General features: G+C 42.3%; 1 long non-coding RNA gene across 1 annotated transcript; it reads right to left on the bottom strand.

Annotated features, from left to right (window-relative positions):
• Positions 1-62,316: 62,316 nt before the first annotated feature.
• Positions 62,317-118,762, bottom strand: LOC135508763 (uncharacterized). The gene is made up of 3 exons (XR_010450856.1): positions 118,397-118,762; positions 66,521-66,587; positions 62,317-62,425 (listed from the first exon to the last, which is right to left on the bottom strand). It is a non-coding gene; the product is annotated as an uncharacterized LOC135508763 (long non-coding RNA).
• Positions 118,763-144,179: the final 25,417 nt, after the last annotated feature.

Genomic DNA, 144,179 nt, shown 5'->3' with positions numbered 1-144,179 from the left:
AGCAAGGATAAGACCATTCATTTTCATTTTTTTTGACATCCATACTTCTCCTCCTGCAGGCTGCTGATGAGCTTGTTGCTGACGGGCTGGTCCTGGGGCTGGCTGAGGGTCAATCTCATCCTCTTCTTCCAACTCACTGTCAGACTCAGAATTGACAGAGATGTGATCCTCATTCGGAAAATTCTTCATCTTCAAAAAGTGGAAGACGCTCCTTCCAAACAAATTATTTCTAAGGCCCTATCAGCAGAGATTATTTTTGCCATACTGATTCATTGTGGTAAGGAGCCACATATTCAAAGCTATTCATTTGTTGTGTCCCTCCCCAAACTTGCACCTGGCTGGGGTAGCGTGGGAAAATACTGTGTATCAAATGAATGTATTGTAATAACATTGTGCAGGTTCCTGCAAGACATTGTGTAGAAAAAGGGGAGACAGGCAGGGAGACTGACAGGTTCTTGGTGCTGTGTTGAAACAACAGGCCCAGGGAGGAGGAAGACAGAGTGAAGGCACATAGCAAACCTTTTTGCTTCATTTTTACTTGTTTTCACCTCGACACTTTTCCAGACTTTCATTAACCTCGGGTCCAGTGAAGAAGAGCTCTCCAGTGGGTGTACCAAAACATTCAAAGGCAATTTTCTAAACAAAGTGAGGTTACAAGTTTATAAACTTTCAAAGCAGAATTTATTTCCCATTGTTCCTCAACTTTAGTGTATGATATGCCATTTTCGAGTCTTTTATCAAGGGAAAAAACACAATTTCAAATGTTTCTATATAAGACCTAATCAAGCCAGTCAGTCACAAATGCTTTAGGTTAAAATAATTACTCTTTAACAATTTTTGAAACACACTTTGACGTCTCCGTGCTTTCTGCGTCTAGACCGTGGATCTCCCATCCTCCTCAATTTAAGTCACCAGCCTCCACTGATTTCAAGAGAACCTCTGTCAATAGACCAGGACTGATACAACATTTTGAAATAGTATCTTACTTTGACAATTCAGTGAATGCAACAAGTATTAGAGACAGATAAAGAAAGAAGATACAAAACACATATCTTCGGAGACATTTTCCCGATAATATTTGTAGGACAAATTCATGTCAGACTGTCACTTGAGTGTTTGCATTTAGCCTACAACATGCCATGAAACTTCTTGAAGCAAGGCCCCATCCTACAAGGTGGTGGGACTTGGGGCAGACATATGCCATTGAAATGCAGGCTCTATTCCCAAGTGTTCTCTTCCTCTGCTTCTTCCCCTCTGCTTCTTCTTCCTCTTCCTCCTCTCTAACCTCCTCTCTCTCTGTGTCATCTTCCTCTGCTTCTTCCTCTGCTTCTTCTTCCTCCTCCTCTCTATCCACCTCCTCTCTCTGTGTCATCTCCCTCTGCTTCCTCCTCTTCATGTTCCTCTCCATGTCTCTCCCTCAACTCTTCTCCCTTCTTCCTCTCTCCCTCCACCTCTCTCCCTCCACATCTCTATCCCTTCTCATAATTCCTCTTCCTCCCTGCCTTCTGCTGATGAGCCCTGACTTTCCACATCAGGTCCCTGGCTTTCACTGACCGAGAGAGAGGGAGAGAGAGAGAGAGAGAGAAGCGCAACAACAAATAGGATACAATTGTGGTCAGGAACATCATCTCTCTCCCCCTCCCTCTCACACTGTCGCTCTCTTCCTTCCTCTCTTTTCTCAACAATACACATAAACTCATCCTAATAATCACCTCTGAAGTATTCACCTAAATTGTGTGACACAGTTACAAGCACCCCCATACACACACACAGTAAACAGTATCATTATGCCATACAGCACTTCCAATCAATCAAAGTTATTTTGTGAAGCCCTAAATTGCCAGATTGTTTCTCAGTTCATTATGTGCATATGTATGTCAGAATGATGGATAATCAGAAAGGATAGATTACACAAAAAGACATTCATGAATATGTTCCTAATATTCAGTCAAATATTACATATATGACACTGTGCAATTCAAACAAGCAGGTTTAGAATAATTCTTAATCTATTTTGATGAGCATAGTAAACGGTTTGTCGTTTTAGGGAGGGAACTCTCATTTTCTTGCCTGACAGACCAACTACAGAGTTCGCAATTGTTAGCTGATTAGTCACAAAGCTGGGACAGTTTCCAAATGAATAGAAACAGGACAAAACAAGCTATTTGTTAGCTGTGTATTTAAACATATCACTGCAACTCAATATCATATGAACTCCATTGTGCGGGCATATGCCGTAACACGAAGGCTAAGCTGTCAAATAATAGGAAAACGAGGCAATGTATAGCTTATTGATATCGGTACCAAGCAAATATGACAAACCCTGACCTAAGCCCAACAGATAAACACAAATTACTTTAATCTCCATTTTGGTGGCTAGTTGGCTGGTTGTCTGTATGGCTAGCTAGTGAAAGTGACAGCTGAGGTTGACGCTTCACAAGCGCAGCCCAAATTTACCGCCACACACAACTTTTCTTGCCTGACAGACTAGCAAGCTTGCTAGCTAGCTATATCAAGCAGCATGGGCTGTTTCCATATGAATTACATTGGAAGAAACAAGACAAAACATCCAACTTACTAGATGCAGTTAAATACTGCAACTATTTCCATGTGATAGAGGGCAATCAGCTCCCGAGTCACTGCTGATATGCTCGTTTTCACGCCTTATATTGGACCAACCAAGTGATCATGACAGGATTTGCTAATCTGAGAGCTTTCCGAGTTTGACAGCAAACATATCTGCTGTTTAATTATTTAATTCACCTCCAAATAATCACTTTCAACGTGTCTGAATCCGTGTCATCAACCAAAATAGGTATAGCCTCTTCCATAGTGAAAACTTGTGGCCGCTTCAGTGCCTTCATTCTGAGTAACTAACCCCTTAGAACCCATAGCAGCCGTCAACAACATTAAATTACTATAACAGCAGCCAACAAACTTGTTTTTCTAACAATAATATTATTGTCAATTTTGCAAAATGTAGTTGCTAACAACCTGTGATCATATTCATGTGGCTGGTGTCATCAACCAGAAACCGGAAATTGCAGAAAATTATGTAATGGCCTTAGAAGCTTCTAATAGGCTAATTGACATAATTTAAGTCAATTGGAGGTGTACCTGTGGATGTATTTCAAGGCCTACCTTTAAACTCAGTGCCTCTTTGCTTGACATCATGGGAAAATCAAAAGAAATCGGCCAAGACCTCAGCAATAAAAAAATGTAGACCTCCACAAGTCTGGTTCATCCTTGGGAGCAATTTCCAAACGCCTGAAGGTACCACGTTCATTTGTACAAATACCATAGGACCATTCAGCCGTCATACCGCTCAGGAAGGAGACGCGTTATGTCATGTAGACATGAACGTACTTTGGTGCAATAAGTGCAAATCAATCCCAGAACAATAGCAAAGCACCTTGTGAAGATGCTGGAGGAAGCAGGTACAAAAGTATCTATATCCACAGTAAAATGAGTCCTATATCGACATAACCTGAAAAGCCTCTCAGCAAGGAAGAAGCCACTGCTCCAAAACCACCATAAAAAAAGCCAGACTACGGTTTGCAACTGCACATGGGGACAAGATTGTGCTCTTTGGAGAAATGTCCTCTGGGCTGATGAAACAAAAATATAACTGTTTGGCTATAAAGGGGGAGGCTTGCACGCCAAAGAACATCATCACACTGTCAAGCACGGGGGTGGCAGCATCATGTTGTGGGGGTGCTTTGCTGCAGGAGAGACTGGTGCACTTCACAAAATAGATGGCATCATGAAGTAGGAAAATTATGTGGATAAACTGAAGCAACATCTCAAGACATCAGCCAGGAAGTTAAAGTTTGGTCGCAAATGGGTCAATGACCCCGACCCCAAGTATACTTCCAAAGTTGTGAAAAATGGCTTAAGGACAACGAAGTCAAGGTATTTGAGTGGCCATCACAAAGCCCTGACAATCCTATAGAACATTTGTGGGCAGAACTGAAAAAGAGGATCCTACAAACCTGTCTCATTTACACCAGTTCTGCTAGGAGGAATGGGCCAAAATTCACACAACTTATTGAAGGAAGCTTGTGGCAGGCTTCCAGAAACGTTTGACGTTGAACAATTTGAAGGCAATGCTCCCAAATACTAATTGGGTGTATGTAAACATCTGCCCCAATGGGAATGCGATGAAAGAAATCAAATCTGAAGTAAATCATTCTCTCTACGATTATTCTGACATTTCACATTCTTAAAATAAAGTGGTGATCCTAACTGACCTAAGACAGGGACATTTTTACAAGGATTAAATGTCAGGACATGTGAAAAACTGAGTTTTAATGTATTTGGCTAAGGTGTATGTAAACTTCCGACTTCAACTGTAAATAAATATTTGCGATAATAACGTTTATTCTCCGGTGAACAAAAAACAAAACAAAAGTCAGCCCAAAATACAGACAGGGTGAAATATCCAAAACAGGATAAAGACTAACCGGAGAAAAAACAAACAGCAAACACCGACAGAACAAAACGAAATGACAAAATAAACAATCCCGCACAAAACAAGGACGGGACAACCTACATTAAATACAGACACTAATAACTAAACAATTGAAACCAATTAGACAAAACCAACAGAAACACGAAAAAATCAGTAGTTTAGGACAGTGACCATAAACCGCCCGAATGGATGGTCGTGACCCGCTTCTGAAGCGCAATAGAGATATAATACTTCTCTTTGGTCAAACAAATTTCCATAAATTGGATGGCCCGTATGTCCTAGCTCGAGAAATGAATAATTTACCCTACACATTGACCTTTTGTCAGGTATACAACACTGGAGGCAATCTTTCCTTGATATCTGGGTCGAAATGAAACACACACACTCACTCTCAATGATAATCCTGCCTACAACTCTATTGGTGTATAACACAATTTGCTACACAAATCATATAGACTGAATTCAACCGAAACGCCTAATTTTGTCTTAGATTCCTCACAAGGGGGCTCCAATATGTCAGGACTTCACTTTCATTAATCTTATGACTTATTTATCGAATCAACTGACTAGGTTAAATTTTTACCCGAATTTGGGGCACCACGAGAGCGGCTTTTTAAAGATGTACCATCTCCCAAATTAAACTCTAAAGCTTTTTACCTATCACATCCATAAAACAGTAAACGTATTAATCATAACCTCGTATCATATCATCATTTGGAACAGTCGTAACCTCAAGCACCTGCAAAAACACCAGCCTTACTTATGATTTAGTACTAGACAAATTGGTTTAATTATTTATTTACTAGCTAACTAAATGATAACACTGAATAAACATACACACTTAATACAAAATAAAAGTTTGCTAGTGGAGTGACACAATATGGTGGCTTTTTACAAAGGAGATGAAGAGGGAGGGAGGGAGAGGGAGAGAAAGAGGCACTTATCGTTGATACATTTGAGAAACTATTCTCACAGTAATCATATACTTTGCACACGAACCGCCATCCATTTGGAGTAAGAAATCATACATTTATTTACGTGCCTTGGCTCACTGTTGGGCCTTTTCGCTGGATGCTTGTAAGGCTCTGATTGTCTGAAAGGGGTCATTCACCCATCTCTTCTACTAGCGCTCTCTTCTTCCTTCTCCTCTTGTCGTGTAGTCCTGAACAGAACTACAGAGCTTATTATACTTTCCATTTGCTCCTGAAACTCATTTGAAGATAGGTTAGCCAGCCGTGTAGATGGTTCTCAGTGGTGATGAGAGTAGGAGAATACGTTAGTTTGAAGAGTAGTGGAATGGTCCCACTTAAATTCGCTTTTGTAGATACTTTCTTAGGACAGCTAATCAGCTATACCAGTGATTGTCTGAGAGGGGAGTTTTCTTCACCTCGTGTTGGTATTCAGGGTTCAAACCCCTTTACGCGCGCAGCTGCAGCCTGGCGATGTTCTGGTCTAAATGTTCATTACTTTACCAATCCTTTTATGCACTCTGGTTGAAAGGGATGGTTCCATCAGGCTGACACGCTCTCTGTCCTCACTCGGTGCGTGGCTTACTTACTGTGCAAAGTTTATAGGAGACAAATTCTCTAATGGATCCTAAAATCACATTCATATCGTAACAAAAATACTTTCACATTTTTCATATTTAATATACAACATTACGGATGGAGACTTTGTACATGTAGTGTATATGCTTTTCAAGTTACAGTATTTCCTTTATAACACTTTTAATGACATAACAAAATAAAAACCAATATGACATTCATTTTCTATAGCTCACCTCTGACCATTCCCCACATTCTCTGTTAGGAATATTTTTTCCAGTATTCGCTTTAGAACGTGTTAAAGTTTCGGTGGGAAAAGTTATCTGGAGACAAAGGAATTTTCCTGTGTTAATTTGGAGAGGGATGTTCTCTGGATCTCCTCTTCTTTAATTTACGACAGGGTATAAGCTGTAAACCCCCCACCACCCCCCTCCTCCCCCCTCTGTGGGTGAGAGAGGGTCTGGTTACTGTCATCCATCGCCAAGCTGATCCGACCCATTTGGATCCTCACAGGACAGTCATGACAAAGTCTTCATAGACAACCTTTCAATTTGGTACTTTGCGGTGGTTGACAAAAGCGGTTGAGCATGCCCAAGTTTCACTGCTGGTGATAGTATTTGCATCACTTTTTGCCAAGAAGGGGACTATGTGAGGACGGTAACGTACATCTCTAACACCCATCAGGCAAAATTAACCTTTACAACAGAACCGTGCAAATCTTCATATTCAAACCATTTAATGAAATGTCATGGTGCGGAGGTCATATTTCAAATATTGTTCTATGCGCTTTAGTCAATCCAGCGTTAGCCCCACGGGGTCAGTGCCATCCATATGACCCGGTGTGTCCTTCGAAAACCATCCAGGTGAAAATTGTGTCTCCAAAGTACCAGAACCGTAATTCAAAATGCTTTCTATAATGGTTCCATAAGGGTATGTACTGCTACTCTGACTAATTATTAAACAATCACACAAGGAAACATCCACCCATGAAAATATGATGGTTAGGTGATAGTTGATAAGACTCACAACTTATCCTGCGTCAAGATCTGATCTATCAGGTTTACTGCCTTAGGTATGTAGATATAACAAGATATAGTTCAGATCCACATAATCAGCATTACCAGCGATAAAAAACTCCAATGGTGCTTTATCCAAAATTGCTGAGAGAGGCCTTACTTCAAGGTAAGTATTTTTTATAGACATTTGTGAAAATGGGATAATGAATAAATCCAACTCCGATTTAGCACATTCCCAAGACAAATTGTTTAATAAAGCCAACTTCCTTTAAAATACAAAAGCAGTCTTATAGTGTTGCTTCTATGCTACTTGTTTTCGTTTAAATACTGAACAAGTTTTTGTCATATTCTTTTGCGTTTTACGTTTTGGTTGATTCCTCCTCGTAGCCGGAGATCACTTTCTGACACCATGAGCCATAACCATAATCCCTGAACCAGCTTGCTCCAGAGTCTGGTGAGCTATAACGTTTCTGACCATGTCAGTGCGGCACTGTTTAAATGCAGTTTCGCAATGGAAAAGCCGCTTCTGAGTCATGGTTCAGCCACCCTGAAAAGCCCCCTGAATAGGGCCCCTAGTCCAGCCCCATACATGGCTGCACTACCTTGATACCCTGGTAACCCATTAAGAGCCTGTGCTGTGTAGCACACAATGTATCTTTGATGGTCTTCATAGTGGTTGACCGGTATCATTTTAAAGCCTAAATTATTGTTCAACAGGTCTGAAGTGTAGTTTTGAAACTACTTTTCCAAGTAAAAATGTCATTTATTGATTGGTCTGATATTAATTCATTGCAGATGGCGTCAAAATAGGACTTGCTCACATGTGTGTAGTGTGGCTTGTCATAAAAGCCCATTCATGCTTGATCCGTGAATGCTTGCGGAGGCCAATTCAAGATCCGCATTGACATGACTGATTGACGGTAGATGGGGGCTGGAGGTCCTGTATAAACACAAACTCACTTCTTTGACAACTTCCTTCCCAATAGCCCTGCAACGTGAAGTGCAAGTATGAGTGCTCTGTCTTAGGCATAGGCCGTATCGCAGTAAATGCTGTGACATCGGATTGACCATGCAGCCATTAAGTCACTGTGGCAAACATTGTTTTCACCGCTAATATGTACACAGTGGCAATTTTAGCATGTCAATCTTCGTGGGGGGGAAACAGTGGGATGCATGCCAGCAAAGCCACTACACAACACAACACTAAACAATACATGAATTGCACTATAACAGTGACAAATGGTGCCCACAAACTGTTTGGACCTACATTAAGCTGTCCCGACAGCAGTCCCAGCACCTTACCACTGCTACACCTGGCTTTCAGCAGAACCTTGTCTGGCAGCGAAACAGTTCATTCAGCCCTATTTACTGCCTTTTAAATCAACATAGCTGATATGGCTGACTTGATGAAACAAATGTGGTTACTCCTGATGATTGAGATGTACAAACTATGGCATAAGGGGATGACAAGCAGATAAGGGCAATCCGTAATTTTGATTAAGACATTAATGAGTGAGCTAGGATGGACTTAGTTAATATACTATTTGTTCAGCACTTTTGAAATGTACAGCGAAGTAATTCAGAACATGGGCCCTTCTTACAGTGTACTCCCTGTACAAGTCAGAACCATAGGATAAATAAAAGGTATATAAACAGGCAATGAAAGCTCTTACAATAGTCGATGACTACATTTCTCTAAAACAGGTTATCGGATACATACGTGCACCACCAAGTTAGAACAATAGGTGAAATTAAGAAAATAGTTATTAGGGTGAGTCACATTGAATGCCGTTTGGGTCTTTGCGTGTCAAAATAGACAAGTCATATAACAATATTTGACACGTTAAATAAGCTTTTAATTTGACACTTTAAATAACACAATTATATTATAGTACAGTATGTGGTGTGTTCTGAATTTGCACGTACAAGCCAAACGCCACCTCTACTATCAGTAGCACTGTCAAAGCTATATAGAAAACGTTGGCAAACAAGCACACACCGGCCACGAACGATGTGTTTACAATACCTCGTTGGTGAAAATAGACCAAATTATTAGGGTGAGGCACATGGCTACTAAAAGCTAAATGCACAACATACACTTAGTATTACTTTCTTAGCTACAGTATACATTTCTCCCTGGCATATTCCATCATTTATGCAGCAGCATACAATACATGCTCTTTCCCACCTGTCCGGAATGACCAGTCACCACTGTATGTACAAAACTATCCCCAATGCCTTGATAGTCAATTATGCCTGTATATACTGTATGTAGCGGCTATTGAAACCTGCGTAAACATCCATAAATAAAAGATTATAACACCATCAGAGCAAATCCACTTTACATGTCACGATTCTCCCGGGGTCAATCCAAGCATTTGCACCAACTTTCCATTACATTTTAAAGACAGGTTGGACTATCCGTTGAGATACAGGCTATTTTTTATCTTCTTCACAGCCTGTAATCAAATTAAATGTTTTCAAAATAAGGTTTATCTCCGTCAATGGATTTTAATAGTATGGTAATATCCAGATTTTTCATTTCATTAGCTTTTCATCAAATATTTGAAACAAGTTCTTACCCTCTTAATATGGATGGAACCCTTTTTGTCCTCAAGTTTCACTTAAAATGACCCAAATCTAACTGCCTGTAGCTCAGGACCTGAAGCAAGGATATGCATGTTCTTGATACCATTTGAAAGAAAATACTTTGACGTTTGTGTACATGTGGAATTAATGTAGGAGAATATAACACATTAAATATGGAAAAGGATAATACAAAAGAACATGCGTTTTCAATTTTTTTTTCCATCTTTAAATGCAAGATAAAGGCCATACATTGAGAGGATTCAAGATGTAATTTAGATGTTCAGAAGATGGCAGCAGAGTGTGTGCAAAGTGTCAGACTGATCCAGTGAAGAATTACTCATCACTATATTTTGTATCAAGTGCGCTAGGACTTTGCCCAATTGTGCCAAATTGGTCAATTGATACATTTTCAAGTACATAACTATACACACTCCCAGGAATGTCATACATGATGGATCATTAACTTCCCTACAGAAAGTACACTAACCTTCACACATCTAGATGGCCGGGTGGGTTGGGTGTGGAGCCAGAGACAGCAGTGGGGTCAAAATGAGCAAGATTACTGAATGTAAGTAAATGATTTACTTTCAGAGGTGAATGTATCAAACCAGTTGTCGTGATAAGTGTTTTGTTGTGCACTATCCTCAAACAATAGCATGGTATTGTTTTGCGGAAATATCTCCTGTAAATTGGACATTGCAGTTAGATTAACAAGAACTGTTCTCTCTGCAACCGATGCTCCGGAACAGCTTCTAGCCCCACGCCAGAAGACTATTACATAGTTAACCAAATAGCTATATGCACTGACCCACTTTTTCACTCTTCTCTTCTGACTTGTCACATGTATGCCTGTTCAACTAGTCTTCCCTAATGCTGATGTTACGCTTGCACAGTTCAACTGTCGTTCAAACTACATAATTTATACATTTATAATTTATAAAACAAAATGTCTTACAGGCATGTGTTGCCTGGGATTCTTCCTGGAGTGGGTTCTAGACACAGAAACAGAATTCCATTGTCTGTGCATGTCATTGTAGTAGAACTGTGTCCTGCTAATAAGTATTCATGGTGCTGGCAAACATGGCAGCTCTGCTTCTAGCTCCTCAGAAACTTTGCAGTACTTACATTATTTAGGCCAGAATATTTTTCGAGTTATTACATACAGCCGGCGTACCTTTTGGATATCATAGCGGCGGTAAAGTTACACTCGTCGGAATGAGACTAAGGGCACAAGGCGAGACCCAAATGCAGACACAGGAGGCAGATGGTTGAGCTCTGATATTTTTACACCAAAAAGGCACAAGGCAGGTCGGGGACAGGCGAGAACTGTCCAAACAGTTCCAGCTGATAGGCAGGCTTTAGATCAGGACAGGCAGGGTTTCAGTGAACAGGTCAGAGTCCAAGCTCAGGCTCTAGGTCAGAACAGGCAGAGTGTTCAGGCAGGCAGATTCGGTATCAGGACAGGCAAGGGTCAAAACCAGGAGTGCTAGGAAAAACAGAGACTTGGAAAAATAGGAGCTAGGAGAAACGCTGGTTGACTTGGCAAAACAAGACGAACTGGCACAGAGAGACAGGAAACACAGGGATAAATACACCGGGGACTAATGGGGAAAACAGGAGAGACCCAGAGGTGGGTGGAGTCAATCATCAAAACGTACGCTAATAATAGCTTAAGCCCACTAGCCTAGAGATAGCTAGCGCTTAGCAAAGCTACATTTGGTTAGCATAAAGCTAACACACTGTGTGTTGATATTTGTAAAAAGAAATATGTTCAACACATTTTATCGTCACATTGCATATTTACATATATTCCCCGAACTAAACTGAGCCTTCGTTTACAGAAAATCAAACAAATGGGTGCTAAAATGTTGTTGAGAAAAACTAAAAACTTTTGAGCGCCTTCTTAATCTCTTGTCTTACATATAAACCATTTGCAACCAAGCTAACCTCCATTACTTACCATGGGGTAGTCAAGTAGATTGACTACCAATGTGTTTTTCACTTGATTAAAACTCCCCCCAGTTGCCTTCAAATGTCACCAAACTCATGGACTATGCAATTAACCATGACACCTCAATATTTTGAGAGTCATCTTGCACATCACACACCTGAATTAACAGGATAGAATGGTGAGGCGGAGAAACATTACTTGCAAGACCTCATGATCTCAGTTACCCTCCCATTTGACGTCACAGCTCCCCCTTGTGGCAGTACACATTAATTTAAATGCAAATACCTAGGAGGCCTAGCAAATGATACAAGGAACAAACTAAATAAAACATCACAGTAACACACCAGCAATCTGACTAGAATTACGACTTTCCCGATTTGGATCCCTTGTTGGTGTCACACCCTGTTGTGTTTCACCTGTCTTTGTGCTTGTCTCAACACCCTCCAGGTATCGCCCATCTTTCCCATCATCCACAGTGTATTTATACCTGTGTTCTCTGTTTGTCTGTTGCCAGTTAGTTTTGTTTGTCTTGCTCCTGTCTGCAAGGTGCCTACACTGGAAGACACGAGGAGTTAACCAGATAACCGGATATTTGTTCCTGACGCTGTCTGCTCCTCGGTCCTGAAGTGGGCCCAGTCCTCCATGCTTGCCTGCCACCCAGGTTCCTGTCGGACCCTGACCTTTGTACGACAACACTTTAGGTGGCCTACCATGATTCCTGACGTCTCCGCGTTCGTCGCTGCATAAACAATCTACGCGCAGAACAAGACTCATTGGCAAGCTCCGGCTGGTCTCCTTCAACCTCTGCCTGTTCCTCACCATCCCTGGCGAGTTTCACTTTAATCATAAAAATTATGTGGAACTCAACATTCTACGCCTTGGTCCCATATTCATTCCAGTGAACGTGACAGCTGCGGAATTCTAAGCAAATCTTGTCTACTAAATAATGTCACGGAATGCCAAGCAAATCTTGTCTGCCAAATGAACTAGTGTAGCCCACAGCCATATGGCATAGCCAGATCAGGACCTAACATAAGGACAACTTGGAGTATGCTATTCTGTTCTTCTGAAATAGACCACATTTTCTTTAGCCCTGTCTAAAATAAATAATGGATTTATTGTGTTGGTATAGGCTATGTTAAATTAATTTATTATACTTTTTAAAATGTAGATGTTCCAAAGGTCTGAATCAATGGCTTGTAGGATGTGTGTGGAAGCCAGGAGATGCTAAATGTGTTTATTCTAATTAACAGTAAATTACCGTGAGACTGGCAGTTTCTTTGTTTGACAATCATTGGCTGACAAAATTTCATGACAGACAGACCTAGCCGATACACATTTTTTGCTTGTTGCTCAAATTACTTTCTTTCTTTCTTTCTACATTCTTTTGTGACAACTGCGCCCTCTCCTTTATTATTTAACTAGGCAAGTCAGTTAAGAACAAATTCTTATTTACAATGATGGCCTATCGTACCAATGCCATTTTGTTGATAGTCATTGATCTACAAGTCATAGATCATTGACACCCATCTCGTTTCGCTCTCGAGTGTTCAGAGTGCACATTTGATGCTCTGGCAGAACATTTGTTTACCTCTGCACAACATGAAAACAGCCTAACCAGTTCAGCTGGCAAATTGTTTTTGCAGACGTTTACTAACACCGGCCATATTCAACATGTGTAGTGCATTTGTAAATTCATCAGTTATTCTGTGCTCTGGAATACTCTGACTGAACATCAGAATGAACCCAAAATGGTTACTTGCATAGTGGAGTCTTTTGTTAAGACATGTAGCTAGCTAGCTAGGTAAACAATGAACCTCGCTAGTCAAACAATGTGTAAGATCATACACGTCATGTAAGGTTAGCTAGCGAGCCAGCCAACGTTAGCTAGTTAAACAACAATGAACATAGTTACTACCCTGCATGAATCTGTTCGGAGCTACCCAATCAGGTTCAATGTTAGATACCTGAAATGATTCTGGGATATCAATAATAACATCATACATATAACATTAGCTAGGGAGCCAGCCAGCTAAAGTTAACTAGCCAGCTAACATTATAATTTAGCTTAAGACATGTAGCTAGCTAGCTAGCTAGGTAAACAATGACCCTAGCTAGGTAAACGATGTGTAAGATCATACACCCTTAAAAATATATAAAGTTAATAAATGCCACGTAACATGAGCTAGCGAGGCATCCAGCTAACGTTAGCTAGTTAAACAACAATGAACATAGTGCCAACTCATGACGATATTACGCCTTGCTGAATCTGCTGGTAGTGGTAGCTAACCAACCATGAGTGGCAGGCGCTCTACTCACTTGTGCCAAACCTCTCTGATGGCTGCCAGCTTGTCATGTTGACGGCGGCCTGGTCTTGTATCACGGCAGTCGAAGCGAATCACCGGTGACAACACGTGAAATGTCTGGAGTGACAACGTGGCACGAACAATTGACCGATCAGACTCTGCATCCCATAAATTGGTGGTAGATTTAGTTTCTTGATCTGAACACACCAGCCAAAATCAAGAGACCCACATATGCTTGGATGTCTGTCCGGTCCACCTCCTTCCAGTAGTCTTTGTAAACACATCTCCCCTCCAAGTTGGTCATGTTTATCATTATAGTTTCTTTCAGGAACAGTTCGAAGCAGGATTTTATGTCATCAACCCTGAATGTAACAACAACTTCAGCAGGGCCCTCTTCCTCATCACTGGATTGTTCCACATCGGTTGTCTCATGGTCTGGATCATATTCTGTGTTGTCTTCAACTTCTGACACTTCCTCCTCTAATGCATCTTCACAGTCAGTCTCCTGGTCTCTCTCCTCAACGGTGTCATGATCAAAGATATGATCAAGAGCCTCACATACGTATATCATTTGGCCCTTGTGCTGCCACAGAATTAAAGGCCTAAAAAAAGCTTTATATACCAGAGCTGCGAGAAAAGTTCTATATATTATTGAACAATGTTGCGATTGTTTGTGAGAATGCCAACAGGTTTGGTTACCATGTAGGAAAATTTCCCGTGTGAGTTTGCCATGGAAGCAAAGAAGTGGAGTGAGAGGTGTGTGTGTGTGTGTGTGTGTGTGTGTGTGTGTGTGTGTGTGTGTGTGTGTGTGTGTGTGTGTGTGTGTGTGTGTGTGTGTGTGTGTGTGTGTGTGTGTGTGTGTGTGTGTGTGTGTGTGTGTGAGCGCTCAAACACATGCATTTGGGGGGAGAGGAAGTGTGTCCATCTGATGAATTGGCATGTGCCTGAACTCAATTTTATACACAAATTTTAGTCTCACCCATTCATTTCTAATGACCAGTTATTTTTTACCAGGAACAGCACAGGTGTACAAAAGTTAAATAAATGTATTTTGTGTGTTCAGATGCCCTTTGTGGACAAAGTCATGGAACCTTATGACAATCATATTAAATGAACTACATTTTTCACAGAGAAAACCGGAACACAACAAGAGGGTTAAAAAAAGCTGCTTTTCACAGGATCACCAACACTAAGTGATATCGTTCAAAAAAGCCACAGTAGAAAGGATTACCTACACATACTGACCAGCTCATATTATAGACTGAAACGTGCAACATGGCAGACCAATCCTAACTCATCTCTCGGCATTATCCAGCCCACTCATTATCTCAGGCAATCATGGCTATTGGGAAGGTTGCTGCCTTTTTCTGTGACTTAATCATCAAGGCTCGTAATTTAACAATTTTATTTGTATTTACAGATGGCATTCAAGTTTGTTATTAAAGGCACATTAAAATTCACATGTTCCAAAAGGCACTTCTGCCTTGATTAAAAATAATAATAATAGTTTACGTTTGAATGGCTCTCCTATTTAGTAGAGACCCGCAACATACGCCTAGTTTCCTGAAACAATGCAAACATCTGCAAAATCGTGACAGTGTTAACAAGTGCTACGATACCATTTATGTAAATACATCTATCCACGAGAGATTATGCATTGTCTACACTCTTAGAAAAAAGGGTTCCAAAAGGGGTCTTCGGCTGTCCCCAAAGGAGAGCCCTTTTTGTGAGAGAGAAATTACAATGAATGGAAAATGGTGTTGGGGAAAAACAAACATTATAAAATCTATGTACACAAACAACAAGTACACGGTTACAATTGGCAAAGAAACACACACATTTCTTCACACAGGGCCTTGGGGTGAGACAGGGATGCATCTTAAGCCCCACCCTCTTCAACATACATTTTTATTTAACTTTTATTTAACTAGGCAAGTCAGTTAAGAACAAATGATTATTTACAATGATGGCCTATCCCAGTCAAACCCTAAATAAGCTGGGCCAATTGTGCACTGCCCTATGGGACTCCCGATCACAGCTGGTTGTGATACAGCCTGGAATCAAACCAGGGTCTGTAGAGACTACTCTAGCACTGAGGTCCAGTGTCCTACACCACTACTCCACTCGGGCACTAGAACAGTCAGCAGCACCCGGCCTCATCCTACTAGAATCTGAAGTCAAATGTTTACTGTCAGCTGATGCTTTTTTTTTACTGTTAGCTGGTGCTTTTGTCCCCAACCAATGAGGGCCTCCAACACCTAGATGTTCTGAACAGATTGTGCCCGACATGGGCCCTGAAAGTAAATATCAGTAAGACAGAATTAGGCTGATACCCGTTAATTATCAAAATCCAGAAAAGAGACAATAAATTCTACAACCACCTAAAAGGAAGTGATTCCAAAAACCTTCCATAACAAAGCCATCACCTACAGAGAGATTAACCTAGAGAAGAGTTCACTAAGCAAGCTGGGACAGCAACACAATTAGACCAAACCAAATCATGAAAAAACAAAAAGATAATTATGTTCAATGTGTCAAGGAGTTACCAAAAATTAGAGCGAACTAGAATGTTATTTGTCCCTAAACAGAGAGTACACAGTGGCAGAATAAATACCTGACCACTGTGACTGACCCAAACTTAAGGAAAGCTTTGAATATGTACAGACTCAGTGAGCATAGCCTTGCTATTGAGAAAGGCTGCCTAGTCAGACCTGGCTCTCAAGAGTAGACCGCTCTGGCACAATGCCCACAAAATGAGGTGGAAACTGAGATGCACTTCCTAACCTCCTGCCAAATGTACGACCATATTAGAGACACACATTTCCTTCAGATTACACAGACCCACAAAGAATTTGAAAACAAAGCCAATGTTGATAAACTTCCCATGTCTGTTTGGTTAAATATCACAGTGTGCCATCACAGCAGCAAGATTTGTGACCTGTTGCCACAAGAAAAGGGCAACCAGTGAAGAACAAACACCGATGTCAACATCCTTATATTTATTTTCCCTTTTGTACATAACTTTTCTGTGTAATGTTTACTGTTAATGTTTTTATTTTGTTTATTTCCTATTTCACTTGCTTTGGCAATGTAAACATGTGTTTCCCATGCCAATAAAGCCCTTAAATTGAAATTTAATTGAATTAAGAGTGAGAGAAAGAGAAAGAAAGACAAGTGTTTGAAATCTTAGGATTGGAGGAAGAGAGAAAGACAGACAGAGAAAATGGTAAGAGACAGGGTTTCAGGAGAAGGGTTGCTAACGAGAGGATGTGTGGCCAATCTCCAACACTTGAGCTGAAATTGAACCTGAGATTTTATTTCAGACAAAGGGAACACCGTCGTATGACAAACTGGCATCCCATTAAAAGAGTGATGTACCCCTCTGCAAGTCCCAGGGACCCACCAACTCCTCCTTCATCCCCCTTCTGCCCCTTACTCCCCATCTAATCCCTCCCCCTCCCCTATGCCCTTCTCCCCTCTCTTTCCACCTCACACTCTTCTCCAACATTCAGCTCCCTTGACTATATTAATGCATTAGTGAGTTTAAATTCATTGCAAATCCATGTGTTTATTCACCAGGGCTCTCTCTCTCTCTCTCTCTCTCTCTCTCTCTCTCTCTCTCTCTCTCTCTCTCTCTCTCTCTGTCATGTGAGATGAGATGTGTTAATATAGCCGTACTCTTGGCAGCAGCAGTAGTGTTTTCTGGGTGATTAGCACCGAGATACTGCCACCTGTAGATTGATAGATTTTGAGTACAGCAATTAGGTATCCCCTTCCTACAGCCTTTAATAGGTAGGAGTCAAGTGGAGAAGAATGTTACATAATTTCTCCACTTGTTCTCTTTCTGTCCTTCACATTGTTTCAGAGACAAAGCCATGTGAACATAATATTGTTCTTGAAGTTTTAATAGCTTAAATGTATGTTTTGGTCCTAGGCAAGGGCAACTTGAAATGGGCTAGATGTACAATTCCTCCTCTATCTATTATCAACTTCAACATTGGACTATGAGTTGATATCAGTGGAGGCTGGTGGCTTGGTAAATTTAGGAAGATGGGAGACCCACGGTATAGGTGCACAACACACCAAACCAAAAAGTGTTTCAAAAATCATCAAAGACGAATTATGTTAACCTAAAGCATTTAATAAAGACATTTATAGTACTATATTATGGGGAAGGAAGGGGATGAGAAGGCTACTTACCGTGTCGGAAAGGGATCACAGCAGTGATTGAATGAGGGTATGAGGCATGAGTTGAGGTGCTCAGAGGATTGACTTCAGGGCAGGACAGAATTTGACTGGGAAGACAAAAAACAATAACACAACACACTACACAGTTAGACAGAAGACCTAAGAATGAGTTAGTCCAAGCAAGGAGTAAAATCATTGATGTGTAATAATGTGATTGTGTATGTGATTGACTCTACACAGAGTAATGCGAGAAAAATTGATAAGGGTACTCACAGTGCTTGGAAGGGAAACATCCAATGTGCCAGTAGATGAGCAGAAACATGAGACATTGTGGCTTCATTTCATGTCAGGAGAAAGTTGACGATGGTAGTGGAGTGGAGTAGTCATCACCTCTTAATCATGGAACATTAGGGGACTTAGCTGTACATACAAATAGCAGATACATAACATTACAGCTGTGCCATCGTAGGTTTGGACAATGAGTTTCTATATGAAGTTAAACGCAGACATCTCAAAGTTCATAAAGTCAAACACAGACTGCACATCTCACCCACTTGACACATCAAAGTAGCGCAATAAATGTTCCTGAATAAACCTGGGGTGGCAGGTAGCCTAGTGCTTAAAGCGTTGTGCCAGTAACTGGAAGGTTGCTTGATCAAATTCCCGAGCTGACAAGGTAAAATTCCCCAGGTAGGTTCCCCAGGCAGGCTGTCATTGTCAATAAGAATTTGTTTTTAACTGACTTGCCTAGTTAAATAAAGGTTAAATAAAATTAAATTAAAATAAAGCCCTGTTCATCCACATACCTGATGATACCTGACAAGTTTTTCCTTATATGTTAGCTTAAATAGGACAACTCATGTTAGAAATGTTGCACCAGCCTAGGCTACACTTAAACATTAGATATCTGACGTGCTGTATGGGATGAAAATTAGACAATTTTTCCATCTGATCAACTGTAGGCTACTAACATGAGCAGCTGCATACAGCCTGTGCACGCTGTCCATCTGGTCAGGGTAAACTAATTGTGTATTTATAGTCCATCTGGTCAGGGTAAACGAAATGGTGGCGTTATGTATTTATTGTCCATCTGGTCAGAGTAAACTAATTGGTAATGTTATGTATTTATAGTTCATCTGGACAGGGTAAAGTAATTGGTAATGTTATGTATTTATAGTTCATCTGGACAGGGTAACTAATTGGTAGCGTTATGTATTTATCGTCTATTGTGTGTCAGGAGAAAATTTGAACGTGGTCAAATTTGGATTATATTCAAAATTGGGCTGGCTAGGCTACCTATACGTTTTTAATCCAAGAGTATTACCTGGAATTCATCAATCAACATAATAGTGATGGCAGGTGTGAGTCATTTTTTACAAGGCCTACAGTTGCATAGGTCTGCATGATGCAAACATGCATAAAGCAAGCTCAGCCCTGTGAGTTCTAGTGTCAGTTGTTGTCTATGTGTCTGGCTAGAGGAGAACCCCCTCATAATCTAGTCTAAATATGTTTTTATTAACACATATAAGTTAGCTGCAGTTTGACAGGGTTTTCATCTTCCCCAGGGCCAGGATTTCTTTTCAGGAGTTTTTAAAAACTTGATTAGGAAAATCTGGTCTCATCATAGCCCATATAAAACCTCTTCACAGCTGATTAATCACTGTCATACCTTACAGTGTCCAGAGTTTTCCTATTTAAGCTAACATATAAGGAAAAACTCGTCAGGTATCATCAGGTATGTGGATGAACAGGGCTTTATTTAAATTTTATTTAACCTTTATTTAACTCGGCAAGTCAGTTAAAAACAAATTCTTATTGACAATGACAGCCTACCTGGGGAATTTTACCTTGTCAGCTTGGGAATTTGATCAAGCAACCTTCCAGTTACTGGCACAACGCTTTAAGCACTAGGCTACCTGCCACCCCAGGTTTATTCAGGAACATTTATTGCGCTACTTTGATGTGTCAAGTGGGTGAGATGTGCAGTCTGTGTTTGACTTTAAGAATTTTGAGATGTCTGAGTTTAACTTCATATAGAAACTCATTGTCCAAACCTACGATGGCACAGCTGTAATGGAATGTATCTGCTATTTGTATGTACAGCTAAGTCCCCTAATGTTCCCTGATTAAGAGGTGTATTGTGTAACATGATGTCCTATGAGTATCATCTGATGGAGATCATCAAAGGTTAGTGATTAATTTTATCTATATTTCTGCTTTTTGTGACTCCTGTCTTTGGCTGGAAAAATGGCTGTGTTTTTTTTCGACTTGGCTATGACCTAACATAATCATATGTGGTGTTTTCGCTGTAAAGAATTTTTGAAATTGGATGGGTAGTTCATCTTTCATTTGCTGTATTGGACTTGTTAATGTGTGAAAGTTGCATATTTCGTAAAAATATTTTAGAATTTCGCGTGCCGCCTTTTCAGCGGAATGTTGTCGAGGGGTTCCGCTAGTGGAACCCCTGCGCTAGAAAGGTTAAGGGTCTTACTCACATCGGCTACGGAGAGCATGATCATACAGTCGTCCGGAACAGCTGCTGCTCTCATGCATGTTTCAGTGTTACTTGCCTTGAAGTGAGCATAGAAGTAATTTAGCTCGTCTGGTAGGTTGGTGTCACTGGGCAGCTCGTGGCTGTGCTTTCCTTTGTAGTTTGCAAGCCCTGCCATATCTGACGAGCGTCGTTACCGGTGTAGTATGATTCAATCTTAGTCCTGTATTGACACTTTGCCTGTTTGATGGTTCGTCAGAGGGCATAGCTGGATTTCTTATAACTGTCCGGTTTAGAGTGCCGCTTCTTGAAAGTGGCAGCTCTTCCATTTAGCTCAGTGTGGATTTTGCCTGTAATCCATGGCTTCTGGTTGGGTTAAGTGCATACGGTCACTGTGGGGACGACGTCATCGATGCACTTATTGATGATGCCAGTGACTGATGTGGTGTACACCTCAATGCCATCAGAATAATCCCAGAACATACTCCAGTCTGTGCTAGCAAAACAGTCCTGTAGCTTAGCATCTGCTTCATCTGACCACTTTCTTACTCACCGAGTCACTGGTGCTTCCTGCTTTAGGCTTTGCTTGTAAGCAGGAATCGGGAGAATAGAATTTTGGTCAGATTTGCCAAATGGAGGTTGAGGGAGAGCTTTGTACGCATCTCTGTGTGTGGAGTACAGGTGGTCTAGAGGTTTTTTTCCCTCTTGTTGCCCATTTAACATGCTGATAGAAATGAGGTAAAACGGATTTGAGTTTCCCTGCATTAAAGTCCCCGGCCACTAGGAGCACCGCCTCTGGATGAGCATTTTCCTGTTTGCTTATGGCCGTAAACAGCTCATTATGTGCGGTCTTAGTGCCAGCATCGGTCTGCCATGGTATATAGACAGCAACGAAAAATATAGATGTAAACTCTCTTGGTAAATAGTGTGGTCTATAGCTTATCATGAGATACTCTACCTCAGGTGAGCAAAACCTCGAGACATCCTTAGATTTCGTGGACCATACAAATATACATAGACCGCCGCCCCTTGTCTTACCAGAGTATGCTGTTCTATCCTGCCGAAAAAGCTTAAAACCAGCCAGCTGTATGTTAATTGCTGTCGTTCAGCCACTACTCAGTGAAACATAAGATATTACAGTTTTTATTGTTCCGTTGGTAGGATATAAGTGCTCGAAGTTCATCTATTTAATTTTCCATTGATTGTACATTGCTAATAGGACTGAAGGTAAAAGGTAGATTACCCTCTCGGCGGCGGCAAGGCAGCAGGACCGTCGTCTACGATACCTCCATCTTTTCCTCCTGCAAATGATAACAGGGATGAAGGTCTTGTCGGGTGTCTCGAGTAAATCCTTCCCGTTCGACTTGTTAAAAGAAGAGGAATTCCTCCAGTACGGGGTGAGTAATCGCGGCCCTCATAGCAATAAGCTCTTTTTTGGTCATAAGACACAATGGAAGAAACATTAAGTACAAAATAAGTTACTGGCCACTGTCCAGTGCAGGGGTCTACAGCAAGTCCATCGCGAGCAACCAGAAGCTCGCAGCCCACCTATGAGTAGCTCGCCAAACAATTCTGAATGTGCATGTATTTTCACATGTTCCCATGCAAAATGTCATTAACACATCTTCAGTATCCGACACCTCAAGCTCCTGGCTACTATTCATTCAAATCCACATTGATTTATCCCCCTATAGGCACCAAAGGCTTAAAAAGCTGAATGTAGCAAAATATATGCAAATTCATTTCCTGCCCCTGTATGTTTGTGTGGTGTGCACATTGGTCTATCATTCACTTAGTGATTTGATTTGATTTGACTTAGTGTAGCCAGTTAGCAATAATGATAACTGTCTTCTAGGTAGTAATAATAATAAACTACATTTAGACAATAATACTTTCCCCAAAACCTTCTCAATTAAATGTTAACTGCAAAGTAGGCTTACCTGGCAGAATTAATATATCATCATTATTTGGGTGGGCTTGGGTTTTGCAAACTGTCATGACATATGCAGCAGCAGAAACTTCGCTAGACCAGCACATTCCTCTCTTACAAAATGCGCAATTAATCATGTTTTTTTTCCAGCCCTCAAATGGTCTTCTGACGTAATTTGAGCATTGACATGGACTCAGATCATCCTATTTCATTGTTTCTCTATGAATAATAGGAAATTTTGAGAGTGAAAACTTGAAAAAATATCCCAAACCAGGAATTATAAAACAGAGAACTGAATTTTGGAAAATACAAAGAGAGTGCCTATTTGAAAGCTAGGACACAAATTCATGATTAGCTCGTGACATGTTTCATAATATAAAAGTAACTCACATGCTAGAAAAGGTAGGAGACCCCTGGTCCAGTGTGTTAGTGTGTTAGTGTGTGTGTGTGCATGTGGGGGTGTTTGTATGCGTTCGTGTGTGTGTGCATGGGTCTATACCCAGGCCCTGTCCCAGACTGAGGGCGCTGGAGTAGAAGCATTGCATTGTGGGAGAGTCTGTCGAGACAGTGGCATCCCAGGCTGTCTGAGGAGTGAAGAAAGGGTGCCGCAGGAGTGCGTGAGCAGAATAACTGAATGAGAGAGAGGGAGGGGAGTGGAGAAGGTGTGAAAGAGAGAGAGAGAAAATAAGAGAAAGACCAAACATTTTTTTTTTTACCTTTATTTAACCAGGCAAGTCAGTTAAGTCACTTATTTTCAATGACGGCCTAGGAACAGTGGGTTAACTGCCTGTTCAGGGGCAGAACAACAGATTTGTACCTTGTCAGCTTAGGGATTTGAACTTGCAACCTTTCTATTACTAGTCCAACACTCTAACCACTAAGCTACCCTGCCGCCCCAGATGACAAAGAGTATGTCCCTCCATGCGGCCACACATGCACTCCAACACACTTACATACACATATTTGCTCAACTTTACTTATTGAGAAGTGCAAACTATTTGACTTTGATGTGCATGTTTTGCATATTGATGAGTAATTACTGAGATAAAGGCAAAGCATTAACTCCCCATAGAGAGACTACAATGTCTACTCTGTCCTAATGGGTCCACATTCAGTATATTATTGATGTCCGTCAGGCCTTTACATCTTTAACTTGGCCTAAACTGGAACACCTGGCCTCCTTTAGCAAGTTGACTTCTCGAACCCAGTCTCCAGTCTCAGCTACAGGCAGTAAACTGTTCAAATGAAGTGTTTTGTAACACTAAAACTAGTGGCAACTGCAGAACCTTAACTTTGCAGTAGTCCAAGACTGTGTCGACCCAGTCTTCGCTACAGGGTATACAGTGCTCCAAGACTGTGTCGACCCAGTCTTCGCTACAGGGTGTACAATGCTCCAAGACTGTGTCGACCCAGTCTTCGCTACAGGGTGTACAATGCTCCAAGACTGTGTCGACCCAGTCTTCGCTACAGGGTGTACAATGCTCCGAGACTGTGTCAACCCAGTCTTCACTACAGGGTGTACAATGCTCCAAGACTGTCTCTCAGCTACAGGCAGCAGTGCTCAAAGACTTTCTATCTCCTGGAGAGGCAGCAGAAGAACGAGATCACCATGCAGAGAGCAGCTGTGTTATCCCTTCACTGAATTTCTACTGCCCTCTCCTCCCCTGTCTGTTTTCTCTCATTCACTTTTCTGTTAGAAGCACTAGAGATTTGAAGAGTATGGCAAGTAACGGAAGAAGCAAGTGAATGATTGAGGGAGTGGGAAAAGGAATGAAAGAGAACAAGAGTTAGAGAGAGAATCAAGCATGATTTCTAGGACTGATTTTTAAGTAGAAACACTTGGAACTTGTGGTTATATCATTCTCTCTCTAATTATCTGTGTTCGGTGATTTTCTAAAATGACTGTCCTTCTCCCTGGTTGAGTGATGGTTTGATAGTATTTGTGCGTCTTTCTCAAATCAAATCAAAGTGTATTGGTCGCGCACACAGATATGCAGGTGTTATAACAGGTGCAGCGAAATGCTTATGATTCGAGCTCCCACAGTGCAGAAAAATGTCTCGCAAATGCAATTCAAATACACATAAGTATCCGATACCTTGCGTGCCAAAGTCGTGATTAATGAAGGGGGTGGGGGGATAGACATCATGTGTTTATACCATAGGGGTATATATGGTTTTGGGGTCTTAATTATTTTTATTTGTTTGTGAGCAAGACACCCCTGTTTGTGTGAGTGTGTTGTGATTGCGGAACATCCTGAGAACATTTGGAGCGATGGTTATCCCACTGACATTCTGAGAACATTCTAAGAATGTTGCGTGATGGTCCCATGGGAACGTTCTATGGGGTTCATTTGTCTAGATCCCTGTAAGTTCCCAAGACATCACTGAGTACCACGTCAGGACGTTTTTAGGTCGTTCTCAGGACTTTCATTTGACTAGTCCTTAGGACGTCGCGTGATGCTCCCAATGGAACATTCTCTGGGGGATCTATGTATAGTTTCTGGTTTGTCTCGGGGAAGTCCCAAAGGACATTTTTAGCAGGGTCGTGGGACGTTGTGTTATGATCCCCTGAATGTTTTTGGGACATTGTGTCATAGTCCCCTGGAATTTTTTGTCACGTGTTTGTCCCAGGTGTCCCAAACCATTATAAGTGAAATCATGAAATGGTCCTTGGGTTTTAAGGTAAGTGGTACGCTGTTCCAATAAAAGTGTACAAATCTTTAAACAATCACAATAGGATTACATTTGACACATTCACTTAGTACTGGCTTTTCAATATGATCCCACCAGGGATTTGAACTCAGAACCTCTGGATGTGGTGTGTGCTGATCTTTCTGCTACTCCACAAAATCTGTAGACTTGGAAGTCCCTTACACATTCATTAACTTTAATACATCTGCACTGCTATATTAATTATCAGTTAATTTGATTATTCTCTCATTTATTTTATTTTATTTACTTTCAGAAATTTGAGTTTGGGTTTTCAATTTAATGTTGGTGGGCATATTTTTCTGTTTTTCTGTTACTCCTGAATAACTGTCATAAAAATAAATAAAACATTTCAGTCACACTGTACTTCACCAATCAGGGTCTTGATGAGCTTGGCAACAGTAACAAAGGGTGATGTGTAATGAAACTAGGGTGTGCGTGCCCTGCGTAAAACATATTTTTTCCATCATCAGGTGACCATCAGGTGCCGTTACCGGGACAAATCTGGAACTACACAAAATTCTCCACGGGACCATGACACAATGTCCCTAGAACATTCAGGGGACCTTCAAGAGATCATGACACAACATCACAAGAATGTCCTAAAAACATCCTTACATAAGTATTCAGACCCTTTGCTCTGAGACACAAAATTAAGCTCAGGTCTTTCCTGTTTCCGTTGAGCATCCTTGAGATATAACTTGATTGGAGTCCACCTGTGGTAAATAAAAATTGATTGGACATGATTTGTAAAGGCCCACACCTGTATATGTAAGGTCCCACAGTTACAAGTGCATGTCAGATTAAAAACCAAACCATGAGGTGGGGAAGAGTATCAAAACATTTAGTCTTAAATGGAAGAAGCTTGGAACCACCAAGAATCTTCCTAGAACTGGCCACCTGGCCAAACTGAGCAATCGGAGAAGAGGGGCCTTGGTCAGGTAGGTGACCAAAAACCCAATGGTCACTTTGAAAGAGCTCTCGAGTTCCAGAAGGACAGCCATCTCTGCAGCACCACCAATCAGGGCTTTATGATAGAGGGACCAGTTGGAAGCCACTCCTCAGTAAAATGCACATGACAGCCCGCTTGGAGTTTGCCAAAGGGCATCTAAAAACTCTCAGACCATGAGAATCAATATTCTCTGGTCTGATGGACTAAATACTTTCCGAAGGCACTGTATAGGCATAAGAAGTGCACTTTCATTGGTGATGTGGTATTATGATCAGCCTCACTGTGCATGGCTAACGGACACACACACACACAAACACACACATACACACACACATACACACACACACACACACACACCTAGTGCTATTATTTATTTTTCTATTTTTTCTCTTTCTTTGTCTCTGCATTGTTAGCCCTGGCCCGTAAGTTCGCATTTCATTGATAGTCTACACTTGTTGTTTGTGAAGCATGTGACAAATACAATTTGATTTGATTTGACACACACGTTTGTTGTAGTATCCTTGTGGGGACCAAACAATTGACCCTAACCTCAAACTCCTAACCCTTACCCCTTAGCCTAAAATAGCCCCACTTGTCTGAAATGTTCTTGTTTTACTATCCTTGTGGGGGCCTGAAAAACAAACCAAAAAAACCCACATAGGTGTGACCTCAAGCATATATCCTCATAGGAGTTAAGGTAACGTTGTGTGTGTGTGTGTGTGTGTGTGTGTGTGTGTGTGTGTGTGTGTGTGTGTGTGTGTGTGTGTGTGTGTGTGTGTGTGTGTGTGTGTGTGTGTGTGTGTGTGTGTGTGTGTGTGTGTGTGTGTGTGTGTGTACATTGAGCTATGTCAGCGAAACTTCACATACTAACACGACTCGTGCCGAACTAGGATGGCTGATGTTTTACATGCTCTTAACCAACTGGGCTATTTTGCTCAGTTTTTTTGCATGGTTTGTAACTTAATTTTGTACTATTTTTGTACATAATGTTGCTGCTACCGTCTCTTATAACCAAAAATAACTTCTGGACATTTGAACACTTACCACAAACTGGAAGAAGCTTTTTTCTTTAACGATATAATTACATAATATAAAATATAATTGATGACCTATGATTACGATTATCCTACCAAGGGGGCATTAAGAACTGTAATATCTTATGTTTCACTGAGTCGTGGCTGAATGACGACACGGAGATAAAATAGACCTGGTGGGATTTTCCATGCACTATCAGAACAAAGAAGCTACGTCTGGTAAGACGAGGGGTGGGGGTGCGTATTTTTTGTCAATAACAGCTGGTGCGCGATGTCTAATATTAAAGAAGTCTCGATGTATTGCTCGCCCGAGGTAGAGTATCTTGTAAGCTGTAGACCACACTATTAACCAAGGGGGTTCTCATCTATATTTTTTGCAGCCGTCTATTTACCACCACAGACCGATGCTGGGACTAAGACCGCACTCAACAAACTCTATAAGGCCATAAGCAAATGAGAAACTGCTCATCCAGAAGCGGCACTCCTAGTGACCAGAAACTTTAATGCAGGCAACCTTAAATCAGTTTAACATTTTTTTTACCAGCATGTCACGTGCAACCAGAGGAAAAAAACTCTAGACCACCTTTGCTCCACACACAGAAATGCATACAAAGCTCTCCCCTGCCCTCCATTTGGCAAAACTGACCATAATTCTATATTCCTGATTCCTGCTTACAAGCAAAAACTAAAGCAGGAAGTACCAGTGACTCGCTTAACACGGAAGTGGTCAGATGACACGGATGCTACACTACAAGACTGTTTTGCTAGCACAGACTGGAATATGTTCCAGAAATTCATCCAATGGCATTGACAAGTATACCACCTCAGTCATCGGCTTCATCAATAAGTGCATCGACAACGTTGTCCCCACAGTGACCGTATGTACAAGCCATGGATTACAGGCAGCATTCGCATCGAGCTAAAGGAAAGAGCTGCTACATTCAAGGAGCGGGATGCCTATCCGAACACATATAAGAAATCCCACTATGCCGTCAGACGAACTATCAAACAAGCAAAGTCGTCATTACAGGATTAAGATTGAATCCTTTTACACCGGCACTGAAGCTCAATGGATGTGGCAGGGCTTGAAAACTATTACAGACTACAAAGAGAAATCCAGACGCGAGCTGCCCAGTAACGAGAGCCTACCAGACGAGCTAAATGCCTTTTATGCTTGCTTCGGGGCAAGCAACACTGAAGCATGCCTGAGAGCACCAGTTGTTCTAGATGACTGTGTGATAACGCTCTCGGTAGTCAATGTGAGTAAGACCTTGAAACAGGTCAACATTCACAAAGCCGCAGGGCCAGATGGATTACCGATGGTGTACTGAAAATCATGCGCTGACCAACTGGCGGGTGTGTTCACTGACATTCTCAACCTCTCCCTGACTGAGTTTGTAATACCTACATGTTTCAAGGAGACCACCATAGTCCCTGTGCCCAAGGAAGCGAAGGTTACCTGCCAAAATGATTACCACTCCGTAGCACTCACGTCGGTAGCAATAAAGTGCCTTGAAAGGCTGGTCATGGCTCACATCAACTCCATCATCCCAAACACACTGGACCCACTCCAATTCGCATACCACCACAAAAGATCCACAGGTGACACAATATTGCACTCCACACTGCCCTCTCCCACCTGGACAAGAGGAACACCTATGTGAGAATGCTGTTCATTGACTACAGCTCAGCATTCAAGACCATAGTGCCCTTCAAGCTCATCACTAAGCTACTAAGGACCCTGGGAGTGAACACCTCCCTCTGCAACTGGATCCTTGTCTTCCTGATGGGCTGCCCCCAGTGTAGGCAACAACGCATCTTCTGAGCTGACCCTCAACACGGGGGCCCCTCAGGGGTGCGTGCTTAGTCCCCTCCTGTACTCCCTGTTCACCCATGACTGCATGGCCGCACATGACTCCAACGCCATCATTCAGTTTGCTGACAACGTGGGGGTGTTAGGCCTGATCACGACGACTATTAGACAGCCTCTAGGAAGGAGGTCAGTGACCTGGCAGTGTGGTGCCAGGAAAACAACTACTCCCTCAACGTCAGAAAAACAAAAGGGCTGATCGTGGACTACAGGAAATGGAGGGCCGAGCATGCCCCCATCCACATTGATGGGGCTGTAGTGGAGCAGATAGAGAGCTTCAAGTTCCTGTGTCCACATCACTAAAGAATTAACATGGTACACACACACTAACATGAAGAAGGGGGTCCCATGAGGCTCAATTGGTAAAGCATGGCGTTTGCAATGCCAGGGTTGTGGGTTTGATTCCCACGGGAGACTAGTCTGAAAAAGGATGACAATGTATTCTACAAGTTGCTCTGGATAAGAGCGTCTGCTAAATTACTTAAAGTAATGATGGACTGTCGTTTCTCTTTGCTTAATTGAGCTGTTCTTGCCACAATATGGACTTTGTCTTTTGCCAAATATCTCCTGTATACAACCCTTACCTTGTCACAACACAACTGATTGGCTCAAAAACATTGGCTCAAACGCGAAACGAAATAACACAAATTAACTTTTAACAAGGCACACCTGTTAATTGAAATGCATTCCAGGTGACTACCTCATGAAGCTGGTTGAGAGAAAAAGAATCTCAAATATATAATATATTTTATGTTTAAAAAATGTTTGGTTACTACATGATTACATATGTATAATTTCATAGTTTTGATGTTTTCACTGTTCCACAATGTAGAAACTAGTAAAAATAAAGAAAAACCCTGAAATGAGTAAGGGTGTCCAAACTTTTCACTGGTATTGTACTGCAGAAGACCGACACGTTACAGAATAATCTCAGCTATAGCAGTGAGGGCAGACACATAGTTAGTATAGAATTAGTACAGATATAGAACTAAAGTCAGCCATGTTATAGAATTAGGACAATTATGGAACTACAGTCTATAACTACAGACATATTAGTGAGACACTGCAACCCGGATTAAAAGACTAAAGGGAGAGATATCTGTCATATTCAGTTGAGGTTTCATTAACACTCCTATCAAGCTGAAGCACTGCAGTAGTGTAACGGTTTTCATGCGGTGAAGGAGAGTCGGACCAAAATGCAGCGTGTAGATTGCGATCCATGTTTAATGAACAAAACGTAACACGAATCTAAATACAAACACTACAAAACAAAGAACATAACGAAAACATATAAACTATACTAGTGTAAACTAACACAGCGACAGGAACAAGGACACTAAGGACAATCACCCACGAAACACACAAAGAATATGGCTGCCTAAATATGGTTCCCAATCAGAGACAACGATACACACCTGCCTCTGATTGAGAACCACTTCAGACAGCCATAGACTTAACTAGAACACCCCACTAAGCTACAAACCCAATACCAACACACCACATACAAAAACCCCATGCCACACCCTGGCCTGACCAAATAAATGAAGATAAACACAAAATACCTCGACCAGGGCGTGACAAGTAGTGATAGTATCAGCATTGGTATCCTGTAATATCATTTGACTGTACCAGCAGTATACCACACGTAAATCATTGGACATTTGATTCAATGCAATTTCCCCCTCCTGCAAATCAAATATCTGTTCAGCTTTTTGGTTTCTGGAACATTTTCAACTGGAGCATTTAAAAGCATTTTCATGGGCTCATGTCACTTGCTTTCTGGGTTGTTACTAAAGTCAGCGAGATACCCGCTCTCTGCTGCGTGTGTCTGTAAGGCATGTTTGATAGACATATCATGAATCCATATCTATTAAAAAACAGTAGCCTACATTATAGATATAATTACAAAAACGTGTTGATCTGTTCAGCTTTTTTTCCTCTGTATATATCGGTAGACTATCAGGGAGATCACTCCAGATTCAAGGTGAAATGTTATGTTTTTTTGGTCCCAAAGATGTCAGAAGACACTGTCAAAACCTTCCACTAGGGGCCCTCAAAAAACTATTGGCCGCAGCTGGGATTGAACCTGGTTCTATAAAATAGAAATCTGCTTCTTAGAGCACTGTGGCATCCATCCACAATAGATTTGCAAGGCAAGTCTTACTTAATGGCTAAACTAAACCGTGTAGTTGTTTTCTGAACTTAATTAATGCCTATATTGAATGAACCCTGTTCCAAATCTTAAACCTATCGGAAGGAATGTCTGAATTTAAAAACCTGAATTTAGAGGTGGACCCTCATCAGTCTGCTTCTCTCTCCCTCCGCTGAGACTCCGCTGAAAAAAAGCGAATTAGCTGTGCCTCACAAATAATACCGGTATAATAATATCATATAGCCTACCTGAAAATGTTTTATGTAATTTAAAAAAATTGTCCGAACAATATATTGGCAAGGAAATTCAAGCAAAGCCAACATGCAGTGATAATGTATTGGGCCTATAGCCTACTGCAGAAACATTATTGCTACTGTACTGTTTTTAATAGCTTAATGTTGCAAATGATTACATTTTTTTAAGTAATGTTAAAGTAAATGTAGGAGTGATTTCTGCATAGTGCATCTTTAACTAACTCTATCCCAAACCTTAACCCTGACTCTAACCAATCAAAATTAATTCCTAAATTTATCTAACCTTAACCCAAACCTTAACCCTAACCAATCGGAATTAATGCCTGACTTTTAACCAATTGGAATTAACGCATTTCTGTTTTACTCAACCAAGTCAAACCTGGCCAATAGGGGCAACAATTAGCACTAGTACCATCAAGTAGGCCTGGGTTTTGCTGGGGTGATGAGGAAGGCGCAGAAGCATAATCCGTGGACTCCGGATTTGAGGGTTTACATGTTCGATTCCAGTGATAAGCACTTTGAAATTTGACATTTGAAGAAACATGGACAAATGTCTGATTTTGCTGTGAGAATTTCTTTAGCCTAAAATTCTCAACTCCAGAGCATTTAAAAGAACTTCCGTATGCCTAATTTTCCACGGGATCATGGCACTTGCTTTCTCTTTAAAATGCAATGTTTTGATAGGCCTACCATGAATCCATGTTAAAAAGTAGGCCTGCAGGCTGGTCTAGTCCTGGGAGAAAAAAATGTTGTCCTGTGTTAGCGGACCAATATAGCCACCTGTCACTGTCCTACGTTCAATACACCATCATGTCAAAGTGGAATTATGTTTTTGAAATTTTTACTAATGATTTACAAATGAAAAGCTGAAATGTCTTGAGTCAATAACTATTCAGCCAGTTTGTTATGGCAAGCCTAAATAAATTCAGGAGTAAAAATGTGCTTAACAAGTCACATAATAAGTTGTGTGGACTCACTCTGTCTGCAATAATAGTTTCACATAATTTTTGAACGTCTACCTAATTTCTGTACCCCACACATTCAATCTGTAAGGTCCCTCAGTCAAGCAGTGAATTTCAAACACAGATTCAACCACAAAGACCAGCGAGGTTTTCCAATGCCTCTCAAAGAAGGGCATCCATTGGTAGATGGGTAAAAAAACCTGACATTGAATATCCCTTTGAGCAGGGTGAAGTTATTAACTACACTTTGAATGCCGTATCAGTACACCCAGTCACTACAAAGATACAGGCGTCCTTCCTAACTCAGGTGCCGGAGAGGAAGGAAACCGCTCAGGGATTTCACCATGAGGCCAATGGTGACTTTAAAACAGTTACAGAGTGTAATGGCTGTAATTGGAGAACACTGAAGTTGAATCAACAAGATTGTAGTTACTCCACAATACGAACCTAATTGACAGAGTGAAAAAAGTATAGAATAGAAATATTACAAAACATGCATCCTGTTTGCAACAAGGCACTAAAGTAATACTGCAGAAAAAGTGGCAAAGCAATGACCTTTTTGTCAGAATACAAAGTGTTATTCAACACATTTCTGAGTACCACTCTCCATATTTTCAAGCAAAGTGGTGGCTGCATGATGATATGGGTATGCTTGTTATTGTTAAGGACTGGGGAGACAACATCCTAGAGGAAAATTTGGTTTAGTTTTCTTTCCACCAGACACTGGGAGAAGAATTCACCTTTCAGCAGAAAAATAACATAAAAAGAAGGCCAAATCTACACTGGAGTTGCTCACCAAGAAGACAATGAATGTTCCTGAGTGGCTGAGTTACTGTTTTTACTTAAATCTACCAGTAAATCCATGGAAAGACCGAAAATTGTTGTCTAGCAATGATCAACATCCAATTTGACAGAGCATGATGAATTTAAAAAAGAATAATGGGCAAATGTTGCACAATCCAGTAGTGGAAAGCTAGTAGAGACTTACCCAGAAAGACTCACAGCTGTAATTGCTGCCAAATTTGCATCTACAAAGTATTTACTCAGGGGTGTGAATACATCATTTATGTAAATTAGATATTTCTGTATTTCCTTTTCATTACATAAAAAAAACATCTAAAAACATGTTTTCACTTTGTGTGTGTGCCTGTGTTTATTCGTTTATCATAAAATATTTTATTTTCCAGTAAGGAAGGCAGACGTGGAGGGTTTATTTTTCCAGTTTGGCTCTCTGAGTGCTGTGCTGGAGGTGGGCCTCCATAGATTGGTACCCCTTTCCATTCCTGTAGATGCATATGGGTTGTCTAAGGACACAGTGAACCAGGCTACCCAATCTCAGAGGGAAGGGGCCGGGCAGGGGGAGCTACGACGGGACGGACGGCCAGCTGGAAGAATATATGAATAATCCTATAAACCCAAAACCGACCGGCTGGCTCAACCCTGTTCTTGTGGGAGAGGGGAGGGAGAGATGGGATTAGAAAAGAGAGAAGGGGAGGAGACATGAGGTGGGGCAGTAAAAGGAGGGACAGAGGATAGTTTCATGGAGGAAAAGAAAAGAAGTGAGAGAAAGAGAGATGGAGAGAGACAAGGGGGTTACACTTACATACAGTAATACATTTTAATTTCTCTAGCTACATGTACCTCTTTCCAGTAATGGGAGAATCAATACTGTAACAATTAAAACTCTGCTTCATTGTTTTTGCACTGGATTTGAGAGCTTGTGCTACAAGTTGATGTTTCATCCTCCTCCTTGTGTGGTGATTGAGCCACTCTGAGGTGACCACCTATCAGACCTCTCCCTCTCGTCCCTCTCTCTCCTCCCCCTCTCCCCTTCGCTCCCATGTCCCTCGTTTCCTCTCCACAGCCATTCTCCCATCTCTGTCCTCTCTCCCCCTCCCTATCCCCCTTCTGCCGTCCTCTCTCCCCGCTCTCCTTTGTCCATCTCTTTCCCCACAGACCTTCTCCCATCCCCCTCATCTCTCTCCCCGTCAACCTTGTCCCTCTCTCCCCTCCTCTCCCTCTCTCCCCCGTCCCTCCTTGTCTCTGTGAATCTGTGTGAGTGTGTATGGGTCCTACTGGACAGTCTTTGTACTGTGAACAGTGAACAGTGGAGGTCGGTCCTGCCCAAAGGGGCTACAGCCATCAATACCCACACTGTGAGAGCCTCAGTCTTTCACTTCATATTGCTTTCTCTACAGGAATGCCTGAGCAGTGAGGTAAGACACACATACATAAACACACGCACATACACATGCACGTCAGTACGTACGCACATGCAACACACACAAATATGCATAGCTAATACACAAACACAACACAAACTGAATGAGTCATGTTTTGTGTGTGAACCCTCTCACCCTGGACTCACATCCTGAGAGTCTTTCTCCTCCATCAGTCTCTGCAGAGCTTTCACTCTAATTAACAACCATCGGCTCCAATAGCACTGGACCACTCTCCCCCATTCTCCCCAAGTCTCTGCCCCAGACTCTCCCTCACTCTCCCCCATAGGGGCAGGCCCACTCTCCCCAAGCCTCTACCATCCTATTCTCCCCAGTCTCTAGTCCACTTTCCAACACTCTTTCAGCCCAGTCTCCCCCTGTCTCCCCCATAGCCAAAGGTCTATCTCTCCCAGTCTCCCCTAGCCCCCACCCCACTGCCCCCATTCTCAGCCCAGTAACCCGTATCCAGCCCCAGCCCCAGCCCTATCCTCAGCCTCCACCCCCCACCCCATAGAGGAGTGGGCCCAGGGCAGACTGGTGAGTCTGTGTGGAGTGTGATTAACTGTGGTGATTAACAACTTCTCAGGGTGTCTAATCCCCCAATGAATGGTGTGCTCGACTTCAGATTTCAAACTCAAAGTTGCCTCCCAAATGGCACCAATTGGGCTCTGGTCAAAAGTAGTGCACTATGTAAGGAATAGAGTAGGATTTGGGCAGCTGTACAAAGAACCCTTCAGAGGGAGAGGGCTACAAAATAAACCCTCAAAATGGGTGTCAAATGAGTGTTTTCTGACCTGAATATATACAATGTGGTGTGGTGGAGCTTGAAAGACTGGAATATAGTAATGTAGAAATGCAGTTTGATGCTTATTGTCAAGAATCTTTCCTTGGATGTAGAACTGAGCGCTTTCCGCTAGATGTGCCAGCTGCAAAGTCAAAAAACAGAGGAGGGTAATCAGAGTTGTTTGGATATACTAAAAACGAAATATCTCTTCATTTCTGTCTTTTTTCTTTCTTACACCTTAGCCTGAGGTTTCTCTGGAATAATATCTCCCTTGGGTAAAAATTAAATACAGGCTATTTCAGAAGAGGTCATTGCAAAATCTCTACTTCACCTCGATTTCAGGTTTCATCCAAACCTCAATCTCAAAGTAGAAGCCTTGAGCAGCCTCACTACAATAGGGTGAAAGCAAAGTTGTGTGTTTGTGTGTGCTTGCGTGTATGTAAAAAAATGTGTTTATAGCTGTTTAACTGGAGGTTAAGTACAGTATAGGGGGCCTCTGGAAGGTTTTTACAGACACGCAGGGGTCTCCGTGCTGTAATCTGGAATGAGGTGTGAGAGCAGGGCCCTCCCTGTTCAGTGGGACACACTAGCAATACAGAAAAGTTTGCAACTGAAAAAGGATAAAGCTGTTGTAATTGGACAAGATCAGGTAGAACCTGCCCCTGCCTCCTCCCCCACGTGACTGACTGGCCAATCAATTGTGGGGTATCAAAAGGAGTGCACTTTAAAGGTAATTGAGTTTCATTTTCATGTGTGTGTTTGTGTTTGTGTAGCTCAGTGACTAAACGAAAGGATTAACTCAGGACAGGGAACATCTCAGACTCACTGAGATGCTGAGAGTCGAGAAGCAGGTGAAACGTTTAATAAAACAACAAACATGGATGAGCCAACATAACAGCAGATTCTACACATAAATACAGGATCAATACTGACTGGTGAAAGAATCTAGGGGTGTGCCAGATATAGGGGAGGTAATAAGTGAGGTAATGGAGTCCAGGTGTGCCTCATGATGACGTACCGGTGTGCGTAATGATTGATGTTAGGTGTGCGTAATGATTGATGTTAGGACCGGTGGTTAGTATACTGGCGACGTCAAACGCAGGAAGGTAGGAGCAGGAGAATGATTCTTTCTGTCTTCAAAATATACAACAACAATTCCACCAGAAAGTAACTAAGACAATTTGACCACACACTTTTACGACTTTGCCATTTCATGCATTCAATTTCAAATTCCCCTTTGGGTTCTATTTTAATGGTGAATCGAAGAAATGGCATTAACGCTATAGGTCCGTCGGTGTGTTATAAATATTTTTGCTATTTTTACAGCTGTTATTATGAACACAGTAGCTGGCTGTTGTACAAAGGGGCTTGGTTTTGCTGAATAAACAAGTCCTAGGCGTGAAGAGGGCTTGGCCACTCACTGGCTAATCAAGACATTCCATGGCTTAATGCTGTATGCATTTGTCTTAAATTCTGCAGGTTATTGACGGTCTTTGCGATGTCATCAACTAAAATTTGGCCGTGGGCATGGAAAATTCTTGCCCATTGTTGATTGATACTGCTGTTTATAAAATGTCATAGGCCGAGTAACAAGTGATAGCAACAGAAAACAGTGTTTGCACAATATGTTTGGAGTTTTGACAGCCGACATTGTTGTAACTGGCTTCAACGAGTATAGGCCTTTACGCATCGCTCTCCTTCTAAAATAAAAAATACTCGGCTCCGTAAATTGTATTTTATGGGTTAGGCAGGTTCTCAATAAGAAAAATGTAGCCTAGGCCTACCATTGATACTGCATTACAGAACAGAACATTTTGAATAGCCTACGTTTGGTAACCAGAGAAGAGGCGCACTTTGTAAATGTGGATGGATACAAGCCGAATGGAGTATGCACTGCAGGTAGGCCTATGTGAATTGTGAATAATCCAAGAGCATGTCGGCAAAAGCCTCATGAGTAGACCATTTAGAAACCTTTTATGGATAGGCTCCTTGGCTAATTCATGGCCTGGACAAGAAAGACACCAGACACATTGCTGTTCAACCAGCTTTTGTTGTAAGGGTATTTATTATTATTTATTTTTTATTTAAACTTTATTTAACTAGACAATTCAGTTATGAAAAAAATATTATTTACAATGAAGGCCTACCAAAAGACAAAAGGCCTCCTGTGGGGATGGGGGCCAGGGATTTAAAAAAAAATAACACTACACTACATAAAGAGAGACCCAAGACAACAACATAGCAAGGCAGCTACACATGACAACACAGCATGGGAGCAAGACCACATGACAACATGTCACGCCCTGGTCTTAGTATTTTGTGTTTTCTTTATCTATTTGGTCAGGCCAGGGTGTGACATGGGTGTTTGTATGTGGTGTGTTTTGTCTTGTTTTTTTCACAGGTATTGGGAATGTAGGTTAGTGGGGTTTTCTAGGTTAGTCTATGGCTGTCTGAAGTGGTTCTCAATGAGAGGCAGGTGTTTATCGTTGTCTCTGATTGGGAACCATATTTAGGCAGCCATATTCTTTGAGTGTTTCGTGGGTGATTGTCCTTGTTCCTGTTCTGTGTTAGTTTACACCAGTATAGGCTGTTTTCGGTTTTCACATTGCGTTTGTTGTTTTTTTGTATTTGATTCATGTTTCCATTTGTTTTCATTAAACATGAATCACAATAGCCACGCCGCATTTTGGTCCGACTCTCCTTCGCATATAGAAAACCGTTACAGAATCACCCACCACAACAGGACCAAGCGGCGTGGTGACAGGTAGTGGCAGCAGGAGCAACAAGGTCTGGATTATACAACTTGGGAGGAAATAGACAGGTGGGCGGTCGACCCAGGGAGAGTGCCGGAGCCCGCCTGGGATTCGCTGGAGCAGTGCGAGGAAGGTTATAGGAGAATGGAGTTGGAGAAACGAACACGGCGGCGTGGAAGGAAGCCCGAGAGTCAGCCCCCAAAATTTCTTGGGCGGGGGCTCACAGGGAGTATGGCGACACTAGGTAGAAGACCTACGCCAACTTCCTGTGCTTACCGGGGGGGCTAGAGAGACGGGGCAGGCACCGTGTTATGCTGTGGTGTGCACGGTGTCCCCAGTGCGGGTGCATAGCCCGGTGCGGTACATTCCAGCTCCGCGTATCGGCTGGGCTAGAGTGAGCGTCGAGCAAAATGCAATGAATCCGGCTCTACGCATCTGGTCCCCAGTGCGTCTCCTTGGGCCGGCTTACATGGCACCAGCCTTGCGCACGGTGTCCCCGGTTCACCTGCATAGCCCAGTGCGGGCTATTCCACCTTGCCGCACTGGCAGGGCGACCGGGAGTATTCAACCAGGTAAGGTTGGGCAGGCTCGGTGCTCAAGAGCTCCAGTGCGCCTGCACGGTCCGGTCTACCCAGTACCACCTCCACACCCCAGCCCTCCGGTGGCAGCTCCCCGCACCAGGCTTCCTGTGCGTGTCCTCGGCCCAGTACCACCAGTGCCAGCACCACGCACCAGGCCTTCAGTGCGCTTTGCCTGTACCGGCGCTGCCAAAGCCTTTCTCCTCTCCAGCGCTGCCGGAGTCTCCCGCCTGTTTAGCGCTGCAAAAGCCTTCCTCCTCTACAGCGCTGTCGGAGTCTCACGCCGCCTGTTCTGCAGAGCTGCCAGAGCCAGTCTGCATGGAGCAGCCAGAGCTGCCTGGAGCAGCCAGAGCTGCAGTCTGCATGGAGCAGGAGCTGCCAGTCCAGAGCGCCAGTCTGCTGCCAGTCAGAGCTGCCAGTCTGCAAGGAGCTCTGCATGGAGCAGCCAGAGCTGCCAGTCTGCATGGAGCAGCCAGAGCTGCCAGTCTGCATGGAGCAGCCAGAGCTGCCAGTCTGCAAGGAGCAGCCAGTCTGAGCTGCCAGTCTGCAAGGAGCTGCCAGTCTGCATGGAGCAGCCAGAGCTGCCAGTCTGCAGCAGCCAGAGCTGCCAGTGTGCATGGAGCAGCCAGAGCTGCCAGTCTGCATGGAGCAGCCAGAGCCGCCAGTCTGCAAGGAGCTGCCAGTCTGCAAGGAGCTCTGCAAGGAGCTGCCAGTCTGCAAGGAGCTGCCAGTCTGCAAGGGCATGCCAGTCTGCATGGAGCAGCTAGAGCTGTCAGTCTGCATGGAGCAGCCAGAGCTGCCAGTCTGCATGCAGCAGCCAGAGCTGCCAGTCTGCATGGAGCAGCCAGAGCTGCCAGTCTGCATGGAGCAGCCAGCTGCCAGCTGCCAGTCTGCAAGGAGCTGCCAGTCTGCAAGGGGAGCTGGAGCAGCCAGCCAGTCAGCATGCCAGAGCCTCAGTCTCCAGATCCGCCAGTCAGCCAGACTCTTCCAGATCCGCCAGTCAGCCAGACTCTTCCAGATCCACCAGTCAGCCAGACTCTTCCAGATCCGCCAGTCAGCCAGACTCTTCCAGATCCGCCAGTCAGCCTGCCAGCCAGCCAGGATCTGCCAGAGCCAACTACCTGCCTGAGCTGCCAGTGCTGAGCTACCCCTCAGTCACGAGCTACCCCTCGGTCACAGTCTCAGCAGCTGGTCCAGTGGGGTCCTTGGTGAGGACTACAAGCCAAGGTGCGGCGAGGGTCGCCTATCTAAGGACGCGAGGAAGATGGACTAAGACTTTGTTAGAGTGGGGTCTGCATGGCCACCATGGACAGAGCCAGACCCTCCCCTATGGGTTTTGGTGTGCGGCCGGGAGTCCGCACCTTTGGGGGGGGGGTTCTGTCACGCCCTGGTCTTAGTATTTTGTGTTTTCTTTATCTATTTGGTCAGGCCAGGGTGTGACATGGGTGTTTGTATATGGTGTGTTTTGTCTTGGGGGTTTTTCACAGGCATTGGGATTGTAGGTTAGTGGGGTTTTCTAGGTTAGTCTATGGCTGTCTGAAGTGGTTCTCAATCAGAGGCAGGTGTTTATCGTTGTCTCTGATTGGGAACCATATTTAGGCAGCCATATTCTTTGAGTGTTTCGTGGGTGATTGTCCTTGTTCCTGTTCTGTGTTAGTTTACACCAGTATAGGCTGTTTTCAGTTTTCACATTACGTTTGTTGTTTTTTTGTATTTGATTCGTGTTTCCATTTGTTTTCATTAAACATGAATCACAATAGCCACGCCGCATTTTGGTCCGACTCTCCTTCGCATATAGAAAACCGTTACACAACAGCATGGTAGCAACACAACATGGCAGCATCATAACATGGGAGCAGCACAAAACATAGTACAAACATTATAGGGCAGAGTCTTTGAATGAAGAGATTGAGAAAAACTGTCCAGTGTGAGTGTTTGTTGAAGCTCGTTCCAGTCACAAGCTGCAGCGAACTGAAAAGGGGAGCGATCCAGGTATGTGTGTGCTTTGGGGACCTTTAACAGAATGTGACTGACAGAACAGGTGTTGTTTGTCGAGGATGAGGGCTGCAGTAGATATCTCAGATAGGGGGGAGTGAGGCCTACGAGGGTTTAATAAATAAGCATCAACATCTATGTTGATGGCCGAATGGTAAAGAACATCTAGTCATTTGGGAGCACCTTTACCTGCCAATCTAAAAATTATGTCTCCGTAATCTAGCATGGGAATGATGGTCACCTGAATCAAAGTTAGTTTGGCAGCTGGGGTGAAAGAGGAGTGATTACGATAGAGGAAACCAAGTCTAGATTTAACTTTAGCCCACAGCTTTGATATGTGCTGAGGGAAGGACAGTGCACCATCTAGCGATACTCCCAAGTACTTGTATGAGGTGACTACCTCAAGCTCTGAACCCTCAGAGGGAGTAATAACACCTATGGGAAGCGGGGCATTCTTCTTACCAAACCACATGACCTTGGTTTTGGAGGTGTTCAGAACAAGGTTAAGAGTAGAGAAATCTTGTTGGACTCTAAGATAGCATTGTAGTAGAGCATTTAACATAAGAAAGCTTTGTTGTAGAGCATTTAACACAAAATCCGGAGATTGGCCAGCTGAGTATAAGACTGTATCATCTGCATATAAATGGATGGGAGAGCTTCCTGCTGCCTGAACTAAGTTGTTGATGTAAATTGAGAAGAGCATGGGGCCTAGGATCGAGCCTTGGGGTACTCCCTTGGTGACAAGCAGTGGCTGAGACAGCAGATTTTCTGACTTTATACATTGCACTCTTAGAGAGAGGTAGTTAGCAAACCAGGCCAAAGACCCCTCAGAGACACCAATATTCCTTAGCTCGCCCACAAGAATGGAATGGTCTACCGTATCAAAAGCTTTGGCCAAGTCAATAAAAATAGCAGCACAATATTGCTTAGAATCCAGGGCAATGGTGACATCATTGAGGACTTTTAAGGTTGCATTGACACATCCATAACTTGAGTGGAAACCAGATTGTAGCCTACTATTACCTTTGGCTAACCTGTACCCTTAAACATTGACTCGGTACTGGTACCCACTTGATATAGCCTCATTGTTTTTTTTTACTGTCGTTTATTTAGTAAATATTTTCTTAACTCTATTTCTTGAATTGCATTGTTGCATTTCACGTTATGGTCTTCACCTGTTGTATTCGGCGCGTGTGAGAAGTAAAAAAAAATTCAAATGAAAACAAACAATTATCACGGGGAAAAAAATGAAATGTTTCTAAAAAGGAGTGTCACCAGATTATCTCATCTCTCCTTCCATATAGTCTACAGAGAGGGGTTTCTACACACATCCAAAGGAGCTGGCTAAAGTAATGTATTAGCCAACATAGATTAAAAGGGGATGTCCGCTCACTGTTATACTAATGCCAAACTTGATCTTTTAATAAGGCTTTGGTGATTAAAATTTATTTCAAAACAGTCTCACGAGCCAACCCTTTCTTGATAGCCTTGACGAGGGCTGTGGCGGTCACAAAATTTCGTCAGCAGGTGATTGTCATGCAAATAACTGCCGGTCTCACGGCAATTGACCATTAAATAACATGAACACATTTAGCTTCCACACATAGCCAACAAGCCACTGATACAGACCTTTGGAGCATCTACATTTTAAGAAGTATAATAAATCAATTTAATATAGCCTACAACGTCACAATAAATCCATTATTTATTTTAGACAGGTTTAGAGACATGATTCGAAGAAAATGTGGTTTATTTTAGAATACCAGAATAGCATACTCTGAGTTGTCCTTATGTTAGGTCCTGATCTGGCTATGCCATATTACTGTGGGATACACTGATTTAGCAGACAAGATTTGCTTAGAATTCCATGGCATTATTTTATAGTAATTTATAGTATGAAGAATACAATTGAACAAAGCGGAATAAAATAGAAAGGATATTTTCTCCAAACGATGTGGGCAGTGCACACATGCGGCTATACTGTGTTGAGGGGTTAACAAAAACACAGGTACTCCTGTATGCTGAATTTTTTGTTATTTATGTAACTTTACTTGTGATACAAATGTTGGGCTATGTTTTGATTTTTAATACATTCTAAGGCTGCGCGATGATGATTCGAAAAAGTAGCATGAAAGGCATGAGCTCTGCTTTGTTTTTTTGTGCAGGCTGTATGTCATCAGTCTGACATTCACAATTTGACAAGCACTTGATAATGCCTTGAATTTCTCGGGTGCATCTTCTTTGTGTGGCCGTAATGCCCCCTTAAAAAATCCATGCCTTTTGCGACACTTGGGTTGAATATAATAATTTGAATTCCCTTCTCTCTGCGTTCTGTGTGCCTCGAAGCACATCTCACTCACATGGCTCTCCTTCACATGATCTGGTCTTTCTCAGAGGCTATAAGTGAAGACAGACACATCGGAGACGCAAATGCGCGCTTCCTTATCCAAGTCCAACGCACATGTTGAAGAGACTGGAAGAACTGTCCACATTTACTTTTCGTCAGCCAACACGATGAGTATTCCTAACAGCAAAACCACTAGCCTATGTCAGTCTACTATCCATCATAATACAAAAGTTGGCGTATTCTATTCTGTGCGAGAAATAAATATTCCAAACATAGTCTGGGACAGTTGTGCGATAGATCCCAAAATAATACAACCACCGCATTAAAAAAAAGATACGCAATGAGGCTGAAGCAACAGATCAGAACGTTAGCTTAAAATGTCGATAAACTATTAACTATTATTATCTCTTCACATTATAAGCGCAGCAATGTGCACATGGCAGTAGGCTATAACCACAAATGTTCCCTTAGCTGGATGATGACACCATGATCAAAAGTGACAGCAAATGCAATTATGCATGAAATGCTTTTATTATAAAGGAGCATTTTTATGGCTTATTTTCTTGCCTTAAGCTCGGCATCTGTTGAAGTCAGAAGTTTACATACACCTTAGCCAAATACATTTAAACTCAGTTTTTCACAATTCCTGACATTTAATCCTAGTAAAAATGTCCTGCCTTCGGTCAGTTAAGATCACCACTTTAAGTTAAGAATGTGAAATGTCAGAATAATAGTAGAGAAAATTATTTATTTCAGCTTTTATTTCTTTCATCACATTCCCATTGGGTCTGAAGTTTACATACACCCAATTAGTATTTGGTAGCATTGACTTTAAATTGATTAACTTGGGTCAAACATTTTGGGTAGCTTTCCACAAGTGTCACACAATAAGTTGGGTGCATTTTGGCCCATTCCTTCTGACAGAGCTGGTGTAACTGAGTCCGGTTTGTCGGCCTCCTTGCTCACACACTTTTTCAGTTCTGCCCACACATTTTCTATGGGATTGAGGTCAGGGCTTTGTGATGGCCACTCCAATACCTTGACTTTGTTGTCCTTATGCACTTTTTCCACAACTTTGGAAGTATGCTTGGGGTCATTGTCCATTTGGAAGATCCATTTGCGACCAAGCTTTAACTTTACTGACCGATGTCTTGAGATGTTGCTTCAATATATCCACATAAATATCCTGCCTTATGAGATCATCTATTTTGTGAAGTGCACCAATCCCTCCTGCAGCAAAGCACCACCACAAAATGATGCTGCCACACCCTTGCTTCACGGTTGGGATGAGTTTCTTTGTCTTGCAAGCCTCCCCCTTTTTCCTCCAAACATAACAATGGTCATTATGGCCAAACAGTTCTATTTTGGTTTCATCAGACCAGAGGACATTTCTCCAAAAAGTACAGTCTTTGTCCCCATGTGCAGTTGCAAACTGTAGTCTGGCTTTTTTATGGTGGTTTTGGAGCAGTGTCTTCTTTCTTGCTGAGAGGCCTTTCAGGTTATGTCGATATAGGGCTCGTTTTACTGTGGATATAGATACATTTGCACCTGTTTCCTCCAACATCTTCACAAGGTTCTTTGCTGTTGTTCTGGGACTGATTTGCACTTTTCGCACCGAAGTACATTCATCTCTAGGAGACAGAACGTGTCTCCCTCCTGAGCGGTATGACGGCTGCATGGTACCATGGTGTTTATACTTGCATATTATTGTTTGTACAGATGAATGTGGTACCTTCAGGCATTTGGAAATTGCTCCCAAGGATGAACCAGACTTGTGGAGGTTTTGCTGATTTCTTTTGATTTTCCCAGGATGTCAAGCAAAGAGGCACTGAGTTTGAAGGTAGGCCTTGAAATACATCCACAGGCACAACTCCAATTGACTCAAATGTTGTCAATTAGCCTATCAGAAGCTTCTAAAGCCATGACATCCTTTTCTTGAATTTCCCAAGCTGTTTAAAGGCACAGGCAACTTAGTGTATGTAAACTTCTGACCCACTGGAATTGTGATATAGTGAATTATAAGTGAAATAATCTGTCTGTAAACAATTGTTGGAAAAATGACTTGTGTCATGCAGAAAGCAGATGTCTTAACTGACTTGCCAAAACTATAGTTTGTTAACAATAGATGTGTGGAGTGGTTGAAAAACAAGTTTTAGTGACTCCAACCTAAGTGCATGTAAACGTTCAACTTCATTCGCAAGTGATAGGATTATGTTTTCAACCATCAGACTATTCTTGATTTAATCTTGTCTTTACATATACTAAATAATGTGTGGACTTGTTTTGATTTAGAATGGACCATTATCTTGCACCTGTCTAGAAGCGGGCAGGGGAAATAAAGTACATGTAATCTATGCAGTTATGTAGCAAATGGACAACACTTTTCCCTGGTTTGTTTTCATGCCAGCCAGGTAGGCTATACTGCAAGCAACGTGCTTAATGTTAGGAAAGTTGAGAAAGAAATATATAGTGGGCCTAGCCTATAGAAAGCTGATGGGATCCTACTATTTTTAATAGAAGCCATCACTGTTTTCTCACGCAATTGCAAAGCATATAGAAATGTGGCGCAAGATAAGCTCATGGGCTCTCATGAAGTGTTAAATTAGATTTTCGATTACATTTGCATTGATTTCAGAGTGATTAGAGGGACAATCGAGTGCTGAGTACCAGACAATTAGCAGGTTTGGTAGGCTACCAATGATCATCAGCAGCATCAGAGCTTGGAGAAGTCTAATCACTTGACTAAACGGTCACTTGGCATTTGATTGCCGTCATGACTCGTGACCGCCGATGTGGCGGTGATAAGGTCACCGTAACAGCCCTAGTCTTGACTACTTGGCGAATGCATTCGCTTAGTCCCCCCAAAAAAAGCCTTCATTGAGAGGAGGGGGGGCTATGCCTGGTCAAATATTGCCATTAGTGGTGCGAGGGTCAGCTCTTTGTTCAGCCACACCCTCCCACAATTGCTAATAACCCATCCGCAAACACCCGACTATATGTGATAAAGTGAAAGGCCTGCAACTGACCTGAACAGCACTAAGCATTAGGAAGCAGATTATTCAGTCAACCTTATATATGTTCTTGATTATGGTGATATTATTTATTAAAGTGCAGCTGCTACTAGTCTTAAACCTTTGGATGTCATCTACCATCGTGCCCATAATTTTGTTACATGTGAGAGTTTTGATACTCATCACTGCATTCTGTATCAAACATTTTGCTGGACTCAGCTGAAGACCTGAAGATCTCTACATTACTCACTTTTTATTTACAAGGCCCTACTTAAATGTCTTATATTGGTTAACTCTTGAGGTTCCTAGGGTCTCCACCGAGCTAGGTAAATCTGCTTTTAGTTTTAAAGCACCATAGTGCTTGAACCAAAATCTAAATACATTTAATATTAATGTTCTGGTGCCGTTCGTGCAGTTTACAGTTTGATTGGGTACTTATTTCTGGAGGAATGTAACTACTTTTCTGGATTTGTGATGTTTTACTTGTGCTTCCTATGACTGTGTTTTTGTATTTTATTATACAGTATATATTCAAAAGTATGTGGAAACCCTTTCAAGTTAGAGGATGTGACTATTTCAGCCACGCCCGTTGCTGACAGGTGTATAAAATCAAGCACACAGCCATGTAATCTCCATAGACAAACATTGGCAGTAGAATGGCCTTACTGAAGAGCTCAGTGACTTTCAACTTGGCACTGTTATAGGATGCCACCTTTCCAGCAACTCAGTTGGTCAAATTTATGCCCTGCTGGAGCTGACCTGGTCAACTGTAAGTGCTGTTATTGCGAAGTGAAAATGTCTCAGAGCAACAGCGGCTCACCCGCGAAGTGATAGGCCACACAAGCTCACAGAATAGGACTGCCGAGTGCTGAAGTGTGTAGTGTGTAAAAAATATCTGTTCTCGGTTGCAACACTCTCTACCGAGTTCCAAACTGTCTCTGGAAGCACAATATTGTCAGCACAATATATGTTCATTGGGAGCTTCATGGCTGACAAGCCTAAGATCACCATGCGTAATGTCAAGAGTCAGCTTGAGTGGTGTAAAGCTCACCACCATTGGACTCTGAAGCACTGGAAATGCATTCTCTGGAGCGATGAATCACACTTCACCATCTGGCAGTCTAACATCTGGGTTTGGCGGATGCCAGGAGAATGCTACCTGTCCGAAGGCATGGTGACAACTGTAAAGTCTGGTGGAGAAATAATGGTCTGGGGCTGTCTTTCATGGTTTGTGCTCGGCCCCTTGGTTCCAGTGAAGGGAAATCGAAATGCTATAGCATACAATGACATTCTAGATGATTATTTGCTTCCAACATTCTGGCAACAGTTTCCTGTTTCAGCATGACAATGCCCCTATGCACAAAGCTAGGTACATACAGAAATGGTCTGTCAAGACCAGTGTGGAAGAACTTGACTGGCCTGCACAGAGCCCTGACCTCAACCCAATGAATTGGAATGCTGACTGCGAGCCAGGCTTAATCGCCCAATATCAGTGCCTGACCTCACTAATGCTCTTGTGGCTGAATAGAAGCAGGTCCCCACAACAATGTTCCAACATCTAGTAGAAAGCCTTCCCAGAAGAGTGGAAGCTGTTATAGCAGAAAAGGGGGGGACCAACTCCATATTAATTCTTCAATTTATCTTGACAAAACCCCTTGTCTGTCATCACACGTCATTAGAGCACCATGTATGTTTGTTGTTGTTGAACGCTGTTGAACGCTGAAACTGAAACCTGTCGAAAATGAAAACTGAACTTATTAAAGACCTTGGTTTAAAAGCTGACAGTGTTTTTATATACTTTTATTTTATTTTGAATCTTGCAGCTCTGTTGGGCTAAATTGCTGGAATCTGGAATCCTCTCAGATTCCGTTTAGGGAGAGAGACGTGAAAGCCCAGCTAGCCTAGCTGGCTCGGAGGTCTCAAATGGAGGCCGCTATTAAACCTTTCCAGTACTGCAGGAGTTGTGTTTACTGCTTTGATCCGGGACAATGTGGACAGCGCTGACTTTCAATATAGCAACTGCTTGCTTACGGAGGACTACAGGAGCTACTCTTAGCAAGCAAGTAGCAAACCTACATAGGCTATTGGGTAACCTATGCCCACCTACTTTTTATTTTTCTTCTACCCCAGTAGCCGGACACCGCTCTGGTCTGGTGGAAGATTCGCCGTAGTGTCAGCTCTCCACAGCGACTGGCCGGTGTTAGGCAGGATTCCATTCCCGAAGGGGTCTCCCCCTGCCCTGGAGAACAGAGCTTTTCTCGACGCAACCAACCAGCCATAGAGGTATGTCACTCGCCGTGGAAGTCGAAGAAGGCATCCTCTGGCAACGGGGGTCTCCGTGGAGATGTTGAACCGACACAGACCAGAAACAGCTTTGCCGCCCTGGATCCAGAGGATCCGGTGCCTTCGTCCTTGGTGGCTTCCCAATGTCGGATCCGGATGTACCTGCGTCTTCGTCTTCAGCTCTGTCTCCATCTCCGGTGGCTTCTACCTCAGACCTCAGGTTCAGATCCTCAGAGCTCACCAGACTGTGAGGCTGCCTGAGAGACTGGCCCATTCAACATCACCAGGTGTCATCATAAGCAGCTCTATGGTAAGAAACATCTCGGTCCCCAAGGCAAAGATCCTGTGCTACCCAGGAGCACGAGTACAGGACATAACAAGGCTGCTTCCGACTGTTCTACCACAGATGCCAGGAGCTGACGCTGTCATAGTCCATATGAGGTCAAATGACATAAGGAGTGCTAGCTCGGAACATTTGATTGTGGATTTTAAAGAGCTGATTTTAGCATTAAAGCTGCCCAGTCAGGAAAAAACAACTTTAAACTGTAACTAGTGCTTGCAACATGGATAATGTTGTCAGTCAACATACCAGGGTAGTTACAAACAGCGCAGGAATTAAATAATGAACATGTATTGATCACATCTTTACTAACAATGCCGATATTTGCTTTAAAGCAGTATCCTAATCCATAGGATGTAGGGATCACAATATAATAGCCATATCTAGGAAAACCGAAGTTCCAAAGGCTGGGCCTAATATGGTGTATAAGATACAAGAAGTTTTGTAGTGATTCATATGTTGATGATATAAAGAATATTTGCTGCTCTGTGGTGTGTAATGAGGAATGTCCAGACGGTGCACTTGACGCATTTATGAAACTACTTGTTCAAGTTACTAATAACCACTTATGGATCGAATCCCGTTAACGGAATAGATTTGACAACATCTGGTGAAATTACAGAGCATTGAAATTCAAATTACAGAAATAGAAATATTTAACTTTCATGAAAATACAAGTGTCATACATCAAAATAAAGCTGAACGTCTTGTTAATCCAGCCGCTGTGTCAGATTTCAAAAAGGCTTTACGGTGAAAGCACACCACGCGATTATCTGAGACAACACCCGCACGCACACAAAAGCATGAAAAACATTTTTCAACCAGGCAGGTGCGCCACGAAAGTCAGAAATAGCGATATAATAAATTCCTTACCCTTGAAGAGGGTAAGGCACTCCAAAAGGTCCCAGCTACATCACAAATGGTTCTTTTGTTCAATAAATTCCTTCTTTATATCCCCAAAAACTCAGTTTAGCTGGCACGCTTCATTCAATAATCCACCGGTTTCCCTCCTTCAAAATGCATACAAAATGAATCTCAAATGTTACCAATTAACTTCTCCAAACAAGTCAAACAATGTTTATAATCAAACCTCAGGTACCCTAATACGTAAATAAACAATACAATTTAAGACGGAGAATGGTTATTTTCTTTACCGGAGATAAACAACAAAGAACGTGCTCTCATCCACGCAAATGAAAACACTACAGCCAAAATGGGAGCCACTTAGAAAAACTACAAATTATAGCTAATTTTTCCAAAAACAAGCCTGAAACTCTTTCTAAAGATTGTTGACATCTAGTGGAAGCCATAGGAACTGCAATCTGGGAGGTTTGGGCCTAACAGCCATTTAAATGTTTTTTCCTCGCGTTTTGCCTGCCATATCAGTTCTGTTATACTCACATACATTATTTGAACTGTTTTAGAAACTTTAGAGTGTTTTCTATTTTGGGCCTGTGTAACAGGCCATTTACTTTAGGTACGCTTTTAAAAGATAAATTATAAATTAAATTATATAAAGAATGAAAGTAAAAATCTTTGGGAAGAAAATCCAACTCGGCTCTTTCATTCATTGAATCAGATGGCTCAATCATCACAAAGTTCACTGATATTGCAAACTACTTTAATTACTTTTTCATTGGAAAGATAAGCAAACTTAGGGATGACATGCCAGCAACAAACGCTGACACTACACATCCCAGTATATCGGACCAAATTATAAAAGACAAGAATTGTAATTTTGAATTCTGAAAAGTCAGTGTGGAAGAGGTGAAATAATTATTGTTGTCTATCAACAATGACAAGCCACCAGGGTCTGACAATCTGGATGGAAAATTACTGAGGATAATAGCAGATGATAGTGCCACTCCTATTTGCCACATCTTCAATTTAAGCTTAGGCCCTCGGGCCTGGAGGGTAGCTAAAGCCATTCCGCTACACAAGAATAGTAAAGCCCCCTTTACTGGCTCAAATAGCCGAACAATCAGCCTGTTACCAACCCTTAGTAAACTTCTGGAAAAAAAGGTGTTTGACCAGATACATGCTATTTCACAGTAAACAGAATTGCAGCATGCTTATAAGGAAAGACACTCAACCAGCACCTACACAAATAACAGATGATTGGCTGAGAGAAATCGATGATAAAATGATTGCGGTTGTCACGCCTTGGTCTTAGAAGTTTGTGTTTTAGTTAATTAGTTGGTCAGGCCAGGGTGTGACATGGGTTTATGTTATTGTGTTATCGTATTGGGGTTTTTGTAGGCATTGGGATTGTGGTTGATTAGGGGTGTGTTTAGTTTAGGTTTGGCTGCCTGAGGCGGTTCTCAATCAGAGTCAGGTGATTCTTGTTGTCTCTGATGGGGAACCGTATTGAGGTAGCCTGGGTTTCACTGTGTATTTCGTGGATGATTGTTCCTGTCTCTGTGTAGTTTCACCAGATAGGCTGTAATTAGGTTTCACGTTCCATTTTGTTGTTTTGTATTTGTCTCAGTTATTTCATGTACCGCGATTCATTTCATTAAAAGACATGAGTAACCACCACGCTGCATTTCGGTCCGACTTTCTTGCGACAAACGAACGCGTTACAGTGGTGCAGCTTTTAGCATTATCGATCATAGTTTTCTGCTGGAAAAACGTATGTGTTGTGGCTTTACACCCCCTGCTATAATGTGGACAAAGAGTTACTTGTCTAACAGGACACAGAGGGTGTTCTTTAATGGAAGCCGTTCAAATATAATCCAGTTAGAATCAGGAATTCCCCAGTGTAGCTGTTTAGGCCCCTTGATTTTATTTATTTTTTACTAACAACATGCCACTGACTTTGAGTAAAGCCAGAGTGTCTATGTAAGCGGATGACTCAACACTATACATGTCAGCTACTACAGCGACTGAAATGACTGCAACACTCAACAAAGAGCTGCAGATTGTTTCAGAGTGGGTGGCAAGGAATAAATTAGCCCTAAATATTTCTAAAACTAAAAGCATTGTATTTGGAACAAAACAATCACTAAACCATAACTAAATCTTGTAATAAATCATGTGGAAATTGAGCAAGTTGAGATTGGAGTAACCCTGCTTGGAGTAACCCTAGATTATAAACTGTCATGGTCAAAACATATTGATGCAGAAGTAGCTAAGATGGGGAAAAGGCTGTCTATAATAAATCAATGCTCTGCCTTCTTAACAACACTATCAACAAAGCAGGTCCTACAGGCCCTAGTTTTGTCGCACCTTGATTACTGTTCAGTCGTGTAGTCAGGTGCCACAAAAAAGAACAGGGCAGCACTGCTGGCCCGTGGCTGTACACAGATAACTAATATTAATAATATGCATGTTTACCTCTCCTGGCTGAAAGTGGAGGACAGATTGACTTCATCACTACTTTAATTTATGAGAGGTATTGACATGTTGAATGCACCAAGCTGTCTGTCTGAACTACTGGCACGCAGCTCGGACGCCCATGCATACCCCACAAGACATGCCACGAGAGGTCTCTTCATAGTGCCCAAGTCCAGAACAGACTATGGGAGGCACACAGTACTACATAGAGCAATGACTACATGGAACTCTATTCCACATCAAGTAACTGACGCAAGCAGTGAAATTAGATTTTAAAAAAACTGATAAAAACACACCTTATGGAACAGCGGGGACTGTGAAGCAACACCAACATTGGCACACACACACACACACACACACACACACACACACACACACACACACACACACACACACACACACACACACACACACACACACACACACACACACACACACACACACACACACACACACACACACACATAACTGCCTTAATTTTGCTGGACCCCAGGAAGAGTAGCTGCTGATTAAGCAGCGTGTTCTTGTGCGCTAGTTTTGCTTTCCTTAGTCTTCCCAGTTCGGACCTTTCTGCCTGTCCTGATCTTGCCCGCTGTCCTGTACCTGCCTGACTCTGATTTGGATTATGACCCTTTGCCTTTCTTGACTTACCTTTTGCCTGCCCCTTGAACTATAATAAACTCTGAGACTCGTACTATCTGCCTCCTGTGTCTGCATCTGGGTCTTAGCATGAGCCGTGAAACTATCAGTACATTGGATTTTAGCCATATTATTTGCTTTAATATATATATTCTCCCTCTTCTGGGGGATGAAATTGGAATTGTAGCCAACTCTGCATGGCTTCATTTAAGGAGTGTTCTTCAAACAGCGTTCTATTGTCAATCCACTGGAAATTGATAGTTTTAATCTGTATAACAAAAAATATCAAAAAAAATTATCTTCGTAGCCTACTGGATTTAGATACAGTGTCGGTATAATAGCAGCTTTAAGAGGTTTAATGCCTTGATATTAAAATGTTTTAGCCCTCCAAACTCATTTGCCGTATCTGGTTTTCCATTCCATATAAAATAAAATAAAAATTTTGCTCACATTATTAAAAAAAATATTATCTTGGAGTCGGTAGAATCATGAATAGATGCTGTATGCAACCTGCGGTATCACTAGGGAATTATTTAGGGTCATTTCCCCATAGATGGACAGGTGTTTCCCTTTCCATAGTTTCAAGATCCTGTCTATTTTGCTAATTGTTCTACCAAAATTGATAGTTGCAAGATCATTAAACTTTTCCGGAAAGTGTACACCAAGCACATCAAATGCACCATCTGCCCATTTAATTGGGAGACCTCATAGCAATTTAGTTTGTCTCTTTTAGAGACCCAATCTGTAATATTGCATTTATTATAGTTGGGTTTCAATAAAGATAAACTTGAGAAATTATCCAGGTCTTCAATAAAACAGTTCAGGGTTGAAGAAAGCTTAAATCATCGGCACACAATAATACCTTTGTTTCTAACCCATTAATTTCTAACCCCTTAATTTCATAATCGGATCAGATTTTTATAGCTAACAATTCAATGGCCATAATAAGTATGGTGACAGAGGGCAACCTTGTTTTACACTCTTGACAATAAAACATGTTCAGAGAAATAACCATTAATTATAATTGTACATAATGGAGTGTTATTCATAACTTTCATCTATTTAATGAGAGATTCTCCAAAGTTGAAACAATCTAGGCAGTTATAAATAAATTATAGCCATACTTTATCGAAAGCTTTCCTAAAATCTGCTGTAAAGATTGTGCCTGTGGTTTCCCTGCATTCTCATAGTTTTCAATTATTTTGTATAATTATCTCAGTGTTCCATTGTAAGTAGTCAGTCAGCTAGCTAGTTGGTTGTTTTGTCTTGTTTCTACCAATGTAATTCATATGGAAAGGGCCCAAGCTGTTTGCTCTATCTAGCTAGTCTGTCGTGCAAGAAAAGTTGTGTGTGGCGGTAAATTTGGGCTGCGCTTGTGAAGTGTGAACCCCAGATGTCACTTTCACTAGCTAGCCATACAGACAACCAGCCAACTAGCCACCATAACGGATATTAGAGTAATTTGTGTTTATCTATTGGGCTTAGGTCATGGTTTTTCATGTTTGCTTGGTATCGAAATTCATAAGCTATACATTGTCTCATCGTCCTATTATTTGACAGCTTAGCTGTCATGTTAGAGCAGATGCCCACGCAGTGGAGCTCATATGACATTGAGTGGCAGTGATATTGGACATACAATCTACCTTCAGTGAAGCCGCTCAACATTTATATTACATTCCAGTCATCTACAGACGTTCCCATCCAGAGCAACTCACAGGAGCAACCAGGTTCAAGCTCGCCGCCCAACGGCACCTAGACAGATCCCCGACCCAGTCGACTCGGGGACCCGAACCAGAGACCTCTTGGCCACCGGCCCAACGCTCCCAGTTCCACATCCCAACCCTCGGTTTCCCTCAGGCCATTCCACCTATCTCTGCTGTCCACCGTCTTAATGATTTCTACGCTCCATATATCTTTCAACTATGCTCTGATGTTTAACATACAATTTGAATCTATCTAATCGAATAGAATCCACAGATTACGAGTTGAAGATAAATACTTTTACTGGGAGTATTAGTGATTGACTAACTAGGTATATTCAAATCTCCCAAAAATGCTATTTCTAAAGGTCAATTTTAAATGAATGTTATGCTTTTTCAGCCATTGCTGAACCTGAGACCAGAAACAGGCTTAGGTGATATGTATTTCTTCCCCTGTTCCGAAAGTTGCATGACAATGGTCCATTTTAAATCGAAACTAATTTCACACATAGGCCTATATTATTTAGAATATGTAAAGACAATATTAAATTAAGAATAGTCTGATGGGTGACAATATTTGCCTATCACTTGTTAAAATGTTTTTGATGCGAGTGGTTGTATTAATTTGAAATCTATTGCATCCCAGAGCTATGAATATTTATTTCTCACACAGAAGGATAGAATACGTCAACTTTTGTAGTATGGGGAATAGATTGCCATAGGCTAGTGCTTCTGCTGTTGATTAGGCTCATCTTGTTGTCTGAGGAAAGGAAATGTGCACAGTTTTTCAAGAATCTTCAATATTCACCTCGGAAATTCCATAAGAAGGACGACCACAGTTGTTTCCCTGATGTGTCTATCTTCACATGTAGCTTACTTTTGGAGCTGAGATGCCTGTGAGAAGGACCTTATCACGTGATGGGCATTGGCTAATAAGAAGTAAGATATTATCTGAGAGAGCCATGTGAGTGAGAGGTGCTTCGGAAGCACAGTGATTGGCAGCCGGGAGAAGGGAATTATAATTATTGTATTCAGGGCAAAACAACCGCTTTTATTCAGCTATGTTCAATTGTATTCTTTATCCTATGAAATAATTCTAAGCAAATCCGGTCTGCTAAATGAACTAGCGACGCCCACAGCCACATGGCATAGCCAGATCAGGACCTAACATAAGGACAACTCAGTGTGTGCTATTCTGTTCTTCTGAAAGACTGCATTTTCTTCATATCATGTTTCTTTAGGCTTGTCTAACATAAATAATGGATACATGGTGATGGTTTAGGCTATGTTAAATGGATTTATTTGACTTTTTAAAATGTAGATGTTCCAAAGGTCTGCATCGGTGGCTTGTAGGCGATGCGTGGAAACCGGGAGATGCTAAATGTGTTTATGTTAGTTAACAGTCAATTACCGTGAGACCGGCAGTTATTTGCTTGACAATCACCTGCTGACAAAATGTAATGACCACAGCCGTTGTTCAAACCACTATTTTGGGAGAGGAATGTCGGCGAGTAGAAAGGATGTGGCGATGGAATGTTTTGAGAGATGGTTGGAGAAGCAACAGCTGGACGGAATCATGATGGAAGCAGAAGTGTTGGTTGATTCTAATGGCCTGTTGAGCAAGCTTGGCAAGAGTGAATGGAAGACTGTGGCAACGTAAAATAGAGCAACAATAGCCAAAGTTGTAACTGATCATCAGTTTGTTGTTGTAGTGCGGTGATAATGATGTTTACTTTGGGAGATACATTTGAGGTCACAAAGATGATAAATGATGCATTAGGAAAGGTAGAATCAGTCAGGGTTACCAGGAGAGTTTTTTATTCTGATTTCATACATCTCCAAAGAGCAGATTGAGAAATCGACTCTGACACCAGACTGTACATTTGTCGTAACGATTGTTTTTTGAAATGTGCAAAAAGGTAAACTGATGGCCGAAACCAACCATAGACATATAATCCATAGATGGCAGTTCCCATTCAAGTAAAGACTGGCAGCCATTGCTAGTGTACCCATGAGTTTAACAGTTAAATTGCCAGAGTTAGTGTTTCCAAAACCCTTCTATAGATTATATGGCTATGGTCACAACGCAACAAGCTGTTCCACAGATAGGAGTGGGAAAAGGTGTTTGCACATTGATAAGTACACCAAAGATTACATTAATGATAAATAATAAGATAAAGATGGGGTAAGAATATTCAAAGATAAATACACGTAGAGGACTAGAGGTCAAGTGGGCGACAGAGCAATGGAACTAGTGTTTTTCAGATCAACATCTTTTTAGGACCTGTGTAGGAATTTCAGTCCAGGACTCATAGCTACATGTAGCAAGTTCTCGTTGGTCACAATTGTCTATACATTTGCCTAAAACGGGATACTTGGTATTTGGCCATTGTCCCAATTTTATTGCAAGGAATTCTAATCGGTCAACCACAGGCTAGGCTTGGGCATAAACTACACCCTGTCTCTTTGTTAAGCGGAGAAAACACTGAGGATATGTAAGAATACACATCTGCCATCTACTTTCCAGCATAACAACTATGATTTGTTGTCTTTGAATAAATATATTTTTATCCCCCTGATTTGCTTTGGGGTCTGTGTTATAGCATCAACTGCTAACAACGGCACTTCTAAAAGTCTCTTTCACACCATAGCCGGCTGGATCTGCAAGACTACCTTTCTTTCATTTTGATTTCGGCACAAATGAAAATGTGGCACCGACTCACCCACTGATTGATGTTTCTGCGTCGTCTCAATGAAGAGTTCGGCATTCAACTGGTCATAATGCAAACGCAGTTACAAGCCTGCTACAGCTACTGACAAGCGGGCAGGCAAGCAATATCCAGTGTCATAGTACGGATTAATCCTGACCTGGAATGTGAAGCTAAGTGAAGCTGGTTAGCTTCATTAAAGTCTGAGTAAATCTAGCTTGCTTTGTAGTTTGCCACTTTGGTGACAGACACAGTTAAACACACACTGAAACACACACAAAATACCATTCCCTTGTATCTCTCTCATTTTGGCTAATGGCTGGGATGCCATTGAGATGTTCAACAAGGAGACATACGGGGTCAAATCTACACGTGAGTATCCTCCCCTCAGCTCATCAATTTCTTAATGGCGCCTCAGTGTCTTTTTTAGAAGGTTTAATAATGCATTATTTTCCTTTACAAGCACTCCATTTCCAACCAGAATAACTTTATTTGTACTCATACTTTTTAAAGATAAGACCATGTCAATTTTCTCTCCTTCCCATCTATTCCTCTCTCCCCCCTCAGCGTTCCACTGGAGAGGCCTGCCTCGGATGAATGAGACCGAGGGCAAACACCCAATACCAACACCTTGTCTCACTGAAGAACGATGAAGGCCAGACAGGAGTACAAGTACAGTACCATGGTGTCAGAGAGAGATGTGACATGAAGGAGAAGTGCCGAAGGCAGGTTGGTCACGGGAGGAATCACAGACCTACAGAAGCATTGCTTGGTGTTGCCACAAAGTTGGAAGCACATAATCATCTAGAATGTCACTGTATGAACCAATGTATAGCATAGGTTCACAATATTAACATTCAATGTATCAACATATATGATCATACACAAGGAATGTGATCAGTATTTACAGTTATATACATACACATACAGTATTCAATTAGAACAACAACAAAAAACAATTTGGACATTTTGAAACTATAAAATGGTTTCAAGTCAAACACCTTGTCAAGGCCAAGAGGAGACAGTGTGTTGAGCCTTTCTGGATCCACAGGCTCAACACACTGTTTCCTCTTGGCCTTACAAGGAGTTTGACAAGGAGTTTGACAAGGAGTTTGACTTGAAACCGTTTTTAATCGTTTCAAAATGTAATAAATGTCCTAATTGATTACTGCATGTGTATGTATATTGTATATTGATCCCATTCCTTGTGTATGATCATATATGTTGATATATTGAATGTTAACATTGTGAACCGATGTTACATACATTTTTGTCCTCCTGTTTCAGGAAGTGATGTCACTGAGTACTGCCCCTATGTACAGGACCTTCCACCCCCACCTGGGATATGAATGTCTGATGAAGACCTAAGGGTCAAAACCTTATTATAAATAAATATTATCTGGGAGCATGAGCAGCAGTGTGCAGCGTTTTCCTTTCTGTTTTTCAGTGATTCAGGAGTAACGTAAAACATAATAATATGTCCAACCAACATTAGACAACTATACTGAAACACAAATTCAAATTGCTGAAAGTAAATTAAATGAAATAAATGAGAGAATAGATTAACTTAGAATTAATATAGCAGTGCAGATGTATTATAGGTAATGAATGTGTAGGGGACTTCTGAAATTGTACAGACTTTGCAAAGGGCCTGAATACTTATATAAATAAGTTATTTCTGTTTAAAATGTTTAATACATTTGCAAAAATTTCTAAAAACATGTTTTCACTTGTCATTATGGGGTATTGTGTGTAGATCGATGAGGATTTTAAAAAATGTAAAATCAAATAGATATTTATTTGTCACATGTGCCTAATACATTGATTGTAGACCTAACCGTGAAATGCTTACTTAAAAGTCCTTCACCAACACTGCAGTTTTAAGAAAATAGGGTTAAGAAAATATTACACAATAAAATAACAAGGCGTCTGAATACTTTCCGAATGCACTGTACATGTATAATTTTGTGATGAGACTCCAAATAATATTGGAGATATGGCCTAAGAGTAGCTAATACTGACTATACAACTAGAGAGTGGGCAATAAAATAATTTAAGTAAATCCACTAAATTGTAAACAGTGACCACTTGAATATGTGAGAAAGGTGTTGTTAATGTAATGAAAAAGAATGAAGCTAAGCTAACTAAATTACACGAGGGCTAACTGTCACGCCTTGGTCTTAGTATTTTGTGTTTTAGTTAATTAGTTGGTCAGGCCAGGGTGTGACATGGATTTATGTTTGTTGTATTTCGTAGTGGTTTTTTGTTTTTTGTTATTGGGATTGTGGCTGAGTAGGGGTGTTGCATAGGTTTGGCTGCCTGAGGCGGTTCTCAATCAGTCAGGTGATTCTCGTTGTCTCTGATTGGGAACCGTATTTAGGTAGCCTGGGTTTCACTTTGTATTTCGTGGGTGATTGTTCCTGTCTCTGTGTAGTTTCACCAGATAGGCTGTAATTAGGTTTCACGTTCCGTTTTGTTGTTTTTGTATTTATTTAGTTATTTCATGTATAGTTCTGTTTATTCATTCATTAAAAAACATGAGCAACCAACACGCTGCATTTCGGTCCGACTCTCTTTCGACAAACGAAGAACGCCGTTACACTAACAGGCTAATAGTTAATTTTTTGTTGAAGGAGAAACTGAAAAAGATAGACTGTATGATCTGTAATCCCAATCTTGTCTAACTCAAAGTGAGAAATTTAACATGTCCTCATTGGAAATCTATATGTTCCATGGACCGAGCTGTGACGCAAAACTGAAACCGAGCCACTCTCTAGTTTCCTAATAACGGTATCTAGCTACACAAGTTTTTAGATGGCTAGCTAACATTATAGCTAAGTCTATTCTTCCATTGATCTTCAGTATTAGCTACCCAGCTAGCAATGAGGAATCCCTCTTCCAGGGGGCCAGAACTGATAGAATTGGCCCGAAATCGGGTGTTTGACTTGAATTACTCGGCCCGCAATCAAAATGAATGACTGCCCAGAATCGGCCCGAGTACATCAACTCGTTTCAGTGTACCAGAATCCCCCAGATGCGGCCCGATGTATATTTAAATAACTGTATATGAAATGACCCAATTTAGTAATTTTAAAATTACTATTATACATTTTATACATAAAAATTATACCCATCCACAAATTAATACATTTTGTGATGGAGGAAACACCATACACCTGCTGGCCGTGTGCATGCGCCTGGCCCGCCACAGAAGTCACTACAGCGTGATGGGACAAGGACATCCCGGCCGGCCAAACCCTCCCCTAACTTGGATGACCCTGGGCCAATTGTGCGTCGCCTTATGTATCTTCCGGTCGCAGCCGGCACGGGTCTCGAACCAGCATCTGTAGAACCGCAGTTTGTACTGTGATGCAGTGTCTTAGACCGCTGCGCCACTCGTGAAGTTCCATCCACAAAGTTTTTCATGCTTATCAATTGCCTTGCACAAAAGTATAAAAATACTAAAATACGACACAGGACTCTTAAAGAATTTCATTTAAATGTAACATTTATTTTTTGTTCACAGAAACATTGAGAAAATATGGAAAAATAAATAATGAAATGTTAACTATATAAAGCAGCTCGTGTAATCATCTGCCATAGAGTAGCCCCAATCTGCCCGAGCCCCAAGTAATACATTTGGGACAGATGACTCACACCTGAATCGGCCCGAGCTCATTCCCCGCATCGTAGCCATAAGTAATACTGCTGAAGGCGGTCCAGACTCAGGCCACATGACGTCGGCCGAGTCTGACTCTCAGCCGAGTGCCCCAACTCTCAGCCGGAATCGGCCCAGATCATACATATACAGTGCATTTGTAAATAATTCAGACCCCTTCCCTTTTTCCACATTTTGTTTACGTTACAGCCTTATTCTAAAATAGATTAAATGCATTTTGCCATGGGGCAAAGTCACTTAATCCCTACATACATGTACAAATTACCTAAATTACTAACCTGTACCCCCGCACACTGACTCGGTACCGGTGCCCCTTGTTAAAAGCCTCGTTATTGTTATTTTATTGTGTTACTTTTTAAAAAACTTGAATTTATTTCATCAATATTGTCTTAACTCTATTTTATTAAGATTGAATTGTTGATTAATGGGCTTGTAAGTAAGCATTTCACGAAAAGGTCAGCGACATATTTTACCAGAGTTTTTCTTTGTCTGTGTGATATGTTTTCTCTTTCGTTCTATCATCATTTGTTCTTTCTCTATCGCTCCCTCTCTCTCTCTGTTTGTTTGTTAGTGCCGCTGCATTCCTTGCTGCAGTGCAATCTGATTGGCTGAATGCCTGTCTCGAACCACTCTAACACTGGCTGGCGGAGAGGTGCTATTGGCTGCTGCTGTCCTCCCTGTTTGGGGAGGGCTGGTCTGGCTGGCAGGGTGTGCGGGAGGGCAGGCTGGTTGACGAGATGGGCTGTGCCCCTCTGTCTGTACCAGAGAAGGAGAGCTCCAGGCAGCAGGGCAGGACAGGCCCAACCATTGCTCTGGCTCAGACCCTCCCAGTCCCACATTAACTTCAATTGAGGTCTGACATAGCCAAGAGGAGGAAGGGGGAGGAGGAGAGTGGTGGTTTTATACGTCTGAGTCATGATCTGTCTCATGAAATCTTCACTCCCTCTAACACTCAGAGCCGACATAGTTTTTAGTGACTTGTGCATATTTTGTCATCATTTTGAGACACATCTAAATTTGAGGCTCTGTTCATTCTTCAGAAGGTATGTATCACTGGGGTGGTGCTGTGTTCCATCATCGTTGGCGCACTCACACACACACACACACACACACACACACACACACACACACACACACACACACACACACACACACACACACACACACACACACACACACACACACACACACACACACACACACACACACACGGGAAGTATTCAGGCTTCTTGGCTTTTCCACATTGTGTTACTTTACAGCCTTATTCTGAAATTGATTAAATTGTTTGTTTTCTCCATAAATCCACACACAATATCCCATAATGACAAAGCAAAAACAGATTTTTATCAATTTTAGCCATTTAAAAAAATGTATAATAATCTGACATTAAAATAAGTTTTCAGACCCTCTAATCGGTACTTTGTTGAAGCACTGTTGGCAGTGATTACAACCTCGAGTCTTCTTGGGTATGACTCTATAAGCTTGGCACACCTGTATTTGGGGAGTTTCTCCCATTCTTCTCAGCAGATCCTCTCAAGCTCTGTCAGGTTGGATGGAGATCGTCGCTGCACAGCTATTTCAAGGTCTCTCCATAGATGTTCGATCGGGTTCAAGTCCGGACTCTGGCTGGGCCACTTAAAGACATTCAGAGACAAAAGGAACACTTATGTGAGAATGCTATTCATTGACTACAGCTCCGCGTTCAACACTATTGTACCCACAAAGCTCATCTCTAAGCTAAGGATCCTGGGACTAAACACCTCCCTCTGCAACTGGATCCTGGACTTCCTGACGGGCCGCCCCCAGGTGGTGAGGGTAGGTAGCAACACATCTGCCACGCTGATCCTCAACACTGGAGCTCCACAGGGGTGCGTGCTCAGTCCCCTCCTGTACTCCCTGTACACCCACGACTGCATGGCCAGGCATGACTCCAACACCATCATTAAGTTTGAAGATGACACAATAGCCTGATCACAGACAACGACGAGACAGCATATAGTGAGGAGGTCAGAGACCTGGCCGTGTGGTGCCAGAATAACAACCTATCCCTCAACGTAGCCAAGACCAAGGAGATGATTGTGGACTACAGGAAAAGGAGGACTGAGCATGCCCCCATTCTCATCAAAGGGGCTGTAGTGGAGCAGGTTGAGAGCTTCAAGTTCCTTGGTGTCCACATCAACAACAAACTAAAACGGTCCAAACACACCAAGATAGTATTCCCCCCCAGGAAACTAAAAAGATTTGGCATGGGTCCTGAGATCCTCAAAAGGTTCTACAGCTGCAACATCGAAACCATCCTGCCTGGTTGCATCACTACCTGATATGGCAATTGCTCGGCCTCTGTCCCCAAGGCACTACAGAGGGTAGTGTGTACAGCCCAGTACATCACTGGAGCTAAGCTGCCTGCCATCTAGGACCTCTACACCAGGCAGTGTCTGAGGAAGGCCCTAAAAATTGTCAAAGACCCCAGCCACCCCAGCCATAGACTGTTCTCTCTACTACCGCATGGCAAGAGGAACCGGAGTGCCAAGTCTAGGACAAAAAGGCTTCTCAACAGTTTTTACCCCCAAGCCTCAAGACTCCTGAACAGGTAATCAAATTGCTACCCGGACTACTTGCATTGTGTGCCCCCCCCAACCCCTATTTTTTACGCTCCTCCTAATCTCTGTTTATTACATATGCATAGTCACTTTAACTATACATTCATGTACATACTACCTCAATTGGGCTGGCCAACCAGTGCTCCCGCACATTGGCTAACTGGGCTATCAGCACCCACCACCCGCCAACCCCTCTTTTACGCTACTTTTACTCTCTGTTCATTGTATATTTCTAGTCACTTTAACCATATCTACATGTATATACTACCTCAATCAGCCTGACTAACCGTTGTCTGTATGTAGCCTCGCTACTTTTATAGCCTCGCTACTGTATATGGCCTGTCTTTTTACTGTTGTTTTAATTCTTTACTTACCTATTGTTCACCTATAACCTTTTTGCACTATTGGTTAGCCTGTAAGTAAGCATTTCCCTGTAAGGTCTACACCTGTTGTATTCGGCGCACGTGACAAAATCAACTTTGATTTCATTTGTTTTGTCCTGAAGCCAATCCTGCGTTGGCTGTGTGCTTGTGGTCATTGTCCTGTTGGAAGGTGAACCTTCGCCCCAGTTTGGGGTCCTGAGCGCTCTGGAGCAGGTTTTCATCAAGGATCTCTCTGCATTTTGTCCCTTCATCTTTCCCTCAATCCTGACTAGTCTCTCAGTCCCTGCCACTGAAGAACAACCCCACAGAATGATGCTGCCACCAACATGCTTCACCATAGGGATGGTGCCAGGTTTCCTGACACTTGGCATTCAGGCCAAAGAGTTCAATATTAGTTTCATCAGACCAGATGATCTAGTTCCTCATGGTTCGAGAGTCCTTTAGATGCCTTTAGGCAAACTCCAGGCAAGCTGTCATGTTCCTTTTACTATGGAGTGGCTTCTGTCTGGCCACTCCACCATAAAGGCCTGATTGGCGGAGTGTTGCAGAGATGGTTGTCCTTCTAAAAGGTTCTCCCATCTCCACAGAGGAACTCTGGAGCTTTGTCAGAGTGACCATCGGGTTATTGGTCACCTCCCTGACCAATGCACTTCTCCCCAATTTGGTCGGGCTGCCAGCTCTAGGAAGAGTCTTGGTGGTTCCAAAATTCTTACAATTAAGAATGATGAAGGCCACTGTGGTCTTGGGGACTTTCAATTCTGCAGAAATGTTTTGGTACCCTTCCCCTGATCAGTGCCTCAACACAATCCTGTATCGAACCTCTTCGGACAATTCCTTTGACCTCATTGATTGTTTTTTTTTTGACATGCACTGTCAACTGTGGGACCTTATATAGACAGGTGTGTGCCTTTCCAAATCACCTGAGCTCAATTTTGAGTCTCATAGCAATACTACTTATGTAAATAAGGGATTTCTGTGTTAAATTTTTTATAAATTTGTACAAACCTGTTTTCACGTTGTCATTATGGGGTGTGTAGATTGATGAGGAACATTTTTGTATTTAGTCAATTTTAGAATAAGGCTGTAAAGTAACAAAATGTGGAAAAGGGGAAGGGGTCTGAATACTTTCCGAATGCACACATACAGACACATACAGACACATACTTCTGACGCTGCAGTGTGGCCTGTATGGTGAGGTGACTCAGAGCCCTGGTTGTCTGACTGAAGGGGGATGGCATGATTCATAGCACCTGAATGTACATGCTTATGCACGTATGCATGTGTGTGCCATAAAACCGCTCCCTTTTGCCATTTGTTATTTCATTTGCCATTTGTCTCGAGCATCCAACATTATGCTGCATCATGTGTAGAGTAGGGATAGGGGGATGGGGGGATATAGAAACTGATGAGATATTGTTCAACACCTGCTGGTTGTGCTGAATGCAACACTAAAACAGGTCACAGCGGCAGGAATTGGGGGTGTGACTGCCACCTGCAGACCAGAATTGTTAGGGAACAATTAGGGTTGCAATACCAGTGGTAATTTGCGTTCAAGTTACTGGAATTTGCGTTCATTTTGGTAATTAATCTTTGGCAATCTTACAATAGAATCGGAATTTTATATTTCAATAGCTTAAACAAATATTTTGATTTATATAAACGATTTCTTTTTGTACATTGTCTATGTGTTGTCGTGGAAATTTCCTGTATTTACAAATCATGAGAGCAAACCACACACAAGTCAGAGTTATCATAAAGTCCATCTTTTATTATATGAGCTCCATCATAACCCTGTGACTCTCAGATCAATTCAGTGTCTATAAATGAATTCTTTGAGAGTCCTTACACATTGCAACTGAGATCCTTTACAGCATGTTATTTTCTCGCTCTCAGAACCATAAAACAAAACCTATCAACAGGCATATATCAAATGCCCCCTCCTTGACAAGATCACAGAGACACAGAGATACACGCTTGACCTCTCCCCTCTCTGCGGCCCAAGTAACTTAGTCCTGACAGAGAACAGATGACTGCAAATGGCGAACAGTATTAGACAAAAATAAATATTCTGATGAGAAGTAACTCACAAGCATATAATGAATATAAAACATCTTATCTATGTTAGCCAACTAATTCTGATTATTCCCCAACAGTGTCCATATTGTTCATGAGTTTCTAGTGGATAGACCATGCGGTTGAAAAATAAAATAGCATCATTAATGAGAAAATCATCCAATCAACAATGGCATTCTTTTCAATGAACTCTGTAACTTTTCAAACTCTTGACTTTTTTCACAACTGCCACCAGTTTGGCATCAGAACATTTACAAAAAAGACATACTGACATAACCGTTAACAAAGTGTATACAAATATATAGGATATTTCATGCTGAAGCCCTCATATTAAACAGCAATAACATTCACTAAGTGATGGGTTATATTTAGGATAATGTTTTACAACTTTGTTAATCTATTCTTTGTGTAGTTTTATTGCATTATCTTATATATTATACATGTGATAAGGCCACATAGAGGGCCAGAGTTAATTACAGACACCTGTGATAATCTGAAGTACCCAAAAAGATCACGAGATGTCTTGTGATAAATCCCAGAAAATTCTTGAAAGTTACCACAATTCTGGTAGTTTACTGGTAAACTTTGACATTTTCCTGTAATATACCCTCCTTTTGTAACCCTAATTACAATACACACGGCCTGTAAGGAAAAACAGAGAGAGAACACTTACCATAAAGACCACTGAACATAGACCATCTCCGTGTCCTCATTAATAAGACAAACGTTGACTCAGCCACCTACAGAGCACAAGACAAAGTGGGGAGGTTAGAGGCTACACTAGGTGTTGTCATAGTAGTGTCTTCTGATAGGTAGTGTTGATGTGGCTAATGAAAACAAATTACGAGGAATAATTCCACTAAAACTGCCTGGCTAGCTAGCTAAACATACTGTGAAGATGCATTGTTTAACACAGCATGTGTTAAACAATGCATCTTCACAGTGTGTGACCCATTTCAGGAAACTAGGCATATGTCGCAAGTCACGACTTCGAAGGAGAGCCATTTGAACATTAAAAAAAACAGTTTGTTATCAAAATGTGTTTTTTTTTTTGGCAGAAATGCCTTCTGGAACATGAACTTTGCCATCTGTCATCTGCCATCTGTAAATACGAATAAAATTGTTCAATTATGAGCCTTATTGGTTAAGCCACAGAAAAAGTCAGCAACATTCCCACTAGCCATGATTGGCTGAGATAATGAGTGTTTGCTGGACGTGCCGAGAGAAGAGTTCGGATTGGTCTATAGAAGGCTTCTGTCTATTTGAGCCGCTCAGTCTGTGTTGGTAATCCTGCCGAATGCAGCTTTTTTTATGTATTGTGTAGTGGAGCTGCATACTTGTTTCTCTCCACTTTCTGGAAGATCAAGTTTTGCAATCAGTGGAATCAGAGAAGCTAAATAGCTATGATAGCTAAAGAGATAGAGAGAACAACTGTCTCCGGATTACATCTTCAAACTAAGGGCATCTGTGAGGATGGAGATGCACCATTATGCATGAAGATAGATGAAGATAGTCTAGCTAGCTACATATTCAGATATTACACTTTTCTAATTTTGACAGAGAGTGGTTTCATTTCAAGCTCAAGTGTTAGCTGGCTGGCTCCCTCGCTAAAGTTATGTGTATGACATTATTATTTGTATCCCAGAGCCGTTTTCTTTGCCTGTTAGAGCCTAATGTTAGCTAGCTATCATTAAACATGTTTGGTTAGCTCCCAGCAGATTCATGCAGGGCATTAACGAAATGATTTGGCGCTACGTTCACTGTTGTTTACCGAGCTAACGTTAGCTGGCTGGCTCGTTAGCTAACGTTACGTGACGTGTGTGATCTTACACGTAGTTTACTAAGCTAGGTTCATTGTTTACCTAGCTAGCTATATGTCTTAAGCTAAAGTATACAACCGGTGTCAGTAGACATCTGCAAAAAAATTGTAATGAAATTGTTGTCAGTAGAGCTGGTTAGGCTGTTTTCATGTTATCCATAGGTAAACAAATCACTGGCACTCTGAACGCTCTAAGAGCGAAACGAGATGGGTGGAACTAAAGCTTAACCTCTTTGAACTCTAGGGGCAGTATTTCATTTTTGGATAAAAAAACGTTCCCGTTTTAAACAAGATATTTTGTCACGAAAATATGCTCAACTATGCATATAATTGACAGCTTTGGAAAGAAAACACTCTGACGTTTCCAAAACTGCAAAGATATTATCTGTGAGTGCCACAGAACTGATGCTACAGGCGAAACCAAGATGAAATTTCAAACAGGAAATGAGCAAAATTTTTGAAGCGCTGTTTTCCAATGTCTCCTTATATGGCTGTGAATACGCCAGGAATGAGCCCACAATTTCTGCCATTTCCCCAAGGTGTCTGCAGCATTGTGACGTATTTGTAGGCATATCATTGGAAGATTGACCAAAAGAGACCACATTTACCAGGTGTCCGTCCGGTGTCCTGCGTCAAAATTGGTGCATAAAAACCTCAGCTGCAAGTATTTTTCCATGTAATTCAGAGAAGAAAGCAGACTTCCACGAACGATATATCAATGAAGAGATATGTGAAAAACAACTTGAGGATTGATTCTAAACAACGTTTGCCATTTTTCAGTCGATATTATGGAGTTAATTTGGAAAAAAGTTTGGCGTTTTGGTGACTGAATTTTCTGTTTTTTTTGGTAGCCAAAAGTGATGTACAAAACGGAGCGATTTCTCCTACACAAAGAATCTTTCAGGAAAAACTGAGCATTTGCTATCTAACTGAGAGTCTCCTCATTGAAAACATCCGAAGTTCTTCAAAGGTAAATGATTTTATTTGAATGCTTTTCTGTTTTTTGTGAAAATGTTGCCCGCTAAATGCTATGCTAAATGCTACGCTAGCTATCAATACTCTTACACAAATGCTTGTTTAGCTATGGTTGAAAAGCATATTTTGAAAATCTGAGATGACAGTGTTGTTAACAAAAGTCTAAGCTTGAGAGCAAATATATTTATTTCATTTCATTTGCGATTCTCATGAATAGTTAACGTTGCGTTATGCTAATGAGCTTGAGGCTATAAATAGGATCCCGGATCCGTGATTGCTCGTTGCATGAAGTTAAGAGGGTGTGAACGTTGCTGAATGGGTTTAGATAAAGAGGAGCTCTTCACTAGATACCAAAACATTCAAAGGCCATTTTCTCCAAAGTGAGTTTACAAGTTGATCAACTTTCAAAGCAGAATAACTTTCCCATTGCTCCTCAAAAATGCAGTGTATGTCATACCATTTTGTCCCTCGGAGTCTCTACTTTTATCCAATGTAAAAAACACCATTTCACATTTTGCTACATAAAACCTAATCCAGGTGGTGAGTTACATTTTATGTCTACCTCCCATCTCCCTGCCAGCCTCCCTCTTTTTCCCCTGTCTCTTTGCCTCTCCCAACTGTCTCCCCCTCCCCATCTCGCTCCTCTCACATGTTCAGGGGCCAAACTCCAGTAGAGGGCAGTGTCTTTTCACTATGTCCTATCCTCCCCTCAGACATATAGCTCGCTTTTAAGATATTCCAAAAGATCACATATAGCTCTCATTCAGCAAACACCTCTAAATATCATAACTTTAGAATGAACTCTTCACCTGCACTCAAACGTCTCATCCCTCCCTTCTCTATAAAGACTTCCTTTCCCAGATGGATGGATTTTCATGTATGTTACTAGGACACCTATGTCAATTTTAGAGTTGTAATATATAATTCCATGGGTGATACAGGGTGGTCCAGAGGGGAATTTTACACAATCAGAAGAACAGATTCAAGCATAGGACTACATAATCAAGAATAACACAACTGTAAGCATATCTATAGTATCATGTCTGTTTGTTGCAAGGCTAGCTGGTTTAGATTACTGCTCAGACCACATTGTGCAGTTGATGTAGTGTTAGTCTCTCATGGATAGACTACAATAGATGCATGTAGGATATATACATGTGGGATCAGGAATCCCTTTCAGATTATAATAAACAAGATTATATGGGACAGGGGGACCAGATCCTAGATCAGCACTCATAGTCTGAGACACTCTATGAAAATGGAACCTGGTCTGGGTGAAGCACACTGAGAGTGCTGCTGCAGTGTCTGATTGTCAGACCCTACCCTAGTCTAATAGTGGGGCTAGAGGTACAGTATATTAGGGTGCAGTAGACCCCCCAGTCATGGCGGACAACGAGGCCTGAGTGAGACTAATAATGCAGTGTCTGAGTTCACAGTAGCCTGTAGTTTACTGCACAGCACAGCCATGAGGACGGAAAAACAATCTGTGTCTAGGAGAGACTGAGCAGCCTCTCTATCTCTCTCTGTTTCTTTCCCTCCCTTCCTCCCTTTGTCGCTGTCGCTCTTTCATCTCTGTGTTTCCTCTTACTCTTCGGTCCGCCCTCTCTCTCTCTCTCTTTTTCTGCCTCTCTCCCCATCTCTCTCTGCCTCTCTCTCATTCGCTCTATCACTCTTTCTCTGTGTCCTAAGATGCCCTCAATTTCTTCATTTCATCTCGTTCCTGTGTGTGTGTGTGTCTTTGTTAGTCTTTCTCTCTGTTTCTTCCTCACCTCTCTAACTCATTAGGTTCCTGTCATTCTGTCGTTGCCAATTCCTTTTTCTCTCTCTTTCTCTTTCCTCCTGATGAATATCCGCATTGGTTGCTATGGCACCAGACAGAACTCTCTCCCTGCTCAGACACAGGGGTAAGTGTGATTGTGTGTGTTTGTGATTATGTCTAGCAGTTTGTGAGTGTCAGCGTCTTTGTGTGCCAAACAGACAGAGAGGTGTTTGAACTCCTAACATTATAATCAATTTAGAGAAGGAATGCAGTATGCAGAAAAGGAAAGGTCACTAAGCTAAAACTTTTTCTCTGCCTCCCCATCTCTCTCCATCCGTCCCGGTCTCCCTCTCCTTGTTTCTCCCCTCCCTGTTTCTCTCCCTCCCGTCTCTCTCTCTCCCTCCCCATCTCCCTCCACTCCCGTCTCTCTCTCTCTATCCCCATCTCCCTCCCAGTCTCTCTCTCCTACCCGTCTCCATCCTCCCCATCTCTCTCTATCTCCCTTTGTCTCCGTGCCTCCCCCCATCTGTCTCCCCCTCCCCGTCTCTCTCCTCATTCCAGTCACAACTTTAAGACTTGTTTTTGTGCTGCTGTGCGGTTTGTTGCTAACGTTTCTCTGCTACCTGCCAACTTCACGGTTTTTACTTTTTAATTACCATTTTATGTTGTATTTTTCCCTCGCTCTACTTTTTTCATTCAACTTTTTTACCCAGGACGCTTTATGGTTCTACACGATCTCCAACAGCCGAAGCTAAGTAGTAACATTAACTTTATGCCATCTAATTGCAGTCGCTGTACTCATAATATACAGGAGAACGATCACCTTATAGCAAGGATAGCCATGCTGCAAACCCAGCTTCAGACGCAATCGTTAAGCAAGGGTCATTTAAGTGTAGGAAAGGATGAAACAGCGTCTGTGCCACCAATAAGTACAGATAGTAGTATAAATCCCCTGGCACAGTCCCCGCAGCCGGACAATTTTGTCATGGCTTCTGGAAGAAAATGCTGTAGGAATGCTCAACCGGTGTCGCTCATTCAGCAAACAGAAACTTTCAACGGTTCTCCCCATTAAGCAACGAGTCAGAGTCTTCTCTGGTCTCTCTTCCACCCATTACGGGGTCTGAGACGCCGAAGCCTCCCACAATTATAACTGACCAATTGATCACCCTAGTCATTGGCGACTCCATTACCCGTAGTATTAGATTTAAAAATAATCACTCAGCGATCATACACTGTTTACCAGGGGGTAGGGCTACCGACGTTAAGGATAATCTGAAGCTGGTGCTGGCTAAAGTTAAAACTGTAGAGTGTAGAGAACATAGGGATATTGTTATCCACGTCGGTACCAACGATGTTAGGATGAAACAGTCAGAGGTCACCAAGTGCAACATAGTTTCAGCGTGTAAATCAGCTAGAAAGATGTGTCGGCATCGAGTAATTGTCTCTGGCCCCCTCCCAGTTACGGGGAGTGAGGAGCTCTACAGCAGTCTCACAACTGAATCACTGGTTGAAATTGTTTTCTGCCCCTCCCAAAATATAGAATTTGTAGATAATTGGCCCTCTTTCTGGGACTCACCCACAAACAGGACCAAGCCTGGCCTGCTGAGGAGTGACGGTCTCCATCCTAGCTGGAGGAGTGCTCTCATCTTATCTATGAACATAGACAGGGCTCTAACTCCTCTAGCTCCACAATGAGACACGGTGCAGGCAGGCAGCGGGCTGTTAGCCAGCCTGCCAGCTCAGTGGAGTCTGCCACTAGCACAGTCAGTGTAGTCAGCTCAGCTATCACCAGTGAGATTGTGTCTGTGCCTCGATCTAGGTTGGGTAAAACTAAACAGGGCGGTGTTCGCTTTAGCAATCTCTGGAAAAATACCTCCTCCATTCCTGTCATTATTGAAAGAGATTGTGATATCTCACATCTCAAAATAGGGCTACTTAATATAAGATCCCTCACCTCCAAGGCAGTTATAGTCAATTAACGAATCACTGATCATATTCTTGATGTGATTGGCCTGACTGAAACATGACTTAAGCCTGATTAATTTACTGTGTTAAATGAGGCCTTTCCTCCTGGCTGCACTAGTGACCATTTCCCCCGCACATCCCGCAAAGGCGGAGGTGTTGCTAACATTTACGATAGAAAATTTCAATTTACAAAACAAAATGACTGCATTTTTATCTTTTGAGCTTCTAGTGATGAATTATGTGCAGCCTAATCAATAACTTTTTATAGCACTGTTTACAGGTCTCCTGGGCCATATACAGCGTTCCTCACTGAGTTCCCTGAATTCCTATTGAACCTTGTAGTCATGGCAGATAATATTCCCATTTTCAGTGACTTTAATATTCACATGGAAAAGTCCACAGACCCACTCCAAAAGGCTTTCGGAGCCCATCATCGACTCATTGGGTTTTGTCCAACATGCTTACAAACCTACTCCCTGCCACAGTCATACTCTGGACCTGGTTTTGTCCCGTGGAATAAATATTGTGGATCTTCATGTTTTTCATCCTGGACTATCGGACCACCATTTTATAACTTTTGCAATCGCAACAAATAATCTGCTCAGACCCCAACCAAGGATCATCAAAAGCCATGCTATATATTCTCGGACAACCCAAAGATTCCTAGATAGGATGGCTTTCACTTCAGCAGTGATAAATTCATGATCTTCTTTAACGAAAAGTTAATGATCATTAGAAACAAAAATTTCGGACTCCTCTTGAAATCTGCGTATTTCTCCAAACCTCAGTTGTCCTGAATCTGCACAACACTGCCAGGACCTAGGATCAAGGGAGACGCTCAACATTTTTTAATACTTATTTATTGACACATTGATGAAAATAGTCTTGGCCTCTAAACCTTCAAGCTGCATACTGGACCCTATTACAACTAAACTACTGAAAGAGCTGCTTCCTGTGCTTGGCCCTCCTATGTTGAACATAATAAACAGCTCCCTATCCACCGAATGTGTACCAAACTCACGAAAAGTGGCAGTAATAAAGGCTATCGTGAAAATGCCAAACCTTGACCCAGAAAATATTTAACAAATATCGGCCTATATTGAATCTCCCACTCCTCTCCAAATGTTTTGAAAAAGCTGTTGCGCAGCAAGTCACTGTCTTCCTGAAAACAAATAATGTATACGAAATGCTTCAGTCTGGTTTTATACCCCATCATAGCACTGAGACTGCACTCGTGAAGGTGGTTAATAACCTTTTAATGGCATCAGACCAAGGCTCTGCATCTGTCCTCACGCTCCTAGAACTTAGTGCTGCTTTTGATACCATCGATCACCACATTATTTTGGAGAGATTTGAAACCAAAATTGGTCTACACGGACAAGTTCTTGTCTGATTTAGATCGTATCTGTCGGAAAGATATCAGTTTGTCTCTGTGGATGGTTTGTCTTCTGGCAAATCAATTGTAAATGTTGGTGTTCCTCAAGGTTCCGATTTAGGATAACTATTGTTTACACTATATATTTTATCTCTTGTTAATAATGTTAACTCTCACTGCATAACATGGTGAAGCCCCAAAATTGCCCTCCCTGGAAGCCTGTGTTTCAGACATGAGGAAGTGGATGGCGTCAAATGTTTTACTTTTAAACTTGGACAAAACAGACATGCTTGTTCTAGATCCCAAGAAACAAACAGATTTTCTGTTGGATCTGACAATTAATCTTGATGATTGTATAGTCATCTCAAATAATACTTTGAAGGACCTCGGCGTTACTCTCGACATTGATCTCTCTTTTAACAAACATATCAAGGATATTTCAAGGACAGATTTTTTTCCATCTACGTAGCATTGCAAAAATCAGAAACTTTCTGTCCAAAAATGATGCAGAAAACTTTGTCCATGCTTTTGTCACTTCTAGATTAAATTACTGCAATGCTCCACTTTCCTGCGACCCAGATAAAGCACTAAATAAACTTCAGTTAGTGCTAAAGATGGCTGCTAGAATCTTGACTAGAACCAAAAATTTGATCATATTACTCCAGTGCTAGCCTCTCTACACTGGCATCCTGTTAAGGCAAGGGCTGATTTCAAGGTTTTACCTCTAACCTACAAAGCATTACATGGGCTTGGTCCTACCTATCTTTCCGATTTGGTCCTGCCGTACATACCTACACGTGCGCTATGGTCACAAGACACAGGCCTCCTTACAGTCCCTAGAATTCCTAAGAAAACAGCTGGAGGCAGGGCTTTCTCTCATAGAGCTCAATTTTTATGGAATGGTCAGCCTATCAATGTGAGAGACGCGGACTCGGTCTCAACCTTTAAGTCTTTATTGAAGACTCATCTCTTCAGAAGGTCCTATGATTCAGTGTAGTCTGGCTGGCCCAGGGGTGTGAGGGTGAACAGAAAGGCACTGGAGCAACGATCTGTCTCTGTCTAGCCAGTTCCCCTCTCCTCACTGGGATTCTCTGACTCTAAGTCTGAGTCACTGGCTTACTGGTGCTCTTCCATGCAGTCCCTAGGAGTGGTGCGTCACTTGAGTGGGTTGAGTCACTGATGTGATCTTCCTGCCAGGGGTTTGGGACTCCCTCAGGCTCGTGGGGTGGGGGAGGTCTTCGGGCTATACTCGGCCTTGTCTCAGGGCAGTAGGTTGGTGGGTGAAGATATCCCTCTAGTGGTGTGGGGGCTGTGCTTGGAAAGGTGGGTGGATTATATCCTGCCCGTTTGGCCCTGTCCAGGGGTATTGTCGGACAGGGCCACAGTGTCTTCCGGCCCCTCCTGTCTCAGCCTCCAGTATTTATGCTGCAATAGTTTGTGTTGGTGGGCTAGGGTCAGTCTGTTATATCTGGAGTATTTCTCATGTCTTATCCGGTGTCCTGTGTGAATTTAAGTAAGTTCCTTCTCATTTTCTCTCTCTCTCTCTGACTTCTCTCTCTCTTCTCTCTCTCTCTCTCCTCTCAGCTATACGGCTATGGAACCCTGACCTGTTCACTGGATGTGCTACTGTGTCCCGGATCTGCTGTTTTGGGCTCTCTCTCTACCGCACCTGCTGTCTCTAACTCACCTGCAGTCTCTAACTCTGAATGATTGGCTATGAAAAGCCAACTGACAATTTCTCCTGAGGCTGCTGACCTGTTGCACCCTCTACAACCACTGTGATTAATATTATTTACCCTGCTGGTCATCTATGAACATTTGAACATCTTGGCCATGTTCTGTTATAATCTCCACCCGGCACAGCCAGAAGAGGACTTGCCACCCCTCAGAGGCTGGTTCCTCTCTAGGTTTCTTCCTAGGTTCTGGACATTCTAGGGAGTTTTCCCTAGCCACCGTGCTTCTACATCTGCATTGCTTGCTGTTTGGGGTTTTAGGCTGGGTTTCTGTACAGCACTCTGTGACATCAGCTGATGTAAAAAGGGCTTTATAAATACATTTTTGATTGATTGATTGACCTGTACAGGGGCCAAACACCAGTAGAGGGCAGTGTCATTCCACTATGTCCAATCCTCCCCTCGGACACAAAACTCTCTTTTAATAAACAATATAACAAGACAATAATATTACAAGATATTCCAATAAATCACACACAGCTCTCATTCAGCAAACACCTCTAAATATTATAACTTTATAATGAACTCTACACTTGCACTCTCTAATGTCTCTCTTCTCACCCATCTCTATAAAGACTTCTCTTATCTTCACCTTTCCTCCTCAAGCTCATCAGACCTTATTCTTCTTTTTGCCCCATTAAGTAAAAACAACATACCACACAACGTGAATTATAAAGGTATACGGATGAAACGAACAGTCACCTCAAGCCAACTCATGGAGAGAAAGCATTGTCTATTGATAAGTACATATTTTCTATAGGGGTTTTAGCATAGTAAGGGTACTTCATAAATTGTTAAAAGTAGTTAGGTTACTTCTAAAGGTGTTTTAATGTAGTTAGTGTACTTCTATACATGTTTTAATGTAGTTACGGTACTTCTATAGGTGTTTTAAAGTAATGTGGGTACTTCTATAGGTATTTAAATGTAGTTAGGGTACTTCTATAGGTATTTTAATGTAGTTAGGGTACTTCTATAGGTGTTTGAAAGTAGTTAGGGTACATCTATAGGTGTTTTAATGTAGTTAGGGTACTTCTATAGGGGTTTTAGCGTAGTTAGGGTACTTCTATAGGTATTTTAATGTAGTTAGGGTACTTCTATAGGTGTTTTAAAGTAGGGGTACTTCTATAAGTGTTTTAACGTAGTTAGGGTACTTCTATATGTGTTTTAGCATAGTTTGGGTAATTCTATAGGTGTTTTAAAGTTGTTAGGCTACTTCTATAGATGTTTTAATGTAGTTAGGTACATCTATAGGTGTTTTAATGCAGTTAGGGTACTTCTATAGTTTAAAAAATATATTTAGGGTACCCTTATTTGAGTTTTAATGTAGTTACGGTACTTATATAGGTGTTTTAATGTAGTTAGGCTACATCAACCAGTGTTTTAATGTAGTTATGCTACTTCTATATGGGTTTTAATGTAGTTAGGGTACTTCTATAGATGTTTTAATGTAGTTAGGATACTTCCATAGGTGTTTAAAAGTAGTTTGGCTTATTCAATATGTGTTTAAAAATGGTTAGGCTTCTTCTAAAGGTGTTTTAAAGCTGTTATGGTACTTCTACTGGTCTTGGCACAGTACAGGCGACTTCAATAGGTGTTTTAAAGTTGTTAGGCTACTTCTATAGGTGTTTTAATGCAGTTAGTGTACTTCTACAGGTGTTTTAAAGTAGTTATGCTACTTCTATAGGTGTTTTAATGTAGTAAGGGAACTTCTATAGGTGTTTTAAAGCTGTTATGGTACTTCTACTGGTCTTGGCACAGTACAGGCGACTTCAATAGGTGTTTTAATGTTGTTAGGCTACTTCTATAGGTGTTTTAATGCAGTTAGTGTACTTCTACAGGTGTTTTAATGCAGTTAGGGAACTTCTATAGGTGATTTAAAGTAGTTTGGTTACTTCTACAGGTGTTTTAATATAGTTAGGGTACTTCTAAATGCGTTTTAAAATAATTAGGGTACTTCTATATGTGTTTTCATTTAGTTAGTGTACTTCTACAGGTGTTTTAAAGTAGTTGGGTTACTTCTATAGGTGTTTTAAAGTTGTTAGGCTACTTCTATAGATGTTTTAATGTATTTAGGGTACTTCTATAGTTTAAAATATATATTTAGGGTACCCTTATGTGATTTTTAATGTAATTACGGTACTTAAATAGGTGTTTTAAAGTAGATATGCTACTTCTATAGGTGTTTTAACATAGTTAGGGTACTTCTATAGGTGTTTTAATGTAGTTAGGCTAAATCAACAGGTGTTTCAATGTAGTTATGCTACCTCTATATGTGTTTTAATGTAGTTAGGGTACTTCTATGGATGTTTTAAAGTTGTTAGGCTACTTCTATAGGTGTTTTAAAGTAGTTAGGTTACTTCTATAGGGGTTTTAACATAGGGTACTTCTAAAGGAGTTTTAGGGGTTTTAAGGTTGTGAGTTCAAACCCCGAGCCGACAAGGTACAAATCTGTCTTCTGAACAGGCAGTTTTCCCAATTGAAAATAAGAATGTGTTCTTAACTGACTTGCCTGGTTAAATAAAGGTAAAAATTAACTTGTAAGTCGCTCTGGATAAGAGCGTCTGCTAAATGACTTAAATGTAAATGTAATGTAGTTAGGGAACTTCTATACATGTTTTAATGTAGTTACGGTACTTCTATATGTGTTTTAAAGTAATTAGGGTACTTCTATAGGTATTTAAATGTAGTTAGGGTACTTCTATAGGTATTTTAAAGTAGTTAGGGTACTTCTATAGGTGTTTTAATGTAGTGAGGGTATTTCTATATTGGTTTTAGCGTAGTTATGCTCCTTCTATAGGTATTTTAATGTAGTTAGCATACTTCTATAGGTGTTTTAAAGTAGTTGGGGTACTTCTGTAGGTGTTTAATGTAGTTAGGGAACTTCTATAGGTGTTTTAACGTAGTTAGGCTACTTCTTTAGGTGTTGTAAAGTAGTTAGTGTACTTCAAAAGGTGTTTTAATGTAGTTAGGGTTCTTCTATAGGTGGTTTAATGCAGTTAGTGTACTTCCACGGTGTTTTAATGTAGTTATGCTACTTCTATAGGTGTTTTAATGTAGTTAGGGAACTTCTATAGGTGATTTAAAGTAGTTAGGGTACTTCTACAGGTGTTTTAATATAGTTAGGGTACTTCTAAATGTGTTTAAAAGTAATTAGGGTACTTCTATATGTGTTTTAATGTAGTTAGTGTACTTCTACAGGTGTTTTAAAGTAGTTGGGATACTTCTATAGGTGTTTTGAAGAAGTTAGGGTACTTCTATAAGTCTTTTAAAGTAGTTAGGGTACTTCTATAGGTGTTTTAATGCAGTTAGTGTACTTCTACAGGTGTTTTAAAGTAGTTATGCTACTTCTATAGGTGTTTTAATGTAGTTAGGGAACTTCTATAGGTGTTTTAAAGCTGTTATGGTACTTCTACTGGTCTTGGCACAGTACAAGCTACTTCAATAGGTGTTTTAAAGTTGTTAGGTTACTTCTATAGGGGTTTTAACGTAGTTAGGGTACTTCTAAAGGTGTTTTAATGTATTTAGGGCAATTCTATACATGCTTTAATGTAGTTACGGTACTTCTAAAGGTATTTAAATGTAGTTTGGGTACTTCTATAGGTATTTTAAGTAGTTTGTCTACTTCTACAGTTGTTTTAATATAGTTTGGGTACTTCTACAGGTGTTTTAAAGTAATTAGGGCACTTCTATATGTTTTTAATGTAGTTAGTGTACTTCTATAGGTGTTTGAAAGTAGTTAGGCTACTTATTGAGGTGTTGTAAAGTAGTTAGTGTACTTCAAAAGGTGTTTTAATGTAGTTAGGGTTCTTCTATAGGTGTTTTAATGTAGTTATGCTACTTCTATAGGTGTTTTAAAGTAGTTAGGGTATTTATATATATTTTCTTTAAGTAATTAGGCTTCTTCTATACGTGTTTTAAAGTAGTTATGGTACTTCTACTGGTCTTGGTACAGTACAGGCTACTTCTATACATCTAGCAGGGCATAGTGTGAGGGTAAGAAGAAACCTGTGTGTGTGTGTTTGTGTGTTTGCGCGTGCACGTGTGCGTTTGTGTGAATGTTTGCATGTGTGTCTCGGCAGTGTTGGATGAAGTAGGTGTGTTTTTATCTGCCTTGACGGGCCTCTGGGATGGCGGGCGGGCAGCAGCGGGGTGGAGGAGGCAGCTCGAGGCTGGAGAGCACAGCATGGGGCTGCCTTTGTACAGCTGAATCCATTGCACTGTAGCAGCACAGGGCGTGAGGTCACAGAGTCCAGCATTCCTCTGGAGCACTGTCTGTTTACACGACTGGTAGTTGCTGAGGGGATGAGGAGGAGGGCTGGGATAAAGGAGGGAAAGGAGGGGGGAACACACACACCAACACAAGCTCACACACATACATACACTACATAACTACAGCATCAGAAAACACAATTCAATAGTCATTTTAATGTAAACTAGACAGGTGTTGATTGTGCCTCTCTCTCTCCCTCTCTCTCTCTCTCTGACTAGGGCCCTTACGGTGTCACAGATCTCTCTTGAACTTTCATTGCGCACACCTGTCCCTTATTCCCACTGATTGTATTTGTATATATGTGCCCTTTGTTCACCATGGGGCTGTTGATTATTATTACTATGTCCGTTGATGCACGTGAGTACCTGTGCTGTGTGTTTTGGCTTTTGTGCCATTGTGGATTGTGCAGATGATTACGGGTCTCGTCCCGTGGGTTAATTATTGGGCACTTGTGTTATTTATTCCAAGTACTTCTCGCTCTTTTGCTTTGGGTTTCTACCCTGTGTTTTGTGTAGTTTTCGTTTGGTCTTCGTCCCCATGCCTTTACATGGCACGCCGTAATTTGGGTAAGAAATAAAATAAACATGTTACGCATTTCTGCGCCTGTCTCCCGAACCCATTCATACCAACGTGACATACCGTGACCGTACTATCGCCACATCAGGGGTCACAAGTCAGAAGGCATTCAAATTCCACGTAGCTATTGAGTCATGGTAATTAGGATTCTCAAAGTTCTGATGCTGCTGATGATTATTAGTAGCCTACCAAACTGCCTGGTACTCAGCACTCTATCGTCCCTCTAATGAGCTCATGCTGCACAATATTTCTATAGGCTATGCAATTGCATGAGAAAATAGAGTTTTGATGGCCTCTATTAAAAAGAGAAGGCTCCCATCAGCTTTCTATAGGCTACGCCTACTATATTTATTTATCAACGGTCCTACTTTACAACGGGGTATAGTCTACCTGGCTGGCATGAAAATTAACCATGGGAAAAGTGTCCTCTATTCGCTATTTAAGTGCGTAGATGACATGTGTTTCTTCCCCTTCCCCTTTTTTGAGAAAGGTGCATGATAGTTGTCACATGTATATAAAATAAAAATCACACATATATCACTTAGTATATGTAGACAAGATTAAATCAAAAATAGTCTGATGTGTGACAATATTAGCCTATCACTTGTAAATTATATATATTATAACTGAATGACGCCCAGCTTATAAGCAGTAAGGCAAGAAACAGAGCATGCCTTTTTTCAAATCATAGTCGCACACCTCATGTTGTCACGCCTTGGTCTTAGTATTTTGTGTTTTAGTTTATTAGTTAGTCAGACCAGGGTGTGACATGGGGTTATTATGTATTGTATTTTCGTATTGGGGTTTGTAGTGTTTGGGATTGTAGTTGATTAGGGGTGTGTGTGTGTGTTAAATAGGTTGGCTGCCTGAGGCGGTTCTCAATCAGAGTCAGGTGATTCTCGTTGTCGCTGATTGGGAACCGTATTTAGGTAGCCTGGTTTTCGCCTTGTATTTCGTGGGTGATTGTTCCTGTCTCTGTGTAGTGTGCACCAGTCAGGCTGTAATAGGTTTCACGTTCTGTTTGTTGTTTTTTTGTATTTATAGTTATTCGTGTATAGAATAAACATGAGTAACTTACACGCTGCATTTCGGTCCGACTCTCCTTCAACAAAAGAAGAACGTTGTTACAGAATCACCCACCACACTCGGACCGAGCAGCGTGTCAACAGGCAGGAGCAGCGCAAACAGGAGCAGCGTGTTAACAGGCAGCGACAGCTGGAGCAGCAAAGGGAGGAGGAATTATTCGAAGAATGGACATGGGAAGACGTGCTGGATGGTAAAGGTTGCTACACTTGGGAGGAGATATTGGCCGGAAGAAATCGCCTCCCATGGCAACAGGTGGAGGCACTAAGGAGAGCAGAGGCAGCCGGAGATAGGAGCCGATGATACGAGGGAACACGGTTGGCAAGGAAGCCCGAAAAGCAGCCCCAAAATGTTTTTTGGGGGGGCTATCAGGGAGTATGGCTGCGTCAGGTAGGAGACCTGCGCAATCTCCCTGTGCTTACCGGGGGGCTAGAGAGACCGGGCAGGCACCGTGTTATGCAGTGGTGCGCACGGTGTCCCCAGTGCGGGTGCATAGCCCGGTGCGGCTCCATGTATCGGCCGGGCTAGATTGAGCGTCGAGCCTAATGCCATGAAGCCGGCTCTACGCATCCGGTCTCAAGTGCGTCTCCTTGGGCCGGTTTACATGGCACCAGCCTTGCGCTCGGTGTCTCCGGTTCGCCTACATAGCCCAGTGCGGGCTATTTCTTCTCACAGCACTGGCAGGGCAACCGAGAGTATTCAACCAGGTAAGGTTGGGCAGCCTCGGTGCTCAAGAGCTCCAGTGCGCCTGCACGGTCCGGTCTATCCAGAACCACCTCCACACCACACCCCCACTCCAGTAGCAGCTCCCCGCACTAGGCTTCCTGTGCGTGTCCTCGGCCAAATACCACCAGTGCCAGCACCACGCATCAGGCCTTCAGTGCGCCTCGCCTGTTCAGCGCAGCCAGCGCTTTCTCCCTCTCCTGCGCTGTCGGAGTCTCCCGCCTGTTCAGCGGTTCTAGAGCCTTCCTCCTCTACAGCGCTGCCGGAGCCTCCTGTCTGTATAGAGCAGCCTGAGCTGCTAGTCTGCATGGAGCAGCTAGTCTGCATGGAGCAGCCAGAGCTGCCAGTCTGCAAAGAGCTGCCAGTCTGCATGGAGTTGCCAGTCTGCATAGAGCTGCCAGTCTGCAAGGAGCTACCAGTCTCAATGAAGCCGCCAGAGCTGTCAGTCAGTATGGAGCAGCCAGAGCCGCCAGTCAGCATGAAGCAGCCAGATCTGCCAGTCAGCCAGACTCTTCCAGATCTGCCAGTCAGCCAGACTCTTCCAGATCTGCCAGTCAGCCAGACTCTTCCAGATCCGCCAGACAGCCAGACTCTTCCAGATCTGCCAGTCAGCCAGACTCTTCCAGTCAGCCAGACTCTTCCAGATCTGCCAGTCAGCCAGACTCTTCCAGATCTGCCAGTCAACCAGACTCTTCCAGATCTGCCAGTCAACCAGACTCTTCCAGATCTGCCAGTCAACCAGACTCTTCCAGATCTGCCAGTCAACCAGACTCTTCCAGATCTGCCAGTCAACCAGACTCTTCCAGATCTGCCAGTCAACCAGACCCTTCCAGATCTGCCAGTCAACCAGACCCTTCCAGATCTGCCAGTCAGCCAGACTCTTCCAGATCTGCCAGTCAACCAGACTCTTCCAGATCTGCCAGTCAACCAGACTCTTCCAGATCTGCTTGTCAGCAAGGATCCGCCAGTCATCCAAGATCCTTCAGTCAGCCAGGATCTGTCAGATCTGCCAGTCAGCCAGGATCCGCCAGTCGGCCAGGATCCGCCAGTCGGCCAGGATCCGCCAGTCGGCCAGGATCCGCCAGTCGGCCAGGATCCGCCAGTCAGCCAGGATCCGCCAGTCAGCCAGGATCCGCCAGTCAGCCAGGATCCGCCAGTCAGCCTGGATCTGCCGGATTCAACTGCCTGGCTGGGCTTCATCTCGGTACTGGGCTTCATCTCAGTGCTGGGCTGCCTCTCAGTGCTGAGCTGCCCCTCAGTGCTGAGCTGCCCCTCAGTCCCGAGCTGCCCCTCAGTCCCGAGCTGCCCCTCAGTCCCGAGCTGCCCATCAGTCCCGAGCTGCCTCAGTCCCGAGCTGCCCCTCAGTCACGAGCTGCTCCTCTATTATGTAGGGTTCTGGGTGAGGACTATTCGGCCATGGTCGGCGGTTAGGGTGGATTATCCATGGACGCGAATGACAATTATGAAGTGGGGTCCACGTCCGGAGCCGGAACCGCCACCATGGACAGACGCCCACCCGGACCCTCCCTATGGTTTTGAGGTGCGTTCGGGATTCCGCACCTTAGGGGGGGGTTCTGTCACGCCTTGGTCTTAGTATTTTGTGTTTTAGTTTATTAGTTAGTCAGAACAGGGTGTGACATGGGGTTATTATGTATTGTATTTTCGTATTGGGGTTTGTAGTGTTTGGGATTGTAGTTGATTAGGGGTGTGTGTGTGTGTGTTAACTTCTTGAAACTCCCCATCCCGGATCCGGGTTTGTGACTAAAGCCTCAGGCTCATTAGCATAACGCAACGTTAACGATTTCTGAAAATCGCAAATAAAATGAAAATAATGCGTCTGCTCTCAAGTTTAGCCTTTTCTTAACAACACTGTCATCTCAGATTTTCAAAATATGCTTTTGAACCATAGAAATTGACTAATTTGTGTAAGAGTATGCAAAGCTAGCATAGCATTTTGAGTAGCATTTAGCACGCAACATTTTCACAAAAACCAGATTACCAAATAAATAAAATCATTTACCTTTGAAGAGCTTCTGATGTTTTCAATGAGGAGACTCTCAGTTACATACCAAATGCGCAGTTTTTCCTGAAAGCGTCTGTGTGTAGGAGAAATCGTTCCGTTTTCTACATTGCGTCTGGCTACCGAAACGAACCGAAAATTCAGTCACCTACAACGTAAAACTTTTCCGGATTAACTACATAATATCGACCGAAACATGGCAAACGTTGTTTGGAATCAATCCTCAAGGTGTTTTTTCACATATCTCTTCATTGATATGCAGTTCGTGGAAGCTTGCTTTCCTCTCTGTATCCCATGGAAAAATACTGGCAGGTGACTTTTTGCGCACCAATTTCGGCGCAGGACACCGGGCGGACACCTGGTAAATGTGGTCTCTTTTGGTCAATCTTCCAATGATCTGCCTACAAATACGTCACAATGCTGCAGACACCTTGGGGAAACGACAGAAAGGGCAGGCTCATTCCTCTCGCATTCACAGCCATATAAGGAGACAATGGAAAACAGAGCCTCAAAAATCCTGCTCATTTCCTGGATGCCGTCTCATCTTGGTTTTGCCTGAAGCTCACGTTCTAGGGCACGCACAGAAAATATCTTGGTAGTTCTGGACACGTCAGAGTGTTTTCTTTCGAATGCTATCAATTATATGCATAGTCGAGCATCTTTTTGTGACAAAATATCTTGTTTAAAACGGGAACGTTTTTCATCCAAAAATGAAATAGCGCCCCCAGAGCATCAACAGGTTAAATAGGTTGGCTGCCTGAGTCAGGTGATTCTCGTTGTCACTGATTGGGAACCGTATTTAGGTAGCCTGGTTTTCGCCTTGTATTTCGTGGGTGATTGTTCCTGTCTCTGTGTAGTGTGCACCAGTCAGGCTGTAATAAGTTTCACGTTCTGTTTGTTGTTTTTTTGTATTTATAGTTATTCGTGTATAGTTCGTTCGTTTGTCTTTATAATAAACATGAGTAACTTACACGCTGCATTTCGGTCCGACTCTCCTTCAACAAAAGAAGAACGTCGTTACACATGTAGCCTAGCCGATAGTATACATGCAGCGTGATTTTTTAATAATTTGGGGAAGATAATTTTCATCATTAAATTGCACCTTTATAATAAAAGCATGACATAATTTGCATAATCTTATTTGTGGTCACTTTTGAGAATGGTGTTTTCCCGCTAAATGATAGCATTTTGAATAATTTGCGGTTATACCCACCTGCGTGAGAGGTGCTTCACAGTACGCAGCCGGAGAAGGGAATTGTAATTCTTATATTCAGCCCAAGGACACAACAGTCACTGGCCGCAACAGGCATGGATTTTTTTTTTTTTGGGGGGGGGGGGGGATTTTAGGTATTATCAAGTGCTTGTCAAATTGTATATGCGAGACTGATGAAGTGTGTGCAGCCTGTGCAAAAAAAACAAAGCAGAACTCATGCCTTTCATGGGACTTTTATCAAATCATCATTAGAGTGGCATCATGCAGCCTTAAAATGTATTCAAAATCAAAACATATAGCCCAACGTTTGTATCAAAACTAAAGTTACATTAATAACTCTAAATTAATTTTTAAGCATATAGGAGTACCTGTTCCTTTGTTAACCACTCAACACAGAACAGCCACATGTGCACACTCCCTCAAATCATTTGGAGAAAATATACTTTCTATTTTATTCAGTTATGTTCAACTGTATTCTTCATACTATAAAATAATATAAACGGAATTCTTAGCAAATCTTGTCTGCTAAATGAACTAGTATAGCCCACAGCCATTTGGCATAGCCACACCAGGACCTAACATAAAGACAACTCTGAGCATGCTATTCTGTTCTTTTGAAAGAGACTACATTTTCTTCATATCATCTTTCTTTTGAATAAATAATGGATTCATTGTGATGGTGTAGGCTATAGTAAATTTACTTTTTATAATGTAGATGTGTGGAAGCCAGGAGATGCTAAATCTGTTCATGTTAATTAACAATCAATCACCGTGAGAACGTCAGCCATTTGATTGACAATCATCGGCTGACAAAATGTTGTGACCGCCACAGCCCTAGGTCTGACTCTAAACAGTGGCCTGAAGCCCATCCCTGGCCCCTTCTCTGGGAAATGTGTTTATCTAAAGTACCAACAGGGAGGCCCTTTTATTCAACTAAACTGCAATAAGGATATGAAATCACCTCTGGGAAACCTTTTCTACTGTTGTCAATTTCTGAATGACCACACTACCATGGTTATATACTGGAAACAAACAATGAGAAAGTGCTTCCCTGGTGGACCAGAGGCTAGAAGACCTCGCTTGGGAACTAATGATGCAGGTTCAAATCCCACATGTGCAGATTATCAATATATGAATTGGAAAAATATGGAAGTGCTTGTATGGTTAAATGTCCTATGAATGAAAAATATAATGGTGATTTAATCCAATCTGTTTTCTTTTGCATGCTGAGAATGTTCTGGTCATATTAGGTGCAACTTTTCAAAATGTTTTTGATTTTCTGAGGACCTCAAAGATTAGATCAAATGTATATTGTGTGGACATCAATGCAATATTATGTTAAACCGAAAACACATTTGCTTTGAATGTCATAAAAACAGAATTATTTCAGTCTTACAACATTAACAGCCTTGTTAAAATGTATTTCCTTATTTTGTATTTATTTTGAATTTATTTCCTTTGTTTGAGCTAATCAGTTGTGTTGTGACAAGGTAGGTAAAGGTTGGTAAAATACCAAGTCCATATTATGGCAAGAACAGCTCAAATAAGAAAAGAGAAACGACAGCCCATCATTACTTTAAGACATGAAGGTCAGTCAATGCGATATCTTCAAGTGCAGTCGCAAAAACCATCAAGTGCTATGATGAAACTGGTTCTCATGAGGACCGCCACAGGAAAGGAAGACCCAGAGTTACCATTGCTGCAGAGGATGCATTCATTAGAGTTACCAGCCTCAGAAATTGCAGCCCAAATGATTACATGGAATTCTATTTCACATCAAGTAACTGACGTAAGCAGTAAAATTAGATAAAAACAAAACAGATAAAAAACACACCTTATGGAACAGCGGGGACTGTGAAGCAACACAAACATTGGCACAGACACAGACACACACACACACACAAACACATTATTCTACAATGTAGAAAATAGTAAAAAAAAATAAAGAAAAACCCTTGAAAGAGTTTGTGTGTCTAAACTTTTGACTGGTACTGTATGTGTATGAGTAGTATGATTTGTTTGCCTGAGAAATACACACACACTACCATTCAAACGTTTGGGGTCACTTAGAAATCTCCTTGTTTTTGAAAGAAAAACTTTTTTTTTTGTCCGTTAAAATAACATCAAATTGATCAGAAATACAGTGTAGACATTGTTAATGTTGCAAATGAGTATTATAGCTGGAAATGGCTGATTGTTTATGGAATATCTACGTAGGCGTACAGAGGACCATTATCAGCAACCATCACTCCTGTGTTCCAATGGCAAGTTGTGTTAGCTAATCCAAGTTTATCATTTTAAAAGGCTAATTGATCATTAGAAAACCATTTTGCAATTATGTTAGCACAGCTGAAAACTGTTGTCCTGATTAAAGAAGCAATAAAACTGGCCTTTTTTAGACTAGTATCTGGAGCGTCAGCATTTGTGGGTTCCGATTACAGGCTCAAATTGGCCAGAAACAAAGAAAGGCTATTCCATGCGAGAAATTGCCGAGAAACTGAAGATCTCGTACAATGCTGTGTACTACTACCTTCACAGAACAGCGCAAACTGTCTCTAACCAGAATAGAAAGAGGAGTGGGAGGCCGCAGTGCACAACTGAGCAAGAGGACAAGTACATTAGCGTGTCTAGTTTGAGAAACAGACGCCTCAACTGGCAGCTTCATTAAATAGTACCTGCAAAACACCAGTCTCAATGTCAACAGTGAAGAGGCGACTTCGGGATGCTGGCCTTCTTCCTAATGTCTGTATTCTCTCTGTGTGTGTGTGTGTGTGTGTGTGTGTGTGTGCGTGCGTGCGTACGTGCGTGATGATATGGAGCATAGATCTAGAGATTAACGTGAGTCATTCCCTTTTCTCTCTCATTACTCATCTGCCGCTCTTTAGTGGGTTGTGCCATATGAAACTATAAGGCTGATGTGTAATTTTCTATATGCAGTCAGTGGTCTGTGTGTCAGTATCTATTGCATTGTTCAGCACAAGAATGCATAGACTCACACACATGCACACACTGGGAACACTGTCCTGTCCCTAACCAGCAGTAAAGGTTGGAGAGAAGGGCCACGTGGTTCCTGTCTGTATGTGTGTGTGTTTTCAGAGAGCTTTACTTTTGTGCAGAGCCTCTCCACTTAGTTTCAGAAAACACAGGCATGGCAACATTTTAACCTGCCTGGGGAGAGATGCCTACAGCTAGCTACTGCTGCATTCCTCCCGTCCAACGGACAGGCCATGCTAGGGGGCATGGATGGGCTGCTGAGAGAGAGAGTGTCTTTGTCTGAAATGTCACCATAGACCCCAAATAGTGCACTACTTTAGAACAGAGCCCTATGGGTACTTGAGGCTCTGGTCAAAAGTAATGCACTACATAGGGAATATGGGTGTGCCATTTTGGGCACAGCCAGAGAGAGTCATGCGCTGAACGTGAAGCCATCGCTCCACTCTGCCACCCTGCCTGTCAGACAATGGAGTCTTTGAGAGCTGAAGACCTCCATCAACCCTCCCCCTACATTCCCCACCCCACCCTCCCTGGCCAACAGTACAGTCAGAGTACTCCCAGCAAATCAAAATTGGTTTTGTAAATGTTCCCAGAACATTCGTTAGGTCGCGGCAAATGTTCTCGTAACACAAAAACTGTCCAGTCATGGTGATGATTATAGAATGTTTATATAAAACATTCACCTGAGGTTGCAAGAACGTTTCTGGAGCACATTTATTATGTTCCTTAAAAGGTTCCCAAATGTTTAATTTGGTTGTAGGAAAAGTCTGGAGAGAATATTGTGGGGACATCACAAAATATATGTTCTCAAAATAAAAATAACTGTCCAGTTGTACGGATTTGTCACGAATACCACCGAAGGTGGCTCCCCTTCCTGCTCGGGTGACGCTCGGCGGTCGTCGTCGCCGGTCTATTAGCTGCCACCGATCCCTTTTTCCTTTTCGTTTGTTTCTGTCTAATTGTTTTCACCTGTTCCTTGTTGGGGTTTTGGGATGGGTGTTATTTAAGTTCGTTTTGCCCGCTGGTGTTTGTGCGGGCTTGTTGGTTGTTACATTTTGGTGAAGTATCGTGTTTTGTTTTGGGTTGTCGCTGTCCAGTGTTTGTATCTAGGTTTTGGGTTGGTTTAGCGCCAGTGTTTTGGGCTTTCACCCAAGTTTTGGACCTGTTATGTATTGAAGGACATTAATTAAAGCGTTTTCCCGTTCTTTTCGCTCTCTGCATTTGACTCCTCACTCATTTCACTCACCCGCCGTTACAGGATTATCCTACAATTGTTATTTTAGGGTGAAAAAAACATTCACCTGATGTTACAAGAACGTTCCCAGAACACATTTAATCTGTTCTTTAAGGGATTGTCCTTTGCAACCTAACTTAAACATTTCATGAATGGCGTCAAAACTGTGCATATTTTGTGTTTTGGGAACCTATCTCTTGTAATGTTCCCACAACCTCATTAAGTATTCTGGGAACCTTCAAAGAACATACAAAATGGGTTCTGGGAATGTTCTTGCAAATATTTTTTGCAACCTAATAGAAACATTGTAATAATCAGTACAAATGCAGTTTTTGTGTTTTGGAACATATCTCTTGTCATGTCCACACCATGTTCCCCCAACCTAATTAAATATCCTGGGAACCATTAACCTCTCTGGGATATGTGGAACGCTATGTCTCACCTGGCCAAAAGCCAGGGAAAATGCAGAGCGCCTAATTCAAATTAATTACTATAAAAATCAAACTTTCATGAAATCACATATGTAAGATACCAAATTAAAGATACACTTGTTGTGAATCCAGCCAACATGTCAGATTTCAAAAAGGCCTTTCGGCGAAAGCAAACGATGCTATTATCTGACAATAGCACCTCCATAACCAAAGAGAGAAAAGCATATTTCAACCATGCAGGCGCGACACAAAACGCAGAAATAAAAATATAATTCATGCCTTACCTTTGACGAGCTTCTTTTGTTGGCACTCCAATATGTCCCATAAACATCACAAATGTTTGATTAATTCCGTCTATTTATATACAAAATATACATTTATTTGGCGCGTTTGATCCAGAAAAACTAGGGGGTGACTAGGGGGTGATCTAGTATATCTATTTCTATGTTGGTGCTAATGTGGTTCCCAATTAGAGGTGGCTGCTTATCATTGCCTCTGATTGGGGATCATATTTAGGTAGTTATTTCCCCACCTGTGTTTTGTGGGATATTGTTTGTTAGTGTGTTTGGGCACAATGTCATCACGGTCTTTGTAAGTTGTTTTGTTTAGTTAGTTTCAATAAAAATAAATATGTGGAACGATACTCACGCTGCGCCTTGGTCCGCTCATTTCCAAGATTGTGACACTGGCTTTATAAATCATCCATATATATCTACAGAAATAAGACAAATCCTGCTTATTTTACCAGTCTCTGCCCCTTTTCGAATCCGTTCATGGAAACAGGCTCGTTAGTGAATCACATTGCACACAGGCACAAAATGTTCATTCAGCTTTTCAATCATCACATCAAAGTTGAACTTCATTAAAGTCAAAGGTGAAGGCATTGTTGACGATCTCTGAATCTTTCCCATTACATAAAGTTGTGAATTCACATGCACCACGATACTCTCCTTGTGTAGTTTTGATGCCACTCGAAAAAATGTTGGTCTCTAGATCAACCACGCCGACAGCGGCGAGAAGTCAAATGGCTCCGGTGGGTTGAATTTCGACAGTGCTTCTCACTAATATTCAGTGTGTGAGTTCTTTAATTCTGCATCCCAATATTACACTTTAGATACATCACAGAAAACTGAAATTATATTTAAAAAAACATTTGACATAGAAACAGCAGATTTAGTGTTTTTTTAAATAATGCCTATTAATGATATAATCCTGAAAAAGATGAATAATATTCAACCCATGAGGCCATTAGGTCATTTAACTGCAGGAAATGACTCGTACAGTAGGTCATTTAACATCCAGTCCACAGAGCTAATATCTGCTAGCACTTATTGCTAGGTTAGTCATGTTAGAATAGTCTTCTAGGTTGGTAACATCCGGTTAACGGTGTTGCGCATAACTAATCAATCCCAGAGAGATCAGTCATCACCACGCTCTATCTCTCTTTTTCTCTTTCTCTCACTCTCTCTCTCTCTCTTACCCTCACCCCTTTTGTCTTTAACTGTTTTTCTCTTCCTCCTTCCCTCCCCCTCCCTTCATCCACAGACAGCTCTTGTGTGTGTTAAATGGCGAGGAGCCGTCATATGCCACTTCCTGGGAAGGGAGGAAGGATCAGGGCAGAGGCAGACAGTGGATCTTCAGGATATGTTCTAGAAGGCTGTAGGAGCTCTCCAACACTCTTTTCTCTGTTCAGAGCGTTGTTTATTTTCGTCCTTTTCTTCGGTCATTAGGCAACGTTCTGAGAACCGCTCACCAGGTTACTGAGGCTGACACCACCCCGAGAGCCTGTTGGAAGGTTTTCCCTCTCTATCTGCTTTCACACACACACACGCACATGTGCACACGCCTGCAAACACACCCACACATCCTGGCAAAACAGAAACAGATCTGTTAGGGAGTGTGGGGAGTGTGCTGCTGTTGCAGGTAGTTTTTTAATGACAGCGGTCATGGTTGGGTCGGGTCTGAATGCAAACAGCAGATGCACTGAGACAGAGCACAGAGACGGGGATTCTAAAGGTTTGAATTTGTCCCAAATGGCACCTTTTTCCCTATACAGTGCCACTTGGAAAACGTCCACAGTCACTGGAGTGTTGAGAAAGAGAGTGGGTAGGTTAAGAGAAAACAGAGGTAGAAAGGAAAGGCAGGGAAGAGAGGCAGGGTAGGCAGAGAGAAAGGAAAGAGTAGGAAATGCAGTGGGAAGAGAGGGAAGGGCAGAGGGAGAGAGAGGGGGCAGAAAATTGTCAGAGGGAAAGAGAGGAAGAGTGGTATATGGGAAGAGAGGTAAGGGAGAGGGAGATTAAAGGCCAAGGGAGAGGGAGAGAAAGAGGCCAGAGAGAGAAGGGGCCAGGGAGCGAAGGGGCCGGAGAGGGCATATTTTACTAGTGACAGCTAGTGTGTGGTCCGACAGGCGGGCTGGTGTTAATTTGTTGAGAAGTTGTTTTTATGAGGGGCTGGCCTACCCTAGCTAACAAAGCAGAGGCAGCAGGTTCAGACCAACATTCTCTAGTCTGCCTATAGCTACAGAAAGACACAAACTCACTCATGCACACACGCACGCACGCACACGCACACACACACACACACACACACACACACACACACACACACACACACACTAATACACTAACACACACACACACACACACACACACACACACACACACACACACACACACACACACACACACACACACACACACACACACACACACACACACACACACACACACACACACACACACACACACACACACACACACACACACACACACACACACACACACACACACACACACACACACACACACACACAAACAGGACTGGTGAGATGGAAGGTGTGTACGGTGAGACTTTGGAATAGACTGTTGGATATATCAACTGACAGAACAGCTAGTAAAGTTTTTCAATGGGACAGAGGGTGCCTGGGCAACAGAAATGTCAGACATTTTTAACAGTCTGACTGTGAACATCTCTACGAAAACCAAATTAAGGATAGACATAGATAGAATGAAAAAACAACTGTTGATGCAATATGAAAATAAATGAGTGGAGGAGATTAATCATAAACCCAAAATGAGAACCTTTTGTTTGATTAAGGGTGAATATTTCTCTCACACAGAAATTCACCCTTAATAATCAAACAAAAGGTGTGATTAAGGGTGAATTTCTGTGAGAGAAATATTATGTGTAACCTACCTAAAAGCACGAGATCGCTATGTGCACAGGTACGATTAGGGATATTGCCTCTGCGTATTGAAACAGGTAAGATCAGGGATATTGCCTCTACGTATTGAAACTGGTCAGATCAGGGATATTGTCTCTGTGTATTGAAACAGGTAAGATCAGGGATTTTGCCTCTGCGTATTGAAACAGGTAAGATCAGGGATATTTCTTCTGCGTACTGACACAGGTAAGATCAGGGATATTGCCTATGTGTATAGAAACAGGTAAGATCAGGGATATTGCTTCTGTGTATTGAATCAAATGAGATTAGGGATATTGCCTCTGAGTATTGAAACAGGTAAGATCAGGGATATTGCCTCTGAGTTTTGAAACAGGTTAGATCAGGGATATTGCCTCTGCGTATTGAAACAGGTCAGATCAGGGATATTGCCTCTGCGTATTGAAACAGGTAAGATCAGGGATATTTGTTATGTACTTGAGTGAAGACCCAAAAGCGGTTTTAACAGAAAACAGAGTTCTTTAATGAAAAACAGGAATGGCATAAATCCTCTTCCAACGTAGTCAATGGAACAAAAAGAACGTTAGTATAATGCAGGATGCACCTGCCAGGCAGACTCCGACAGGATAGGACAAGGTGGAAGCAAACGAGACGACAGCTTGCTTCTGGCATCAAAAACACAAACAAGAATCAGACACTGAAAGTAGCAGGAACAGAGAGAGAAATAGAGACCTAATCAGAGGGGGAAGAGAGAACAGGTGGGAAAGAGTGAATGAGCTAGTTAGGAGGGATGTAGAACAGCTGAAGAATGAGAGACAGAGAAGGTAACCTAAAAAGACCAGCAGAGAGAGACAGAGTGAAGAGAAAGGACAGGAACAGACATAACAAGACATGACAATATTGCCTCTACGTATTGAAACAGGTAAGATCAGGGATATTTCCTCTGCTTATCGAAACAGGTAAGATCAGGGATATTGCCTCTGCATATTGAAACAGGTAAGGTCAGGGCTTTTGCCTCTGCATATTGAAACAGGGTAAGTGTCATGTCTTGTTATGTCTGTTCCTGTCCTTTCTCTTCACTCTGTCTCTCTCTGCTGGTCTTTTTAGGTTACCTTCTCTGTCTCTCATTCTTCAGCTGTTCTACATCCCTCCTAACTAGCTCATTCACTCTTTCCCACCTGTTCTCTCTTCCCCCCTCTGATTAGGTCTCTATTTCTCTCTCTGTTCCTGCTACTTTCAGTGTCTGATTCTTGTTTGTGTTTTTGATGCCAGAAGCAAGCTGTCGTCTCGTTTGCTTCCACCTTGTCCTATCCTGTCGGAGTCTGCCTGGCAGGTGCATCCTGCATTATACTAATGTTCTTTTTGTTCCATTGACTACGTTGGAAGAGGATTTATGCCATTCCTGTTTTTCATTAAAGAACTCTGTTTTCTGTTAAAACCGCTTTTGGGTCTTCACTCAAGTACATAACAGAAGAATGAGACCAAGAATGGACCCAGCGGCTCCGGACCCTTTTCACTCCGCCGTCGAGATCCAGGGAGCGATGCTAGGCAGACACGAGGAGGAATTGTCTGCTGCTCGACATGCCGTTGAGACCCTGGCCGTCCAAGTCTCCGACCTCACAAGACAGGTTCACCAACTCCACCTCGATCCACCGCCCACTTCCAGGGTTTCCGAGTCTCCGGAGCCCAGGATCAACAACCCGCCGTGTTACTCTGGGGAGCCCACTGAGTGCCGCTCATTCCTCACTCAGTGTGATGTGGTGTTCTCTCTCCAGCCCAACACTTACTCCAGGAGCGCAGCCCGCATCGCCTACGTCATTTCTCTCCTTACCGGACGGGCGCGTGAGTGGGGCACGGCAATCTGGGAGGCGAGGGCTGAGTGTATTAACCAGTATCAGGACTTTAAGGAGGAGATGATACGGGTTTTTGACCGTTCTGTTTTTGGGGAGGAGGCTTCCAGGGCCCTGTCTTCCCTATGTCAGGGGAATCGATCCATAACGGATTATTCTATTGAGTTTCGCACTCTCGCTGCCTCTAGTGACTGGAACGAGCCGGCTTTGCTCGCTCGTTTTCTGGAGGGTCTCCTCGTCGAGGTTAAGGATGAGATCCTCTCCCGGGAGGTTCCTTCCAGTCTGACTCCTTAATAGCTCTCGCTATTCGCATAGAGCGACGGTTTGATATTCGTCGCCGAGCTCGTGGAAAGGAGCTCGCGTTCTCCGTTGCTTCCCTCTCCACATCACTGCCACCTGCCGCATCACTGCCACCCTCCTCCGCCGGCTCGGATGCTGAGCCTATGCAGCTGGGGGGTATCCGCATCTCGGCCAAGGAGAAGGAACGGAGAATCACCAATCGCCTCTGTCTCTACTGCGGCTCCGCTGGTCATTTTGTCACCTCATGTCCAGTAAAAGCCAGAGCTCATCAGTAAGAGGAGGGCTACTGGTGAGCGCAACTACTCAGGCCTCTCCTTCTGGATCACGCACTACCTTTCCGGTCCATCTCCGCTGGCCCGGTTCATCTGCTTCCTGCAGTGCCTTGATAGACTCTGGGGCGGAGGGCTGTTTTATGGACGAGACCTGGGCTCGGGAACATGACATTCCTCTCAGACAGTTAGGGAGCCCACGGCCTTGTTCGCTTTAGATGGTAGTTCTCTCCCCAAGATTCAGCGTGAGACGCTGCCTTTAACCCTCACTGTCTCTGGTAATCATAGCGAAACCATTTCTTTTTTAATTTTTCGTTCACCTTTTACACCTGTTGTTTTGGGTCATCCCTGGCTAGTGCGCCATAACCCTTCTATTAATTGGTCTAGTAATACTATCCTATCCTGGAATGTTTCTTGTCATGTGACCTGTTTAATGTCTGCTATCCCTCCTGTTTCCTCTGTCTCTTCTTCACAGGAGGAGCCTGGCGATTTGACAGGGGTGCCGGAGGAGTATCACGATCTGCGCACGGTGTTCAGTCGTTCCAAGGCCACTTCTCTCCCTCCACACCGGTCGTATGACTGTAGTATTGATCTCCTTCCGGGAACTACTCCCCCGGGGTAGATTATACTCTCTGTCGGCTCCCGAACGTAAGGCTCTCGAGGATTATTTGTCGGTTTCGCTCGACGCCGGTACCATAGTCTCCTCCTCCTCTCCCGCCGGAGCGGGGTTTTTTTTTGTTCAGAAGAAGGACGGGTCCCTGCGCCCATGCGTGGATTATCGAGGGCTGAATGACATAACAGTTAAGAATCGTTATCCGCTTCCTCTTATGTCTTCAGCCTTCGAGATCCTGCAGGGAGCCAGGTTTTTCACCAAATTGGACCTTCGTAACGCCTACCATCTCGTGCGCATCAGGGAGGGGGACGAGTGGAAGACGGCGTTTAACACTCCGTTAGGGCACTTTGAATACCGGGTTCTTCCTTTCGGCCTCGTTAACGCTCCAGCTGTCTTTCAGGCACTAGTTAACGACGTCCTGAGAGACATGCTGAACATTTTTGTTTTCGTTTACATGGACGATATCCTGATTTTTTCACCGTCTCTCTCGATTCATGTTCAGCACGTGCGACGCGTCCTCCAGCGCCTTTTGGAGAACTGTCTTTATGTGAAGGCTGAGAAGTGCACTTTTCATGCCGCCTCTGTCCCTTTTCTCGGTTCCGTTATTTCCGCTGAGGGCATTAAGATGGATCCCGCTAAGGTCCAGGCTGTCATTGATTGGCCCGTTCCTAAGTCACGCGTCGAGCTGCAGCGCTTTCTGGGCTTCGCTAATTTCTATCGTCGTTTCATCCGTAATTTCGGTCAGGTGGCAGCTCCCCTCACAGCCCTTACTTCTGTTAAGACGTGCTTTAAGTGGTCCGTTTCCGCCCAGGGAGCTTTTGATCTTCTTAAGAATCGTTTTACATCCGCACCTATTCTTGTTACACCTGACATCTCTAGTCAGTTTGTTGTTGAGGTTGACGCGTCAGAGGTGGGCGTGGGAGCCATTCTTTCTCAGCGCTCTCTGACGGCAAGGTCCATCCTTGCGCGTTTTTCTCTCATCGCTTATCGCCGTCAGAACGTAACTATGATGTTAGTAATCGTGAACTGCTCGCCATCCGCTTAGCCCTAGGCGAATGGCGACAGTGGTTGAGGGGCGACCGTTCCTTTTGTCGTTTGGACTGACCATAGGAACCTTGAGTACATCCGTTCAGCCAAACGACTTAATGCGCGTCAGGCTCGTTGGGCTCTGTTTTTCGCTCGTTTCGAGTTTGTTATTTCTTATCGTCCGGGCTCAAAAAAAACACCAAGCCTGATGCTTTATCTCGTCTCTTCAGTTCTTCTGAGGTCTCCACCGACCCCGAGGGGATTCTTCCTGACGGGCGTGTTGTCGGGTTGACTGTCTGGGGAATTGAGAGGCAGGTAAAGCAAGCACTCGCTCACACTCCGTCGCCGCGAGCTTGTCCTAGGAACCTTCTGTTCGTTCCCGTTCCTACTCGTCCGGCCGTTCTTCAGTGGGCCCACTCTGCCAAGTTAGCCGGCCACCCCGGCGTTCGGGGTACGCTCGCTTCCATTCGCCAGCGTTTCTGGTGGCCCACTCGGGAACGTGACGCGTCGATTTGTCGCCGCTTGTTCGGTCTGCGCGCAGACTAAATCTGGGAACTCTCCTCCTGCCGGCCGTCTCAGACCGCTTCCCATTCCCTCTCGACCGTGGTCTCACATCGCTTTAGATTTTATCACCGGACTGCCTTCATCAGCGGGGAAGACAGTTATTCTTACGGTTGTCGATAGATTCTCTAAGGCGGCTCATTTCATTCCTCTCGCTAAGCTCCCTTCTGCTAAGGAGACGGCTCAGATCATTATCGAGAATGTTTTCCGAATTCATGGCCTTCCGTCTGACGTCGTTTCCGACAGAGGGCCGCAGTTCACGTCTCAATTTTGGAGGAGTTTTGCCGTTTGATTGGGGCTTCCGTCAGTCTCTCGTCCGGCTTTCATCCCCAGTCTAACGGTCAAGCCGAACGGGCCAATCAGACTGTTGGTCGCATTTACGCAGTCTTTCTTTTCGTAACCCTGCGTCTTGGTCAGAACAGCTCCCCTGGGCAGAGTACGCCCACAACTCGCTTCCCTCGTCTGCTACCGGTCTATCTCCTTTTCAGAGTAGCCTCGGGTACCAGCCTCCGCTGTTCTCATCTCAGCTCGCCGAGTCCTGCGTCCCCTCCGCTCAGGCTTTTGTCCAGCGTTGCGAGCGCACCTGGAAGGGGGTCAGGTCGGCACTTTGCCGTAATAGGGCGCAGACTGTGAGGGCCGCTAATAAGCGTAGGACCAAGAGTCCTAGATATTGTTGCGGTCAGAGAGTATGGCTCTCCACTCAGAACCTTCCCCTTAAGACAGCTTCTCGCAAGTTGGCCCCGCGGTTCATTGGTCCGTTCCGTATTTCTCAGGTCATTAATCCTGTCGCAGTGCGACTTCTTCTCCCGCGCTATCTTCGTCGCGTTCACCCGGTCTTCCATGTCTCCTGTGTTAAGCCCGTTCTTCGCGCCCCCGCTCGTCCCTCCCCCCATCCTTGTCGAGGGCGCACCCATCTACAGGGTTCGTAAGATTTTGGACATGCGCCCTCGGGGCCGTGGTCATCAGTACCTAGTGGATTGGGAGGGGTACGGTCCTGAGGAGAGGAGTTGGGTTCCCTCTCGGGACGTGCTGGACCGTTCGCTGATCGATGATTTCCTCCGTTGCCGCCAGGTTTCCTCCTCGAGTGCGACAGGAGGCGCTCGGTGAGTGGGGGGGTACTGTCATGTCTTGTTATGTCTGTTCCTGTCCTTTCTCTTCACTCTGTCTCTCTCTGCTGGTCTTTTTAGGTTACCTTCTCTGTCTCTCATTCTTCAGCTGTTCTACATCTCCCCTAACTAGCTCATTCACTCTTTCTCACCTGTTCTCTCTTCCCCCTCTGATTAGGTCTCTATTTCTCTCTCTGTTCCTGCTACTTTCAGTGTCTGATTCTTGTTTGTGTTTTTGATGCCAGAAGCAAGCTGTCGTCTCGTTTGCTTCCACCTTGTCCTATCCTGTCGGAGTCTGCCTGGCAGGTGCATCCTGCATTATACTAACGTTCTTTTTGTTCCATTGACTACGTTGGAAGAGGATTTATGCCATTCCTGTTTTTCATTAAAGAACTCTGTTTTCTGTTAAAACCGCTTTTGGGTCTTCACTCAAGTACATAACAGTAAGATCAGGGATTTTTCCTCTGCATATTGAAACAGGTAAGATCAGGGATATTGCCTCTTCATATTGAAACAGGTCAGATCAGGGATATTGCCTATGCGTATTGAAACAGGTAAGATCAGGGATATTGCTTCTGCGTACTGAAACAAATGAGATTTGGGATATTGCCTATGCGTATTGAAACATGTAAGATCAGGGATATTGTCTCTGCGTATTGAAACAGGTAAGATTTGGAATATTTCCTCTGCCTATTGAAACAGGTAAGATCAGGGATATTGCCTCTGTGTACTGAAACAGGTAAGATCAGGTATATTGCCTCTGTGTACTGAAACAGGTCAGATCAGGTATATTGCCTCTGTGTACTGAAACAGGTCAGATCAGGTATATTGCCTCTGTGTACTGAAACAGGTCAGATCAGGTATATTGCCTCTGTGTACTGAAACAGGTCAGATCAGGTATATTGCCTCTGTGTACTGAAACAGGTCAGATCAGGTATATTTCCACTGCGTATTGAAACAGGTAGAATCAGGGATATTTCCTCTGCGTATTGAAACAGGTTAGATCATGGATATTGCCTCTGTGTACTGAAACAGGTATTGTGGTGAAACAGAAGAGGAAACACTATGTAACTATTGGGACCTCGAGGAAATAGAGAATGAAGCTCATTTTATCCTCTATTGCCCTTTCTACCACAATATACACTTGCTCTTATTCCAGAAAGCCCACCGTATATCCCCTTGCATTATGTGGCTGAGTGATGAGGAGACAGACCACCAGATATACCCTGGCATTATGTTATGTACAGTATGTACAGTTGAAGTCAGAAGTTCGGATACAACTTAGCTAACTACATTTAGACTCAGTTTTCACCATTCCTGACATTTAATCCAAGCTACAATTCCCTGTCTTTGGTCAGTTAGGATCACCACTTTATTTTAAGAATGTGAAATGTCAGAATAATAGTTGAGAGAATGATTTATTTCAGCTTTTATTTCTTTCATCACATTCCCAGTGGGTCAGAAGTTTACATACACTGAATTAGTATTTGGTAGCAGTGCTTTTAAATGGTTTAACAATATGCTGACCACCAATTGTGCAAATTCTCCCACTTAAAAAGATGAGAGAGGCCTGTAATTTTCATCATAGGTACACTTCAACTATGACAGACAAAATTAGAAAGAAAATCCAGAAAATCACATTGTAGGATTTTTAATGAATTTATTTGCAAATTATGGTGGAAAATATAAGTATTTGGTCACCTACAAACAAGCAAAATTTCTGGCTCTCACAGACCTGTAACTTCTTCTTTAAGGGGCTCCTCTGTCCTCCACTCATTACCTGTATTAATGGCACCTGTTTGAACTTGATATCAGTATAAAAGACACCTGTCCACAACCTCAAACAGTCACACTCCAAACTCCACTATGACCAAGACCAAAGAGCTGTCAAAGGAAACCAGAAACAAAATTGTAGACCGGCACCAAGCTGGGAAGACTGAATCTGCAATAGGTAAGCAGCTTGTTTTGAAGAAATCAACTGTGGGAGCATTTATTAGGAAATGGAAGACATACAAGACCACTGATAATCTCCCTCGATCTGGGGCTCCACGCAAGATCTCACCCCATGGGGTCAAAATGATCACAAGAAGGGTGAGCAAAAATCCCAGAACCACACGGGGGACCTAGTGAATGACCTGCAGAGAGCTAGGACCAAAGTAACAAAGCCTACCATCAGTAACACACTACGCCGCTAGAGACTCATCCTGCAGTGCCAGACGTGTTATAACGGTTCTCTTGAGTTGAAGGAGAGGCGACCAAAATGCAGCGTGGTTTCTATTCATGGTTCTTTAATGAAGAAAACTATACATGAATAGACTAACAAAACAATAACCGTGAGAAAACCTAAACAGCCCTACCTGGTGCAAACACAGAGACAGGAACAATCACCCACAAACACACAGTGAAACCCAGGCTACCTAAGTATGATTCTAATGACACCTGCCTCTGATTGAGAACCATACGAGGCCGAAACATAGAAATACCCAAATCATAGAAAAACAAACATAGACTGCCCACCCCAACACACGCCCTGACCATACTAAATAATGACAAAACAAAGGAAATAAAGTTCAGAACGTGACACCAGAACATGTCCAGGCCCGTCTGAAGTTTTCTAGACAGCATCTGGATGATCCAGAAGAAGATTGGGAGAATGTCATATGGTCAGATGAAACCAAAATATAACTTTTTGGTAAAAAGTCAACTTGTCGTGTTTGGAGGACAAAGAATGCTGAGTTGCATCCAAAGAACACCATAACTACTGTGAAGCATGGGGGTGGAAACATCATGCTTTGGGGCTGTTTTTCTGCAAAGGGACCAGGACGACTGATCCGTGTAAAGGAAAGAATGAATGGGGCCATGTATCATGAGATTTTGAGTGAAAACCTCCTTCCATCAGCAAGGGCATTGAAGATGAAACGTGGCTTGGTCTTCCAGCATGACAATGATCCCAAACACACCGCCCGGGCAACGAAGGAGTGGCTTCGTAAGAAGCTTTTCAAGGTCCTGGAGTTACCTAGCCAGTCTCCTGATCTCAACCCCATAGAAAATCTTTGGAGGGAGTTGAAAGTCCGTGTTGCCCAGCAACAGCCCCAAAACATCACTGCTCTAGAGGAGATCTGCATGGAGGAATGGGTCAAAATACCAGCAACAGTGTGTGAAAACCATGTGAAGACTTACAGAAAACGTTTGACCTCTGTCATCGCCAACAAAGAGTATAAAACAAAGTATTGAGATAATCTTTTGTTATTGACCAAATACTTATTTTCCACCATCATTTGCAAATAAATTCATTAAAAATCCTACAATGTGATTTTCTGGAATTATTTTTCTCATTTTGTCTGTCATAGTTGAAGTGTACCTATGATGAAAATTACAGGCATCTCTCATCTTTTTAAGTGGAAGAACTTGCACAATTGGTGGCTGACTAAATACTTTTTTGCCCCACTGTATGTGTATATATGCTTGGTGTATTTATGTATGTGTGTATGTATCTTATTTTGCTGCTCTAGGGATGTAATTATTGTTTTGATAACTTTATTGACTTATTTATTGAGTTTTTGTTATTATATTATTTTTTTCACTCTTTATGTGATGCGCAATGCAAAGAACACCGGAATTTGTTTTAGCATTTTATTACGACAGTGAAATATTGTAATGTTTGTTTATGTGTCAATTAATCCCATAAGAGATGGGTTGCCAATTGGCAATTTGACACAAAAATAAAAAGTCATTCAGTCATTCGTTCAGGCAGTCTGCATTCTCACAAACACAAACACACACACACACGTGATTTGCACATCCATTCCATTCCCTACTGTGCACCTATGCATGCAGTATTGAGCTGTTCCCGATTGGTCAGGAAATGTATGAAGAGGATTACTAGCCCTCCAATTTCACCAGATGTTGTCGACTGGTGTCCCGCTAGGAGAGAATACAAAGATAAATGGGAGGAGAGGAGCTCAGAGAACTTAGAGAGTGCAAAACCATTTGAGTTGTTGTCCTGGGTATCCTTCACTTGTTTACTACAGTGGGAATAGAACATTTTTATCCCTCCCCTTCAGCCTTTGTTCAGGGCGATCTGTTGGTTGCACCAATGTGCCACTCAACTCAATAACTGTTCTCCGTTTTAGTTATTATGCACTACTTGAGTCAAAGTATCACTCATCTAAAGCATACTTTTTACAATAAAAAAACTACTTGAAATGTCAGTAGGTTGCAGTGGTTCCTAAACTTTTTATGGTCCCGTACACCTTCAAACATTCAACCCCCAGCTGCGTACCCCCTCTAGCACCAGGGTCAGCACACTCTCAAAAGTTGTTTTTTTGCCATCATTGCCTGTCACAGACACACTATACGATACATTTACTAAATATAAGAATGAGTGTGACTTTTTGTCACATGGCATCAGTGTCTTAACAGCGCAATTTGCCAAGGCAGGATACTCTGAGTGCAGCCTAACCCAGAAATCTGGCAGTGGCTTCTGACTAAATTACATTTTCACAGAACCGCTTGTTGCAATTTCGATGAGGCTCTCCTGTTCAGATATCGGTAAGTGGACTGGGGGCAGGGCATGAAGGGGATAACGAATCCAGTTGTTTGTGTCATCCGTTTCGGGAAAGTACCTGCGTAATTGCGTACCCAACTCACTCAGGTGCTTCGCTATATCACATTTGATATTGCCGTAAGCTTCAGTTCATTTGCACACAAAAGAATCATACAATGATGGAAAGACCTGTGTGTTGTCTGTGTTAATGCAGACAGAGAAGAGCTCCAACTTCTTAATCACAGCCTCAATGTTGTCCAGCACATTGAATATAGTTCCGGAGAGTCCCTGTAATCCTAGATCAGATCATTCAGGTGAGAGAAAACATCACCCAGATAGGCCAGTCGTGTGAGAAACTCGTCATCATGCAAACGGTCAGACAAGTGAAAATGATGGTCAGTAAAGAAAACTTTAAGCTTGTCTCTCAATTGAAAAAAAACATGTCAATACTTTGCGCACTTCTGTATGTTGTAAAAGCGTTACAATGGTCGCTGCCCATGTCATTACAACACTAACCCCCAAGCCAACAAATGGTGAAATAGTGTCATTAGACAGTCACCATGGCCAGTCATTCTAACTCTGAAACTGTCACGCCTTGGTCTTAGTATTTTGTGTTTTAGTTAATTAGTTGGTCAGGCCAGGGTGTGACATGGGTTTATGTTTGTTGTAATTCTTAGTGGGTTTTTTTAGTTATTGGGATTGTGGCTGATTAGGGGTGTGTGTTGCATAGGTTTGGCTGCCTGAGGCGGTTCTCAATCAGAGTCAGGTGATTCTCGTTGTCTCTGATTGGGAACCGTATTTAGGTAGCCTGGGTTTCACTTTGTATTTCGTGGGTGATTGTTCCTGTCTCTGTGTAGTGTTCACCAGATAGGCTATAATAGGTTTCACGGTCCGTTTTGTTGTTTTTTGTATTTATAAGTTATTTCGTGTATCGTCATTTGTTCCATTAAAGAACATGAGTAACCAACACGCTGCATTTCGGTCCGACTTTCTTTCGACAAACGAAGAACGCCGTTACAGAAACCACCTGTGTTCTGTAGTCTTCTTCCTTTCTCCAATCCTCGCACTCTTTTCACTGAGCTGAGATGAGTGGAGCTGAGGGTTGGGACAGGAGGGGGGGCAGAAACCTTTCAATGCCAATGTTGCCTTCAACCTGTTTCTTTAGAAGTGAAACATTTATTAAATGGTCCACGTCCACACAAATCAAATGTCCTTTTCAGATGTAAGCCACATGTCACTCCTGGCTCAGAGACGGAATATGGATCAGCCTGCTTGGCCTCACCTCGTCTCTCTCAACTGACTGACGTATATGTCTTTCAACATATCAATAGTGTATAAATCCAAAGAAAATAGCTTGTGGACTCCCTTCCATTTAGTAACAGTGTACGAATCCAAAGGACTCAAATAGTGTTATTCCAGGTACACACGTTTAACATGACAATATTGTATTTCTCTATTCAGTGATACAGGTGTGTCAGGCATGAATTCTCTTGACTCAGAACTTGAATGAGTCTTTCCACAGATGAGCTGGATTCATGTGAATCAGTACACACCTAGAAAAGAAGGTACCTCAAGGGTTCTTTGGTAAGGGTGATAATTCTATGTGGAACGGTAATGACTCAGATAACCATTTGAGCCCTTCAATGGTTCTTTGCAGTTCAGATAAGGGTTATTTAATCTGAATCAACACAATAATAACACCTATGAATGTTTTTAATATAAAATGGTTAACCAGAATACCCTGTATGGTTCTTCAAAATGTTCCTTGTAGAATCTTTGAGATTGAGAAAGGTTCTTTATAGAACCATTCTCCATAAATGTTCTACAAAGAATCATTCACCCTTTACACACGTGGGAATTGGTCTATATGGGCAGGGTTCAATGTAAATGCTTCTTACAGAAGAAATGTGGAAGTCAAATGCGTAACCATGGTAGCAATTTAAAGGGAACCGTTTGGAACAGTTATTAGACAAAAGGTGAGGACACAACAGTTCACCTGACACAAGACTGAATCCAAACATTCAGTAACATGATAAGAATATTGTGGGGAAATTTGGAGTAGGTGCAATATAAGACTAATGACAAGGGTTTGAGTGAGAGGTGCTTCTACACCTGCATCGCTTGCTGTTTGGGGTTTTAGGCTGGGTTTCTGTACAGCACTTTGTGACATCCGATGATGTAAGAAGGGATTTATGAATACAATTGATTGATTTATTGAGGTCTCCAAGAGGCCAGCTCTCCAAAGTGTATGAAAGTAATTACAATACACTTTTATGACTCAAAAAATATAACTTTTTAGCTCCCCTAGCTGTGCTGTTGAGGAACTAGATCAAACACACTGATAGTTGTTTTGAACACAGCCCTGAATCCCCACTATCACACAATTACTGTTGTAATTGTTTACGCAATCAAAAGACAGTACATTATAAATCACAATCTGTGTCAGTGAGGCATCATTTGGAAGCTTGTTCTACTGCAAACCTGACTAGCTAAATTATAAACTACAATCTTACAGTGTTAGGATTTCACAAGGCAATTCGGGAAGCAGATGGTAATTTTAGCGTGCATAGAATGGAGACATGAATGCATTCTGGTGTGTGGTCCGCTGTTAATTCTCTTCACAATACAACCAACATAGGCTCATTCTGTTCAGGGCAACCCAGAGTATAACGTCATGTCATCTTGTAACTGTAAATGGAACATAGTGTGCATAAACGTTGACACTGTACGTTACATGAGTTTTATTTTATGGAAATGTGAATTTGGACATTTGGACTCACGGGTGTTTGGCTTGGTTGTATGACATCAAAGTGGTATTGATTATAATCCTGTGTCATCTTTCAAAATATATAGAGTTGTCTTCATATACAGCATTTCCATCTGACATCAAAACATTTACAAAACTTGCCCAATTAATGAAAAGGGTAGAAGCAACTTCTTGCCAAGCGTGGTACTCAAGTTCAGAACGTCTGCCAGTCAAAACCCAAACAGAACTGTGAAGCGGAGACCCTGAGCTCTGATGTCATGTATAGGATGTTCATGTAAAGCCACTGAGTTCCAATTTAGGTAGCTAAAAGTGTCCAAATCAGCATTTTTCAACGAGTGTAAAGGAGTGTAAAGGATTAAAAAGGGTTCTATATAACACCAAAAGGGATTGTAATCATTGTAATCATAGTGGAAGCGTATATTACCTTTTTTATGTGTTTTTTTCTATAACCTTAGGAAATGGTTCTTTATAGCACCATTTGAACCTGATGAGCCTGGCTCTTTATAGAACCTTCAAAAAATGGTTCTATATTGCACGAAAAAGGGATCTGCTATGATTACAAGCTAAATAACCATTATTTGGCACTATTTAGAACCTTTTTTTACATGAAGGACTGTCTTTACTGTAGTTATATTTTCACAGTAATGATATCAGCTCCAATTAAAAGAGCATCCAGACTGAACAAATACAGTTGCCGTGGAGTAAGCAACCAACAATCAATCTGATGAACTTTATTGACACACAACAGCAACAACAACACCAGACTGACACACGTCAAGTTGGTTGGAGACCTTTTCGAGTTGGATACTGTTCATGTCAGTTGGACACTTGATCACAACTCATAAACCATTTTCTGGACGTACAACAGCACCAATAGTTGTGCACCGGAGTGACACAAGTAGGTCAGAGACTTTTCTAGTGAGTTGGCGACTTTTTAATGAATGATAAACAGCGTTATTTTATTTCAAAACAAAGTTACTGAAACCAACAGCACCAAAGTGACACAAGTCAAGTTGGTCAGAAACTTTTCCGCTTGAGCACCTCCATGGAAACATCAGTGATCATCAGTGGTCATCCAGAGCATAGGTGAGGTGACCTTGAAACACGCCTGTTGTTATTTTCCATTGAGTTAAGAATGTATGGCATGCAGTCAGAGCACTGGAACATCACTCTCTCTTCCTCAATCTCTCTCTTTTTCAGTCTCTCACTCTCTCTCACACCCTTTGTGTCTCTCTCTCTCAACACCCCCACCACCACCCTCCTTTTCCTAAATATCCTATGCCTTTTGTCTCGCTTCCCCTACCTCCGTCTCTGTCTCTCTTTTTACTGAACAATTTAGGCCTAGACATATAAAAGTCTCAGTATGTCTCTCTCCTGAACTGTACAACTCTCTGTCTTTTGCACTCTCTCTCTCCCTCTCACTCTCTCCCTCTTTCTCTCTCTGCCGCTCCTCTGTGAATGGGTTCACTGGGATGTGGTTCCAACGCTGTTAGACCTTTCACATAGGATCCACAATATGTTGCCTGTAAAAATAATCTGGCAACGTGTATATGGTCCCCTTTCAAATGGCACGTTTACTTCTTTCTTGTTGGCATCCACCTTATATACAGCTATTGCTTAGCCAGCAAGGAGCAAGATTCATTTAACTTTTACCCTGTTGTTCCATCGTTATCATGTTAACCTGACATGACAGCAGTGATTTATAAATTCCTCTGACAGAATGCACTGCTTTTCATTTCTTCACATTCACAACAGTAAGTTAGTAGCTCACTATACTTGTAAATAATTACCTAGTAATGTGTTATTTGTTTGATATCAGGCAACAACAATAGAATGCAAAAGCCGATAAGTTGGCGGGACATTGAAACATTTTACTGCATGCAGGACTACCTTGGTGGAAATAAAAGTACAAGGCGGGAAAACAAGTTGGTAAAGTTGGCGGCTTTTCATCTTGGTTTGAAAGGAGTTTGTGTGAGGCTCACGTTGGTTAATATCCAAGGGGAGGGACAGACTATTTTAGTATTTTTCCCACAAAGTATATCCTTTTGGACACCCCGTGGGTTTTCAACCCCTCAGGTACACAGACACACATAGACACACTGGGGTAGGTGGATGATCAAGCCACTCGATCTGTTCTGCGTGTGACCGAGGAAACTCTGAAGAAACATTATTCAGTCGTGTCATGAAATATGCATTCAAGCAGTGTTGCGCGGTATACCGGTACCAGGGTAATATCACGATACCAAAAGGTCATGATACTTATGACACCAACCGTAGTCCCTCTTCAGATGATACTACCAAATGTTTCGTCCCTACTGATCTAAAAAAAAAACGCTGGCACTTCTTGTAAACCTTTTGTTCGGTCATTTATCTTTGTAAATGTTTTAATAAGCAACATTATCTAGTCTCTTTTATGCACTGGTCCAATAACATCCACTTCACTTGTTTGCGCATATCAAGTGTGGCAGCGATAATCATCCAGCTGCATCCCCTTCTAGCCATCACTCACCTGCTTCGCTTTGGACGCTCTTCCTGGGCATTTATTTCTGAATTCGTTTTCCTGAATCAATATTATTTACCCGTGATGGCGAGGGGGGGTGCAGACCCTGATGAATCTCTTGTTGTTACATTTGTACATTTTATACATTGGAGCAGCGTGCAGAGCGAGCAAAGTTGATACGTTGTATCAGGCCAGTCAGAGTAGGCTTTGCAACTTCGCTGTCAAGCATCCTCTGAGAGCTAGAGAGGAAAGCTTCGCAACAGATTATTTCCAAATTATTTGTTGGGAAGTTAAAGTTTATTTACGGCATTTCTGCACAATTTAAAAACTCTCAAATGCTATTTGGAGAACAGCAAAAACAAACATAATTACCCCAGTCATCAATCACACGTGGTTTGCACTGCGAGGATGATCAGCTGTCCATCCTGTCTCCTTGTATCACTGTCTTATGCATCTCACAGTACAGACATTGCAATTTATTGCCCTGGCCACATTTGCAGTCCTCATGCCTCCTTGCAGCATGCCTAAGGCACGTTCACACAGATCTTTCTTTTGGTGTTTTTCAGAGTCAGTAGAAAGGCATCTAGTGTCCTAAGTTTTCATAGCAGTGACCTTAACAGTTTTCAGTTTTGATAACAGTGGCCTACCGCCTGTAAGCTGTTAGTGTCTTAACGACCATTCCACAGGTGCATGTTCATTCATTATTTATGGTTCATTGAACAAGCATGGGAAACAGTGTTCAAACCCTTTACAATGAAGATCTGTAAAGTTATTTGGATTTTAATGAATTATCTTTGAAAGACCGGGTCCTGAAAAAGTGATGTTTCTTTTTTTGCAGAGTTGAGTTATTTTTTTGTACCCACTTGATGCATGCTAATAGTGGTTCTATCTTGAATTCAGTGATATAGTGCCTGTAATGCAGTAACATCAGGTAAGAAGACACCCTGGATCCCAATGTGTGTGAATGAGATGTACAGGTTCCTGAGTGTGGTCATCTTCATGGGTCTGCTGAAGGCCAACGCTGTCCATATACACGCGAGCCAGGCTGGTCTTTCCTGCATCATGCCCAGGACACGATTCAAGGTTTTGTGATGTACAGTGGTCGTAGAGAACGACCAAAAGAAGGGCACCAAGGGCTAAGACCGCCTGTTCCAACTCCGTCCCCTCCTCGAAGACATCATTGCGGTATGCGGGGCCTACTACCACCCTTACCAGAATCTCTCCATCGATGATCGCATGCTGGTGTCAAATAACTTCTTTCAGTATAAAACAGTCCATGGTTACAGCTGCGACTTTAACATCTATCAAGGAAAGCTGTTCTCTGCCACAGGGAAGGGTTTGAGTCACGATGCAGTCATGGGCCTTCTGAGAGTGGCATACCTTGGAATAGGGTTTCATGTGTATGTCAACAACTTCTACACCAGCACAGCCCTCTACTTGCACAGGCTGAGGTACGGAGCCTGTGGCACTGTCAGGTAGATCAATACTGGATTCACCTCCAAAATCAAGAAATCCCATGCAGACAGGGGAGACATCAGGTGGATCTGCGATGGGCCACTCCTGTACGTCCAGTGGAAGGACACTCGGGATGTTACTATGCTGTCCTCCATCCAGAAGGTATTTAATGGAGACTCAGTCCAGCAGAGAGTCAGGAACCATGACGGGAGATGGACCAGCTTCATGGGGGAGTGGACATGTCTGATGCCCCCGAAGTGGTGCAATGAGGCTCAGAAGACGCCAAAGTGGTACAAGAAGTTGTTCTACCACTTTGTTGACATTGCGGTGGTGAACAGCTTTACACTGCACAAGGAGATGGCCCTGGAAAAGAGGAGGAAGCCCCCGACACAGTGGCTGTACGGAGAGGTCCTCTGCATGCAGCTGGCTGACTGTGGTGTGGAGGAGGTGGAAGAGGTAGGTGTGTGTATATTGTTCTATTACTTGATGATCATAATGAATCTCCCCGTGGTGATCAATAAAGTATTCATCTTTATGTTCATCCATCTATCTGTATATCTGTCTGTCTAGGACGACATGGAGGAAGAGGAGGCTAAAGCTTCAGCGGCAGTAGTGGGGGCTCGAGGAGGGTCATTGGCTGCCGGGTGGACTGCAACCCCATCACAATTGTGGACACCTCACTCACCACTGCCTACGTCAAGGCCACCAAGGGCAGGCTGTGCTGTGACCTGTGTGAGGAGGAAAGGCTGAAAAAACAAGACCCCTTAGAAATGTGAGTCTTGCAATGTGCCACTCTGTTTTACAGTAGACAGGAAGCGTTGCCAGGCATGGCACAAGAGGAGAAGAGAAGGGACAGAAGTGTTAACACTTGAAACACAGACACAAACACACCTCCATCCTTTCCCCCAAACAGATATAATCTGTTTTGTTCTCATAATCAGTTTTGTTCTAAATACTAGTTCATGGTTCACTTTATTAATGTTCAAATAGCAATTTCTAATTTGTAACATATTACGTTTTGAGAGTGGTTAATTGTTTTTCTAATGTGTTGGGTAGGTATTCAATAGAAGGCTAAACATTGAATGGCACTTTTGCTTTTGCTTTGTACTTTTCTTGTTGACTATGTAAGGCTTATGTGTGCCTGCTCAGGTATAACTGATTTATTAGACCACAGTATGAAAGGGAAAAGGTTTTCTCTTCAAATATAATATTCAACCGTGTTCTTGCACTTTATACTTTTTGAGATATTCACATTTTTACTCCATTCCGGCCATTATTATGAGATGTCCTCCCCTCGACAGCCTCCTCTGATATGTAGATACCACCGAAAGAAGAGTTTAGCTTCCTACATGTTTGTATTGCTGATTATCTTCTTATGGCTGGGGGACAGTATTGAGTATCTTGGATGAATAAGGTTCCCTGCTACTCAGGCCCAGTTGCTAAAATATGCATATTATTATTCGATTTGGATAGAAAACACTCTGAAGTTTCTAAAACTGTTTGAATGATGGCGGTGAATATAACAGAACTCATATGGCAGGCAAAAACCCAAGAGAGAAATCCAACCAGGAAGTGGGAAATCTGAGGTTTGTAGTTTTTCATGTCATTGCCTATTGAATATACAGTGTTTATGGGGTCATATTGCACTTTCTAAGGCTTCCACTAGAAGCAGTCTTTAGAACCTTGTTTGATGCTTCAACTGTGAAGGAGGGGGGAATAGGAGCTGAATGAGTCAGAGGTTTGCCAGAATGGCATGAGCTGATCACATGCGCTCAAGTGAGGGCGAGCTCTGTTCCATTGCATTTTTATAGATAAAGGATTTCTCCGTTTGAAACATTATTAAAGATTTATAATAAAAACATTCTAAAGATTGATTCTATACTTCGTTTGACACTTCGTTTGACATGTTTCTACGAACTGTAATATGACTTTTTGTCTGAACGGTAAAGCATTTTTGAGATCTGACACAGCGGTTGCATTAAGTTGACTATTCTCGCATCAATGATTTAATTTACTTTCAGCAATTTGAGTTTGGGTTTTCATTACAGTTGTCTAATGTTGGTGGGGCATATTATTCTGTTTTTATGTTATTCCTGAATGTCTATTATAAATATAATCGTTTCTTATTAGAATATTTTTAACAGACGTGAAATTTACTTTGAAGCGCACAGTGTCGAAATACATGTCAAATCAGTGATTGACACAGACATGGTGGCGTAGCAGGAAGATCAGAATGCTGTGAACCAAGAGGTTGCGTGGTCAAATCCCAGGTGAGGACATGTTGAGTAATAATTGATGTATATTTAAACATACACAATCTTATCATGTATATAAAAGTGTGTCAAATATGTAAGTTGAAAACACTGTATCGTAAAAGCACTGTGTGTGTGCGTCTAACATTGCATTTTTCTTCAACCATCAGGTGACGTCCATGGGACAAACCAGGAACTCGACAAAACTACCAGGGGACCATGAAACAATGTCCCAAGAAACTCTTAAAAAACAACCTCGGGGGCAAAGATCTGTGTGCCAAACTGGAAACTAGACAATACCTGTGGGACAAACCGGGAACTAGACAAAACCTCCAGGGGACCATGACACAACGTCCCAAGGACATGTTTACATCCCCTGACAAACCGGGAACTAGACAAAACCTCAAGGGGAACATGGCACAACGTCCTTACCACTTTAGGCGACCATTTCATGACTTTTCCTTCCTAACGACAAATTCTTCTTTGCAGTGTAATATAAAAACATTGCATATCAGTTGAGATTTTAGTAGTAGTTTGTAGTACATACACACACATACACACACACACAATCACTCTCACCTCTCTCATTTACACAGACAGAAAGACAGACTCACTGATTCACTGACTGACTGGGGTTGTGGGGTCAATTGTGGGTAACACTTTATTTGATTAGTCCATCTGTAGATGCTCTACAGACTATCTGAAACATTTCAACAGACTATCGACTAACTCTAAACCTTAACCTAACCCTAGACCTAACCCTAACCTTACCCTTATTCTAAACAAAACCCTAACTATAACCTTTAACAGATAGTTTGGTGATAATAAGACTATCTGTAGAGCATCTACAGATGGTCTATCTGGCCTGTCCAAAATAAGTATAAACCAATTGTTTCATTTGAATGTCTTGATATTGCTGCTGAAATCCGGTTTATGCACAGGACGGATATCTGAGAAAGTGTCTACAACTTCATCAGCCAGCTATCAAACTATGGTAAATAAGTTACACGCTACATGTGTAACGCTACTGTTCATCAGTGGCAAAAAACACTAGCTAGCCACATTCCATCTCTGTTTGTCATAAATAAGCTTATCACTGGCATGTGGCAAAGTGCTTCAGTGGCGTTTTGTCTTTACAACTTATTCACTATCTATTTAAGTTATATTGCCTGAGAAGCTGGTGTATATAGGAGGATATATTGGCATGGGTGTTGTTAGGCCCGAGACGAAGTCGAGGACTGGCAAACCGTGCCATTTTATCCTCCAAACACCATCTTCGAGGGCATTATCACTTTTATACAATGGGTTACCAACATATTAAAATGATTGACATATTTTCATTAAATGCTTTATTTTGATGAATATATTTATACTATTTTATCCTTCCACAGAATATAGTCCCAACACAAATCTAGGGTTGCTCACTGGTATTTATTCTATTGGTTTGGTTGCCAGAGACACGACCCAGTTGTTCAGTCTTTTTGTTCTCTATCTAGGGCCTCGACCAAGTCGTTCGTTCTAAATGTTCCATTGCCATACTGACTGTCAACATTCTTAGCCCTTGCTTGCTAGCTAGCCAACTGTGTCTAATTTACAGTCACGTCAAACAGTGCAGAGCGCATGATGTCTGTCTCGTCCCAACTTCCGACACGTTCATTACTATGGGACAGCTGGAGATCGAATTTGATATTGAAACAATGTTGCAGATGTCGGAGAAATAGATAGCAAGGTTTATACAAATCTCCGCTATTGAAATCTATGTTAGTATAAAATACATTTGAAATAATGTCTAGATGCTTTTTATAGTAGAGATCGTTTATAACTTGCCTGGCTGGGCTGATGAGACAGATGGAACAGAGTAAATAGGCATTTTAATGTCATAGATTTAGACAGTGGTAAGTTGTGGAATAGACACCGGCTGGAATGCGCTTTTAACCAATCAGCATTCAGGATTAGACCCACCCATTGCATAAAATGCCATAATCAATGCATGATGTTTTTATCATTATTTCATTATGTGCAAAAACGTTATTACGTTACTCTATTCCAGCTCACTGCACAATCCACTGTCTCATTAACCCAGCCAGGCGATTTAGAAACTTCATATCCACTGTGAAAAGCACATAGATATAATCTCCAATTTCTTTTAAACTAGCAGTTGGTTTTCAACAGCTGAGATTTGTATAAACTGTGTTGCGTGTCTCTCTGACATTGAACATGGTTTCAACACTGAAATCCGATCTCCAGCTGTCCCAGAGTAATGAACATGTTTGGGTAGGGATTTGAACGAGAGAGACAGGCAGCTTTTCTCAGCCAGTTGAAATCATGAATCAGCATAATTTTTATGGATATATGCAAAGAAATACCAATACAAAAACACGAAACGCAGATAGTTTTCTGTCATTACAGCTTCAGATTGAAGTGATTGTTTGCAGTCGGCTAGCTCCTCCTGAACAGTGTCCTGGCGAGACAGCACATTTTCTATGCCAAGCGAAATCACGCAACATTAGCTCATTGTTATGAATGTATCCCCCCCCAAAAAATCACTAGACAGAGCTTTAAAGAAATGGAAATACAGCTACTTTGCTGTTATTCTGGCTGCACTGTTTGACATGACTGTGTTAACTGAAATTGGCAAGCTAGCAAGGAAGGGATAAGAACGTCTGGGTCGCGTTCAAATATTTAGAATACAAAGACAACGACTGGGTCGTCTCTGGCAACCAAAACGATAGAACAAACAATAAGAAAGCTTAGGTAGCAACCCTAGATTTGTGTCAGGACTATATCTTGTGAAAGGATGAAATAGTATGAATAAATTCATCAAAATAACGTTTTTAATTCAAATATGTCAATCATTATTTGAATATGTTGGTAACCCGTTGTATAAAAGTGATAATACAGTCGAAGCCGTTGTTTGGAGGATATATTGGCATAGTTTGCCATACCAATATATCCTCCTAACAGCAGCTTCTTGGGCATTATCACTTAATAATTACATTATCAGTTGCTACAGGGTGCATCCCATCACCTGGTGATATTTTTAGGGGTGTGGATTAAGGCAGATTCATTCCATAGTCTTTTAATATGTGTGTTTTGGTACTGACAACAAAAGGTGGGACAGCATGTTTCAGTGAAAGATGTTTCAAAACAAACACAACTACTAATCAGATCAGTATCTTCAAATGTAATCATATAACAACTCAAGGTGTTGTACAGAAATAATAGTGTTAAATATGGTTTTACTTTATTTAAAATAACCTTTTGGAGTCTGGGTGTGGGACAGCCACCTCTCAATAAAAATGGGTATATTAACAATGACTTTGTACTATTAATGTAACATTATTTTTGTTATTGCCTTAGAATTAATTGGAATATAGTCACGATGTAAATACATTTGCACAACTTCTTTAGAAAAACCCATATACACTGAGTGTATGTAACACCTGCTATTTCCATGACATTGACTAACCAGGTGAATCCACTTCAAATCAGTGTCGATTAAGTGGTTAAAGAAGGTTAAAGGTTAAAGAAGAGTTTGTATGTACCAGTCAGAGGGTGAATGGGCAAGACAAAGTATTTAAGTGCCTTTGAACTGAGTATGGTAGTAGGTGTCAGACATGGGAAGCATTGGAGTCAACATGGGCAAGCAACCCTGTGGAACACCTTCGCCACCTTGTAGAGTCCATGCCCCGAAGAATTGAGGCTGTTCCGAGGGCAAAAGGGGGAGCAACTCAATATCAGGAATGTGTTCCTAATATTTTGTACACTCAGTGTATATACACTACCTTTACAGGTATCTTCCAGTGACACTAGCTAGCCCAACATCCCAGTTACAGATTATACGTCATACACTGTATATGCAAAAGTATGTGGACACCCTTTCAATGTGTGGATTTGGCTATTTCAGACACCCGTTGCTGACCGGTAGTTTAAATCTAGCACACAGCAATGCCATCTCCATAGACAAACATTGGCAGTAGAATGGCCTTACTGAGGAGCTCAGTGAGTTTCTATGTGGCACCGTCATAGGATGCCACCTTTCCAACAAAGCAGTTCGTCAAATTTCTGCCCTGCAAAAGCTGCCCTGGTTAACTATAAGTGCTGTTATTGTGAAGTGGAAAAGTCTAGGAGCAACAACGGCTCAGCCGCAAAGTGGTAGGCCACGCAAGCTCACAGAACAGGACCGCCGAGTTCTGAAGCACATAGCAAAGCACATAGCATGGTGCTTCCAAACTGCCTTTGGAAGCAACGTCAACACACTAACTGTTCGTTGGTAGCTTCATGAAATTGGTTTCTATGGCCGAACAGCTGCTCACAAGCCTAAGATCATCATGCGCTATGCCAAGCGTCAGTTGGTGAGGTATGAAGATGGCCACCATTGGACTCTGGAGCAGTGGAAACACATTCTCTAGAGTGATGAATCATGCTTCACCACGAATCTGGGTTTGGCGGATGCCAGAGGAACGCTACCTACCCGAATGCATAGAGGCCAACTGTAAAGTTCGGTGGAGGAGGAAAAATGGTCTGGGCCTCTTTTTCATGTTTCGGCCTAGGCCCCTTAGTTCCAGTGAAGGGAAATCTTAATTCTACAGCATACAATGAGATTCTATACGATTCTGTGCTTCAAACTTTGTGGCAACTTTTTTTGTTTCAGCATGACACTGCCCCGTGCACAAAACGAGGTCCATATAGAAATGGTTTGTCGTGCCCTAACCTCAATCCCATCCAACACCTTTGGGATGAATTGGAACGCTGACTGCAAGCCAGGCCTAATCGCCCAACATCAGTGCCCAACCTCACTAATGCTCTTGTGGCTAAATAGAAGCAAGTCCTTTCAGCAATGTTCCAACATCTAGTGGAAATCCTTCCCAGAAGAGTGGAGGCTGTTATGGCAGCTAAGGTGGTCCAACTCCATATTAATACACATGATTTCATAATTTTGGAATTAGATGTTTGACGAGCAGGTGTCCACATACTGTTGGTTATGTAGTGTATCATAATTATTAGTTATTATAACAATCAAATAGTATCATAATAAAAAAAGCGTAGAGCTAAGGAATGTATTCATGCTGACATCATCTCACATCATTGCACCATAATTTATGGCTGGTGCTGCCTGAAAACAAACTCCGAAAGACCAAGGAGTTCATAAACCCCCTGAACCTCAGTGAAATACAAAGGCACCACAATAATAATATGAAAAAAACTATGTCAACACAATAGCATAAAATATTAATGACATTTGAATATATCAACAATAGCCTTATGGACTGCAGAATGTTATTTATATCTGATAGTCATGCAATTGAATGTATTTGTGTGTCTGTTATTGGAGACAAGGCCAGTGTTCTCTCACCCGGCAGACAATTATGTTGTCCAACCAAACTCTTCCCTGAGGGTTTCTTCCCTGGATTTCACTCAGTACAGTGTGGACTGACTCGAGAGACAGTGGTGCTGTGTCCTCTGCCTGCTGCTTCTCCTGTGTGCGTGTGTGTGTGTGTGTGTGTGTGTGTGTGTGTGTGTGTGTGTGTGTGTGTGTGTGTGTGTGTGTGTGTGTGTGTGTGTGTGTGTGTGTGTGTGTGTGTGTGTGTGTGTGTGTGTGCGCGTGCGTGTGCGTGTGCGTGTGCGTGTGCGTGTGCGTGTGTGTGTGTGTGTGTGTGTGCGTGTTTCTATTTCTGGAAGTGTGAGACGTCTGAACGTCTGACCACAAAGAGACACAGACATGCCCTGGGAGAAAGAGAGCAATGCAGCTGAGCACACACACATACACACACACACACACACACACACACACTTTAACATAGAAATGTCCATCACAAGCAACCTTAGAAACTGTGCACACGTGAATACGAGGAACACATTTGAACATTATTTTAAACTTTTCTCAGATAAATGAATATTCTGAATGCAATTAAAATAGTCGAAGTCTCCACAGTTCCAATGCACTTCCTACCTTGTTGTTTGCAGGTTGTACCTTTCAGTCGCTCTCTGTCTTTCCAACGACGTTGGTTCCTCAGATTTCTCTCCTCTTAAGATGGAAGACATACGTGTTCCAAACTCCTCTCTTCTCTCTGCACTTCTCTTTTCGATGTTTGTTCCCTTCTCTTCTTCCCCTTCTTTCTTATTCTTTCGTTCAAATCCAGTTCTGCCGTTCTCCTGCCAGGTCGACTCCTCAACCAGCTCCTAACAAAACAGTCCTGATAAACAGAGACTGAAAAAAAGAAAGAGCGAGCACAGAGAGAGCAGAGAGCACACAAAGGCCTGAGCCTGCACACACTCTGGAAGTCATCTGAAAACATAGCCAGCCACAGAGAGCAGAGCGCCCTCCTAACAGAGAGGCACACTGAAATGAACACAGATTTCTTTCCCACTGGCTAGCTCCCCTGTGTGGGACTCCAATCCTGGCTGTTCGTCCTCCTCTGTTATCCTCCCCCTCCCATCCCAGCCGCTCCAGCTCCAACCAGCGACTCTCTCGACAGAGCAGCCACCAGTGAGAGTGCAGTCAGACTTAAGTCCAGCATGTGTGTTTGTCTGCTTGTGAACATACTCTGTGTTTATGAGCATGTACTGTATACGCGCACTGCACAGGATGCTACATGTATGTGTTTTATATATGTTCTTAGATTTTTTTTCTCCATGAAATGTATGCTGTAGGCATCTTAATAATATGCACTGAAGATATGTGTGTAATACATGTGAGTCGTTCTGCATTTCTCAAAGGAGAATATGGTGTGATGTCTGGGTCTGCCTCCCTGATGGCACCCTATTCCCAATACAGTGTACTGCTTTTGACCCGGGTCCATAAGGCTCTTGTCGAAAGTAGTGCACAATACAGAGAATAGGGTGCCATTTGGGATGCAATCCTAGAAGACCTAGAAGCGCAAGACTAGTGACTATGCATTATTGGTGCAGCGTCTTACTGCCCTTCAATGTGCTTCAAGGTGATTTTTTTTTGTATGGGGGCACTGAGTTTTTCAATCTAAAAGCATTGTCATAAAAAAAGGCCTCTCCCTAATTACGAAATAGTATATTTCTCAATTCTCTTTTCCTGTTTGATTAGATGTCTCCAATAAAACCAATAAAACAATAAGGTACCTCTGTAAATATAATGTGTTCACTGGGAGTCAGGGAGCAGGTTCAGGGAGTGAATCATTTAATAAATAAACCCAACAATACAAAACACGAAACATCGCACAGACATGAAACAGAAACAATAACGACTGGGGAAGGAACCACAGGGAGTGACATATATAGGGAAAGGAACCAAAGGGAGTGACATATATAGGGAAGGAATCAAAGGGAGTGACATATATAGGTAAGGAACCAAAGGGAGTGACTTATATGGGGAAGGAACCACAGGGAGTGACATATATAGGGAAGGAACCAAAGGGAGTGACATATATAGGGAAGGAACCAAAGGGAGTGACTTATATGGGGAAGGAACCACAGGGAGTGACATATATAGGGAAGGAATCAAAGGGAGTGACTTATATAGGTAAGGAACCACAGGGAGTGACATATATAGGGAAGGAACCAAAGGGAGTGACATATATAGGGAAGGAACCAAAGGGAGTGACTTATATGGGGAAGGAACCACAGGGAGTGACATATATAGGGAAGGAATCAAAGGGAGTGACTTATATGGGGAAGGAACCACAGGGAGTGACATATATAGGGAAGGAACCAAAGGGAGTGACATATATAGGGAAGGAACCAAAGGGAGTGACTTATATAGGGAAGGAACCACAGGGAGTGACATATATAAGGAAGGAACCAAAGGGAGAGACATATATAGGGAAGGAACCAAAGGGAGTGACATATATAGGTAAGGAACCAAAGGGAGTGACTTGTATGGGGAAGGAACCAAAGGGAGTGATATATATAGGGAAGGAACCAAAGGGAGTGACATATATAGGTAAGGAACCAAAGGGAGTGACTTATATGGGGCAGGAACCAAAGGGAGTGACATATATAGGGAAGGAACCAAAGGGAGTGACATATATAGCGAAGGAACCAAAGGGAGTGACATATATAGGTAAGGAACCAAAGGGAGTGACTTATATGGGGAAGGAACCAAAGGGAGTGACATATATAGGGAAGGAACCAAAGGGAGAGACATATATAGGGAAGGAACCAAAGGGAGTGACATATATAGGGAAGGAACCAAAGGGAGAGACATATATAGGGAAGGAACCAAAGGGAGTGACATATATAGGTAAGGAACCAAAGGGAGTGACATATATAGGGAAGGAACCAAAGGAAGTGACATATATGGGGAAGGAACCAAAGGGAATGCCATATATAGGGAAGGAACCAAAGGCAATGACATATATAGGGAAGGAACCAAAGGGAGTGACATATATAGGGAAGGAACCAAAGGGAGTGACACATATAGGGAAGGAACCAAAGGGAGTGACTTATAAAGGGAAGGAACCAAAGGGAGTGACATATATAGGGAAGGAACCAAAGGGAGTGACTTATATAGGGAAGGAACCACAGGGAGTGACATATATAGGGAAGGAACCAAAGGGAGAGACATATATAGGGAAGGAACCAAAGGGAGTGACATATATAGGTAAGGAACCAAAGGGAGTGACTTGTATGGGGAAGGAACAAAAGGGAGTGACATATATAGGGAAGGAACCAAAGGGAGTGACTTATATGGGGCAGGAACCAAAGGGAGTGACATATATAGGGAAGGAACCAAAGGGAGTGACATATATAGGGAAGGAACAAAGGGAGTGACATATATAGGTAAGGAACCAAAGGGAGTGACTTATAGGGAAGGGAAGGAACAAAGGGAGTGACATATATAGGGAAGGAACCAAAGGGAGAGACATATATAGGGAAGGAACCAAAGGGAGTGACATATATAGGGAAGGAACCAAAGGGAGTGACATATATAGGGAAGGAACCAAAGGAAGTGACATATATGGGGAAGGAACCAAAGGGAATGCCATATATAGGGAAGGAACCAAAGGCAATGACATATATAGGGAAGGAACCAAAGGGAGTGACATATATAGGGAAGGAACCAAAGGGAGTGACATATATAGGGAAGGAACCAAAGGGAGTGACTTATATAGGGAAGGAACCAAAGGGAGTGACATATATAGGGAAGGAACCAAAGGGAGTGACATATATAGGGAAGGAACCAAAGGGAGTGATGGAGTGACTTATATAGGGAAGGAACCAAAGGGAGTGACATATATAGGGAAGGAACCAAAGGGAGTGACTTATATAGGGAAGGAATCAAGGGAGTGACATATATAGGGAAGGAACCAAAGGGAGAGACATATATAGGGAAGGAACCAAAGGGAGTGACATATATAGGTAAGGAACCAAAGGGAGTGACTTATATGGGGAAGGAACCAAAGGGAGTGACATATATAGCGAAGGAACCAAAGGGAGTGACATATATAGGTAAGGAACCAAAGGGAGTGACTTATATGGGGAAGGAACCAAAGGGAGTGACATATATAGGGAAGGAACCAAAGGGAGTGACATATATAGGGAAGGAACCAAAGGGAGTGACATATATGGGGAAGGAACCAAAGGTAAGGAACCAAAGGGAGTGACATATATGGGGAAGGAACAAAGGGGGAGGTAAGGAACAAAGGGAGTGATATATGGGGAAGGAACAAAGGGATGACATATATAGGGAAGGAACCAAAGGGAGAGACATATATAGGGAAGGAACCAAAGGGAGTGACATATATAGGTAAGGAACCAAAGGGAGTGACTTGTATGGGGAAGGAACCAAAGGGAGTGACATATATAGGGAAGGAACCAAAGGGAGTGACATATATAGGTAAGGAACCAAAGGGAGTGACATATATAGCGAAGGAACCAAAGGGAGTGACATATATAGGTAAGGAACCAAAGGGAGTGACTTATATGGGGCAGGAACCAAAGGGAGTGACATATATAGGGAAGGAACCAAAGGGAGTGACATATATAGCGAAGGAACAAAAGGGAGTGACATATATAGGTATGGAACCAAAGGGAGTGACATATATAGGGAAGGAACAAAAGGGAGTGACATATATAGGGAAGGAACCAAAGGAAGTGACATATATGGGGAAGGAACCAAAGGGAGTGACATATATAGGGAAGGAACCAAAGGCAATGACATATATAGGGAAGGAACCAAAGGGAGTGTCATATATAGGGAAGGAACCAAAGGGAGTGACATATATAGGGAATGAACCAAAGGGAGTGACTTATATGGGGAAGGAACCACAGGGATCGACATATAAAGTGAAGGAATCAAAGGGAGTGACTTATATAGATAAGGAACCAAAGGGAGTGACTTATATGGGGAAGGAACCACAGGGATCGACATATAAAGTGAAGGAATCAAAGGGAGTGACTTATATAGGTAAGGAACCAAAGGGAGTGACTTATATGGGGAAGGAACCACAGGGAGTGACATATATAGGGAAGGAACAAAAGGGAGTGACATATATAGGGAAGGAACCAAAGGGAGTGACTTATATAGGGAAGGAACCAAAGGGAGTGACATATATAGGGAAGGAACCAAAGGGAGTGACTTATATGGGGAAGGAACCAAAGGGAGTGACTTATATGGGGAAGGAACCAAAGGGAGTGACATATATAGGGAAGGAACCAAAGGGAGTGACATATATAGCGAAGGAACCAAAGGGAGTGACATATATAGGTAAGGAACCAAAGGGAGTGACTTATATGGGGAAGGAACCAAAGGGAGTGACATATATAGGGAAGGAACCAAAGGGAGAGAAATATATAGTGAAGGAACCAAAGGGAGTGACATATATAGGTAAGGAACCAAAGGGAGTGACATATATAGGGAAGGATCCAAAGGAAGTGACATATATGGGGAAGGAACCAAAGGGAATGCCATATATAGGGAAGGAACCAAAGGCAATGACATATATAGGGAAGGAACCAAAGGGAGTGACATATATAGGTAAGGAACCAAAGGGAGTGACATATATAGGGAAGGAACCAAAGGTAGTGACTTATATAGGGAAGGAACCAAAGGGAGTGACATATATAGGGAAGGAACCAAAGGGAGTGACTTATATAGGGAAGGAACCACAGGGAGTGACATATATAGGGAAGGAACCAAAGGGAGAGACATGTATAGGGAAGGAACCAAAGGGAGTGACATATATAGGTAAGGAACCAAAGGGAGTGACTTGTATGGGGAAGGAACCAAAGGGAGTGACATATATAGGGAAGGAACCAAAGGGAGTGACATATATAGGTAAGGAACCAAAGGGAGTGACTTATATGGGGCAGGAACCAAAGGGAGTGACATGTATAGGGAAGGAACAAAAGGGAGTGACATATATAGCGAAGGAACCAAAGGGAGTGACATATATAGGTAAGGAACCAAAGGGAGTGACTTATATGGGGAAGGAACAAAGGGAGTGACATATATAGGGAAGGAACCAAAGGGAGAGACATATATAGGGAAGGAACCAAAGGGAGTGACATATATAGGGAAGGAACCAAAGGAAGTGACATATATGGGGAAGGAACCAAAGGGAATGCCATATATAGGGAAGGAACCAAAGGCAATGACATATATAGGGAAGGAACCAAAGGGAGTGACATATATAGGTAAGGAACCAAAGGGAGTGACATATATAGGGAAGGAACCAAAGGAAGTGACATATATGGGGAAGGAACCAAAGGGAATGCCATATATAGGGAAGGAACCAAAGGCAATGACATATATAGGGAAGGAACCAAAGGGAGTGACATATATAGGGAAGGAACCAAAGGGAGTGACATATATAGGGAAGGAACCAAAGGGAGTGACTTATATAGGGAAGGAACCAAAGGGAGTGACATATATAGGGAAGGAACCAAAGGGAGTGACTTATATAGGGAAGGAACCACAGGGAGTGACATATATAGGGAAGGAACCAAAGGGAGAGACATATATAGGGACGGAACCAAAGGGAGTGACATATATAGGTAAGGAACCAAAGGGAGTGACTTGTATGGGGAAGGAACCAAAGGGAGTGACATATATAGGAAAGGAACCAAAGGGAGTGACATATATAGGTAAGGAACCAAAGGGAGTGACGTATATGGGGCAGGAACCAAAGGGAGTGACATATATAGGGAAGGAACAAAAGGGAGTGACATATATAGCGAAGGAACCAAAGGGAGTGACATATATAGGTAAGGAACCAAAGGGAGTGACTTATATGGGGAAGGAACAAAGGGAGTGACATATATAGGGAAGGAACCAAAGGGAGAGACATATATAGGGAAGGAACCAAAGGGAGTGACATATATAGGTAAGGAACCAAAGGGAGTAACATATATAGGGAAGGAACCAAAGGAAGTGACATATATGGGGAAGGAACCAAAGGGAATGCCATATATAGGGAAGGAACCAAAGGCAATGACATATATAGGGAAGGAACCAAAGGGAGTGACATATATAGGGAAGGAACCAAAGGGAGTGACATATATAGGGAAGGAACCAAAGGGAGTGACTTATATAGGGAAGGAACCAAAGGGAGTGACATATATAGGGAAGGAACCAAAGGGAGTGACATATATAGGGAAGGAACCTAAGGGAGTGACTTATATAGGGAAGGAACCAAAGGGAGTGACATATATAGGGAAGGAACCAAAGGGAGTGACTTATATAGGGAAGGAATCACAGGGAGTGACATATATAGGGAAGGAACCAAAGGGAGAGACATATATAGGGAAGGAACCAAAGGGAGTGACATATATAGGTAAGGAACCAAAGGGAGTGACTTGTATGGGGAAGGAACCAAAGGGAGTGACATATATAGGGAAGGAACCAAAGGGAGTGACATATATAGGTAAGGAACCAAAGGGAGTGACTTATATGGGGCAGGAACCAAAGGGAGTGACATATATAGGGAAGGAACCAAAGGGAGTGACATATATAGGGAAGGAACCAAAGGGAGTGACATATATAGGGAAGGAACCAAAGGGAGTGACATATATAGGGAAGGAACCAAAGGGAGTGACATATATAGGGAAGGAACCAAAGGAAGTGACATATATGGGGAAGGAACCAAAGGGAATGACATATATAGGGAAGGAACCACAGGGAGTGACATATATAGGGAAGGAAACAAAGGGAGTGACATATATAGGCAAGGAACCAAAGGGAGTGACATATATAGGGAAGGAACCAAAGGGAGTGACATATATAGGGAAGGAACCAAAGGGAATGACATATATAGGGAAGGAACTAAAGGGAGTGACATATATAGGGAAGGAACCAAAGGGAGTGACATATATAGGGAAGGAACTAAAGGGAGTGACATATATAGGGAAGGAACCAAAGGGAGTGACATATATAGGGAAGGAACCAAAGGGAGTGACATATATAGGGAAGGAACTAAAGGGAGTGACATATATAGGGAAGGAAACAAAGGGAGTGACATATATAGGGAAGGAACCAAAGGGAGTGACATATATAGGGAAGGAACCAAAGGGAGTGACATATATAGGGAAGGAACCAAAGGGAGTGACATTGTCACACTTGCTCCCGCTCTTCCCCCACCACGCTGCTCTGCATTACGCACTCCTGCCACCATCATTTACGCACACCTTCCTGGACTCACTTATCACCTGTTAATAACCTCCCCTATATTTGTCAGTTCCCCTGCTCTGTCCCCCGCTGCTGCATTGACTGCCATATGTCCGTGTTACCCGTGTGCTGATGCTGTTCCTGTCTTGTTCTATGTCTGTTCCCCAATAAATGTCTGACTGCCCGTACCTGCTTCTCCTGTCCTGCACTGGCCCTTACAGACATATACAGGGAAGGAAATCAGGCAGATGATTGAATTGACTTTATTTTGGGCAACAGACATATACAACACAATGTACAATGTGGACCCAGAGGATATCACTTGAAAGTATTAATTAAAATGCTTATTTCCAAAGTGGTCCTCGATGGAGTCCAGGTGAGTCTGATGATGCACTGGCGGTGACAGGTGTGCGTAATAATGAGCAGCCAGGTGACCTAGAGCGCCGGAGGGGGAGTATACAGTGACAGTAAATCAGATTTCTTTATTAAAACCTCCAATCGCTAAACGTTCACCGTAACTCTGATCAGTACGCCAGGATGTTATTAGACTAAAGTAACTGAAACCGTTTTGGTTTTGTACCACAAATAAAATGATTTCATGTGTGGGTTAGGGTTAGGGTTAGTGTTTGCACGCCCTGCTGTACTTGTGTATGAGTGTGCATGTATGGCCATAAAGCATAATATCTGCACCAAAAGTGCAGGGACAACATCTCTGCAAGTTAAAAGGCTCTATAATTTAAATTACCCATAATGGCACACCATTCCATTTCAGCTCTATGAAGGTCAAATAAATCTAAAACAAGTGTAATTTATGTTTACAATTCCCTTATCCAAACGGATTACTCATTTACCTAGCTCTTATCAATAGCTCTTATCAAGTTGTAAATTGCAGTGCATGGAAATGGTGTTATTTCTATGAGAAAAAAATAAGTAGATGCTTTTTCCACTTGGAACCAGTAGGTTCGCTAGACCTTATTCATGGTTTCCTCACCTTAAAGGTGATGGAATTAAGTCAAGGTCAAAATAGGATCTGTAGACATGGGGAGGATTTCTGTATATTGAAAGTTAGAAAACTTGATTCCTGACTATGTTGACAATGGAGTAATGAAAACAAACACCTAGAGATACACGTAGAGAGAAAACCTTCCATTTACTCATGCTTAACTCGGGTCAGAATCTGGCCCTAGGAGTATAGGGTAGCTTAAAGTACTACAATGAGTATGATATGTTGCGTTTGGTATGGCAACATAAGACAAATACTTAAGACAGAAAAGAAAGTAGGGTGGTTGGTCAGGTGTATAACGTGAACGCCTGGCATCCCAAAGGATGTAAGTTCAAATCTCATCATGGACAACTTTTAGCTAATTAGCAACTTTTCAAATATGTAAAGTGTTGGTCCCATATTTAATGAGCTGAAAACAAAGATCCCAGAAATGTTTCATAAGCACAAAAAGCTTATTTCTCTCAAATGTTGTGCACAAATTTGTTTAAATCCATGTTATTGAGCATTTCTCCTTATCCCAAGATAATCCACCTGACAGGTGTGGCATATCAAGAAGCTAATTAAACAGCATGATCATTACACAGGTGCACCTTGTGCTGGAGACAATAAAAGGCCACTTTAAAATGTGCAGTTTTGTCACACAACACAATGCCACAGATGTCTCAAGTTTTGAGGGAGCATGCAAATGGCATCTCTGTTGCCAGAGAATTGAACATACATTTTCTACCAACGTCGTTTTAGAGAATTTATCAGTACGACCAATTGGCCTTACAACCTTACAACCAAAGACCACATGCATGGCATCGTGTGAGTGAGCGGTTTACTGATGTCATTGTTGTGAACAGAGTGTCCAATGGTGGCGGTGGGGTTAAGATATGGGCAGGCATAAGCTACAGACAATGAACACAACTGCATTTTATCTATCTAGCAATTTCAATGCACAGATATACCATGACGAGATCCTGAGGCCCACTGTGAGGCCGATTTTTTTAGGTATCTGTGAACAACAAATCCATAGATTAGGGCCTAATGAATTCATTGCAAATGAATGTTTTCCTTACGTGAAATTATTGCATTTATATTTGTGTTCAGTATACTTTGGAACTAATTAGCATGTTAGCTAACCTTTCCCCTAATCCTAACCCATTTAGCTAATCCTTCCCCTAACCCTGTACTTAACCCTTTACCTAACTCCTAAACTTAACCCTAACCCCAACCCCATAACCCTAACCCCTAGCATAGCCTAGCTAAAGTTAGCCAGCTAGCTAACATTAGCCACCAAGCGAGAATTCGTAACATATTGTAACGGTTTTCATGCGGTGAAAGAGAGTCGGACCAAAATGCAGCGTGTAGATTGCGATCCATGTTTAATCAACAAACGTAAACACGAATTAATACTATATACAAATACTACAAAAACAAAGAACGAAATGAACGTAACGAAAACCGAAACAGCCTGTACTAGTGTAAACTAACACAGCGACAGGAACAAGGACACTAAGGACAATCACCCACGAAACACACAAAGAATATGGCTTCCTAAATATGGTTCCCAATCAGAGACAACGATAATCACCTGACTCTGATTGAGAACCGCCTCAGGCAGCCATAGACTAAAGCTAGACATCCCACAAAACCCCAAGACAAAAACACACCACAATAACTCATGTCACACCCTGGCCTGACTGAATAAATGAAGAATAAAATAATATATTTCGACCAGGGTGTGACACATATCATGTGTTGGGTGAAATTTGTAACATAATGCATGTTTCGTTAATTTGGAACCATTGTACATTTTGCAAATCCGGAACATATAATACGAATTGTAATTGGTAGCAAATCATACAACATGGGTGATGGACATCCACAAATTAATACATACTATCTGAAACGTAATATATCATTCCAAATGGAGTGTCTAGGAATTACGTACAGAATAATATGAAATGCTCTGAGACCAGGTTGCACTATTCCATCTAAAGGCGGCACTCAGAAGAGTCTACCTCACAGTCTATACCACACTGTTCCCCCTAAAGGCTGCACTCAGAAGAGTCTACCTCACAGTCTATACCACACTGTTCACAGTCTATACCACACTGTTCCCCCTAAAGGCGGCACTGAGAAGAGTCTACCTCACAGTCTATACCACACTGTTCCCCCTAAAGGCGGCACTGAGAAGAGTCTACCTCACAGTCTATACCACACTGTTCCCCCTAAAGGCTGCACTCAGAAGAGCAGGGTTGGGGTCAGTTCCATTTGAAATCAAATAAATTGAGACAGCAAACAATATTCCAACTCCAAATGTTCCTATTTGAAAAGCGGGTTGAAGAGAATTGGAATGAAATTATAATGTACTTCCAGAATATACTGGAATTCAAATTGAATTGACCCCAACCTTGGAGATGTCTACCTCACACTTCACTGAGTTTACACCTCACTATTACCCCTAAAGGCAGTGCTGAGAAAAGGCTGCCTCACAGCAGAATAACTCCCTGTCTATTCTGCGTCATAAGCACTAACAATATATGATACGTCCCTCTTCCCTCATAGGCAACAGCACTGAAAAGAGGATGCTTTGGTATATCACTGTCTATGGGTTATACATTCTAACCAGGAACCGAATAAAGCAATAATGGAAAAACAAATTGTTTTGTGCATTTCAGCTTTTCGCATTTGAGGCTCCGTAAACCACCTCCTCCACTGTTCAACATGTAGAAGCTAACTAAGACGTTCAGAGACATTTAGAAAAGTGTTCTTGGGATGCATGCATCATGTCATGATATACTACGACCATTGAAAGAATGTACAGAAGATATAAGTAAATGTAGTTTAACTGGTGATCAACGGACAGTGTTTTAACCAAATCGTGGTTCTCAAACAGCAAGAGAGAGAAAATATTCCCAGTGTTTCAGCTGTCTGCCCTGCTCTGCTCTGTCGTGTTCTGGCTGTTACATAAAAGGCTGTCCTAAAAACCCTACCATCTAATTCTGCTCACAGTGCTGTTCGTTGTCTGCCTGTGTAATCTTATTTTTTCCTCTGGCTGTGTCTGTGGTGACCCAGTTTGCCTGCCTCTGCCTCTGCCTCCTCACTCAGAACACGACCCGCTGTCACTGTTCCTGTTCCCCCCTCAGACATACAGACAGACCTGAGGACACACAGGCTGAGTCTAAAATGACACCATATTCCCTACTTTTGAAAGGGCCATGCACTACTGAGCAGTCTCAGTGCTCTGTCTGCGGGAGAAATTGCAACCCACCCTATTCACTCAAAAGTGGTGCACTGCATAGGGAATAGGGTGCCATTTCAGACAATACCACAGTGCGCTGAGTTTGTTCCGGGCGTAGACAGACAGGGCCCAACTCACCTGACCTAGTTTCTACTAAACTCAGTCACCGTGTCTCTTTCTCTTAATACACAACCGTCAGGACTTATCAGAGCAGAACTCTGAGAGACCCCTCCCTCTCTCTTTCTCTGTCTATCGCTCTTTCTATATCTCCACATCTCTCCCTCCCTTTAGCTCTCTCTCGCTCTCTCTCTCTCTCTTTCTCTCTTCCTCTCCTTTTCCTTTGCTCCCCCTCTCTCCCACTCCCCCCTCTCTCTCCCTATCTGTCTGTTTACTGGGTTAGAGCCAGACATGGCCCTATCCACCCGGCCCGGCCCAGTCAGCCACAGCTGCCCCTGATGGCATCATGTCTCCCTAAACACCAGTGCTAGAAATAGCTGTCTGTAATCCAGTGTACAGACAGAATGTTCTGTCTTTTTCATGCACATTCTCAGACAGCTTTTATGTTTCATAGCCATCAAAACACAGCCAGCCACCCACCTATCCTCTCCTCCTCCTCCTCTCCTCTCCTCTCCTCTCCTCCATTCTCCTGTACTCCCCATCTCCTCTAGCATCCTCTCCCTCTCCTCAGCTCTTCTTTCCGTCTCCTCTCCTCCCACCTCGGCTCAACCCAGCTGATGAACTCAGTAACTTATGCTGCCCTGTATTCATTCATATATTATGCCTTATTATCATGCTAACGTCACTACAGGACCTGAACCACATATTGAATACTACCCAAATATGTGGTGGCTTAGAGCCAGTCTCCTACTATAGGAAGAGATGTGAACTTGATGTGATGTTTGTGGGTCCAGCATAATAACTGTGTCATAATAGGTATATACAACACCAGTCAAAAGTTTGTTCACACCTACTCATTCAAGGGTTTTTCTGTATTTTTACTATTTTCTACATTGGTGAATAATAGTGAAGACATCAAAACTATGAAATAACACATATGGGATCATTTAGTAATAAAAAGTGTTAAACATATCAAAAATGATTTTGTATTGAGATTCTTCAAAGTAGCCACCCTTTGCCTTGATGACAGCTTTGCACACTCTTGGCATTCTCTCAGGAGATGATTGTGGACTGCAGGAAAAGGAGGACCGAGCACGTCCCCATTCTCATCGACGGGGCTGTAGTGGAGAAGGTTGAGAATTTCAACTTCCTTGGTGTCCACATCACCAACATACTACAATGGTGCAAACACACCAAGACAGTTGTGAAGAGGGCACGACAAAGCCTATTCCCCCTCAGGAAACTAAAAAGATTTGGCATGGGTCCTGAGATCCTCAAAAGGTTCTACAGCTCCAACATCGAGAGCATCCTGGCTGGTTGCATCACTGCCTGGTACGGCAACTGCTCGGCCTCCGACCGCAAGGCACTACAGAGGGTAATGCGTACGGCCCAGTACATTACTGGGGCTCAGCTGCCTGCCATCCAGGACCTCTACACCAGGCGCTGTCAGAGAAAGACCCTAAAAATTGTCAAAGACCCCAGCCACCCCAGCCATAGACTGCTCTCTCTGCTACCGCATGGCAAACGGTATGGGAGTGCCAAGTCTAGGACAAAAAGGCTTCTCAACAGTTTTTACCCACAAGACACAAGACCAGAGATTGAGGACATCGAGCTTAGATTGTAGGATGGCCTGGGTGTTAAGCATGTCATAGTTTAGGTCACCTAGCATGAGCTCTGAATCTAGATGGGGGGCAATCAATTCACATATGGTGTTCAGAGCACAGCTGGGGGCAGAGAGTGGTCTATAGCAAGCGGCAACAGTGAGAGACTTGTTTCTGGAAAGATGGTTATCTGCAGTAGATTGCAACACCGCAGTTCTATCTTGTCGGCATGGTAGGATGTGAGTACATTGGAGGTTAACCTAGGCATTGAGTAATGATGAGAGAGATATTGTCTCTAGAGATGTTTAAACCAGGTGATGTCACTGCATATGTGGGACGTGGATCAAAATGGTAGGTTAAGGCATATTGAGCAGGGCTCTACAGTGAATTAAGAATATAATCACTAACCAGGACAGTAGTGGACAACGCATATTGATATTACGGCGAGGCATGCGTAACCGGGTTGGAGACACGGCGATTCAGACAGCTAGCAGGTCGGGGCTACGAGCTAGCAGACCGGGGCTAGCAAGCTAGAGGGATGTCTCGACGGAGCAAAGTCTGTTTTGGTCTCCGAGTTGATGACGTCGATAGACCAGTCATGATGGATTAGTAGGGTTCCGAGTCATTCAGGGTGGTCGCGATGTAGAGGCCAGTTGAGTACCCCCCCTCGAGCAGATTAAGTCGTAGTCCAGTCGTGAAGGATTGGCGGGGTTCCGTGCCCCGTACCGGCAGTAGAAGGGGTCCGGGTATTGTAGCCCAGGAGTGGCTGATGGGCCTCTAGCAAGCCGGGAGAAAGGGCCTAGCATGAGCTCCAGGCTAATTGGTGCTTGCTCCGGGACCGACGTTAGCCAGTACTCTAGGTAAAGCTCTGCCTTATCTCAGTTCACTGGTCACGATGGCAACACCCATCCGTAGCACGCGCTCCAGCAGGTGTATCTCACTGATCATCCCTAAAGCCAACACCTCATTTGGCCGCCTTTCGTTCCAGTACTCTGCTGCCTGTGACTGGAACGAATTGCAAAAATCCCTGAAGTTGGAGACTTTTATCTCCCTCACCAACTTCAAACGTGCTATCTGAGCAGCTAACCGATCGCTGCAGCTGTACATAGTCTATTGGTAAATAGCCCACCCATTTTCACCTACCTCATCCCCACACTGTTTTTATTTATTTACTTTTCTGCTCTTTTGCACACCAGTATCTCTACCTGTACATGACCATCTGATCATTTATCACTCCAGTGCTAATCTGCAAAATTGTAATTATTCGCCTACCTCCTCATGCCTTTTGCACACAATGTATATAGACTCGCCTTTTTTGTACTGTGTTATTGACTTGTTAATTGTTGACTCCATGTGTAACTCTGTGTTGTCTGTTCACACTGCTAAGCTTTATCTTGGCCAGGTCGCAGTTGCAAATGAGAACTTGTTCTCAACTAGCCTACCTGGTTAAATAAAGGTGAAATAAAAAATAAATAAAAAAAATAAAAATAACTTGGATAACAGCTAGCTAGCTGCGATGATCCACGTGAAAATATCCAGAGCAAGCGGTAGGAATCAAGGGATATGGAGAGAAAGTCCGGTATGCTCTGGTTTGAGACGCGTTGTACAAACTGGCTAGAGCTTTCTGAGCTAAAGATTAGCTGATGACCGCTAGCAGTGATTAGCTGACTGCTAGCTAGTAGCTAGTGAGCTGGCTAGTGAGCTGGCTAGCTTCTGTTGTGGGATTCCTTATTCGAGGGCAATAATACTTTAGAAAAAACAGATCCGCACCACATTGGGTGAGGCGGGTTGCAGGAGAGTGTTTTGAAGTTGAGTTTTAGAAAATATAAAAAAAGATATGCAAAGAAAAAAATATAAAAATATATATACACGGGACACGATAAGACGAGGACAAAGGACGTCTGACTGCTACGCCATCTTGGATGTCATACTACCTCAATCAGAGCGACAAACCTGTGTCTGTATGTAGCCTCGCTACTTTTATAGCCTCGTTACTATTATTTTTCACTGTCTTTTTACTGTTGTTTTTATTTCTTTACCTACCTATTGTTCACCCAATACCTTTTTTGCAGTATTGGTTAGAGCCTGTAAGTAAGTATTTCACTGTAAGGTCTGTTGTATTCGGCTCACATGACTAATAAACTTTGATTTGATTTGATTTGAAAACAAGCTTCATGATGTAGTCACCTGGAATGCATTTCAATTAACAGGTGTGAAGTCGGAAGTTTACATACACTTAGGTTGGAGTCATTAAAACTAATTTTTCAACCACTTCACAAATTTCTTGTTAAGACATGAAGGTCAGTCAATGTGGAAAATTTCAAGAACTTTGAAACCATCAAGGACAACGATGAAACTGGCTCTCAATAGGACCGCCATAGGAAAGGAAGACCCAGAGTTACCTCTGCTGCAGAGGATAAATTCATTTGAGTCAACAGTTAACAGAGTTCAAGTAACAGACACATCTCAACATCAACTGTTCAGAGGGGACTGTGTGAATCAGGCCTTCATGGTCGAGTTGCTGCAAAGAAACCACTGCTAAAGGACACCAATACGAAGAAGAGACTTGTTTGGGCCAAGAAACGCGAGCAATGGACATTAGACCGGTGGAAATCTGTCCTTTGTTCTGATTAGTCCAAATTTGAGATTTTTGGTCCAACTGCCATGACTTTGTGAGACGGAGAGTTGGTGAACAGATTATCTCAGCATGTGTATTTCCCAACGTGAAGCATGGAGGAGGTGGTGTGATGGTGTTGGGGTGCTTTGCTGGTGACACTGTCAGTGATGTATTTAGAATTCAAGGCACACTTAACCAGCATGGCTACCACAGTATTCTGCAGCGATACGCCATCCCATCTGGTTTGCACTTAGTGGAACTATCATTTGTTTTTCAGCAGGACAATGACCCAACATACCTCCAGGCTATATTAGGGCTATTTCACCAAGAAGGAGTGTGATGGAGTGCTGCATCAGATGACCTGGCCTCCACTATCACCCGACCTCAACCCAATTGAGATGGTTCGGGATGAGTTGTAACTCAGAGAGAAGGAAAAGCAGCCAACACGTTTTTAGCATATGTGGGAACTCCTTCAAGACTTTTGGAAAAGCATTCCAGGTGAAGCTGGTCGAGAGGATGCCAACAGCGTGCAAGGCAAAGGGTGGCTACTTAAAGAATCTAAAATATAATATATCTTTTGATTTGTTTAACACTTGTTTGGTTACTACATGAGTCCATATGTTGCATTTCATAGTTTTGATGTCTTCACTTGTAGTAAAATAGTAACTAGTAATAGTTAAAATTAAGAAAAACCCTTGAATTAGTAGCTGTGTCCAAACCTTTGACTGGTATTGTAATTTTCCTATATCTCTATCTCCTAGATATAGGACAGACACTTCAAAAACCTTATTCCTTGTGATTTATTTTTTTTTACTGTTTTTTTGGTGACGGGCTGTAACTCATTGACTAAAACTCACATTTCTTGGGGGTTGGCCCACGTGGGAGAAAATGGCACAGCACAGCTTCCAGAAAACAGTTGCTTTTCAAACTAGGAATTTAGTGGCCATTTATGAATGTGTTATTCAATGCGTTTCTATGGGCTATAGTAGTAAAGGCCAAATTCTATATTTGAAAGGGGTCCTAAAATTACAAATCAAATAGCTAAATGATCCATGGTATGACTCTCTTAAAACACTTCCTTATGTCTGCTAGATTTGAATGTTGAAGGATTTTATATTTAAGTTGTTTACATGTACGTGATTCCCTAGGTGATGAGCAGTGGTGTAAAATACTTAAGTAAAAATACTTTAAAATACTACTTACGTCATTTGTTGGGGTATATGTACTTTACTATTTATACTTTTGACAACTTTTACTTTTAATCCACTACATTCCTTAAGAAAATATTCACTTTTTTACTCCCATCCATTTTCACTGACATCAAAAAATGTCATTGTTACATTTTGAAAGCTCAGGCAGGACAGAATTAGGTCCAAATCGTTCCTTGAGTTGGCAGCATACCACCCTGCATCCCAGTGATGGCTTGCTTCTGAAGCTAAGCAGGGTTTTTCCTGGTCAGTCCCTGGATAGGAAATCAGATGCTGCTGGAAGTGGTGTTGGAGGGCAAGTAGGAAGCACTCTTTCCTCTGGTCTAAAAAAAATCAACATCCAAATCTCCTAGGGCAGTGTTTGGGGATGTTACTCTGCGTAGGGTGCTGTCTATCGGATGGAATGTTAAACGGGTGTCCTGACTCTTTGTGGTCACGAAAGATCAATTGGTACTTATTGTAAGAGTAAGAGTACGGGTGTTAACCCTGGTGTCCTTGCTAAATTCCCAATCTGGCCATAATACCACCAAATCATCCCAACTTCCAATTGGCTCATTCATCCCAGGTTGTTGCTGTGAATGTGTTCTCATTCAACTTAACTGGTTAAATAAAAAATCTATTGGCAACCCCTCAGAGATAATATAACCATTAAAGAGATTCTCTGGTACTTTTCTATACTTTTTATCCAGTCGTTCTGGAAGTAGGGCTCACGAGCCAAAAGTTGTCCCTGATAATTGCTTACCGCATCACCTTATGTGCACCACGTCATTGGTCTCTCTTTTGCTCTGCTGCGTGTGCATCTTGCTAGCTGTCACTCATTAGGTGACGGGTTGAAACTCATTGACTAAAACTCAAATTTCTTGGGGGTTGACCCATGTGGGGGAAAATGCAGGGAAAATGGCACAGCACAGCTTCCAGAAAAACAGTTCCTTTTCAAACTCGGAATTTCGTGGCTAATTGAGGACAGTAATCTTGCTCCTAGATTATGTATGTATGAACTACACGTTGATACATCCAGCCCAAAGAGCGAGATTTAATACATTTGTTTTGTAGTTGCCAAAGTTCCAGAGCATGTATTTTATGTCTTTAGTTTTTGTTGTCCTTTAACAGAAACAAATTTGAGGAAATATGAATAATAACCACCTCCTCTGCTCTCTGCATTGAGTTCAAATGCTCTCGTACTTCCACAAGTGCTCTGCGTGCAAAAAGCGGGGAATGCAACAAGCTCACTTATTCAATGTAATCTCTTTACTTGAAGTCCAAACTATACATGAAACAAAATAAAAATGAATGTTAAATTGCTTTTATGTATTTAAATGATTGTTTTGAAGATGTATGCATTACACTGTTCCAGAAGATTGTCTATTATGTATATTTTGTTTCAAAACTGCCTTTGCAATTATAATGATTCTGAAGATTATTAGGATCATGTACTGCTTAAGAAATGTACGCATTATTTTTGCATATAAATGTTTTCTCTGCATTGATATGTGCGATTGTAAATTGATTGTAATTTGATATGTGATTGTAAAAGAGATGCTACTACTAACAAATGCCACTAGGTGGTACTCTCTGATTTCGTATTCCAGTTGAGTAGGCACAGTTTCACAAGTTGATGTCATATACCATATATGTCTGGTTGAATGACTATCTAGGCATAGTCAGAGAAGGTATAGGCCGAATTGAACAAATGTATAATGACATTGCAAAACGAGAAATTCTATGTTTTAGTTAGGAACTTGGTAAATACACTGAGAGAATAGGCTATTACAGGTTCTGACAAGTGGGCTTACTGTACGTATACCCGCCATGGTGAACAGAATGTTACGTTTGTCAATCAATGCAGAAACCGTGGCAAGCACTTGGCACAGGTGTGCATGGTCATGGATAGGACAATAGCGATATCGTCAGATCTGCACGATTACAATAGTAAATGTATTGGTCATATGTAGGATATACTTATAAATCAATGTCACACTTATAAAGGTAGGATATGTCATATAAAATGCCAAATAAACAATTTTCTCTAGTCAGTCACCATTCCATCACATGCCATGGACCAATAACCAATTTGTCTTTGCATGCCTGTATTTATAATTTGGGCGTGTGTTCCTCTCTTTATCCTACTCCCTTTTGATGAGGTCAACGATGAAATTATGGTAGCTGTCCCATCTGGGAATCTGAAAGTGAAAGGAAATTTGTTTCTACAGTTATAGCATCATTTTAGCTAGTATATGCATACAAACAAGAGCATGCTACCTGGTTTTCATAAAATCTCAACTGAATACTGGCTCTCGCTATTCATACAAGCTAATGTTAGTGAGTAGTGGCTGTGATAATAGAGGTACCTGTATGATATTCTTATCCTATTCCTATGGCTGTGGCTATGTGCAGTACAGTGTATTATATTTCTATGGCGTATGCAAACCAGGGTGTGGATCTCAGTCTCAGACTACTGGCTCTTTATGAAGGCATCTCATGTCCTCTCTGTGTTCAGTCTCACATTCAACAGGTGTCCATCTCCTTCTCCATCGATTTACTTTCCAATATTGACTTTTCCTAATCTTTCTCCTCCTTCATCCTTCTCGCCTTCCATGTTCTCTCTCACGATTTGCTCGCGCCGTCAATCTCTCACCTGCTCCATTTCCTCCGTAACCCTCTTCTCCCTCTCCTTCTCCTTCTCTTTCTTTTCCATTTCCTTCTCGACCCTCTTCTCCCTCTCCTTCTCCTTCTCTTTCTTTTCCATTTCCTTCTTGACCCTCTTCTCCCTCTCTGCCTCTCCTTCCCTTTCTTTTCGATTTCCTTCTTGACCCTCTTCTCCCTCTCTGCCTCTCCTTCTCCTTCTTTTTCTTTTCCATTTCCTTCTTGACCCTCTTCTCCCTCTCCTTCTCCTTCTCTTTCTTTTCCATTTCCTTCTTGACCCTCTTCTCCCTCTCCTTCTCTTTCTTTTCCATTTCCTTCTTGACCCTCTTCTCCCTCTCCTTCTCCTACTCTTTCTTTTCCATTTCCTTCTTGACCCTCTTCTCCCTCTCCTTCTCATTCTCTTTATATTCCATTTCCTTCTTGACCATCTTCTCCCTCTCTGCCTCTCCTTCTCTTTCTTTTCCATTTCCTTCTTGACCCTCTTCTCCCTCTCTGCCTCTCCTTCATTTTCTTTTCCATTTCCTTCTTGACCCTCTTCTCCCTCTCTGCCTCTCCTTCTCTTTCTTTTCCATTTCCTTCTTGACCCTCTTCTCCCTCTCTGCCTCTCCTTCTCCTTCTGTTTCTTTTCCATTTCCTTCTTGACCCTCTTCTCCCTCTCTGCCTCTCCTTCTCTTTCTTTTCCATTTCCTTCTTGACCCACTTCTCCCTCTCTGCCTCTCCTTCTCTTTCTTTTCCATTTCCTTCTTGACCCTCTTCTCCCTCTCTGCCTCTCCTTCTCTTTCTTTTCCATTTCCTTCTTGACCCTCTTCTCCCTCTCTGCCTCTCCTTCTCTTTCTTTTCCATTTCCTTCTTGACGCTCTTCTCCCTCTCTGCCTCTCCTTCTCTTTCTTTTCCATTTCCTTCTTGACCCTCTTCTCCCTCTCTGCCTCTCCTTCATTTTCTTTTCCATTTCCTTCTTGACCCTCTTCTCCCTCTCTGCCTCTCCTTCTCTTTCTTTTCCATTTCCTTCTTGACCCTCTTCTCCCTCTCTGCCTCTCCTTCTCCTTCTCTTTCTTTTCCATTTCCTTCTTGACCCTCTTCTCCCTCTCTGCCTCTCCTTCTCTTTCTTTTCCATTTCCTTCTTGACCCTCTTCTCCCTCTCTGCCTCTCCTTCTCTTTCTTTTCCATTTCCTTCTTGACCCTCTTCTCCCTCTCTGCCTCTCCTTCTCCTTCTCTTTCTTTTCCATTTCCTTCTTGACCCTCTTCTCCCTCTCTGCCTCTCCTTCTCTTTCTTTTCCATTTCCTTCTTGACCCTCTTCTCCCTCTCTGCCTCTCCTTCTCTTTCTTTTCCATTTCCTTCTTGACCCTCTTCTCCCTCTCTGCCTCTCCTTCTTTTCCATTTCCTTCTTGCGCTCTTCTCCCTCTCTGCCTCTCCTTCTCTTTCTTTTCCATCTTCTCCCTCTCTGACCCTCTTTCTTTTCCATTTCCTTCTTGACCCTCTTCTCCCTCTCTCCTCTCCTTCTCTTTCTTTTCCATTTCCTTCTTGACCCTCTTCTCCCTCTCCACCTCTCCTTCTCTTTCTTTTCCATTTCCTCCATTACCCTAGCTACATCACTGACTCTCTCCTTCATTTTCTTCTTCAAACCTTCCAACTCCCCCCCTCACTCGATCCAACGCCTCCCTCTTCCTCTTGATCTCCTCTCTCTGTCGTCTTCTCCTTCGCTCTCTCAATCCACTCTCTCACTCGCTTCATCTCTGTTTCCACTTACCGCCTTATCTCGTCTCCTCATTTCACCCTCCTATCTCGACCTTCTCCTTCTTCTCCAGCTTCACCTACTCCACCTTCTTCTTAAACATTTCCTCTCTCTCTTTCAACTGTTTCATCCCTTCTTCCAAATCCTCTCGGACTCTCTCCACATCCTCCAATTACATTTCTGTTGTTTATCTCTTACTCGCTCACACTCTCCATCTTCTCCTATTTCTCCTCTATTGCCTCCTTGAACTAATCCACCTCCTTTTTTTCTCCTCCATCTATGTCATCACTCTCTTTACCTCCATTTTCTACTCCTCCATATTCAACTTCACCGCCTCCTCTTTCTGTTTCTCCATGTCTGACATCTCCCTCCTTACCTCCATCTTCAGCTTCTCATCCATATGCAACTTCACATGCTCCACCTCCTTCCTCTTCTCAAACTCCTCCCTCTTTTCTCTCCACTTCTTCCTCCTCTTCTCCAATTCATCTTCTCCTTCAAGTCCCCCAACAATTCTATCACTCTACCTCATCCTTTACCTTCTCTTCCACATCTATTTTCATCATGTCCATTTCCTTCTCTTCCTTTTTAATCATCTCTCCTGAGTTTTGGGCTGGTAACCGAAAGGTTGCTAGATCGAATCCCCGAGCTGACAAGGTAAAAATCTGTCCTTCTGCCCCTGAGCAAGGCAGTTATCCCATCATTGTAAATAACTGACTTGCCAGATCCACTAAAATAAAACTTTTTTTTTTATTCTTGCCATCTTCTTCAGTCCTTCATCCATTTTATTTTCACCTTCTCTTCCTCTTGTTGTATCTTCTCAAGCTGTTTAAGGAGAACATTCACTGTGTTTTCATGCATTTCTGTATTCAAACTCTTTTATTCGCACTCTCCATTTCTCTCCTCCAGCCCTCTTTCCATTTGAGCAACTGGATAGAAAAGATATCTAATGAAATGTGATCTGCACACCAGGTTTGCTGCTAGATGGTGCCACCTGCTGTTGTCCACATTGAACCCCTAAACTGCTCGAGGAGCACTATACTGGGGCTGACTCTCTCTGTGTGGTGGTTTGGGTGTAGTACTTGGAAAGCCAAAAAATTAAATCAATGAGTCAATAAATCAATCAACCCAATCAATCAATCCAACCAATGAATCTAATCTAACCTAGTTTAGTCTAGTCTCTATCATTGAGTTCTAGTAAAACATATTTAATTACACTTACTAACAGAGGGGACATAGTATAACATTATTAAAGTTAGCTAGATTGTAATTTTTTAAATAATAATAGCTCACCAAATAGGCGACTTGATTAGGGAACAGATTATTGATCAGGGCAAACAGCACAAGGCAGCACATTGTCCCCTCTTCGGTTTTCCAGGTTGGTGGGGAAAAGAGATGAAAAAAAGTGAAATGTCTATGATGCCATCTATTTATTATTATCCATCTATTTTGTGAAGTGCACCAGTCCCTCCTGCAGCAAAGCACCCCCACAACATGATGCTGCCACCCTCGTGCTTCACAGTTGGGATGGTGTTCTTTAGCTTGCAAACAGCCCCCTTTTTCAACCAAACATAACGATGGTCATTATAACTAAACAGTTCTATTTTTGTTTCATCAGACCAGAGGACATTTCTCCAAAAAGTATGATCTTTGTCCCCATGTGCAGTTGCAAACCGTAGTCTGGCTTTTATATGGCGGTTACGGGGGCAGTGACTTCTCCCTTGTTGAGCGGCCTTTCAGGTTATGTCGATATAGGACTCTTTTTACTGTGGATATAGATACTTTTGTACCTGTTTCCTCCAACATCTTCACAGGGTCCTTTGCTGTTGTTCTGGGATTGATTTGCACTTTTCGCATCAAAGTACGTTCATCTCTAGGAGACAGAACGCGTCTCCTTCCTGAGCGGTATGATGGCTGCGTGGTCCCATCGTGTTTATACTTGCATACGATTGTTTGTACAGATGAACATGGTATCTTCAGGCATTTGGAAATTCCTCCTAATTCCTCCTAAGGATGAGGTCTTGGCTGATTTCTTTTGATTTTCCCATGATGTCTAGCAAAAAGTACTGAAGTTTGAAGGTAGGCCTTGAAATACATCCACAGGTACACCTCCAATTGACACAAATTATGTCAATTAGCCTATCAGAAGCTTCTAAAGCCATGACATAATTTTCTGGAATTTTCCAAGCTGTTTATAGGCACAGTCAACTTAGTGTATGTAAACTTCTGACCCACTGGAAATGTGATGCAGTGAATTATAAGTGAAATAATCTGTCTGTAAACAATTGTTGAAAATATTACTTGTGTCATGCACAAAGTAGTTGTCCTAAACAACTTGCCAAAACTATAGTTTGTTAAAGTACTGACGGACTGTCGTTTCTCTTTGCTTATTTGAGCTGTTCTTCCAATAATATGGACTCGGTCTTTTACCAAATAGGTCTATCTTCTGTATACCACTCCAACCTCTCCACAACTCTACAACACAACTGACTTGCTGAAACGCATTAAGAAGGAAAGAAATTCAACAAATTATCTTTTAACAAGGCAGACATGTTAATTGAAATGCATTCCAAGTGACTACTTCATGAAGCTGGTTGAGAGAATGCCAAGAGTGTGCAAAGCTGTCATCAAAGGGTGGCTACTTTGAAGATTCTCAAATATAAAAATTTTTTATTTGTTTAACATGTTTTTGGTTACTAAATGATCCCATATGTGTTATTTCAATGTGTTGATGTCGTCACTATTATTCTACAATGTAGAAAATAATAAAAAAATAAAGAAAAAACCTGGAATGAGTAGGTGTGTCCAAACTTTTGACTGGTACTGTATATACTTTTTTAAAGAACTCAGTTTACTGAATTTACTGTTGAAAGTTAGAATAATAGAATACGTAAGGTGCAATTTCAAAATTTGGTTGTGCATCAGCAGTCAATTAGCCCAGATCAGTAAAAAAATTTTTAAAAAATTGGTAAATTAGTCTAAACTTTTAGTAAGCAATCGGCACGTTCAAGGGGATCGGTCTGAGCAAGGCGCTGCATAGATTTGCTAACCTTGATCACATAATGACTAGTTATTTTTGGATGCAATATGATGATAGAACTGGAAACATTCTGCCACACCTGGCTCTAGTGTTGTCACGATATCAGAAGTTTTTTATTTGATACCAGGTTTAGTATCACGATACCATCATGATACTCGATACCAAAATGATACCACATCAAAAAAGAAGGCATATTAGCCAAAGCCACAGAATGGCACTTGATTCAGAAAGATAGTTACTGCTCTGTTCAATCTTTGCACAATTTTTTTGTTCAATATCATTATTATTATTTATTTTATTTATTATTATTATTATTATTATTATTATTATATTATTTATTATTATTGTAAACATTTTTTAGACATAGCCATGTATGCATTAATGAATCAATTATACAGTCATACAATCAATTTGACCGTTTTTTACATATCTAACTACATAATACAAAGGTAATCATTTATTTGAATGGTACGTCTCTATTGATATACTATGCCTATTCACAATACAGGTGAAAGCATATCCAATAGTGGGTGTATACAATTGTGTGTGCAGTTATCGCTGATAGACAGATTGTTCCATGAGACATGTTTGACAGAAGTACCAAAAGTAATGTTAAAGAAACCCTGAGGCTGCTTTTCATGGCTCTTAATAGTCATGAGCCGTGTTGGTCAAGAGCTGGTGATGTGGGTTACTATGACAACTCACATTCACACCACACTGACATTCACTCTCTGCCCCTTACAGGTTGATATCTCAGTAATTGGCGCTGGAGAGGATGGCTGCCATTTTACAGGCTCCTAACCAACTGTGCTATTTAGTTTGTTTTTTCGCATTGTTTGTAACTTATATTTTCACTTATTTTGTGTATAATGTTCCTGCTACTGTGTCCTATGACCGAAAATAGCTTCTGGACATCAGAACAGCGATTACTCACCAACTGGATGAAGATCTATTCTTTAACGAGTCCGA

This window comes from Oncorhynchus masou, chromosome 22 (assembly GCF_036934945.1).
Source record: "Oncorhynchus masou masou isolate Uvic2021 chromosome 22, UVic_Omas_1.1, whole genome shotgun sequence".
Classification (NCBI taxonomy): domain Eukaryota; kingdom Metazoa; phylum Chordata; class Actinopteri; order Salmoniformes; family Salmonidae; genus Oncorhynchus; species Oncorhynchus masou.
This window is presented reverse-complemented; position numbering and strand designations above follow the sequence as displayed.